A 143,790-nucleotide genomic window follows, 5' to 3' on the forward strand; every position below is an offset into this window, starting at 1 on the left:
CTGCAGTTATTTGACTGTTGTAAATTCAGCCTTTTCTTGAATAAAAGGGATGAATACATATGAGCACAACTGTATATTATATATATATATATATATATATATATATATATATATGCAATCCTATTTCATGCTATCTTCTTCATCTAAACATGACTACTGTGTACAACGTAGTGAAATGGTATAAGATACAACTAACACAAGGTGATGCTGTCCCAACCTGCTACATACAATAACACACTTCCATTTTCACCATCTGACAAGCGGAAAAACGCACAGTAGCCCTCATCTGCAGATTGGAATATGTGTGTGCAGATATTTCTTTAGTGTTTGAGTAAACTACTACAAAAGCATTAATTGGTTAACAAGCTGCCTACACAGGCGTTTTACTGGGACCAACAAAAAGAAAAGATGTAACACACATAATACATAGCTGCACTGAAGGTGCAGCTATGTATTATGTAAAGATATTATATCTTTACAGTGCATTTTCTGTAAAGATACCTACTCTGTCATCTTTAATGGCTCATTAACGTAGGTGAAGAGGATCGGCAGGAGGTCGTATATGCCACTCACAAGGAAAGCACCTACAAGAAGATTGGAAACACAATAAGTACAACAAACAAATTTGAATTGTTCCCGAACTGTGCAAGTCTTGAATTTCCCCTCGCTCTCCTTACAAAAAACCCCCCAAATTTTCTAATATTTTATTCTTCGGGTTTTCTGATGGTCTTTTAAAAGTTGTTCTTTGCCACTCAACATTGAGAAAAACAAAAGGTCGACTGTTGCTTAAAAATAATTTGAAAGACATAAAAACAGTATTTCTTGCTCAAACAAAATGATTTCCCAATAAACAAATATTTTTGCTTGTCCAGATGTGGTTTACAGTGTGTCAAAACAAAAAAAAGAGGACACTTGACCAGTGGAGAGTGAAAGAAGTAACACAGGTGTATAGAAGTATCACCAGCAAATAAACAGTATTTTAAGAGCTGTTTTCAACAAAAGGGAGGGGGAAATGCTAGTAAAACCCAACATGATAGAAGACCTAAGGGACATATCTGGCCCTTTATCTTTTGTTTGCTAAAACCTCATCAGAAATGGTCTCCACAGATGGGTAGGTGTCAAAAGGCCATTTATAAAAACAGAACAGTAAGAAAAGGCGAAATGACAAGAATTGGACTGAAATCAGTGATAACATGTCTCCTGGATGAGTCTTCCCCAGAGCCCCAACATCAACATTAAAGCATTGTGGGATCATTTAGACAGAAAACTTTAAAAAAACAGGACTTCCAGTTGACAGCATGGGATCAGAGTAGCGGGCTGGCTGGCTGTAAACTCCAAAAATAACCCCTAAAAGATGATCTGAGAAGAGAAACGTACCAGACCTTTAATGACAAGGAATAAATCTACGCTCTGGTGCGGCTACATGCTTTACTGACAAAACGAAGAGGAAGAACAAGAAGTTTCCCGCGAACAAAGGAGAAGACTGTGCCAGTGGCGACATGGCGGGCACAAACAGTCTTCTCTAAGGGACTTACTTCCTTAATTTAAATCCGATTTGACTACGCAAATGAAGGATGTGAATGCACACTTTGAAACCTTAGCTTCAGACACAAAAGAGGAATGAGATGAAAGATATATGAAAAACGATGGAAGAGACATCGGCGGAACTTGGTTACGCACAACAAAGAATAAGGACTTGGAAGACAAGGAAAAGACTACAAATGAAGTACTAATCCATCTGCTTAACGAAGAAAAAAGATGCAAGAAAAATTGGACTATCTGGAAAATAAATCCCGACAAAATGATGTGAGGATTTATCATGTAAAGGAGGGTGCGGAAGGATCAAATATAGTGGCAGCACATACATCTCTCACAAAGAAGCCTGAGACAGCGGATGCAGTACCGCGCTCCATTGTAGTAAAATTTCTCTAGTGGAACGTCCAGCAACAGATTTTATACACGGCTTGGGCGCAAAGGGAGATTCAACTGGATGGAACGTGCATCTATTTTCACAAGGACTACTCTGACAGTGCGACAAGAACGGACACGGTACACCAATACTGCACAGACTGAAAGAGAGGAATATAAAGTCACATATCTGCTATCCAGTGAAAGTCAAAGTTTTCGGAGAGGGAGAACCAAGGATCTACAAGACACCAGAGGAAGCTACCAAACATCTGAATGAATCTGGACTAATAACTAAACCGCCACAAGTCTCTCAAAAGTGGGCCAAACCCTTCTTAGACCATGGGCGGACGAGAAGGGAAAGGATCTTCTGAAGAAAGTAACTTCACGAGCGTTGACATGAATTATTTTTGAAAAAATGCTGATCTATGTAGTCATCAAGGTAAATTTATTTAATCTTAAACTCTCTTGACTTATAATTTGTTGTAATGCATTAATTCTGATTTGAGCCAGTAGATTCTTTGTTCGGACTACATAAAAGAAAGAAATATAAGGGGGTAATTTGGAGGCGTTAGAATGTTTAAAGGGGTGCTATTATGGTATTTGGAGTTTTCTGAGCTTTCTACAGTGTTACAGTGTTGAATCCTCATCAGACATGTGAACGACACTGTTTTTTTTTATCACCTAAACGCGTGTTTGAGTTTGAGTTCCAGCACTCTCTCCATTCATTTCTATGGCGACGAAAAACACGTCGTTTTAGAGAGTTTTTTCTACTTGGAAATCCTTGTGACGTCCCGGGGGATAAGGTTCGGTGATTGGTTACCTTCTACTGGTTAACAAGGACATGTACAAATACATCAGGCGGGTGGAAAACGTCGGATAAAGTTATTTCGAACGATGGCTGGTGAGTTTACCAAAGAGAGACATCCTGCTGCATTCGTTGCTGTGGGTTGCTGTTTTCCACTTCGTTTTCAGGGTCTGATTCAGGTTCCAACATGTAGGGCTGTGTGCTATGTGTTGACATTGTATTTTGGTTTAAGCTTATATTAGCCTAATCCTTCTGTTTATGAGATGTTACAATGACGGTGAAAGCAGGTGCGGTGCGTGCTCCCGATGTAGTGCAGTGGCAGGAGGCGGGGCTTAATGCGGAAGAGTCTCAATCCACTCGTTTTTCCCACAGGCTGATCTGACAGCCTACGGAGAGGGTCGGTCTGAAGTAAATGAAGCGATTTGTGACAATAACTTGATCAATCCCAGCCCTTCTGGTCTCAGAAATAAAAATAAATTAGCCTGAAATACACATAATAGTTCCACTTTGAGTCTCGCCTGCTGCTGACCATCTTATTTAGGGCATCCTTTTTTTCTTGCCCTAGACTTCTGAATAGCAAGAAGTCATATTATTGGCAAACAACAAGAGTTTGCCACTTTTGGAAGTTTAAATTACAATGTAAGTCTTATTTCTATTCTCAGATTCACGTGGTGGTTGGTATATTAAATAATAAAGTGAATTGTCAAGCAATGTAAAAAAAAAAAAAAAAAAGAAAAGAAAAGATAATGAAGAAGAAAGAAATTTTTTTTAAAAAAGCATCCGAAGAACTTTGGAAATCTTTCCAAAATTCTAGAAACTTATTCCTGGGGACTACTTCAGTGGTATGAGAGCTTGTCTGAGGAGGTCCAGGTTGTGTTGAAGGAAAAAAAAGGTTGATACCAAATGACTTTCATCTCATCAGTCCTGAACAAACTGTTTTTGCTTCATACACTGTATTTCCAATACTTTTATCCCCAGTGAGGCAAAGCATTCCTGCATGTCTCACCTTTGATCTGAGGAGTGATGCTGTACTGCGACCAGTCCGTGGAGAGCACCATCGCAGCCAGGTGAGCCCCAGCAGAGTGGCCACACAGGTAAAGACCACTGAGTTTGACCAGAAATAAAAGACACAAGCCTCTGGATAAAACAAATGCAACCTTCAAAAGTGATCTAGAGGTAAGCTTTACTTAAAAACAACCAGTGCTACCTGATGTGAGAATACTGCTGAACAACAGACACAACACTCCTGCGGACTTGTGATACCATCAGGTCCATATTACCTGAAAAGGAAGCAAGTCAGACAGCTGACATTTTCAGTTTATCTCTTTAAAATCATCTTTTTACCCACTGGGAAAAAAACAGCACTGTGAAAAATAAAAAAGGCTCTACCTTTTGGAGCGATGTCGTAACCAACGGCAACCACAACTACACCCTGATTGACAAGTGGAACAGCCATGAATCCTGATTCATCCTTGCTAAAACAGACAAAATAAAAACACATTTACTTAGAAATTTAAACATGTCGAAAATGTAAAAGTTGTCCTACAGAAGACACGCAGCCCTACCTGAGAAACTGCCAGTAACCTCCATGGAGGTAAATAACTAGGTTGACATCTGAAAGAAAGAAGATGAGGCCTGTTTTTGGTCATGTGTAACAGCGGCTTTGGCATAAATGAAATACATCAGTATGTCTATACCCAACGAGTTGGTCCTGGGTATATACACATCCAGCTTCTCTCCATCTCCCTCCCCATATGGCACATTGAGCAAAGTTTGAGCGAGACCACGGGCTTGTTCTGTACCTGCACAGCACAAATATCATCATGAATGGGAATAAAATAAACACTTACCCATTGTTGAAAAGTCTTGCTTAATATCTTTTTGGGACATACTACAAATCACTGTAAGAAATACTAGGGTTTCTTATCAATACACTTTGTTTTCCACATATTCCAGCTAAAAGGGGGACGAAATCTTGCCCCAAACATGGCACACATTTCCCTGTGACTGAAAATATTAATTTAAAGTGAGCGGGCTTCTTAAACTCTGCCACATTTCCAGCAGAAATGGCCAGAATATTTGTTTTGTGCTTTTCAGCTATGTCTGACTGTCACAGCATGCACTGTAGCCAGTACTAAAAGGTCATTTATAGAAACTGGGCCATAACTGACCAGTACATTATATAATATAGCTTAAGTTAGTCACATTTTTTGACTTTTGGGTCTCGTATGACTGGCAAAACTCAGGCTATTGTTATAATTGAGCCTTTACTGCTAAAAGTAGCACAAATTAGGCCAAATGTGTATTATCTTGGGCAATGTTCAGGAATTAATAGTTCTGTTCATTGGCAATGGCAGTGTGAACAATAGCAGGTCCCCCTCTTAAGATATGTCTAATTTATGCCTCCTCATCTCCTCTCCACTCTCTCCTCCTGCCTGAGATCTGGAAGTCACATTCAGTTATTCTATTTATCAATATTTCAACTCATGAACCGATAGTAAATTTAGGGGAGAGGAGGCCTGAAATGCAAAAAGCAAGTGTAATTAGAGGAAGTCCTTCTAACATCCATTATGTATGAAGACATTTAGCTCATATACTAAATATCTCTGTCAAAAAAAAACATTGAATGCACATCCAGGTCTTGAAATACAAGAGCAAAGTGCAGAAAAACAATGGTGTGATGATGTAGTTGTGTTATTCATGTTGATATTACTTGCTCTTGGTTTAAAACAGAGACCACCCACTCTGGATCTTGAGAGCTACCGTCCTGCAGGGATTAGTGTTTCGCCGCTGCAACACACCTGACCCAAATCAATGGCTCATTAAAAGGTAGGTGCAGACGATGAAAACAAGTTGTTGGAGAACCTTTTCATATGAACCAGGGGTGTCCAGATCCGGTCATTGAGGGCCACGCTCTTGCAGGTTTTCCATGCACCCCTGCTCCAACACACCTGACTTAAATGAATGAGTCATTGTGCAGAACTTCATAGGCTGCTGGATCAATTCAGTGTAAGCCAGGTGTGTTGGAACAGGGTTACATTGAAAACCTGGATGACAGCAGCCCTCCAGAACCACCTTTTGACACCCCTGATTTGAATAAAGTATGTTGTACCAGAAAAACACTAACACCTGCAGGATGGTAGCTCTCCAGGAACGGAGTTGGTGACCCCTGGATTAAAATGACAGCTCATAGCTCTGTTTAGTTGGTTTCTTCCTTCCTCATACCTTTCCTCACCTCCTTTAGTCACATCTCTGGTGGGCAGGACTAAAGATCAGACAAGTTAAAGGGAGGAGAGGATAATGAAAAATGGGGAAATGATTGGTAAGAAGAATGCAGTCGTCATTAATTCACCTGTGTCTTTCCTCTTCTGAAGCTTCTGAATACATACTGTAAAATTGACTGATAAATCTTTTTTTTTTTTTTTTTTTTTTTAAATCACAATTGAATCCCTTTTTATTAGTTGGTACATGAACCTATCTTTTTCGTGTAAAGTTTTCGGCAAACTTAATTCAAACAGCTTTAACCTAACAAAAACGTCAGTCTCGATATATGCAGTATTGAAGAATGAACTGCTATCAGTGTGGTTTACCTGTGATAGTTTCTCCTCAGTAAAGCGCTGGTTACCTTAATAGCCTTTAGTTTGTAATACGTATAAATATCTCGGTTACTGCCATGCTCGACAGGGGGTTGTATTTTTAAAGGGTATACCGAATTTGGCACAACACCTGTGCTCCTGTTACGCCGTGAGCTTGTCTTTACGCCTCAAGCGTGTTTCTGATTATTTGTTTTGTTTGGTTTTTTAAGAAAAAAAAAAGCGTCTTGCATTAAAAGAAACCGACCTTCCTTGAGAGCCTTTACGTGGGCCTTGATCACGTCGTCTGCAGACATCCTGTGGGACCACCTGCTGGGCGAATATTGCCTCTCGAGCTCCTGTTTGACAGAGAAACTCTCGTCAGCCGGGCGGCCATGAAAGCTGGGGGACCTCACCTGCCACCATCAGGGGTGATAAGCAAAGCACACAGCGCTCTCTGCTGGTTAAACTGACTCTCTGCAACTGAGGGTCTTCACTTCATTTGACTGTTTTCCAAAAAGAAGTAAAACTGTCTAAAGATAAGCAGAAAGTATACTGTTACTGTATATGAAATATTTTGGGACATTGAGTAAAAGTATCATAGAAGGTAAAGAAACAAAATACAACATTTTTTAAAAAATATATCAGAATAAGAAAGACTTTTATTGGCATTCTCTTTGAACAATTCACAGATTAGGAACTTGTTTTGGTGATAAGGTGCTGAATAATTAAGATAATTAAAATAATAATAATAAAACCACTGAATAATAATATAAAACTAGAAATACAGCTATTTTACAAATAAGGTAATGGCATTCAGAGAAATGAACATATATACATACGGTTTTATATTAAAAACTATGTAATACACTATGTTTTTGATATATTGTAGCTTTAATGTAAAGTTGCAAAATGTCTCGTAGATTGCTGCGTACAAATCCCAAACTTACCATTTGTACCCTTCACTTATGATCAAGAATACGCTAAAATTAAGTTTTTAAACTCTTACGTCTTTCTTCATTTCAGCCCAGTGCATCATTTTTTCTGGTATTATTTAAACTGCTGCTGAACAATAAATCCAACCACTGTCTGCAGAGGACCGACTGGACGACTGAACTTTAGACAAAAACAGATTCTCACTGTGTAAACACATCGACCATGGTTCGTGTGCATTTTAGATTCGGAAAACTACTGTTTAATCGACATGACGCGACTTTAACTGGATAAAAGATATAAAAAATAGGGGTGGGCAGACAATTTCTCACAATATTCACAACTTTATTACAAAAAGAGAGCTCAAATCTAGGAAAAGAAACGGAAATGAATGACAGCGAACTATGCTTCCTCATTTGTGGTTTTTTTTCCAAACTTTATTGAACAATACAGTAATTACCAATTCAAGAAGGAATCTCCACATTTAACAAAAACATAAATGTCTTTGGCAAGGCATACACACGAAAAAGATTTTTTTAAAAACTCACATTTACCATGTGAGAAAGTGTTACGTTTACAAACCAAAATATTCAATCACCTGAACATGTGAAAGAGAACAATTACTATTAATAGAATATTCGAGCGTAAAATCTGAAAAGCATTATGTCAATTTTGTCGCGAATAAGTTTTCTTACATTTTTTATCTTTCATTTTTCCTCTACCAACATATGAGGGGAATGGTGCGTCTTCCTTCTAACCTGTAAAGAACACCCAGAACACCACACTATCGTACTGGTCTTTCTGGTGGTCAACAAAAGTTGTAACATTGATTATTGTCAATAAAGTTTCCTAAACAAAATATTTCCTGTGCTCTGATTGGTTAGTTGTGGCGCCATAGCGCTTTGTTTTCGCAGGAAGTAGAAGAACATAGACATCATATATACATAGAAGCCGCATTGTATCACGCTGCCTGACGGGGTGACGTCACGCTGTGCGGGTTGACGTCTCATCGCGCCGCCATCGTGGATGGGTTTCCCATGCGCCTCCAATGCATTTATTTGTATGGTGTACAACCACAACGATAATTTCACGAATTTTCCCCTGATTTTTCTCAGTTTAGTTTGTTACAAAGGACAGAGATATTGTTATGATACCGATCATTGTAAAATATTAAAACAATGTGCTTTTATGCTAAAATATTTTTTTATATGATATTTAACAAAGACATAAGGTAGCTACAATATAAATTAATTTGATACTAATGTGTTTGATTGTTTATTGATACATTTGGAGTAATCTATTTTTATCTGGTCAAATAAATTATTATTCAACCTTGTGAAATGTAATTCCACAATCAACTTTCAATATTTCGCCGGTTATTGCAACAGTATGCTGAACAAAATACGGGGATAGTTGTTGGCTTCTCTTGACTACGGAGGACTCTTTCTTTTATTTATTTTATACAAAGTATGAAAATAAAGTATTGTATCAAAACTTTGCAATTCAAAAGTTACCCAGAAAAAAACTCGGGGAGTGTTCCTGGATCCAAATGGTGATCCAGATCACCAAAATTAAATCAGTTCTTCCTTTTCACATTCCCAACAAGTCCTGAAAATTTCATGAAAATCCGTCCATTACTTTTTAAGTTATCTTGAACACAAGCAGATAAAGCTGGTAAAACCATAATCTCCTTGGTGGAGGTAATTATGCTACCATGTAAAACGATCTTTGTGAAGCGTCAATATTGTAATGTGGGTGTGGCGGACCAGAAGTCGATGATTTATGTTGCTCAGCTGTGGGGGTGGCTGGACGGATTTGTGGGTAGCAGAGGAAAGAAATGGGAGACGGGGATGAGCGGCGAGAGGCTGGACGACAGTGTGGCTATCTGTCGGCGTGTGACAAGCGATTGTCTGAGCTCAGCTGCTGTGTACGTGGTGTCAGTCTGGCTGGTGGGTGCTGTTCGCAGCTTATAGCGATGCCGGCAGCAGGACAGCTGAGTAGAGGAGTCGTATTCCCGCGATTAGGAGGGGAGGCTGGATGCCTCCTTTAGGTAGTCAGGGAACGGGAATTAGCAAGTGCCTGGGTGGTGCATCTCCGAGCTCCTCTGTCTGTTCCAACAACTGAGTCTATTCAAGACATCCAACGTACAAAGCGTATCAGCCCTGCCAGACATCCAACGTACAAAGCGTATCAGCCCTGCATGAACGTCCCTTGTGGCAGGTGCTGCAACACGGCTGGGTCCGGCAGACTTTAAACCTTCCACCCCACAAGAGGTTCTTGTCATCAGACCGGGGCAAGATAAGTCACCATTTTTTATTATATATATATATATATATATATATATATATTTTTTTATAAGTCTGGAGAGCAGTTATTTGAGTCGGTCAGTCAGTGCCCCACTTTTCTGGCGTCGGATGTGGGCGTGGCCTAATTGTTTGTGTTTCTGTGCAGTTGCTCTTGTGTGCCTTTTGGGTGTTAATAGCTCCTTTTTGTTTGCAGTGTTGTGGCACGCAGAACGTGGTGTAGCGCCCTGCCTGCTGACGCCTCTTTTTCAGCTGCAGATTCCAGACCTTTTTAGAGGATCAACATTTTTCTAATAAAGTTGTTGTTTATATGTAACCTGTTGTGGTGGATACTCTCTTGCCTCTGACACTGGAAAAGACCAGATAAACAAAAGGTGGTGGCAGTGCGATCAAGAGAAAAATTATTACACTGGTGGCAGCGGTGGGATTAAACAGAAAATGTCAGAGACAGAGTGTATCTTAACCCAGCAGAGGTCAATTGAACCAGATGCTGGGAATAACTCTTCTGGTGATATGGGTATTTCATCTGCTCCAATTGGTCAAATTTCCCTCCCTGTATTTATGCCGCAAGTATTTACAGGGGTGGGTCGTGAATGGTCTGATTGGGTTGAACAATTTGAGTTGGCTACTAATGTAAATGGTTGGGATGTTTCTGCTAAACTTAAATTTATGTCTTTGCTACTGTCTGGTCATGCTCAGGACATGTATAATGGGCTTTCCTGGGAGGCGAAGGGTGATTATGCTCTTTTAAAAGTAGCTATGTCTAGGTGTCTAGATCGTTGCCATAGCGACGAATGGAACAGAGCTGCTTTTGGTGAAAGGAGGAGGCAACCTAATGAGACTGCTCCGGAGTTTGGAAATGCTTTGCGCAGGCTGGTGGCTAAAGCGTACCCCACTGTAGATGACCATACATGGGATTTACTCACCAGAGATCAGTTCATCACACATTTTACCATCAGAGATTTCTGTATCAGCCTCCGTGCGGCTAAACCTAAAACTCTAGAGTCTGCCATCCATTTGGCTGCTGAAATGGAGCTCCTTAGGACCTTGGAGCAGACGCATATTACCCCCGATGCTAAAGTAAGGGGAATTACAGAGGACCCTAAAAAAGCTTTATTGGGAACTGTTGGAAATCTGTGCCAGGAGGTTAAAACAATACAAGCCGCTGTACAGGCCTTCCACAAGCTGTCAGGTGTTGCATCATCGCCAGGTGTATGCTGTGAGTGTGCGTGTGATTGACATCTTCGGTGCGATTGTCCCTATGTGTCAGGAAACTAGAAGCGGTTGGCACAGCGGGCCAAATGCCTACCCCCTCAACTAAAACTGTTGTGGCCTCTGGTAATAAAACGGGCAGCCATGTTGCGGCTAAAGTTAGTGGTGTGGATTTTTGTGTGTTAGTAGATAGTGGGGCAGATCACTCTATCATCCCCAAGGAGGTGTGGATGACAATCACCAAAGGGAAAGGAAAACTCACTGGATACTCTGGGAATGTATCTGCTAATGGAGAGGGCATGTGTATATTCGGAGTGTGGCAAATTGTCTGTCAATTTGATTTATTGACTTTAGTGTCAGAGTTCTTAGTTGCTGATGTCCCCTCCAGTGAGATTCTGTTGGTGCATCTGTCTCAGAAAATGTTTTATGTTTGTTTTGGTAATATTTGTTGTTAATATTCAAGTGTAAAAACAAAAGAAGTTGCTGTGTTGCGCCACTGACCTCTTGTGGTAGAGGGAGGGATTACGTGCATGTGAAGTACATGTGAATTAGGCATGCATGCTAGTTAAGTGATGAGTAAGTAAACGTGCTTCGGAGAAGAGGAACGACACAAAGAAAGAGAAACACTTTGAAAATGGACTAACAACTCCTAAACGTTGGATTAGAAGGCGCACACGGTAATTGTTTATTATTTTATTGAATATTTTGGATTTATTTGTGTTTTTGTTTTATTAATGAAAGTTTGATATTTGTCTTTCTTTAGTTTTTCACGGTGGTTTTGTCGGTCATTATGTGTGAGACACAATAAATGCCAACTAAAACATCAGTTGAAGCGTGGCTTTCTCTGGTCCAAACAAAAATCCTTGGGAGCAGTTACAGTGAAAAACGTGTCCTGTCGGTGCTACGTGTGGTTCTGTCCAGAGAGAATCGTCATCGCAGTTCTTGTGGGGAGAGGCCAGTCAGTGAGGGAGCAACTTAACATCACCACGACCATGTGTTGAGGGACTTCAGCCTCTATCTCAGTTGTCATCTGTCTGTCTCCATGTCCACAGTCCAGCGGCAGCTGAATGTTGAAAGAACTGCAGCCACATCAGTTGAGTCGAAAACGGACTGCTTCAGAAGCATGTTGCTGCAGTGCAAATCAGGTCAGATTGTACCGTCAGGGTTTGGCAGAAGAGAGAAATGTTTTAGGTTTGCTCTGTTAAACTGATATGATTTGGCATTTGAAATAGTGGGTTACATTGGTTAAGTACCCTGTCACCCTTCCCTGAGCCGTCACCTTATCATGGTGGAGGTTTTTTGTGTGTCCCAAAGATCCTAGCAGCTATGTTGTCTGGGGCTTTATGCCCCTGGTAGGGTCACCCATGGCACACAGGTCTCTAGGGGAGGGACCAGACCAAGTACGGCTCACAAGACCCCTATGATGTACACAAACTGGGGCAGAAATGTTCCCTTGCCCGGACGCGGGTTACCAGGACCCCCCTCTGGAGCCAGGCCTGGAGGTGGGGTATGTGAGCGAGCGTCTGGTGGCCGGGCCTTTACCCATGGGGCCCGGTCGGGCTCAGCCCAAAAGGGTTACATGGGCCCCACCTCCTGTGGGCTCACCATCTTTCGGAGGAGCCATAGGGGTCGGGTGCAATGTGAGCTGGGCGGCAGCAAGAGTCGTGTTCTGATCCCCGGCTGCAGAAGCTGGTTCTAGGGACGTGGAACGTCACCTCTCTGGTGGGGAAGGAGCCTGAGCTTGTGTGCGAGGTTGAGGTTCCGGCTAGATATAGTTGGACTCATCTTGACGCATGGCTTGGGCTCTGGAACCAGTACCCTCGAAAGGGGCTGGACTTTCTTCCACTCTGGAGTTGCTCATGGTGAGAGGTGCCGAGCAGGTGTGGGCATTCTCATCAGCCCCCAGCTTGGTGCCTGCACGTTGGGGTTTACTCCGGTGGATGAAAGGGTAGTTTCCCTCCGCCTCCGGGTGGGGGTAGGGGTCCTGACTGTTGTCTGTGCTTATGCGTCGAATAGCAGTTCAGAGTACCCACCCTTTCTGGAGTCCTTGGAGGGAGTGCTGGAGGGTGCTCCTTCTGGGGACTCCATAGTTCTGCTGGGGGACTTCAATGCTCACGTGGGCAATGACAGTGAGACCTGGAGGGAAGTGATTGGGAAGCATGGTCCCCCCCTTCTGAACACATATGGTGTTTTGTTATTGGACTTCTGTGCTCGTCATGGATTGTCCATAATGAACACCATGTTCCAACATAAGAGTGTCCATATGTACACCTGGCATCAGGATTCCCTGGGCCGCAGTTTGATGATCAATTTTGTAGTCATTTCGTCGGACCTGCGGCCACATGCCTTGGACACTCGGGTGAAGAGGGGGGCGGAGCTGTCAATTGATCACCACCTGGTGGTGAGTTGGCTCAGATGGTGGGGGAGGAAGCCGGTCAGATCTGGCAGGCCCAAACATGTTGTGAGGGTCTGCTGGGAACGTCTGGCTGAGTCCCCTGTCAGAGCAAGCTTCAACTCCCACCTTCAGCAGAGCTTCGAACATATCCCGAGTGAGGCGGGGGACATTGAGTCCGAATGGGCTGTGTTCCGTGCCTCTATTGCTGAGGCGGCCAGCCGGAGCTGTGGCTGTAAGGTCGTTGGTGCCTGTCGTGGCGGTAATCCCTCGTTGGTGGACTCGTTGGTGGACACCAGCAGTGAGGGATGCCGTCAAGCTGAAGAAGGAGTCCTATCAGGCCTTCTTGGCCTGTGGGACTCTGGAGGCAGCTGATGGGTACCAACAGGCTAAGCGGCATGCGGCTTCGGCTGTTGCCGAGGCAAAAACTCGGGCATGGGAGGAGTTCGGCGAGGCCATGGAGAAAGACTTCCGGACGGCTTCGAGGAGATTCTGGTCCACCATCCGGCGGCTCTGGAAGGGGAAGCAGTGCTCCATCAGTACTGTGTACAGTGGAGGTGGGGAGCTGCTGACCTCAACTCGGGACGTTGTGGGTCGGTGGAAGGAATACTTCGAAGACCTCCTCAATCCTACCAACACGTCTTCCGATGAGGAAGCAGAGCTGGGGGACTCAGGGGTGGACTCTCCTATCTCTGGGGCTGAAGTTGCTGAGGTGGACAAAAAGCTCCTTGGCGGCAAGGCCCTGGGGTTGGACAAGATCCGCGTGGAGTTCCTTAAGGCTCTGGATGCTGTGGGGCTGTCCTGGCTGACACGCCTCTGCAGCATCGCGTGGACATCGGGGGCAGTTACGCTGGATTGGCAGACTGGGGTGGTGGTCCCCCTTTTTAAGAAGGGGGACCGGAGGGTGTGTTCCAATTACAGGGGAATCACACTCCTCAGCCTCCCTGGTAAGGTCTATTCAGGGGTCCTGGAGAGGAGGGTCCGCCGGATAGTCGAATCCCGGATTGAGGAGGAGCAGTGCGGTTTTCGTCCAGGTCGTGGAACAGTGGACCAGCTCTATACCCTCTTTGGGGTCCTGGAGGGGGCATAGGAGTTTGCCCAACCAGTCTACATGTGCTTTGTGGACCTGGAGAAGGCATTCGACCGTGTCCCCCGGGGGCTCCTGTGGGGGGTACTCCGGGAGTATGGGGTACCGGACCCCCTTGTACGAGCTGTCCGGTCCCTGTATGACAGGTGTCAGAGCTTGGTCTGCATTGCCGGGAGTAAGTCGGATTCGTTTCTGGTGAGGGTTGGACTCCGCCAAGGCTGCCCTTTATCACCGATTCTGTTCATAACTTATATGAACAGAATTTCTAGGCGCATTCGAGGTGTTGAGGGGATCCGGCTTGGTGGCCTCAGGATTGGGTCCCTGCTTTTTGCAGATGACGTGGTCCTGTTGGCTTCATCTGGTCGTGATCTCCAGCTCTCGCTTGAGCGATTCGCGGCCGAGTGTGAAGCGGCTGGGATGAGAATCAGCACCTCCAAATCTGAGACCATGGTCCTCAGTCAGAATAGGGTGGTTTGCCCTCTCCGGGTCGGGAGTGAGGTCCTGCCTCAAGTGGAGGAGTTTAAATATCTCGGGGTCTCGTTCACGAGTGAGGGAAGGATGGAGCGCAAGATCGACAGACGGATTGGTGCGGCGTCTGCAGTAATGCGGACTCTGCGCCGGTCTGTCGTGGTGAAGAAGGAGCTGAGCCAGAAGGCGAATTTACCAGTCGATCTACGTTCCTACCCTCACCTATGGTCATGACCTGTGGGTCGTGACCGAAAGAACGAGATCTCGTATACAGGCGGTTGAAATGGGTTTCCTCCGCAGGGTGGCCGGGCTCTCCCTTAGAGATAGGGTGAGGAGCTCGGTCATCCGGGAGGGGCTCAGAGTAAAGCCGCTGCTCCTCCGCATCGAGAGGAACCAGTTGAGGTGGCTCGGGCATCTGGTCAGGATGCCTCCTGGACGCCTCCCTGGTGAGGTGTTCCAGGCACGTCCCTCTGGGAGGAGACCCCGAGGAAGACCCAGGACACGCTGGAGGGATTATATCTCTCGGCTGGCCTGGGAACGCCTCGGGATCCCCCCCCGCAGAGCTGGCAAATGTGGCTGGGGAGAGGGAAGTCTGGGCTTCCCTGCTTAGGCTGCTGCCCCCGCGACCCAACCCCGGATCAAGCAGCAGAAGATGAAGATGAAGATGAAGATGAAGTACCATGTCAATGCTTAATATTTCAAAGATACAGTGAATACTAATACTGCCAATATTACTCTGAAAATGGCTACTGAAACATGTGATCTAGAGGTCATAATTGAGGCTTTAAAGTGTGAAAAAGCTCAGTTAGAAGAGATGTTAGACGGTGACCTTAAGGATTCAGAAAGAGAAAAGGCTGAAGGACGTTTAGGGGAGATTTGTGCACATCTTGAAATACACCAAATCGGAATACCCCAATCAGATTCACACGGTGACTCAGAAGTCAGACGTTCTGAGAGAGAAAAGCATATGACTGAAAAGATGTTTGAGCTTAAGAAAGACAAGTTGATAGACAAAGAGAGAAGTTTTTTGTCAACGTACATGCGCTTTAAGACAGAGGTTCAGCTGACAAGGTCCAAGCTCAAAGTACAATGTTCCAAAGCAGAGCTAGGTGACAGGATTCGTTCAGTTCAACAATGTGAGTCAGATTTTAAAAAATGATTATGAGGCTATACGTGCATTAACGGCTCCATCGCAAGACATAAGAAGGAAAACGGACAGTTGTACTTCAGTCTCTGCTGAAGTCATCTTACTGTTGAAAAGACATTACGTAGATGTAGAAAAGGAGTTTCATGCAGAAGTTGTAAGAGAATCACTCCAGAAGTTACTACAAAGAGAGGATGCAAAGTCGATATATGGATGAGCAGTACCAAGAGCTGAAAAGAGCCAGCACAGTTCAAGTTATCAAAGCAGTCACATAAGTGCAAAAAGAGCAGAAGCTGCTGCACGTTTAGCTTCAAAAAGGGCTGAAATTAACAGAGAAACAGAAATCTCTGCCCAAAGACAAGAGATTGTGGCCCAACAGGAAAAGTTAAAAATATTGGAGAATCAAAGAGATCTCGAGGCGATAGAGGCAGAATATAACACATATGTGGAAGAGGAATCAAAGGTGAATGCTAACATAAGAGAAAGTGAAATAAAAGTCACCTTGTCAAGTGAGCCCTTAGCGCAGCTGAACAGTAGCTGGCACTCCCAAGTTCCTTTGAGCTCAGCTCCACCTCCCTTTCCAGTTGCAAGAAATGCTCAGATTTCTAAAAATGTTTCAGATCCCCAAACTAGTGACTGTAGGACAGCAGCAAAAGGTTGTGAAGTTTCCCTGGTAGACGCACTAAAAGAATCCCTGACAATGACCAGACTTCCAACTCCGGAGCCATTTGTATTTACTGGAGATCCACCAATGTTCATAGAGTGGAACACTTGTTTTAAGGCTCTTATTGAGACAAGCTGTGCAGATGCAGCACATAGACTTTTTTATCTGAAAAAATACATAAGTGGCGAAGCCCTTAGTGTGTTAGAAGGAGCATTCTACCGTCGTGACGAGGAAGCCTACACACAGGCTTGGGAGGCCTTGAATAAACGTTACGGCCATCCTTTTGTAGTGCAGAGAGCTTTCTGAGAAAAACTGAGTAGTTGGCCAAAGATTGGGTCAAAAGAGTCACTCAGATTAAGGGAGTTCAGTTATTTCCTTATTTCTTGTAAAAATGCTATTCCCTATGTACAAGGGCTCAGGGTTTTAAATGACTGTGAGGAAAATCAAAAAATACTTCGGAAACTTCCAGACTGGGCAACAACTCGATGGAACAGACATGTAACTAAAATGTTGGAGGAGGGAAAGGAGTATCCCGGGTTTGCAGAGTTTGCTGAGATCGTGGCTGAGGAAGCGTGAATAGCTTGCAACCCCATCTCCTCTCTGTTTGCATTAAGGACATTTGACAAACCAGGCAAAGAACAAAAGCGTGTTAAGGCAAGTGTCCTTGCCACAACAAAGGAAACCAAAAATTCAAAACCCTCCAGCACAGTACAGAGCAACAGATCTAAAACAAACCTCTCTCCAGCTCAAAGCAAAAAACAAACTGAATGTGTTTGCTGTAAGGAAAGTCACTTCATTTACAAATGTGAAAAATCTGCAGCAATGACATTTGAAGAACAGAAATCATTTGTCACTAAAAATAACATGTGTTTTGGCTGTCTTAGAGTTGAACATATTTCCAAAAACTGTCGTCAACGAGTTAATTGTAATATTTGCAGGAAAGGCCATCCTACTCCACTTTATGAAGATCGCTCACAAGTAAACAAATAAGATATGCCACCATCAGAAGAAAATGCTTCGGCTGTTTCAAACAATGTGACAGTGGACAATAGTCATGGTACTTCAATGATCGTTCCTGTCTGGCTGTCTTGCAAAAGGTAACAAACAGGAAACCTTGGTTTATGCTCTGCTAGACACACAAAGCAACAATACTTTTATTGAACAAGAAATTTGTGAAATGATTCAAGCAGTTGCTGAACCTGTCAAGGTAAAACTAACAACAATAACAGACAAAGGCTCATTTGTGTCAAGTCACTGGGTAAATGGGCTTAGAGTAAGAGGGTACCATTCAAAAGAGTACATAGATCTACCAACAATGTACACTCGAGAATACATTCCCCTTGAACAAAACAGTATTCCCACTTGTGACACAGCGAAAGTGTGGCCTCACTTGCCCAGTATTGCAAACTAAATGCCTAATCTGTTAGACTGTCCTGCAGCACTTTTAATTGGTTATGATTGTGCAAGAGCTCTAAAACCAAGAAAGGTAATAGCAGGCAATGACTGTGATCCCTATGCAGTAAAAACAGATTTAGGTTGGAGTATAGTGGGATCTATTAAGCCATTGTCAAATACTATGGCTGTAATGGGAGCATGCCATCGTATTACAGTGAAAGAGCTGCCATCCATCACCCCCTCTTCTGTCATAAAGGTGTTGGAAAAGGATTTTATGGACACAAATCTTAAAGAGGGAAATGTATCACAGGAGGACTTTCAGTTTTTGCAGTTCCTGAATGAAAATATTTGTCACAAGGAGGGTCATTTAGAAATCCCTTTACCTTTCAGAGAGCGTCCACATCTTCCAAACAATAAACCGCTCGCAACAGCACACCTGAAGCATTTGAAAGGAAAAATGGAAAGAAATCCAAAATACAAAGAGGATTACGTGAGATTCATGAAAGGCATCTTTGAGGATGGTGATGCAAAAGAAGCAGACAGCACATGCAAGGATGGTAATATATGGTACATACCTCACCACGGGGTGTACCATCCAAGGAAACCAGAGAAAATAAGAGTCGCGTTTGACTGTGCTGCTAGAAGTGAGAACACTTCTTTAAATGACCACCTTCTCACTGGTCCAGATTTGACTAATACCCTCATAGGAGTTCTTTGCAGGTTCCGCCAACACCAAATCGCCATCATGTGCGATGTAGAAAAAATGTTTCACCGCTTTCATGTCAGTCCCGAAGACCGAGACTTTCTAAGGTTTCTGTGGTGGCAGGATGGGGAAACTGATACCGAGCCCAAAGAAAATCGCGTGCGGGTACATATTTTTGGAGCAGCATCCTCGCCAGGATGTGCAAACTATGGCATGAAGTTTCTTGCTCGTGAACATGAAAGGGAAACAGTTCCACCTAGGAGTGAGATTATTCTTCCAGGTGTGGTCACGAGTCCTATTGGTGAGTGTGTGGAGGGCCTGCTTGAGCCATCAGGTTCACTGTCTGATCATTGTGATGTTTTGGTGGCCCGGATTGTGTGCAGAGTAGAGCAGGGGGTTTGTAGGTGTGAAAGTTGGTACATTGTACTCTGATAGAGGTGTGGGATGGTTTAGAGCACAGTAGGGGAGACTGTCAGGAATCTCCCTGGACTCTAGATGGCTTGTTTAAGCAGTTGGGGCTTCATCAGAAAGGGTTGGGAAACTTGGAGCAGAGAGCTGTTCAGAATTTGTTGAATAAGCATCTTTCTGTTTTTAGCACAGGGGATACAGATCTATGAAGAACCCCACTTGTAAGACATGCAATTGATATTGGGGATGCTAAACCTGCTAAATTGCCACCATGTCGAGTCCCTCTTCACTTGCAGAAGGAGTGTACAGAGCACTTTAAGGAGATGCAAGCAAGTGGTGTCATTCAGCCTTCTTGTAGTCCATGGGCTGCTCCAGTAGTTCTTGTGAGAAAGAGGGATGGAGGGTAGCAGTTCTGCGTTGATTATCATAGACTGAATGATTTTACTCGAAAGGATACATACCCCCTCCCTTGAATTGATGATGCTCTGGATAGCCTGCATAAAGCTTGCTGGTTTTCAACTTTAGACCTTGCCAGTGATTACTGGCAGGTCGAAACTGACCCTAAAGACCAGCACAAAACAGCATTTATAACTCAGCAGGGGTTATTTGAGTTTAACATGCTTAGCTTTGGTTTGTGTAATGCACCTAGCACATTTCAGAGGCTCATGGATATGGTGTTGACTGATCTGCAGTGGACCACTTGTTTGGTCTATTTAGATGATATCATTGTGCTTGGCCGTGCAGTTTCCGAACATGTATCATGCTTGGATGAGGTGTTGCTTAGGTTAAAGCAAGCAAACCAGAAAGTTAAACCTTCTAAATGCAATCTGTTTTCTACTCAGGTGCAGTACCTTGGTCACATTATCTCAGCCAATAGGGTCAGGGCAGATCCGGCCAAGGTTCAGGTAGTGAGGAAGTGGCGCACACCTAAAAACCAGACAGAGGTTAGAAGTTTTGTGAGTTTGGCATCCTATTCCAGACGGTTTATTGCAGAGATAGCATGACCTCTACATCAGTTAACTGAGAAGGGCAGGCGGTTCAAGTGGTCAGAAGCTTGCAAGGATTCTTTTGAACAGTTGAAAGCCCGACTTATATCAGCTCCAGTGTTGGCTTATCCGGACCCTGCCAAGCCATTTATTTTAAACACCGATGCCAGTGATGTGGGCGTTGGTGCTGTAGGAGGTTAATGGTGTTGAGCAAGTCATTACTTATGCAAGTCGACAACTATCCAAACAGGAAAGAAAGTATGCCACGACTAAGAAGGAGCTGTTGAGCATGGTAACCTTCACAAAATATTTAAAGCACTATCTGCTGGGGAAGGAATTTGTATTCTGTACAGATGATACCTCTTTGAGATGGTTACATAACCTCCAGGGTCTGGAGGGGCAGTTGGCTAGGTGGGTTGAGCAGCTGGCCAGCTTCTAATATAAGATTGTTCATAAGCCAGGGAAGTTGCACGCCAATGCTGACACCCTTTCAAGGCTACCTGCTTTCATTGAGAAACCAAGAAGTGGTTGATGAGCTGGCCAAAGCGCAGCGTGAGGATGAGGAGTTACAGCAGTTGATTGATCTTAAAACATGTGAGCTGGTCATCCCTGAGAACTCACCTTGCAGAAGTATGCTTCTGTGTGGCCCCAACTACAGATTAGGGATTCCCGATTGGTGAGGGTGCCGCCAGGAAATTCTGATGCTTCTCATATTCAGGTTGTTCTTCCTCAAGCGTTTGTTCCAGAGGTCTTAGCTCAACTGCATGATTCTCTTACTGGTGGCCATTTGGGAGTACAGAAATTGCAGGGAAAAATAAGACAGTTTCTATTGGCTTGGGTGGTTTGGGGATGTGAAAGAGTGGTGTAGGAAGTGTGCCAAGTGTGCTTCCCGAAAAATTCAGGGCCACCACCCCTGTGCTCCCCTTCAAACATCAGCTGTATCCCGACCTTATGAAAGAGTGGCACTTGACATTTTGGGGACCTTTGCCTAAGACAGTTGGTGGAAATAAGTATGTCCTAGTTATAGGAGATTATTTCTCAAAATGTACAGAAGCATATCCGATACCTAATCAGGAGGCCCATACTATTGCTAAAGTGCTAGTGGACGAGTGGGTATGCAGTGTGGATGCCAGTACGGGGTATACCCAACATAAAGTATTGTTTGGGCGGGAGATGGTTCTCCCAGTAGACATAATGCTTGATGTGGGGTCAGAGAAGCATTTTCTTCAGCTAGCACATATGTCAGCCATTTGGCTGACATATTGTAAACAGTGGTACAGCATCAGGCTAAGGCCTCAAATTGGCAAAAGACCAACTTTGACTGCAGAGTGAGTTTTCAGTACTACTCTGAAGGAGAACTGGTGTGGTTTTATAATAAGGCTAGTAGGAGAGGATTATGCCCAAAATTACAAAGACGCTTTAAGGGTCCTGATAGGATTGTAGAGAGAGTCACAGAAGTGTTGTATCAAGTGACGCCAGTTAAGGGGGGGGTACAGAGACAGTTGTGCATTTTAACCGCCTTAAAACCTATGTGTCACCCAGTACAGGTCCTTCATCAGCCCTGGATTAGGTAATTGGGCATCAGAGAGAGAACTGCTGAACCACCAAAAATACCTCCATCTGCAAGTGGTGGTGAGGGAGACTGCCCCAGAAGAGAGGCAGATATTTCAGCATTAGACTGTCAGGGAGAAGTGGAAGTCGGGGTATCCTGGCAACAACGTGAGCCATGACCCCTGCTGGTGGCGGGGAGCACCCTGTCCGTGAGAGAAGAGCACCTGCATGGTTAAAAGACTATGATTCTTCATGTTGACTCGAGGACAAGTCTTCTCCATTAGGGGAGGGAGGAGTGTAATGTGGGTGTGGCGGACCAGAAGTTGATGACTGATTTGCTCACCTGTGGAGGGTGTGGTTGGATAGATTTGTGGGCAGCAGAGGAAAGAAATGAGAGACGGGGATGGCTGTCGGCGTGTGACAAGCGATTGTCTGAGCTCAGCTGCTGTGTATGTGGTGGCACTCTGGCGGGTGGGTGCTGTTCACAGCTTATAGCACTGCCGGCAGCAAAGACAGCTGAGTTGGGGAGCCGCATTCCCGCGATTAGGAGGGGAGGCTGGATGCCTCCTTTAGGTAGTCAAGGACCGAGAATTAGCAAGTGCCTGGCCGGTGCATCTCAGAGCTCCTCTGTCTGTTCCGACAGCTGAATCTACGCAAGACATCCAACATACAAAGCGGATCAGCCCTGCCAAAACGTCCCTTGCGGCAGGAGCCCCAACATGGCTGGGTCCGGCAGATTTTAATCCTTCCGCCCCATGGGAGGGCCTTGTCGTCAGACCAGGGCAAGATAAGTCACCATTTTCTATTCTTATAAATTTTTGTATTTGTATGTCTTAGCATATAACTTTTATGATTTTTTTTTAATATCCTTTATAAGTCTGGGGAGCAGTTATTTAGGTAGGTCAGTCAGACGGGCAATGCCCCACTTTTCTGGTGTCGGATGTGGGCGTGGCCTAATTGTTGTTGCAGTAGTCCCTAAAGGGGTGGTATTTGGTGAATCCCCCTAGTGTGCTGTGTAGTGTTTCTGTGCAGTTGCTCTTGTGTGCCTTTTGGGTGTTAATAGCTCCTTTTTGTTTGCAGTGTTGTGGCACGCAGAACGTGGTGTAGCGCCCTGCCTGCTGACGCCTCTTTTTCAGCTGCAGATTCCAGACCTTTTTAGAGGATCAACATTTTTCTAATAAAGTTGTTGTTTATATGTAACCTGTTGTGGTGGATACTCTCTTGCCTCTGACACTGGAAAAGACCGGATAAACAAAAGGTGGTGGCAGTGCGATCAAGAGAAAAATTATTAGAATATCATGTTTTTCCATATCTCATAGGAGTAAAATTTATTATTTGCATTTAGATTACTCACTGTGTTAACATTATTTACAAACCAGTAATGTAGAAAAGTGTTTTGTTTGTGTGTAATATATATGCGTTGTTCGACAGGAAACAGTTATTTGGGGAAACTACGTTGACTCTGCAGCAAGATCCTATGAGCAAGACTAAAAAAAATAAATAAAAGAAAATAAAAGAAAAAATGAGCAAGACTGAAAAGCGGAGACCCATCCAATATGGCGACGACGCTGGTTCGCTCTCCAGACGTCTATGGTGACGCCATTGAGCGCTGTTTTCGCCGGAAGTAGAATATTGGTCAACAACGTCACGTGCTTTGCGTCTATTGGTACAAGTCTGCTTACTTTATGCGGGCGCGCGACATTCAAACCTCTGCTTTAGGTTTTCAACGTTTTGGGAGATTGAACCTACAAAGGCGTTCACCTTTAATTAATTTATTTTCCCATTTTAATTTAATTGCATTTTAGGTTTATTTACATTTTAACAATGGACTGCGTGGATTTCCCAAAAATTCTGCCAAACTCACCGAGGAAATGTCGGGGACAAATTCAGGTTTGTGTCTGAAACTTTCTCTAAACCAGATATATATTAGTCCCTGTTAGCTAAAAACATAATTAATTTCAGTTTGTAGATTGTCTTTCATTTCTGAAGGACTTCCTCAACCTAACTACTCTTCCGTCCGCAGGTCATCTTTGGACCGATGTTTTCAGGCAAAAGGTGAGTTATTCAGCCACAAATTTACAAGCAAAATGTTGTTAATGAATCTGGTTAGTATAATTGTTTTTTAGTGTTTAGAAATGAGTTAGAACAACACTTGTTTAACTCTGCGCTCAAACTTCACTATCCCGCCAATTCTACATTGTTTATCCTGTATTCATTCAACAAGAAGCTTTCAGGGCACAGCTGATGTTCATTACTGTGAATGCCCAGAGATCCCGCATGTTTACGGTTTCTTACAGTTTATTTGTTCCATTTTTTTTCAATAAATATATCTTGGTTAATTGCAATATGAGAGAGATACACCTCTGAATACCATGGATTGTTACATGGCAAATAAATAATATATTTGTTTGTTTAAATGTTTATTTTGCAGCACAGAACTGATTAGAAGAGTTCGCCGTTTCCAAATAGCCCAGTACAACTGCTTGGTGGTCAAATACGCCAAAGACACGCGTTATTCTGACTCAGGCATGGCCACCCATGACAAGTAAGCGTCCAAACAGCATTCATCATTTAGATTTAAAAATGTATAAGAGGAGTGCAGTCCTGCTCAGTTGACATAATTTTATGGTCCAATTATGTGGAAATTTCCCACATTGAAAGACTGTGAGCTGGAGGATCTGTATTGGCAACATGAAGTTGTAATTATGTTTTTACACCAGGGTTTCTGTGATGATAAACATACCAGTCAATTAATCAACCCTGTATTTTAATGCTAAACTCAGACTTTTATGCTGTGAAATCAATGTTAAAAATGGGGAGAGATGGTGTTTGAGTTGCTAACTGAGCCCATACTGAACTCTAGAGGAGGCATTCTTCAGCATATGTAGATTTATTATTTATTATTGTTTTAGAGAAAAAAAGGAAATGTATTTGGAGATTTTGATTGTTGGGGGGGGGGGGAGAATCTGAAATGAAACATTTTCTGTCTATCCATCTTTAGAAACACCATGGAAGCCATACCAGCCAATTGTCTGGGAGATGTTCGGTCTTTGGCACTGCAGGCCTGCGTCATTGGAATTGATGAAGGCCAGTTTGTAAGTTTTTATTTTTACTTCATTTGTGTTTATTGTGATTTAAAGTCAGTCACCTTCACTGAAACCTGGATTTAATTAACTTCCTAACTTTGTGGTTACACAAGAGATGTCATCTCTCATTAATCTTTTTCTTTTTTTGCAGTTTCCAGACACAGTGGAGTTCTGCGAAGAGATGGCTAATTTAGGCAAGACAGTCATTGTTGCTGCTTTGGATGGAACCTTCCAGAGGAAGGTGAGCATCATGTTGGTATGAGGATGTGTGCAGTGCTGAACTGAGCCCAACTGTGATCCCAGTTGTGATAAAATGTCCTAAACAAGGAGTGTACTTTTTAAGAATGTGAACAATCTGCATGAGCAGCACCAAGGATTCAATGTGCTCATTATTCCACACAAATATATGCCTGTTCTGTCATTGTAATGTAATTATAACTAAAATATTTTGTTAAGTGATGTTTTCTACTATCCTATGCATTTTTGTAGCCTTTTGGAAACATCCTGCAGCTCGTCCCTCTGGCAGAGAGCGTTGTGAAGCTCCATGCCGTCTGCATGCAATGTTACAAGGAAGCTGCCTATACCAAGAGGATAGGAGCAGAGAAGGAGGTGAGGAGGCAGAGATGGAAGTTGTGTAAGGTAAAAGCTGGCAAAACAGGCCAAACAAGCCTTTAAAAACACCTGGAAAGCTGTTAAAAAATGCTACTTGGAAGATTTGGCGGTCCAACAGACCTTTATTCAGTCTTGTTGTATAACTCAAGAACTGAATAACCTGTAAGCTCCTGATGTAACAAGCTGTAACATGATGACTGTTAGAAAGCTGAATCCATCGTGAAAAAATCTGCCACATCTTAAATTGTTAAGATGTGAATCCAGTGAGATTAATAGATATTTAATGTCTCATCCTCGTGCCCATCCCCTGCCATTTTTAGTGTTTGGATCGTTTTGAATAATATCCATGTATTTGAGGATAAAACAAGCTGTATATTAAATGTGTTGACTGTTTGCTTTTGTGTATGTTTTCTAGGTCGAAGTGATTGGTGGAGCTGACAAATACCAGGCGGTGTGTAGAAAGTGTTACGGAGATCTGGTGGATGACAAAGAGAACAGTTTTCACCTCAGGAATGAAACGCTGGAACATGCTCTGGCAGGAAAACCTGTACATCCCAGTTTTCCCAGGAAACTCTTCTCCTCACTCCAAATCTGAAGAAAAATTTAGCTTTTGCATCAAGTTGTGAACTCTCATCACTCGAGTGCAAGATTGCAACACGCCATTTATGTTGCCTATGTAAGATTTTATTTTTGTTTGGTATCCTTAATCATCTGAATTAATTGTTGGTGTTTGTTTTTTAATTTACTTGAGAAACTTGAAGCACTTATTAGCCTTAAATATAAGGAATCTAGATAACTCAGTGCCACATAGGTTGTGTGTAACTGAACAACTCTAATAAAACCTGTGCTGCTGCTGCACTTGAAGAGGTGATCAGCCAAGTTTGACAACAATCATTTTATTCCAACAAAAGTGAATGAATTTGTGCTTCTGTTGCTGCGGCATCATGAAAAAGGGAAGGAGCTTCAATCTTTGTGCTCAGTGTTGATCTACTGAACAAAGAGATACAATTTTTCAGATAATGCCTTTTCCCAGTTCATTACAAGTTCACTTTTAAACAATGTACCTCGAAGCGTTGATCAAATCACAAGTCACTCTTTTAGACATAATGCTGATATAAAATACTGAGACTACAAAGGTGCACTAGGAGGATAAATTTTGTCAAGCTGAACTTGTATGTTGTGTACAAAGTTAAGTTGGATTTCCAGAGCATGGAAGCTGAAAATAAATCACAGTACCACACCGAGGGCGTTTGTCGGGACAAACATCTATTCATATAACAAAAACTGTTCACAAGTGTTTAAATACAGCCACACTGAACTAACAAACAGCTAAACACCAAATTTGTGTCTGATCTGATTAAAATCTTCCACAACTGGATGAAGTCAGAGACAAAACAGCCGCTTCCCCAGTCAGGTGTGCCATTCCCACCACAGGGTGGTGAGCTGGTAATCTGGCATTGACATTTGCGTACCAGTTGTTGAAGCCGTTAAAATGGCAAAAATAAAGGAGCTGAGAAGAAATGCAAGCGCTTGAAGGAAATTAGTCTGTGGAGGAATAAAAACTGCCGCTAGTTAATAAATGACTTGCATCTTTGAGGACATGTTCAGTGGGGAAACCTGTTAAATGAGTGTTGTCGTAGCTCCACCCTCTCGTCTCCATATTTGCAAGTTTAAAGGTCAGACGTGACTGAATCTCCAGCTAACGCCTGTTACCTTTGCTGTTGACACACATAAGAAATTGGTTTTCAAAAGAAAACACAAACAGAATAATTTTCTCAACCCAGAAAACCCTTTTTCTGATATTTATTTGAGCATGGCTAAACTTCTCCCAAACGCATGCATCAAAAACAACCGTCAGACAAGGACATTTGGCTTTACAAGTAGTATTTTCCCCAAAATAGTCATTTCCCATAAACTAAATTAATTTACTATCACCTGAAATGCAAATAGCTGAAAAAATACTAAAATGAGAAAATGAAAATAAAAGAATCAGGCTCACATGGGCATCAAAGTGGCAGAGAACTGTATAAACAAGTGCACATCTTCAGGGTTTAACAGAATATAAAGAAATACATGTATACACGTCGGCCTCTTCCACTCTGATTGTTGTCGTCACTCTTGGGTGTAATTCTACCTCTTCCTGGTAGGATCAGCCCACATCAGGTAAAGTCACTTCTGCTTGCAGATCTAAGGTTGTATTACTCAATCTCAAGCACTACTCTCCACTGACGTCTTCAGATCTGGTCACAGACCTTTTGATGTAAACAGCGATGTTCCTCGTCTCTAAATTGAAGTTGCACAGCTCAGGTCCTCAAAACACTTTGAAAAAGTGTGTAAAAACAAATGTAAAGCAACATCAATATGATATAGCTGTGTCTGTGCAGCACAACGACAGTCCGTCTCCCTGCAGGACCACCTGGAACACCACCTCGTCCACAAGGCCTCAGTAATGTGCCTCAGTAGTTGGGCGGCTGGTAGTCTCCCTGCGGCTGGAGGCTTGAGGTGAAGGGAGGCTGCTGTTGCATGTCAGGCATGTTGCTGGGGTAAGGTGTGTACGTAGTAGGGTTGTATGTAGTAGGATTGTAGGAGGTGGGTGCATAGGTCGGAGGGTAGGGAGTTTGGTGATCTGATGGTGGCTCCGTGTAGCTGGGAATAGTGACATCATTGACGCCATGGCGGAAGCGACCAAAGGCAAAGTAGGTTAGGATTCCCTGCACAAAGATATGAAAAAGGGTCATTTTGCTGCTGACTTGTTTTAGTAACAAGTCAAACGCAAAGGCAGATATTTTTTTCTCAACAGTTAATCAAACCTCAGTTTTTATAGATTAAAAATCATCCTTTTCTCAGCTGTCTCCAGTTCTGCCTCCTGTCTTTTCATCAGGGCAACTGTCTCCAAACTATTAAACATAGCAGGTCTCAGACACCTTTCCTTTCATTCTTGCTGATACTCTACGATACCCGACACTTCTCCATTCCTGACGACCAACTAAATGTCTCTTCACCTCTAAACACCTAAATGTGGATTCCCTTTGTGCTGACTCAACATCTCCAAACTGTTCAGGCGAGGACTCTACCAGACCTCGGGGTACGCTGCGGTATCTGTCGTCAGTGTGTTAGCAGCAGATCCTTAAAGTCCAGAGAGTTAAGTCATGTCCACTTGTTTGCCCACAGGAGGAACCAAAACATGCCTTGATGTTTCAGTAAAGTGATGGCCGACTCTGAAAACTGAGATTTGTTTCCTTACAGCAACACTGAACAGAAGACCCAATAGTTAATACCAGACCTTAACAAATACTGTTTATATAAGAGAATTAATATGATAGAGATGGCTTTTAAATAATATCAACCCTAACATGACAAATAGAAGCTATTTAAACATATAAGACTAAAATCCAACTATGTCTGCTCTTTATTAATTCATGAATGAATTACATTTTATGGACAAACGTTTATGAACATCAAAGATTTTATACTATTTTATCTGAAGAACACAGCTCTGATATTTGCAGCATGTCTTTATAAAAATGTATACAGAACAAAAGAAAGGTTTGTGAAAGAAAAAAAAAAAAAGCAGTGGGAAAACATTACAAAGCCCCCTTCCTCCCAGTTTGGACCCAAACAATCCCCAGTAAAACCGTGTACAAATGAAGGAAATTCAGCACCATTGTTATCCTCCACAGGAATGATCTGCAAAGTCGCAAGGAAAGCCAGAGAAACTAAAGGCCTCCCTTCTACTGATGTTGATGTTTATGGGTCGACCAACAGGATAACACTTAATGGTAGCAGGGCTGCAAAGAGAAAGACACTCCTGTCTGAAAAAAACGGGACTGCCTGCCTCGTGAATCAGCCTGGAGGTTCTCTCAAACTGCAGGTTTACTTGCAGCTTTTAAAGTTTCCAAAAGTAAAATAAGATCCAAAGACTTCACTGATCAAACCTCTCTCTTGTGGACCTTTCTCTTAAATTAAAGTAAATCTTAAATTACTTTTGAGGTTAGACTTAAATCCTCCCTTTTTGATAAAGTTTATAGTAATTGCTGTCTTAGGTGACCCTGAACCATCACTTTAGTTGAGCTTTTGTAAAGTTAGACTGCTGGTAGTACTTTTAATCACCCTGCTCTCTTTGTTCTCCATGCATCTATGTGCCTTCGTTGCTGCAACTAACTTTGTGTTTCTTTTCCCCTTTTCTCTTTTCCTGCCTCGACCAGTTGGGGGTCGTCCTCTTGACAAATCAACCATCCAGTCAGCACTCGGAAAACAGAAAGTCTGACTCAGTCCTGATGTACCTCAACCAAATTATCTGCTGCATCATATCTCATCAGAATAAAGCAAACGACAAGACACATGGTGGAGAGGAAGTTAAAACATCTCAATGTGAAGCCAAGAGGCACAAGTGTTGTCGTGGTTTGCAGCTCACACTCATTAAAGAGTTAAAAACTAAAATGTGTGAAATATTACAGAGGTTTTTAAAATATCAACAAGGAAAAGAGAGAACATGAAAAATGGGTTGAATCTTGCTGATTAGCAACAGCCTTATCTGTTATTTTACGCAAAGGAAATACTGCTACAGAAAAGTTAAGGAGAAAACAGAATAAAAATGAGACCGCAGCAGCTGCTTACCCATGTAGCAATGGAGAAGAATGAGAAGGCGATGGTGGCACGTGCGGCGTCCTGAGGGATACCCCTGACATCGTGAGTGCGACCCCACTCACTGGCCAGCAGGCAGAAACACACAAACCACAGGAAGGTCCACACCCCTAGAAAACATACAGAGAGAGATGCACAAACGCTCTTTCCTCACTGAATGGAAAAATCGAACAGCTCGACTGCAAACTCTGGCATGAAAAGTAAATATTCCCAACATCATCAGAAACAAAAGAATAAGAAGACCTCTCCAGTCACCACCTGCTCGAATGAACACAAACTACGCATTCTTGTCTCCTTGAAGAATGGTCGACTGTGAACTGTGTTTTGCACAGCTGATGACTGTTCCTGTCATGAGAATCTCTGTGTGCAACAATGAATAAAACATTATGTCAGGAAAACAGGCAGCGTTGTGTCCGGGATAACAACGGTGCTCCAGGTTTTCTAAGGAAGATTAGAGTCATAAATGTAATGCAACCAGAACCACCATTTCTGACGATTTTATAAGCACTCATTTTAAATGAGTAGGTGTCTCTAAACTTTCCACCAGTATTGCATGGTCTGCATTATAAATAAATGTGATTCTGTCCTGAAAATTAATGTATGGACTGAGGGAAACATCAAAACCATTTTAGTGAAGGTAGTTAAGAAATATTACTGAGGACCAAAGTCCTCAGATGGAAAACACGATAGCTAATTCTATCCAAGGTCCATCGATGGTTCATGTAAACACAGGTATGATAAAAATGAGCATAATCAGAGACAAAGTTAAAAAGGAATTTAAAAGTTTAGAGGGATTTTAACAATATGCAAAAGATGTTTTTGAGTTGTACCAAAGTTTGGTCATTATTGAAGGATGTTCTTCACTTTATATCAGGGAAAAGTCCTAGACAGGACTGGTATAATGCACTATATGTCAGATGCAGACAGAGCTGTGGAGGAGTTCTGTTGGGAAAACATGATCTGATTTATTCCTATCAAAAACTAAATATTCAGCGACTCACTCTGTCATGTTGGAGAAAATTTTGCAAGAAAAATATAAACCACACACAAATATCCTGGAGATGTTTGAAAATGGCAACATTTTGGTAAGACATTTGGGCAGGGTTGATGTGTTTGGTGCTCTGTTCAGACCAGGAATGTCCAGTTCCAGGCTCAAGGTTTTTCATACGCCGCTGCTCTAACACACCTGACTCACATTAATGGGTCATTGTGCAGAAATTCACGGGCTGCTGGATCCATTTAATTTGATTCAGGTGCGTTAGAGCAGAGAAACACTGAAAACCTGCAGGACAGCTGCCCTCGAGGACCAACGTTGGACAACCCCTGCTTTAGACAGTTTAAGACAGGAGTGTCCAAAGTCGGTCCCCGAAGTGGGCAAAGTTCAATTCTGGGGCTTTAAGTTGAGTTTTTATTGACACATTTTTATTGCTGTGTTTCTATGTACTGGTCTTACATGCAAATCAATAAATTTCAATCTGCATGATAAAAAAAAAAACATGGTCTGTAAATCAATTTGTCTCTATTTCAATATTTTATGAGCCTGTGGTGGCTGGTGCCCCTTTTTAAGCCGTCGAGTGTAAATGCAGCAGACTGAAGGTAGCTGACACCATCAGACTCAATAAAACTCCATAAATCTGCACTGTATGTAATTTAAATATTGTGGATGTTTATGTCTTTTTTATGACTTTATTGTATTATTTATATTTTATATTCCATTTTTATTTTTCTTATTTCATTTTAATTCATTTTTATTTCATTTTAGCACCTTATTCTAATTTCATTGGCACTCTTATTTCTCTGTTTTCTACCTCCTTTTTTCCTCACTGTTTTAAGAAGCACAGTGCAGCAGTTTCCATCTGCGATTTATTCAGTATTCCTGATCTGCTCTACTAAGCAAGGGTGAATGAGTCAACAAACCAACATAGAGCTATAAATGGTAGAGAGCAGATATTTTACCTCTTAGGAAACCGTATGCTTCACTGGCATGTAATCAAAACGAGCATCAGTAATATTTTGGGAATTTTGAGTTATTAACAATTATGAACTTGGTATTCACAACTTCCTCTTCTGTGCATTGTTTTTTTGTGCCATACATAAGGACATTTACAGAACAGATGTTTCTATTAGAAAAAAAAAAAAAACAAAAAAAAAAAAACTTAACCAGGATTACTTTCTATTAAAAACCATTGAACTGGTACATTTAGTGTGCTATGAAGCACCGATTCGGACGAAGGAGACAAAGGATCTATTTAGCAGCTGGAATTTATACATCAAGCAAAAACAGAAAATATTTTGTGTTCATAGCTGCTGGTCTCCTTACTTCACAAATAGTGTTAAAAAAGTGACACAAAACTAGTATTCCCATTTTTTTTAACTTGTAGCTTGAATTAAACAAAAAAAGAAAGAAAAATTTAACAAATTATATTTCTAAATTGAAACACTTGTCCTGTTGTCTTTGGGGTATTTTTAAAAAAATGCACAGATGAAGTGTGATTGCATAAAAGATTAATGTGGAACCATTAACAATTTCTAGTTAAATATCCTAAAAGCCAATACCGAGATGATACAACTGGATTTATGTGCTTTGCTGTTGCTTCAAGTTGAGTTCAGGGCTCTTTTCGCATTAGTCTAAAGATAATCAATAGGTTTATTTTCTGAGATAGTCAAAACGTGTCTGACAGTAATCCCATGACAGTGTTTTTCAACATTTTTAAGCCAAGGCACACTTTTTTCACTGAAAAAAAATCACAAGGCACACCACAAACCAAAATTGCTTTTTAAAAACAGCCAATATTAATGATATAAAGTCCATTTTGTCAAAGAGTCTTGAATAGAAATCAGATAAACACAAGAAAAGAAATTTTATGATCTTTCACTCCACTGGGCCTGGGCCTGTTTGGATGAACACAGAGCTGCTTTTTAGACCAATTCGGTGAAACTGGATGATCTTTCATGGCACACGGTTGGTGCAGAGTGGTTGAAAAACTCAATCTTATGAGAAGAGACAAAAACAGGCGATTATCTGTAATTCAGCTTTCTTAATATTCAAATTTTCCTTGAAATGCTGGAGCAGTAAATGCAGCAGCAGTTGTTCCAAGGCCTTAAAGCGAACCATAACAATAAGTTGCAGGCCACAAAGATCAAAACAATGTCATGACAGAAGCTTGAACACAACCTGGTGGAGTTTTACAGCTCTTACAAAGCATGAAAGCCACTGCTCACCTGAGAATCCCAGATCAGCCATGACAGCATACTTCCTTTCTTGAACGTTGCTCATAAACGGCACGTAAACGTCCAACACCAGGAAGGCCACACACGCCAGGAAGGCAATTACACCGATACCAACAGCATAGTGGCACGCAGAGTCATTCTGGTTGAAGATGCACTTTGCGACAGCACTGTGTGGAGGGTTGATGTATCCTTCTGTTGTGATGCAGGAAAACACCACCATGGCAAACATCTATGATGAAAAGGAGAAAGGGAAAAATTTTCAGTGACTTAGCAAGATATGAGACTTTTCCAGTTTATGCGTCAGCTGCCATTTGCATAATTTCCACTGTTGCCAACTCATTTCGAAAGCAAGAGCCAAACATTTGGACTAATTCAACCTCCAGGAAACCATTTGTTTCAGTTCAGTGGAGCACTGTGCAATAATCTACTTGTAATCTGATCTATAGCAGTTTTATGTCCATACCACAGATTACTCATTCCAGGACTGTTTTCTTCTTTGATACTAAATAATATATCTTGATTTTTTATTTTATTATTTCTGTCTTCAGGGATATCTTCATTCATAATGAAGTTAGAAAATTCAAAAGCTCAGTCACACCTGTATCCTCTTTCACTTTAATAAGCCGGCCAGCCAGGACAACGTCACAAACCGTCTCCTCCCTCACTGCTGACCCTTCAAAAACACCCCCCGCTGCCTTGCCTGGTCTTTCTAAATGTCCCATGGTCTTGGCTGCTATCTGCTCTGATTACCCACCACCCCATGTGACCTACTTCTGAGTGCAGCTGCCTGCCATGTGATTCCAGAGATGCCACCAGCTCCCTCACAACACCCATAATGAGATCTGGGAGGAAGACAGAGAAGGCTTGTTTAACTGGTGGGATGAGAGAGGTCGCAATTCTACTGGTGGGACGAAACCAGCGACGCAGAAAATGAAGCAAACTGGAAGTGGTGTTGATGGTGGTGGGGAGTTTTAAAATACAAAACATGTGCTAGTTACGGTCTTCCAGATCGTTGCAGAACATTACAGAAAGAGTATAAATAAATTAATCAAAAACAAAAAACGTATAGCAGGTGCTGGTTGCCAGTAAACAATTAAATAACCTTACAAATGGTTCATTTCAGATTAGATCAAGGGAAGTGGTCCACTTTCACTTTATTTTCAGCGATAAACATTACATGAAGAGCTTTTCTTTATCAGAGAGCTGCTATGATGCATTCAGGGACCTGCTGTGTTTATAGAAAAAACAAACCTCTCTTGTGCCAAACGTGCTTCCTCATAAGATTAAAAACACCAAATACACTGCATCATAGATCTAGCCAAAATAAATCTAAGATTAACACGGCTGCACTGAGTGTGTGTGTGTGTGTGTGTGTGTGTGTGCGTGTGTGTGTTCTAGGGGGAGATAGTGGCACATATTGACCAAGAGTAACAGAAAGGGTCAACAGGAGGGGGGAGAGAAGTATCACCTTACCTGCCAATGTTTACCACCGACACACACATAATCTCTCACACACACTCACCGTTTGCTAAACACATGCATGTAAAGAACAGATCCAACCAAGGACAAATTCTGTCTGTCTGAACTCCTCTGCCAGCCTGAACATACAACACTTTATAAAGATGAGAGTTTTGCCTTTCACACACAACTGTTCATCAACATCAACTCCAAGATCCTCTATTGTAGGTGCAAAGAAATCAGTGACTGTGATGTGAGAACGTTTTTATCTGGGTTTGAATGATATTTCAGAGAATAAAAAAACCTCACTGAGAAATGTTGGATTTTACATTGAAGTATGTTAAGAGCTTTGCCTAGCAACAGGTGATCACAGCGATACATCTTCCTAAAACTTTCCCCTTGTATTTAGGTTCCCCTATTTATGCACCACCTTTCTCCATAAAGTCTGCTCATGTGATCATTTCTTAACTATAGAGGATGACATTAGGATACAGCATGACAGATGTAACAGCTCATTGTAAGTGTATATTTAGTTGGTGCTAAGCTCCCGGGAGCGAGGATCTCTGTAACATTTTCTGTCTTTTGTGGTTTGATAGGAGCAGTGTTGAGCTGCGCTGTCACCAACCTGCTGTCATACAGCAGCTGCAAGAAACATGACGCCTGCTGGTGGAGACGCCGCAGAAAGCAACAACTTGTTCTGGTCAACACCAATAAATAAAGTAAAAACACCCTTTAAAAATCCTGTCACTCAGTTCACAGCTCCATGCCACCCGTTCTCTGATCAAGACAGCTATTTTTTTTTTTTCTTTGTCTCAAGATGTGAACTCATACAACTCGTGCACTCACCCAGCTAAGCAGCCGCACAATAGTTGGCGGCTGTCGGACAAACTTGTAGAAGTCGAAACCTCCCCCTGCGAGCGCAGCTCCGTATGCACTTGAGCCTCCTGTCTCCTCCATGTCTCCTCTTCAGGTGATCCCCCGGAGCTTTCCGTGTGATTTCAGCCGAGCGACGAGACAGCTTTTTAAGATCAAACTGAGATTAAACCTAAAAACTACGATCTCCTGCTGCGCTGTCTCTCACTGAGGACGAACCAAGCCGTCAGAGGACAGGAGCTGTGCGTAAAGGGGCGGAGTTGCGCTGCTCAGCAGGTCTGCGTACGTAGCTCTTCCTTCCTTCTTTAATTCAACCTCTACCAATTATGAGAAGACTAGAAAGAGGAAGTTGTTTATGAAGATATATTGTTTTGCTTGTTTTCTTTTAACCCTGCCAAATCAGATCAACATTTTATCATTAATCTAATTTTGTTGCTGGCAAAATACCATATTCATAAATGTAAATTCTCAAATAAAAAAAAAACCAACCAACTTCTTTTTTAATCTTTTACAAAAAAAAACTTAAACAATACCTCCCAACAATAAAACATTCTAAAAAATAAGAAAGCTGTTAAAACCACTGATTTATGTCTGCTATTCAACATTTATTGAGAAGTATATAATCCTTTGTACTCCATACTTTTTGATCCCCTATCATTATCCCTGTTCATGTCTGTACTGCATTTGTATCTTGTAATGTCCTATTGTCAATAAAGGTTTGTTTAAAAAAGAAAGAAAAGAAAGAAAAAAAAGAGGACAGAACATCACGTAAAAATTTTTTTTTTGAAGTGTAAGAGGATTTAAAAAGTTTCTGAGACTGGTTCATCCTCCAGCGTCTTCTTCTCCTCCTCAATTTGGGGCCATTCATCCACAGAGACCTCAGATCCCTGAATAGGATGTAAAGAGGAGAGTTTGGCTGTTTAGTTTAAGACCTACTATAATGTAGGGAAAACAGGGTTGTATGGTTGGTTGTCAGTGACTCCATCTCGACCATTTGAGAGATTTGTTTATATAACGGTGCTGACAAGTGGTCATAGATTGGCAACATGGTTATTTTAACATTTTGACTCGACACTGAGATTAAATTTTATGTTTTTGACATTAAAATCTTTTTTTTTCTGCATTCCTCTTCTAAGTCTTCTACAGAGGGTTTAAAATGTAAAACTTATTATAATTTTATGACATAAAGGGAGAGTCACATTTTCTTCTTTGCTAGACTATTGTTTCTGCCTGCTATCTTAACTTCTGGCTAAAAATCCTGTTTGGGAAGGTTGTCACAGTTAAATCCTCACAGATACCTCAGAGGAAAGAACTGAAAGAGAAAAATCAGATAATCAGCAGGGAAACATGTTCTGTCCTGTAGAAAAAACAAACTCTAAGGTATCATTTAAAAAAATAAAATCTAATTATTAATTTATGACATACATGATGAACATAACAGGTCCTACAGCATGTCTGTTTTGTTGTATTGATATTGTCTGATGTATTGTTCTTGATACTAATTTTTCTAATACTGACACGGATACTGAAATAGAAAATTGATTCAGCCATTTTATGGTATAAGTGTAAGAAATAAAAACATAATTTAGTAGGCCTTCATCTTTTCTGTGGTACTGTTCTTAGATATTTCTTTCTTTTTAAATAATTGTGTCTGTCATGATATATGAGAGGCTGTAGTCTCAATAAACAGTTGTTTCAGCGAAAATATAAAATGTTTTGAATGAATGTTTCATTAAAATAGACATTTTTTAAGATGACTTTATTTGTTTGTTTGTTCATGTCCTTTTTTAAAATAGCATTGTGACAACAAACCCCATAATAAGGATGATTGTCACAACAGCCCATGTTGTATTTGGAGGTCCATATCCTTGGAACAGATTTATATCGAGAAGTGAAAAGTAACTTCATTTTCACATCATTCTTTAGGCTCCCATTACACATTTAAAAAGTGTGATAACCAACCCTGTTCTCTGTAATTTATTAATGGGATCTCACCAGATCAAATGCATCTTCTTTGGCTGCTTCAACCACATCATCATCCTCACTGTAGTCTGACAGGTCCTGCAGAAGAAGACATTTAGACTTTGATAAAATACGCTGAAATAATAGAATGATTCTTGTAAATGGATTTCTGACCAACCAGCTCATTTTTTTCTGCAGCCATCTCCATCTCCAGGTTCAACCTGAGGAAAAAACAAAGTATCACCTTCTGTCTTCAAGCAGGTTGAGCTGGTAAAAGAACCAACGCTGGTCACAGATTTTCATGCTTTCGTGTGTAAAACAAACAAATACACAAACAAAAAACATCACTTTTTTAAACAGTGTACAGAGACCTGTCTGACAGCTCTCCTCCACTTCTATCTATATTCAGTCGCTCACACTTCCATCCTGATTGGCCTAATCTAATTGGCCAAGATAAGAGGGGAGACAAAAGGTCACAACACAAAGTTGTTTATGTATATAATTAAAAAGCATGTTTTCAGTGGGATTGAAACGCTCCCTCTGGTGGAGATTTTGAACTTTGTCATTTTGTGAGCAGAAAAAGCAATAAAACAAACTGATGTTGAGCTTTAAAGATGCAGTTGTGTACTTTCTTATAGTTCCACCTTTAAAAGAATGCAAATCAGTGAAATATGATTATTATTGATTTATGGCTATATTCTATAAAGGACCGTCTCAATCAATGAGATTTTGGACTTTGCTCAAACTCCAAACCACAATTTAACCGTCACCACAACTTCCTGTATCACTCTGCTGTCGGCTCTAAAGTGTCACAACAACTACAGTCACATTACAACTCTTACTTTACACTGAGCAGAAATCCAGTTTAAACATGTAAAACATGATCAAAATTTCAACAATGTAAAGGTAATGCATCCTTATTTCTTTTTACAGACAAATAATTGATATCAGACTCTATTTATGCAAGGACATGAAACAAATGATCAAAAAAATGTTTTGGTCAAATTTGTGTGACGTGGAGACCCACCCACCATGATATTTATAACTACACCCACCTTCCTTTTCATACTATCATGAGGCAAATATGCTATAAAAGATGAACATAAGATAATACATAGGCTGGAAACCAATAAATAAACACCTGATCGATTACAATTAGGTTTTGGGGGGGGGGGGATTTTTTTTGTTGTCTTTGCAAGTTCATGTGTGTCAGCAAATCAATACAAATTTGTTCAGTGATCACATTAATCTTAAAGTCTATCCTCAAAGGAGTGATCTCTTACAGAATCCTCCTTTTGCTGCAGGAATGGTTAATTGATATCACAAAACTATGAAAACAATCAAACTTTGTCTTTTTACAGTTACCTGATCTCAAACCAAACTCTCATGAGAGATTTTTTTATTCACATGTTGAAGAGCAATTTCCACCATTATAATTATACAATGGAATTAGGGAATATCTTTTAGGCAATAAGTCAAGTTGTCCAAAGTGCTCTGACAATGTTCTTGCAGCAAATAGTGTTGCAGCATCTTACTAAGACATTTTATGTTGATTTTAGTTTTCTGCATGTCGAATTTTGTTGCTGCTTCGGACTTCAAGTTGCTTTGTTGATAAAGGAAATCATGAAAAAGTTCACTGTACTTGTTCACGTAACAGTTCACACTTGATTGTGTGATGAACCTTTACCATTTTGTTCTTCATCTGTGATGATTATATGACTAGTTGTGCAAGAGGAAGCAAAAACTGAGTAAGTGGGTCATGTTGTTTTTCAACTCACAGAGACTTTTCTTTGTACTGCCTCTGTCCTGAAAGAAGAATAAAAAAAGTTATTGCTCTGTGGGAACTGAGAAGGAGAAGCAACAGGTTTAAAAACAGGTTGTGAACTCACTGAACACCACTCCCATCAGGCAACAGAAAGACACCAGAAGAACCAGGATTGTGAAGCATCCAAAAACAACGGCAACCACCAGGTTAGGGAGGCGGTTCAGCACTGGAAGAAGATGAAGAAGACACAAAATAAACAATCATCTATAACCTGGATGTTTTACTCAAACAACAGGCAGTCCTGTATCAACTATACCTTCTTTATCAAAATATCGTCTTGTGCTATTTATGGAAGTAGTGTTGTCAAAACTGTCTGACACTTCACAGTGGTACCTCCCGGCACTGCTCCTCCCCACAGACAGCAGAAGTATGGATTCTCTCAGCAGCTGGTCGTACACATAGTAGAAGCTTCCTTGGTCCTTTAGAGGGATCTTATTGTGATACCACTGGAACTGTGGATGGGATCCTTTTGCTACTTTACAGTACAGCCTCAGGCCAATGACAGCATAGTTTTCTGCCATGTCATACTTGTATGTAACTGTCACAGGTGCAGCAACTGGGACTGGTGGACACAATAGACATTAAATAAATGTAAAAGCAAATGAACTTCATTAAAACACCTAGAGTTTTATAAATATTTATTTTTACATACCAACTTCCAAAGGTAACCACTGACTGTTTGCAGTCTTGTCTCCATTGTTTGCCTGGCACTGGAGCCTTGCGAAGTGCTGGTTCATGACCACTGGAACCTTGAACGATGCTTGTTTCTCTTCAGTTGTCAAATTACTGATCAGATCTGTGTTGTTATAGAGTGAAAAACTGATAGGCAGAGCTCCTCTTGTTGATTGGCACGTCACCACGGCAAAATAATTTTGATCATCATCCTTCAATACAGTGAATGAGATGTCTGGTGTTGACACCAAATCTGAGGGAAGAGAAAGTGGGAGGATATTACTCTCCTCAGCTTTATCAAAGAAGTTTGTATAAAATACACCAAACATTAATCGTGGAATCTAACCTTTGACCTTGATTATAACTTCGGGGCTCTTGGCTTTGAAAACCTTTGTGTTGTTGAAAATGTTGGAAGCCTCGCATACGTACGAGCCATTGTACATAGAAGTAACTCTGTAGAAGAGAATAGGTTTGAATTCCAATAACGTTTTGATTACCTTTGATTTATTTCTTAGAGTTAGATGACTGAGTTCATGAATTTAAAATAAATAGACCAGAGGTAGAAGCAGTGAACTGAAATATTGTTTTTCTGCATGTTTGTGGAAATTAAACAAAGTGTTTTATTTTTAAAAAAAAAAAACCTCACCAACATTGAATGAATTACATTTACAGTAAAGACTGTTGTCAGGTCAAGAATAATGAGGTGTTATCTTTAGATATGACATGCTACACTTAAGTTACATTAATTCATTTTCATGTCTTTTGCAGACACTCATCACAACCTGCTTCATAGACAGGATAAACTAATAAAACTCACAACAACATATAATACACACAAAGCTGCATGGCCAAAATTTCACAAGCTGGGTTTTACGTGGGTTATGGCAAACACTGTAAGGTCAAGAGCTGCCTAAAACCACAAGAAAATGCAGATTGGCTCATGAATTTGTGACTCCATGTCTCAGAGGACAAAAAAGGTACTACATACATCGTCCATGTTTGGGTCAAAAATTCTTTATACAAGTTTGGTTATATCTCGCCCAAAGGCTGCTGAGATAGACTCCACCTCTACTGCGATCTTTGATTTGATATAGTAGTTCAGATAATGAATGAATGAATGAATGAATGAATGGTTATAATGCTGAAAAATATTAAATAAATAAATTAGAAAAGAGATTAAATGTCCAGTATCTATTCATTTATATGAGGGTGTCCACAATTGGTCCTTAAGGGCCACTTTCTTGCAGGATATCAATGTTTCCTGCTCCAAAAGACCTGACTTGAATTGAATGTGTCAAATATCCTGAGAATATTTTTACTAATAATGACCAACTGGTTAGAGAACAACTGGCAAGAGAAGCCAAATAGCAGATATGAAAGAACAGCTGGCCCCCAACAAGCCCTCATTTGTTACCAGCTTGGTTTAGTTTTCTGACAGAACAGCAAACTTCACATTGCTTTTTACTCCTTCACTTGTAACTAAGTGATTGTATGTAAAATTTCTCAAAACATAATCTGAATGTTTTTTTTTCCTTATGTCAGGGAATTATTGCAGCGGTTGACTGCTAAGCTAAGCAAGTCAGGTCTTAACTCTATAACAAAAAAGTAACAGAAAGATACAGAATTTTTTTCCTTCTCTTGTTATAAATCTAACAAGTTGTACGTATTTAACATCACAGGCAAACAGCACACTGATCTGAGCAAGCAGCGTCCTTTTTGTGCATTCACAACATTTTAGTGACCAACTTGGAATAGATTAGCGACTGCTGGACTGTTTCAATAAATGTTTTACTGACCTACTAATGACAAGACGATTATCTGCAAACACATGGAAAGGAGAGGGCAAGATGAGCTGATCATTGAGCCGCCACCTGTAGGTCAAATGATTTCCAGCTCTAGTCTCACATCGGAGTTCCAGTCCATGTTCCTCATAGAGCTCAGTTTGACCTGAGACCACAATTTTTGCATCTTTCACAGGGTCTGGAGAACAGAAACAGGTTTAACTTGGTAAAATACATGAAAAAGTCAATAAATAATCATTTAACTGGCAGTGAAGCGACTGATACCAAAAACAGGGTAAGTGACTTTCCATAACATACTATACCATACCGTATCATCCCATACCATACTGTATCATAACATACTATACCATACCGTATCATACCATACCATACTGTATCATATCATCCCATACCATACTGTATCATATCATCCCATACCATACTGTATCATACCATACTGTATCATACCATACCATACCATACCATACCATACCATACCATACCATACCATACTGTATCATATCATCCCATACCATACTGTATCATACCATACCATACCATACCATACCATACCATACCATACCATACCATACCATACCATACCATACCATACCGTAGCATACCATGCCATACCATACCATACCATACCATACCATACCATACCATACCATACCATACCATACTGTATCATACCATACCGTACCATACCATACCATACCATACCATACCATACCATACCATACCATGCCATACCATGCCATACCATACCATACCATACCATACCATACCATACTGTATCATACCATACCTTACCATACCATACCATACCATACCATACCATACCATACCATACCATGCCATACCATACCATACCGTACCATACCATACCATACTGTATCATACCATACCATACCATACCGTACCGTACCGTACCGTGCCGTGCCGTACCATACCATGCCATGCCATGCCATGCCATGCCATACCATACCATCCCATGCCATACCGTACCGTACCGTACCGTACCGTACCGTGCCGTGCCGTACCATACCATGCCATGCCATGCCATGCCATGCCATACCATACCATCCCATGCCATACCATACCATACCATACCATGCCATGCCATGCCATGCCATGCCATGCCATCCCATCCCATACCATACCATACCATCCCATGCCATACCATACCATGCCATACCATACCATGCCATGCCATGCCATGCCATGCCATGCCATACCATACCATACCATACCATACCATACCATACCATGCCATACCATACCATACCGTACCATACCATACCATACTGTGTCATACCATACCATACCATACCGTACCGTACCGTACCGTACCGTGCCGTGCCGTACCATACCATGCCATGCCATGCCATGCCATACCATACCATCCCATGCCGTACCGTACCGTACCGTACTGTGCCGTGCCGTACCATACCATGCCATGCCATGCCATGCCATGCCATACCATACCATCCCATGCCATACCATACCATACCATACCATGCCATGCCATGCCATGCCATGCCATCCCATCCCATACCATACCATACCATCCCATGCCATACCATACCATGCCATACCATACCATGCCATGCCATGCCATGCCATGCCATCCCATGCTATGACACTTTTTCTTTTATAAAGCACTTAAAAACAACTGCAGCTGGACCAAAGAGCTGCACATAACCAAACCGGATGAGTAACTATAAACAAACAAAGTTTAAAACAAATAAAAACATTGGACTTATGTATGACTATGTTTGTGGACAATTTTTAGGTTAATAAACTTATCGATCAGTTTATTGCATTTGTTAAATCATCCTATTGCTTCAGCTCCCTGAAATCAGTAAAGGTGTTATTTTATTTGTGTTGAGCCATGTCAGTTCCAACGTACCGCAATCACAAACATAAGGCCTTTTTTTTTTTTTTTAACCCTTTACGAAATATGTTGTTTTTTTATGTGAAGGGGTGACATAATTGAGTAAAAGGACTCACCAATAACCTTTAAGTAATATGCGTTGCTGACAGTGGGAAGTATTTCAGAGTTGTTCTGTACTCTGGCAACACACTCCAGGTAGCCCTCATGAGAAGGTCTGATTACTTTGGGAATCACTGCAAACTCTTCACCTTTCAGGAGGGTATATTCACCCAGCAGGTCATCATGCTCACCTCTCCTAGAAAAGGAGAAATAGTTAGAATAATCTTCCATCATTTTTCTGTCCTTAGCATCATTGTAACATCTTTTGTAAACTAAACGTACTTACTTGAATAACTGGAGTAAGATAGACTGATTCTTTGCGTTTGGAATTTCACATTGAAAATCTACAGTTTTTTTAGCTAAAGCCTCTGAGGGGCCAAAGAGTACTGGGCGCTCCAGAAATAACTGACCTGTGTAAAGAATAAAGTAAAAAATAAAAAGCCAAATTGCTTAAATGCAAAGAATCTTCTGCAACATTATTATATCAATGATCAAAACACAAACAAAGAAACTGACTTACTGCTCAACGTGGTGCAGAAGCACAACTCTACACAAACACAACATTAGAAAGTCAGTGGTAGCTTTTTATCACATGACGTGGAGTTTATAGAGTAGTTTCTGTTGCTTTACTCACCCAGAAGAATCACAAAGAGGCAGGAAAACATGACAAAAATGTAGCCAAGGCTTTAATATGGTGATTAACTTTGGATTGCGTGATACTAGGATGAGAAACTTTGACGGTTTGAATTAGATGGTTGAAGAACTACACAAACACACACGAGACATATGTAAGCAGCTGATAGCGTTGCAGCACAACACCTCCCTCCTGTACCCACCCTTTCTGTAACGTCACATCATCCTGTAACTGTCATGTTTCTATTTAGTCTGAACATTAACCAAAACAAGCCATACACACATGAAGATTAGGGTGTAATTGAGCTTATTTCTACTGAATTGGTTAAAGAAATGGAGAAAAAATTGCTTAAAAATATTTATTTGCAAAAAAAGACCATATACAGTAATTGTTCAATGTAACTTCTCACATGATGGGATATTATTATAAGAGTGCATCCTGATATATTAATGATCTGTTGTTCATTCATTCATTTTCCGAACCGCTTATTCCAATTCAGGGTCGCGGGGAAGCTGGAGCCTATCCCAACTGGCTTTGGGTGACAGGCAGGGTACACCCTGGACAGCTCGCCAGTCCATCGCAGGGCCACACACAGAGAGACAAACAACCACTCACGCTCACACTCACTCCTAGGGGCAATTTAGAGTGACCAATTAACCTATCATGCATGTGTTTGGATGGTGGGAGGAAGCTGGAGTACCCGGAGAGAACCCACGCATACACGGGGAGAACATGCAAACTCCACACAGAAAGGCCACTGACCAAAACAGCCAAGGATCGAACCAGTGACTTTCTTGCTGTGAGGCCACAGTGCTAACCACTGCGCCACCGTGCAGCCTATGATCTGTTGTTGAACTTGATAATAAAAAGGTGCTGGATCTCCTTCTATCACACTGTGACCTCGATGGTCTGAAAGACAGAAAGAGGCAAGGTCATGATATTGTTTTTTATTATTTCTGATTCACTTGTCATTTAAAAAAAACAGCTGGGTTGATCTAATTCACACTTAGAACAAATAGGTCGACCCCTTTGTGGTTTTTTATTATTATTTAAACAGTTTCTTAACCTTTTCAAACCTTCTGTGTAGAGTTGCTTTGCATACCTGATTCTGAACCTCACAATTTGCAGGTGACATTTCCTCAACCATGCATGCTGACTGAGACTCTGGTTCAGAGAGACAGGGTGCAGGAGAGCTGGAAGCAGAGAAAACACACATGTTCCTGAACAAGATGTTTTCAGCTACAGATAAACTTGTGTTCTATGAGATAAAACTTACTTGGCGTGAGAAATGGTGGGAGGAGCTGTGGGTGAAAATACTATTTAATAACACATTTCCATTGATTGAAACTCTCCTTCACATGTGCATGCACCCACCTTGCTCGTGGCTAAACATCTTGATTACACAGACTGAGGCGATTGCCAACATCACGACAAAGAAGCAGCAGAATATTATGGCAATAACTTCTATGGGGGTCACAAAAAGCTCTGTGAAGGAGAAAGGAAAAAACACTGTTTAGATTCAGTCAAGGCAGCACAGAAATGAATTGAAAGTACAAGTTATTGTTTTTACTTGTTGGTGTTTCAGTGCAGGATGTTACTTGAGGCAAGGAGTTAAGGATGCTGTCTGAAGTTAGGAGTGCAGACACCCCACATGGAAAACATATGTACATATTAAAAATAGGAGAAAAAAAGATGAATATGTTAAATATATATTTTTTTAGTGTTTGTAACAGATGCTTATTTTAATATTGGTTGTTTATTGCTTGGATCAACCAGATGCTGTGATTAGCTGCTGAATAGCTGTTAATCTTATTAAATATATTAGTAAGAATTTGGAAATGAGTTTGATCTTAAAAAGGCTGCATTTGTTCACCCAAATGTCACAAATTTGTAACTGCACAATCTACTATGAAAGAAAAGTTCACCATTCTGCATTCATTCTATTTATTTATTTTTTCCAAATCTTCATGTGGAAATCAAGGAAGTCCTTTCACTACCTGGATTATAAGTTTTATTGGAAGTTTTATATCTCTGTATGGACTCATGGTGTCAGACAAATATTTTTAAAAAAGAAAAAAAAAACAGTGAAAAGTCCCCATTTTTAAATGTGGAGTGTGGGATTGTTTTAATACAAAGTCAAACAAAGTTAAAGAAGCCTGGAAAATTATTCGTGAATATTTTTTGAAGAAATGATATGAAAGCTTGTCTAAGAGAGTTTAGGCTGTGCTAAAGAATAGAATTATTCAGAAAAATATTTATTATCTATCTTTTAAAAATTGTACAAACTGTTAATTCCATATTAATACTTTCATGTGCTGTTTTCCTGTCACTTAACAAAAACTAAGTGATGGAGACCTAAAAACCTTTCCAGAGGTTTGTTAACACAGAATGTGGCACAGTGTAACTGATGGGATGAAGGTTTATAAGGTTATAAGGTTTATAGTTAGATAGGTTTTTATAGTCAGAGGCAACTAACCACAATCAACACCTTTGCTGTCAACAATGTGAAAAAGGCCTTCAAATGCCTGATCATATTATGACTTCCCTGTTTATTCAGCCATGCTGAATATAAATATAGGCTATATAGGTCTACACATACATATAGAGACATAGACATGACCTTATGGTTGGTTAATGTCTTATACAGGTGTATTTGGCATTTGATAGCTTTATGATTAGTTACAGCTTTGTTATCTTCTTTGTACGGACGCAATTCAGCACTCTTCTAGAAGCTCTGTCTTTAACAGTATACTGTTTTTTTCTGGCACTATTGTAGATCTTTTTACCTGTGATTTGGACCAGCACGTCTGTGCTCTCCACCCATGGCCCAGAGTGATCATAGCTGTCTCTGGCCCTGCAGCGGTAATACCCAGAATCCCCTTGGCTGAGCTTAGGGAGGATGAGGGTTCGTCTGTGGTCTGTGAGGGCAAACTGAGACACGATGGGCTGAATGTGAGAATCCAAATGAGATCCAGAAGGAAGAACAGAGTTGTTAAAAAGCCAGGAGATGGAAGGAAACGTTCCTCTGCTGATCTGACAGCTCAGTTTTGCAGCCGCTAGTTTGGCTTCAGCTGTGTACAGATATTCCACTTCCACTTTTAAATCCCCTCCAACTGGGACTGGACACACAAGGAGAGATGTGGTTGTTAGTTAATGTTAAATCCTGTTGATTCATTAAAAAAAAAAGACAGGCCCTACATGCCTCACCTACTTCCAAAGACACAGGTTCACTCATCAGTTCCTGTTTTTCTGTTTTCATGTGACATCTTGCCTCGCCCATGTCCAGTCCAGGTACCATGGCAACTTGGAACCAGGCAGTCAGGGACTCAGAAGAGGAGACAGATCCAACCTCCTTGTCATCAACTGTAAGAAAAAAGTCCACTGGAGGACTCCCTCTTGACGACCAGCAGGTAACATTGCCATGGTAACGTTCTCCTTCTTTGAAAACGAAGAAGGAAATCTTTGGTTTCGAAACAAAGGCTGGCCAAGAAAAGAATGGAAGAAGAAGATGGGGAGAGAGATAAAGTAATATTTTATTCATCAAATAATGATTTACAGTGGTGTTAAAAAGAAATTACACCTTTTTTTTTTTTACTTCTCAGGCTCTATGATATTTTTCATCATTAAACAAAGAGTAAACCAAAATGCGAAAACAGTGTGTGGAAGTAAATCTTTTCTGCTTACATAGGAATTAAAGGGTGAGCAGTCAGGTGTTGCCAATCTAATGCAGTTGATTAACTGATCAACAGAAAGTGTAAGAACTACTTTAAGCAGAGGTTTTGGTAATTTACAGGTTTGAGGCATCTAGGTGTGTATCAGGAAAACGCCAAGAGGAAAACTTCTGAATTGATCACAGAGAAGCATATGTTGCTGCCGACCATTAATGTGGGAATGGTCATAAGACCGTTTACAAACTATTTGTTGATTATTTTTAAGAAAGATTATTCATACGTGGAAGACATTCAAGACAGTTGCGAATCTTTCAAGATCAACAGCAAAAAACATAAGACAAGACAGGTCCAGTTATGTTTAAAGTTTATGAAAGTGTCAGTAAAACAAGATCGAATAAGTAAGGGCTTGTTCAAAATGACTGAATATGTATGCCTTTGGAAGAGGTGCCAAAAGAAAGTCTCCTCTAGAAAAAGAACATGGCAGCACAGGTTCAATTAGCAAAAGCTGCATCTGAACGAACAGCTCTTCTGGAACAATATCCTTTGGGCAGTATATTAAGTCCCTCATTTGATGAAACCTAAACAAAGAATATCAGCACAAAAACACCTAAATGAGTGTGGACTTGGGCTTGTTTTGTTGCCACAAAACCTGGACTTTCCAATCTCTGAGTCAGACATGAACTCCTAGAGTCAAACATGAGGTCATCTGCCTGACAAACAAAGCTTGGCTGAAACTGGCTCATGCAACAAAACAATGGTCCCAAACAAAGTTATTCAACAACAGAATGGCTGAAAAAGAAAAAAAAAAATCCTTGCTCAGATCTCAACCTGACTAAATCCATTCCCATAAACCTCAATGCCCCAATGAACATTTAGTTATTGATATTAAAGATGGTTCTACAAGCTAATGAAATATCAACACACTTAAACACTCTGGTTCTGCATTTCACCTTGTTTCTATATCTATTTCTCTTTCTGTTTCTATTTCTTATCAAAGACAATATATTGAATAGCTGTAAAAATTTCTGAGACAAGTTGTAGAAATGGATGGTACTTTTACAGACTACACCATCACTCATTGTTGTTATACTTACCTTTTATTATCAGCTGGACTTCTGTGCTGGTGGAAAACCTCCTAATGTCCTGCACCGTGGACCAAGCAATGCAATAATAATTGCCAGCATGCTCAGGAGTCCCTCCTTCTATCACAAGCTTGTTTCCAGAAACATGGAAGCCTGACAGAGAAGGTTTTATTTCCTTCCTGTTGAAAAACCATGTATAGGAAAGGTGTGAACCCCTCTCGACGTCACAGCTCAGGACGATACGAGAGCCCTCATATGCAACTGGGGGGAATGGTTCAGAGCTCACTCTGGTGTTTGTTGCAGGAACTAGAAAAAAAAGAATAATGCATTTATGGAGATGACAGAAAGAGCTCAAGCTTAGTAATTTTCAGTAAAACATCCATAATCAGATACTCACTGACAATGTTCAGTTGAATGCTGTTACTGACTCCTGAGCTTCCTCCAGCCGTCACCTTGCACTGGTATGACCCGTGTGATGCTGCATTGACCTTCAGGAAGAATACTGCAGCTTGATTCCCTTCCTGATCAACATGTGTGCCAACTAGGAAAGTGCTGTCCCTCAGTAGCTCGTAGGTCACGGACGGAAAAGAGCCTTGAGTAAAACATTGGAAAGCCACCCTTGTGTTAAGATATGCCATGTCTGGACCAGTCAGTTGTGGGCGAAGAGAGCTCGATTCATCTAAAGAATAAGATAGAATAGACTGCACTGAACCTTATTGCATGTGAAATAACAATAAATGTACTTTGATTCACACTGTTAGACATAAATATCCCCCTGAATGCGCTGTTCACATACACCTCCAATAAATTAAAAAAACAATTAAACCATAGAGGACATATGTCTGATATTTATAAACAGAGCTTCATATCTGAAGCATCACACTTACTTATCTTGACGAACAAACTTGCCAGAGCTGGAAGAGGGAGGATCAACATTTACCAGTAAGAATATTTCCCAAGTAAATAATCAGTTTAGATTGTTATTTTCACCACAAAAAAGTCACAAACTCACCCAAGAGTGCCATCAGATTAAGAGTGTGACAGTTCCTCATAACAGTCCTGTGTATTTTGACACGTTTTTTTCTGGTTGCATGTCTCATTGTGCACGTACGTGTGTGAGTCAGTCAAAGCGCATAGGAGTTGCACACATGCTGTGAGTAGATAACATATTAGGCTGTACGTTTGGGTTCATTTTAAGCATCTATATGATGTCACACACAAGGAAAGCCTCAAAAACTAACAAAAAACCAAGCAGGTTTTTACTGAACATTACATTTGGGCAAAAAAAATTACTTCAACATTTGGAAATTTACAGTCTTTTTACAAAACAAAGAAATAATAAAACACATCATTGCAGGCTATGGTAACACTGGTGTAACTTTAGCAGAAGCATTTATTGTTGACATTCACATATTTGAAAAAGTTTGCTAATCAGCTCTCTGACTTCTCATTTTTGGTAACCTCAGGTTTCCTTCATGCCTTAAGAAGCTTTTGGAGCATGTTTTGTTTTGAATGTTGTAAGCTGGAGTCTATGCACAAAAGCAGTAGCTTAAACTGGTTCAGATGCATGGAGAGGCGGCTTTCCTGCGACTGAGAGCGACGTCCTCCTCAACAGCTGTAGAGCAAACTCTGCGGGCATTCTTTCTGCTCCTCTGCAACGTTGTGTGCTGCTTTACCAGGAAACGCTTATCTGAGCTGCTCTGTTGGGAAATCATGACATTTATAGGTTCAACATGAGCACACATAGCATTACCACAAAAAGAACTAAAACTTTTTTGCATTCCGACATGAATATGAAGATCTGAAAGATCATCAGATATTTCTATCAAAACTCTACATGGTAAAAAATGGAAAGAATCATACAAACAAAACAAAAAATAAACTAAACAAAGTTTGAATAGTTAAACTTAATTGCAGCATGAAATATGCTTACCATAACAAGCATGTCTTTTAGTCTCTCAATGGCCTTCTGATTGGCTCGTCCTCGTGACACATATGAGGTTAAGATGATTCTGAGGAAACAATGTCCTTCATGTCAGATATGACATATGACAAATAGTAAAGCTGATCATAATATTTGAGTTATTTAAAAGAAAAAAAAAACACATTTTAATTTGTGATACTTTTACACATGACGCAGGCAGGCTACAGAGGAAAAGGGTAAACTGGGCAGATACTCACATCTCAGCTAGTATGAGTGGGAAGGCAAAGGCCTCAGAGGCCAGGTAGCGAAGAGCAGTCTGGGCTGGACTGGGAAGACTTTTCACGCAAACTCCTGTCACATTAAACACGTTTTCTCCACTTCCAAATGGACCACAGTCTAATCTGAAGCTGAGATCAGAGAAGAAAATCTTTTAGGGGACTCATAAAGCTAAAAGGTCAAAGTAATTAGATGAAAAAACAACGACTGGTATGGACAATTCTCAGTAAGTGTTGCAGATAAGACCTGATCTCTGAAAACACATAAAGAAGTTTCAGAAATGTCAGTACTCGTTTTTGTCAGATTTCGGATACAGGTCAAAGCCGAGTGTAGCCACAGCCATGAGGAGGCCCAGCAGCAACATGAAGTGGAATAAAACTGAGGAGGCACGAAACATTCTTTCCTCTGCGACACAGCAACGCAGGACACTGAACTGAGAATAAACAAAAAGAAATTATCATGAACACATGGTAACCGACAGTCCCAGGCACAAACCCACCAGTAATGGCAGATAAAAACTACTTTGCACAGCAGAGGGAAACTTGTTTAACTGCCTTTCTCAAGAGTTACATTAAGACTAGTCCAGTCTCAATCAGACTGTAAGACAGTTTCTATCCAAAGCTGTCACAACAATAAATAAGAAATAAACCTGGACAAACAACAATCAACACTTTGCACTGTACATAACCTGCCACCTTCCTTCCATCTGTGCAATATTTCTATCCATGTGCAATAGTACCAGCTACCTCTTTTTCCTTTTTAAATTCTTTATCATATAATGTGTTTATATACTTACTGTACATTCATTCATTTTCTGAACTGCTTATTCCAATTCAGGGTCGCGGGGAAGCTGGAGCCTATCCCAGCTGGCTTTGGGCAACAGGCAGGGTACACCCTGGACAGCTCACCAGTCCATCGCAGGGCCACACAGAGAGATGAACAACCACTCACACTCACACTCATTCCTAGGGGCAATTTAGAGTGGCAAATTAACCATGCATGTCTTTGGACGGTGGGAGGAAGCCAGAAAGGCCACTGACCAAACCCCTCTCCAGCCAAGGATTGAACCAGTGACCTTCTTGCGGTGAGGCCACAGTGCTAACCACTGTTCCACCGTGCAGCCAATCTACTGTACATCTATATCTATATATTTCTCTCTCTCATATATATATATATATATATATATATATATATATATATATATATATATATATATATATATATATATATATATATATATATATATATATATATGTATATATATATATATATATATATATATATATATATATATATATATATGTATATATATATATATATATATATATATATATATATATATATATATATACATATATATATATATATATATATATATATATATATATATATATATATATATATATATATATATATATGTATATATATATATATATATATATATATATATATATATATATATATATATGTATATATATATATATATATATATATATATATATATATATATATATATATATATATATATATATATATATATATATATATATGTATGTATGTATCGATAGATAGATAGATAGATAGATAGACAGATAGATAGATAGATTTTCTATTCTATTCTATTCTATTCTATTCTATTCTATTCTACATAGCTTATCTTGTCTCCAGCTTGTAAAAATCTTGTTGGTTCTTGTCTTATCTGTCACTGCGACACTCTCTGTATGTCCTTTCCTTGTTTCTTTCCATACTGTCCTCATATCTGTCTTTGCTGAATCAGCCATGCACATTCAAACATCCAGCATTTGTTTGTAGTAGCTGTTGTGTGACAACAAGCTGTAAAGCACGACACAGATATCACATGATTTGACCCTGACGGGGAAAAAAAAAATTGCAGTTTCTCAGCCCGAGACGGGGCACGGCACTGAGAGCTACTGGAATGTACATAATGGTACATAATAAATGTCAGTGTGTCATCAAAACAAGCCAAAAGCACCGAGTCCCAAGGTTAGAAACTTTTGTAGTGTAATTGCTAAGTCATCGTTAGGAGATTTAAAGTCATAATTCAGATATACTTTGTTAAAATGATTAAATGTCAGAAATTAACTGCCGCAGCCAGCTGGAGCTACAGAGTCATGAACATATAACTGACCCTAGCCTTTAACCTGTAACCTATAACCTATATATTGGCAAGAAGGCATATTTCCTAAATAAATATATATATATATATATAGTGAGGTCCTGCCTCAAGTGGAAGAGTTTAAATATCTCGGGGTCTTGTTCACGAGTGAGGGAAGGATGGAGCGCGAGATCGACAGACGGATCGGTGCGGCGTCTGCAGTAATGCGGGCTCTGCGCCGGTCTGTCGTGGTGAAGAAGGAGCTGAGCCAGAAGGCGAAGCTCTTGATTTACCAGTCGATCTACGTTCCTACCCTCACCGATGGTCATGAGCTGTGGGTCGTGACCGAAAGAACGAGATCTCGTATACAGGCGGCTGAAATGGGTTTCCTCTGCAGGGTGGCCGGGCTCACCCTTAGAGATAGGGTGAGGAGCTCGGTCATCTGTGAGGGGCTCAGAGTAGAGCCGCTGCTCCTTCCCATCGAGAGGAACTAGTTGAGGTGGCTTGGGCATCTGGTCAGGATTCCTCCTGGACGCCTCCCTGGTGAGGTGTTCCAGGCATGTCCCTCTGGGAGGAGACCCCGGGGAAGACCCAGGACACGCTGGAGGGATTATATCTCTGGCCTGGGAACGCCTCGGGATCCCCCCGCAGAGTTGGGAAATGTGGCTGGGGAGAGGGAAGTCTGGGCTTCCCTGCTTAGGCTGCTGCCCCCAACCCGACCCGGATAAGCGGCAGAAGATGGATGGATGGATGGATATATATATATATATATATATATATATATATATATATATATATATATATATATATATATATATATATATATACGTTTTCTGCACTTGTAAAGCCCTATAACAGTTCTTCTTACATTCTGCAATCTATTTACAATCTTAACCGTGGTGTAGGGTTTTGTTACACCACCATCCTGTCTGGTTTTTGTTTGTTTCTTTTTTCTACAAAATTCCTTCTGTTCAAGCAGTTTATCTAAATTTTGGTGGCTTATCCTTCCTGTTTTCCTGACACTCAGCATTTTTTTAATTTTATAAGCAGCAGTCTATGTTTCATATGTTTACAGCAACCTTTTTGATGTAGAGTGTGGCTATTAAAAAGATGGTTCCTATCAGAGGCAGCAGAGGGCAGTAGTACACTCCAACCCAGGACACAGTTTGACCGTATACCAGATCCAGTACATGGAAAGGGATCAGGAAGTATTGTTTCCCTGACAACCGGGCCATCAAGGATGTCGGGTAATGCTCCTGCAAAAGCCTGGCAAACATAAGAAATGGAAGACGTTTATAATAAGAGACAGCAACAGAAACTGAGAGACATTAACCATTTATGATCTTTACATTGAAACTACAGTTATGAATAAGAAAGAAACCATTGATCTAAAGCAAACCCACTTCCTGGGGTAGTTGAAGAAAAATGCATTGCAGAAAGTGGCGATGAAGTTGAAGATGCACAGCTTGTACATTTCTCTGCCAAACTGGTTTTCACTGCATGTAGAAGACTGTTTAAAAGACAAACAAATGAGGGAAAAATCTATAAAATCCTTGATTAGAAATCAGAGTCAGGAATCTTGAAGCTTCCATGTGTCTGAACTTATAATGTGTGAAACATTATGTCTCACTTTCAACTCACTTTTTGAACGATGAAAAGTAAGTAGATCCCCAGGGAAGCCAGCTTCAAGAAAATACTCCTGCAACAAAAAAAAAAAAGTTCATTTATGCAAATGTTTTTCTGTGGGTGCAGCAGGTGTTTCTACTTTGCAGCAGCTTACCTCACAAGTATGGTATTCACTTGTACGGTGACAGAGTAGTCTTCAAAAGATGAGATCTTACAGAAGATGTGGGGGAGGGCAAGGTTGACAGATGTGATCGTGATGGGAGGGAGATATTGAAGAACCAGGTTGATTAACCAGTGATGTTCCATCTAAGAAAAATAGTCACAGATTTAAGAACTGGTCAACAAAATAATTGATAATGTGCAGAAAAATAAGACCTTCAGAATCAAATCCTTACCGTTCCTCTGTTTATGGAGAAGTAGATGAGGTAAAAAGCCCCACCGAGCAGAGACAACACGAGCAGGTTGAGGATGAACCTGAGCAGGTAAAGACGCACCTTCTGACCAAGCGTCCTCTGAGCTTTTTTTAAAGAGAAGCTCTGTTCCTCTAAAAAGAGCTGAGACAGAGATACAACATGCATCTTTTACTGCAGCAGAGTTTGTATCAAATCCGTTTCTTTGAAAGATTTGAGCCCATTAGAAATAAAAACCATGCAGTATGTTTCCATCCTCCTGCTGCTAGTCACAGTAAGCCTTACAAGAAGGGTAAACTTTTGGAAAGCAGCTTGTTTACCACTGTTTTACATTTACCTCTTCATAAACACCTTTCTGCAAGTGTTGAAACCAGTTATTGTATTCTGGAAATGAAAATGTTACCCATTCCAGCTTGAGATGGGATTTCAGAAATATTTCAGCTGCTCATCAGTTTCATGAGCAAACCCTCATGAAAATATGAGACTATACCAGATAATAATAATGATGTTTTTCATAATGTTCCAAATAATGTCAACAGGCAACAAGTCTCCATGCAGGCAATCAGTTTGATATCAGACTCTTAGCAAGGAGCCATGCTGCTGATGTTGTTAAAATAAGACATTTTTACACCAGCCTTTTTTGCTGAGGGGAAAGAGAGCTATAAACACTTTTCTCAACTTTGATTTCTCTAACCATAGAACATTTTCCATACTGCATTAGTCCATTTTAAAACAGCTCAGGCCAGTGAGCGTGCAGCCATACGTGTGTTTTTCTGCTTGGTAGGCTTTCTTTTTTTGGTATTATTGATGCAGTAGTGCATTTGTTCCCAACCTATATTATTTGAAGACACCCTTCATGCATCTTCCAAAAAGCGGTGGGCCTGACTATAGTTGTATGTTTTAAAACTTTGTTGGATACGTGATTTAGATGCCCCCATTAATTCACTTTCAAGCTGAATCAAGCTGGTTGTGAATGTGAATGTTTTCATGCTTCTATTATGTCGGTATCATGTGAGTGAAATATACAAATGATTTTAAAGAAAAAACAAAACAAAACATAAGCGGATTCATCTCGAGGCATTTCTTGGTTTAGGTGGCCTTAATTTTAATCCCAGTGGCTCTAATGAGTCAAAGCCCCAGTACTCTGCTACCAAAGCAATACATGAACCTTTAAGATTGAGGGTAGGTGTGTAGAGGATCTGTCCATTCACCTTTAGGTCATTTCTGATGAAGCTGTGCTTGAGAGTAGCCGCTGCAGGATCATGGATAGTAAAGTCCCAGCCACAGAAGATCTTAAAGCAGACATTCATATTGTAACGCTTTCCAAGCATCCAGGTGTGTTTGTAGCCAACGGTTGTTCTGTGAGAGGCGAGTACATGTAAGGAAACTGACTATAGTTAGATCTTTGCAGCAAGGCTGTGGTTCACTAACCTGCGGACCACTATAATCAAACTGAGGAGGATGATGGTGAGGATTCCAGCAAGGTACAACAGAGGTGTATTCAAGCAGGGTAAATCCAGAGAACCACGGGTGTAAAAGCCAAAGAAAGCAGGAGATCGATCCAGAAAGCCCTGTAGAGAGCAGAGTGGAATATTGATCATATGAAAAGTAGAAATTGAACATGTATGAAAACTCTTCTTACCGTTCCCAGAAAGAAATCTAAAACAGAGTCATTTCCTCCAAATCTCAGCGTTTCTGTTGAAGTTACAGAGGAGAATTAACTCCAGGAATCTTCACGAAGTTGACTTTGATTCGCTGCTGTCAGTAATTACAGATGACTCACCACTGTGGATGCCCCTGCCATAAAATGCTGTGGGCCCCATAATGAAACCACAGATGAGAACACAGTGCAGCAGGTTCAAGTAAATCAAGTATCTGAGGAAAACAAAGTAGGCCTTCACGCCAACTCCAAACCGGCCTGGAAAGATTGCTCAAAGGTTAGACGCCAAGGTAAAGGCTGTGACGGTGCAGTTTTTAGGATTATAGTAAAAATACTTTACAGAAAATATACTTGGCCTATCTTACCTTCAATTTTGTGAAACGTGTGCTGCCATGGCAACAGGCTGGACAGCATCTGTCCCATCTGAGGCCACACCCTCTTCCTGCTGATGCTCTGGCTCCGCCTCCAAGACTCCCAAAAACCAATATTGCTGATTTGCATCCTCCTCCTTTCCCTAATCAGCAGCATAATAATACTGTTTAATTAGTTCCTTTTTAATCAAACATGACAGATTTGTACATTTAACAATACCGATGCCGAAAAAAAAAAAAAAAATTATGCAACAAATCAAACTGACAAAACTAAACGGACTGTGTAGAGAAATTTGTTAATTCAAATCAGATTTAAGCTTTGACTTTAAAGAATGGGTAAAACTATGTTAAACAGAAACTTTGAGTATTTCATCATCTATTATAATACTGCCATGAAGTACTGGTATCACAGTTGGCCCTATGGATAGGGATTTTTCAGTCCTTTATGACTGTAATCATTTTAATATCTAATTGTTCAGCTTCAGTTTTTCTAAAGAAGATTATCTTTTATTTTGTTTCTAGCAAGGCACAGCTTGTCTTGTTTTTTGATTATGTTGTCTATTACCTGCTACCGCAGGTACTCATGAAGTGTTATTGCATGTTTGCCTGTTTTGTCTTGTTTAGGTTTTTTTTACACTTACTGACTTCACATGTCTATGCTTGTAAAAAAAAAATAAAAATAAAAAAACGAAAAAAAAACAACAACTGTCTTTTGGGCTGTTACTTCATGTTTGCTTCAACATCTGAGTCATTTCTTGATTTTTGCCCATCCCAAAAAGATAGCCTGAAAATCCTTCACAGTTGAGCCACTTAAATTCTGCACATTGGACATCTTGACATTTTGCTTTGAAACCTAAAGAGGCTGCTGTTAAAAACCAGAAATAACCATCTGAGAAAGGTTCAAAACTTGGTTTGCAAACAAACAAACAAAACATAACGGCATAAAATTTAGAATAGAATAGAAAATAAAAGAAAAAAAATGTTATAATGATTAATACTGAGTTTTACTGTTCAACTGAGTTTTACTGTTTAGATTTTACAATGGAAATCCAAAATAGGGAAAACAAAATTCCCACAAAGTAGGGAAAACGACTATATTGTGTAACCGAATGAGCTTTTTACTCCCTAAAATCTTTAGCGTTAGTAGAAATTGTATGTATTAAAGATGCCTACCTGGCACCTCTCTTCGCTTGTATACACATGGCAAGGTTTCTGAGTGGCTGCATAGACGACTTGTCTCTGGATCCTTTGGACAGATGGCCATGGCTGATGCTGTCTACAGGTTCTGGACCACCCTGGTAGGCCTCAGGAGCTTCCAAAGGACTGCGTCTGTTCTGCTCAGGCCGGGAAGCTTGGATGCTGGGCAGCAGGTCAAATATCTCTGTCTGGTAGTACTCACAGGAGTCTGAAGACAGGGTTGATCCAGTGCTTTCCTCTGTGATGAAAATAACACACAATTTCCTGTTATGCTTTAATAGTTATACAATTCATGTTTGTAGCTGATGGTAATTATTAAGTATTTTGTTTCCTGAATAATGTTCTGGAAATTGTTTTAAAAAAAACACCATAGGCTGTCTTTGATCATTTCTGCTATCTATGTGTTGGTTTTGTTTGTTTTATATCTAATGTACAGTTTCCTTGGACATATGAATATTTTTATCTTGCTTCTGTACACAAAGACTCATCCTTACCAACTAAATTCTAATATCTTGACTCTGTGACTCAGAATGATACATGAATGTTTACATGTTAGACACATTTCACCAGCTTAATGAAAAGTTAGAGACCGGGATCCATTGTCGCGTCTAGAATTTCATAGTACAGGTTTACAGTGGATGAGTTACAACAAACAAGCAATAATGTTTTCCCACACAAATAATACAAACTACAAGTACTGAAAAAAGCAGAACACACAAGTTCTGTCCCTGTAAAACACCTAAAGGAGAACAAACATCTGTTTTATTTTCTGTTACCTGATAAGAGTCTCATGAAGTTCACATTTTTCTTGTCCTCCATTTTCTTCTGTACTTCCTCTTTTCTTTTTATAAAACCCCCTCCCTTTATTGACGATGCATCTCACCCAATTTGTAGTTTAAAGTTCTTTAAAGTAAAAAGTAACTTCCTCAATCTGTAGTAGCATATTCTACTTTACAGCTCAAAGCAGGCGTTGGACTGAAGTAAAGACTTCCGAATGACTCAAGTTCACATTTTCCTTCACACACTGTCAACATAGCAGGTGGAACACATGTTGCTTCTGACCACAGTGAGGCTGAATTTGACATATCTCAGGAAATCACATGACAGGATGCAGATGATGGTGTTTGTTAAATTAGTATACCACTATACAAAATGCATACACAGAGACGCTGGATTGATCATCATAAGAGGACATTTTCAAGAAAATTATTAGATTTAAGCAGTTTTATTCGGGTGCAAGTACGATTCTGGAGACTCTAATAGCATCAAATATTGTTTGACACTTAATGATGATTTCTAGTGTCATTGTATTTTCTATTGTTCATGTGCAATGTAATCCCTAAGAGATGTGCAAAAGTGTGAAACTAAATATAATTTGTGTTTTAACACAAATGGCCTAGTATCAAATTGATAAGCTCACAAACAACATTTTTTCTTGTCTTTTAAATAATAAAATAGTTGGGAAAGTTGTTATTAATGGTCCGTTCATTAGTTCATATTAACTATCATGTGACAGGATATTACAGTCTTTGCTGGGAAGTGTTGCGCCGTATGAAAAATCGTGTTTGAGCTGAGTGCATAAGATGATTTAGCGAAAAGGTTCTTAACACCCACTCACTGCACCACATACCCATTTTGTCTTCAGCCAATAGTGTTTACATGGAAACCCAGATGTGGGCGTCCTTTCTTATGCATTATTTCATCACCCCTGGTTTCAATTCTACTGAATTTTGCAACCTTACATTAAATGTCATTTATACTGAAGTGACACCACACAAAACTACTTTGACGTGGAAGGAACTATAATGTTGTAAGGAGATTTTTTTTAGTACAAGCATGCTCCAAGTTGTTGCAGTTGCTAATACTTCTGATTGTAAATGTCAATTTTAGACACACTTTGTGGTCTGTCAGATTAAGAATTTCTTTGCAGTCATTTTTATTAGGTATCAGCAAAAGTTCAGAAAGATATTGTTTGTTTTTTCTTTTGTTTTTGTGCAAATCACAAATATATAATAAAAGTAATGATTTAACTAAGTCAAAGCTCAGGGACCTTCTTTAATAAATTGAAGGGAAATAGTAATTATGAGAATTAGATAATAGGTACACATTTTTAAAAAAAAATTGTGTGCAATAGTGAACAGGGTGAGATAAATGATTCTCAAAACTGATTAAACAAAGATGGTTTCTGCTGGCATGATGATTATCTTTATAGGAACGTGTGTACACACAATGTGCTTAATTAATAAACACTGACGCAAATGATATTAGGTGCCATCTAATCTCCATTTACAACTTCATTTACTTTTTTCTACTGTTTAGCTGAACAATTTTTTTATCATCCTTTTTGTGCAATCCTTTAAAGTCCATTAAAAAAGTATTCATTTGTGGAATTCATTTATATACTACGTGGAATTAAAAAGTTTGAGAGGGGGAATCAAGAGAAGAAGAAAAAAAACCCTCAATATTTAGTATAATTTCTGCATTTATAAAATCAGCATTTTTGTATTTGTTTGCTTCCTTTCGTGTTACCGCTAGAAGTCGTATGAAGTCTGCATGTTCCTGCAAAACACTGCTAAGGGGGGGGGACCGGACTGAACCAAGTGTGCCTCTGCGGGGGTCATTTTTATGTTACATCAATATCATAAGAAGTTTATATTAAGTAGAAGGTTGAGAGGTTGGTAAACTGCAAAACATAATAAACCATTAATTGTGGATTTGACCTTTGGAGTGTTTAACCTTTTACTTCAATCACAAACATTTAGAGGTAAATGTGTCAATGGTTTGTCCCGATGGTTTCATTTGAGCGTGCCTTCAGCGATCACAGAAACTGGCATCTAGAGTCTGACTGAACTGGTCTGTCGAGTTTCTCTAGCGGGAGGGTGAGTGGGCAATATTTACAAGTTTAGCTGTTGTTTCGCTTCTTTTGACCACCTTTTCATTTGTACACCCTTAAAATTTTGGTAAACTTCGAGTTAAACTTTGGTCAGTTTGCTCTAACTTCACCAGCAGGTTGTCTTGCAGCTCTTCGTTGATTGTTAGGTACAGTTTTAGCTGGTCGTCAACAACAAAAAGGAAAGAAGTGCCCGAAAAAAGTCTGTTTAAAGGGCAGAAACTGAGTTTTGTTTTGTTTTTTTTTTCTCGGAAGTATAAGTCAGAAATGCATTCACAGATTTCAGTATCGTGTGAGTGAACTTTCTTGGTGGAGTGGCACAAAGCTTTCGCTGCAGGATTTATATTGTGCCCCCTCTTGACAATTAAGAAAATCTGAGACGTATCCATAAGGATATTCATAGTTATGTGTCCATTGTTGTGATGATGGAGTAGCAATGTAATGGTGTTTTGAAAGCACGTCTGGCTGTCCTCGAGGAAGAGATTCTCTATTGTCAGCTGTCCTGTTAGTTTTTTCTGGCTCCCTTTCTTGTCTAACCTTTACATAGCATTCCTACAATCCAGAAATGTGTCATTATTATTTTCTTCCCAATACAACTAAAAAAAAAAAAAAAAAAAAAAATGGTAATCTTAATGCTTGACATCAGGGTTTCCCTTTTTCAGTGTTGACTGAAGCTTTGTCCTGTCCCAGCTGTTGCCTCTCTTAACTCATGACCTTCCAGTTGCTCAGAAAATGTCAGGATGAATAGATTACTTCACATCCCTTCCTCTTCTTTACAATTACAGCATGCTTTACCCCTATATCTACTGATAGCTGGATTTAGTTTCTCCTGAACTGGTTTCTGGATTGTGTTTGATTAATAGTATCCTTATTGTTGAGCTGCTTTCTGGAATATTTACAGCTCTAGTGGAGATTTGTCTGTATGTATTTTATGCACGGTTTTTCTTTTCTATTTTTTATCTTTTACTCTTTGATTGATCCAACTTAAACTCTCAGTGAACTGATCTGACTTCTTTTCCTCCAACATGGTTTCCAGAATATTTTATTTGGCAGTAGAACAACTCAACTTTAACCCTATAGGAAGCTGTTTTAGAGTTTCTATCCCACTCCCACGGCATCCTTTCCTGCCTCTAGTCACAAATTACTTTTTTGTCTTTACACACACAAACACACGTATGTATGTATATATATATATATATATATATATATATATATATATATATATATATATATATATATATATATATAAAATGTATGTCTGTGTTTATATACATGTGTATATAAATTTAAGCTCACTGTGTGTTTGACTCTGTGCCATCAAAGTTATAAAGACTAAAAGCATTTCAGTTGTACTAAAAAGACATTAATAATACATGTAATAGCAAATGAACAAATGAGGAAACATGGTGTAGTGAGAAAAGTATGTTTGAGAGAGGGTAACAGAAAACATATGTGTGCTGTAGATTGTTGTAGCAGAGCCTGCAAAGAGCAAGCCAAAAAAAGTTATTTGGGTCGATAGTGGTAGAAGAAGGTTATTGAGCCGTTTCATAATTTTGTCAGTATATTCAGTTATTTTCGGGGCTGCTGCACCCTGCTTCAGGTATACTGCATGGATCATATTCTTTCAGGACCCAAATTGGAAAGGTCCATGTCTGAAGCAAAAGATCTGTCTTATCTTACAAGGAATAACCTCTGTACTTGCATGTAGTTAATAAGTACTTGTTACACAGGGAACTCTTGTGCAAGAAAAAATGTATGTATTATTTATTTATTTATTTATTTATAAATTAATTTATTGTTTTCGAGATAAAGACAAACAACAACATATTACAAAACAGGGATCACAATAGTCCCTAGTTCATATTCATGCACGCTGTACTTTAATTGGAGAAGTAGACTATGAGCACAAAGACTGATAATAGAGTGGGAAATCCTGACGATCAACTTGGACAGTGGAAATAAACAATCAACCCAATACACAAATAATAAAGGTGGAGTGATATTTACCTGATTTTAAGTTATTCTCCTCCACTTTATCATGAGCATTTAGGTTAGATGTTCGAAGGGAACCTGCTGCCCAGTAAGGATTACCAAAGGAAAGGTGCTGGTGAAAAAAGGATTCTCCATTCTCTCAAGTTTTAGTCCCAGCATAGGTGCATATGAGTCCATTCAGTGAGTGGTAGGGACAGGTAATCCAGTGCAGGTGTGTAAAGTCTGAATTGTTTAATGTGTTTATGGCTAAGCAAAACTGCAGAACTTTAGACCAGCTCCAGGTACCACCTTCAACATGGCACCTCCATCACCCTGAGCTGTCGACCTGTTCAGTTCAGTCTACAATGGAGTCCAATAAACTGTTAAGAAATTTGAGTTGACTTAGTCTATTTCAGAGTCCGCTGCATATTGACCCAGAAATCCTCCATCATTACTTACATTAGGCTAATGTTTGGGTCAAAAGTTACACATTATTCCTTTCTGATCAAGCAAGGGCTGGTTTCAGCAGATTTCTCAACTATAGGTACTTCCTAAACTGTTTTTTGTGGTTTTTAAGAGGCAGTTCAGTTGTGACACATCACATGCCTACATCTTATGCCTGTCTGAGCTTTGAAGCTCCGTGTAATGGCGAGCCTAATCTTGTTGAATTACAAGATGTCTTAAGAATCAATTCGCACATTTCTGTAGAGGCTATATTCAGAAATATCAAAACTTAAACAGGCCAATAAGCTGATCGGATGTTTCCACATGGAAAATACAGGGTCCTCAGAGTTTATTCACCTTCACTATTTGACACTGCCACTGTTGTTAGTTCATGTAAATAGGAAGTGGATCTGACTATTGAAATCACAAGGAAGTTCACAGAGACGGATGCCATCACCTACTGTGTTGTTTGACCAGGTTTCCATATTTGAGAAGTAGGTCAGCTCCACATTGTGCAATGAGCGCATGTTTGTATTACAATTCTGATTTTTAGTGTTTTTCTTTGCTCTTCTAAATAATTACACTGAAGTCATTTGTCTGTATTACCCAACTAACCTAAAACCAATTGCAGTGCAAAAACAATTTGTTTAAGAATAGCTTATTCATAGTAAAACTATCCATTTTTAGACTATTAAATCAAAACTATTTTGTTGTTTGTTGATTAATCTACTTGGAATCGACTGAGTCTAACTCACAAACTTATTAGAAGTAAACAGTATTGGTTTTTCTGGGTTGAGGAGTTTTATATGATTGTAAGGGCTCAATAAGAAAACTCCCTTGTTCAGTGTGATTACTTTTAAACATCTTCAGTATTCAACCAATGCTGTATTTTATTTACATAATATTGGCTGACACCTTCATTTTGTTTGTTGTTCTTTGGTCATCTCCATTGGTATAGTTTAAACTTGTGGTTGTGCTGCCTACTTGGCAAGGTCGGGGATTTCTAATTGGAATTAATTTGGTTTTTGTCTGGTTAAATAAAGTAGGAAAAAATCCACGAAGATAGAAGTGTCTTAGAAAAAGCATTGTGAGAAAAAGTCTGTTGAGCAGTATGCTAAACATTGCCTTATATTTCAATAAGATGATGTTTTATTCTTCGTGACTGTAAGATTTGTTGGTATTTGACTGCAAGAGTTTTTTATTGTCAAGTTCAGTGTCCACAGAGCAGTTTTATAGTTTGTTGTGTGTTATCCACAGGATTTATAGTTTTCAAAGCATAGTTCAGAAGAACTTTAAAAAAAAAGGGGTTTTATTGGTCTCTAAAGATGATCTGGCTTCATGGATCCACCTGTGATTATTTATTTCAGCATCGGAAAATTTCTTCTCAGGATTTTGAAAGAAATTGATGTATAATAACGAGTGTTACATAAACGCAGCATGTTCTCTCAGCCTAGCATTGTCAGGTCTGACAATGCATCATTCTGTCTCTCCGCTGGTGACACTGTGCTACATCTGACTGATGCAGTTCCTGAAACAATACTGCTCTGATAAAGCTGGGTGAACCAGCGAAATCTTTCACGAGTCATTATCATTGTGGTCAGTGTAAACCAAATGAATGTGGAACATGCAGGATAATTAGATAATTAGTCTTTTGTTAAAACTTTTGCACATCTCATCAAGACTTGGATTACAAATTAATGCAAATTGTGAGTCTGACCGTGATTGTGAGTCTGATTGTGAGTCTGTAGTTTGAAAATGTTTCACAACAAGCTGTAACATGAGCGTTCAAATTCCATGGGAGTGTACTGGCATATTTTCCTTACTTCTGTTACACTGATTGCTCCGCCTCTCCTGTCTTTTCCCCAACTCCCTCAGGTAGAGGAATAAACACCATGGTGGGAGCAAAGGACAGGTCTGAACAGATGAGGGTGTGAACCCTCTGTGATTGGTCAACAGTGAAGCCGACAGCTGGACAGCTTGACGCAGAGAAACAGGAAGAATGGCTCAGAAAGTTACCTTTGACCTGAACCACCCCCTCATGGAAGCTGGCATAGAGTAAGTCTCATCATATTGTTACTTTTTTTTTTCTCTCCTGTTTGTTTTTCCTATCAGCTATCAGCTAAGTTACTGTACATAACTTAACATGCAGACTTTTAGAGTGGGAGGATGAAATGGGAAGGAAGAATTTCATGTCTTTGTCCCAGAACTTTTATGTGTTTTTCTTTTTGCACCATGTGACAAGCTGCTAATCTCCAATTCATTGTCTTCACAGAATGGGTTCATGTTTGGTTGAACCAGCATTTGAATCTGTTTGTTTAGCTTTCTTTGCTATCTGCTTAGTGATCAAACAGGACTGGACTTGCTTTGTCTTTTCATTTTATATTTTTACCCGTTTGACAAAACAAGATAAAAACTGTCAGTCTTGTTGGCTTTCATTTACTGTACATGTCAATGGTACATGAACAAGGTCTGACAAACCTCCATCTGTGTCTCAGTTTCCCCCCATGGGACTACTGATCTCTGAATCAGAACATTGCTGTGTTTTATCTACAGTATAGTCAGTTTCCATTAGTTCTTAGAGAACTCTCTGTAGTGAAACATAGATTTAGATGTAGCCTGTACTGTTTCTGGCCCTTTCATTATATCCTCTTGCACATGTCTCACATTGTTAGGAGCCCAGCAGATGAGGAAGGAGTTCATGACTTGTTCAACCAACTGATCGCCGAACAGAGTCAGAATGAAGGACAGCGTGAGGCTTTTGAGCTCCAAGAGTTGCAGAGAGAGCTGGATGAGGGGCATCGAGGTACAAAGTGAAGAAGTGAAGAAATGAAGTGAATGTCTATAAAAGCTAGTTAATATGTCACAATGCTCGTTGACCACTTTTTAAGGTACACATTACAAATGCTAGTTTGGACTCCCCTTTGCCTTCATAATAATGATGGGAATTTTGGTAATATAGCAGCTTTTAGCAACGTGTTGGAAACATTCCTTCGAGATTTTGTTCCATGTTGACATTATAGCATCTAGGGCTGTGACGATATGCTTTTGTCCCGATTCGATTTGATTCCGATTTTTTTGGGTGCCGATTCGATTTAAATTGTGATTCTCACAATTCTTCAATATTGCTGATTTTTGTAGATTAAAAACAAAATAAATGAATAAAACCTTTTCATTTTTGTTGATTTATAGAAGGGGAAAAATCAACCCAGTAGCCAGACCAACATTCTGCTGCTATAATGCCCAAGGAGACAAGTAAAAAGATCAATAAAAACAATAAAAATGACAACAATTTTGTAATGGATTATTTTTTATTTATTTCCAAAAAATCTATTTTTTTAACAAAAAATTGATTTTAAAATTGTGAAGCAAAAAAAAATCCCGATTTTCGATATTTTGATTCGATTTTCCTACCCCTAATAACTTCACACAGTTACTGCATTTGTCCGCTGCACATCCATGAGGAAAAGTTCTCGTTCCGCATCATCCTTAAGGTGCTCTATTAGACTGTAATCTGGTAACTGTTGAAGCCGTTGGAGTACAGTGAACTGTGTCATTCTCCACTGACATCAACATGAGATTTTAGTTCAGACAACTGGTTGTGTGTGAAAATCCCAGTAGATAATCAGTTTCAGAAATACTGAGACCATCCCGTCTTGCTCCATCAACCATGCAACTTTCATAGTCACTAAAATCTCTAGTCTTCTTATGCTAACTTTGAACCTTGGTCATCTTGGATATATCATGACTACAAGCATGGAAAAGGGCAATTGAACAAGTGTTCCTAATAAAGTGGCCAGTGAGTATAAATTATCTATATGTAATAAAGGAGAACGTGTATAGAATTCGGGGATTTTGTGTAGTATCTATAACTACCCTAAATCCATTTTCCATATCAAAATGAGCTAAAATGCATGTTTGATTATAACGTAACGATATTAGTGTGTCCTGGTTGAGCAACATGTTTCATTTTATTTATTTATTTTTTTATAAATTGTGTGTTTTTCAACAGATAATGTGGCCTACGTGTCAAGCCCTCAATACGAATTTAGGCGGCATAATAGGGAACAAAGTGATGATGAATTTGAGGGCAACAAAGGACAAAATGACCCCCTCATTTCTGAACACTGGTCTTCAGCCACCTTAAAGATCCTTTCTTCTATGCCCAGCCGCACTATTGGTGAGTATTGGGGAAATAAACCTAAAGTCATTGTTTATTTAACTAAAGGTCTATTAAGTCTAAACGAGTGAAATTTTGACCAGTGTTTGAGGGTTTTCAAATCAAATCAAATCCAACTTTATTTAAAGAGCTCTTTCATGCTAATGTGCTGTACAGGTAAATAAAATAAACAAACACTGTTGATTCCCTTTCAGCTTGTCCCTCTGAAGGGGTCACCACAGCGAATCATTGCATGGGTGAATTGGCACATGTTTTACGCCGGATGCCCTCATTTATCTGGGTTTGGGACCGGGACCTCTGAGAACAATTATGTCCCCGGGGGGCTGCAGCAGGGGAGCAGGACTTGAACCACAGACCGACGGGTCATAAGTCTAGCGCTCTACCACCTGAGCCACTGACGTCCCAAAATAAACAAACACTTAATTGCATTTAAAAAAAAAAAAAAAAAAGACCAGTATAAGACAAAGAAACAGAACAAATCGAGGCCTAGTGGTCGTGTGCTCTCTGGAGCTAAAAGCCGGTGTAAAAAGTTGAGTATGAAGTGAGTTGTTGTAGTTCAGAGATATCCAAAAGTAAAAGCAAAAATGACCCTTTCCAGGACATCATGAGGAAAATAAGTCTTTGTTTTACTTTTAGACCTTAGCTGAGAAAAACTAGACTGGATTATGGCACTGACCTGTCTATCAAATTTAAAAATTAAATCAAAGATTACCCCAAGATGTTTAATAAATGATTGAAGCCTACAAGTAAAGCTGCATCCTGCCAGCAGGTGAGTTTTCCCAAAAAAAAACCTCATTTATGCAGAGGAAGTTTTGCTCCATCCATGTTTTAAAGCTGGGGTAGGTAACGTTGGGGAGCTAGCAAGATGTGAAGGTAGTGCCCTGTCTTGACTCCTCCCCCTCTGGTTTTGGTCCTTGCGCGATCCAAGGCTTTTTTTATTTTTACCTCCACCATGGAAGTTAGATTTTACCGCCGTTTATCTGTTTGTGTTCAAGATAACTCAAAAAGTTTTTAAGCTAAGTTGTTAAGATGGATTTTAATTAAATTTTTGCGAGTTGTTGGAAATGTGAAAAGGAAGAACAGGTTTAATGTCGGTGGTGATCCGGATCACCGTTTGGATCCAGGAATTTTTTAGAATGCCGTAGCGGACATTCGCGCTCTCCGAGTGCTTTTCTAGTTCGCAGCTTTTTCCACCAACAATTTTCTCTTTCTCGGCTGTTTAGCAGGAGGAGGCACATAAACCGAGCTGGGTCGGGGAAATCCTTCCTGCATTTCTCAACCGTGAAGAAGCTCAAGAATGCCCTAATGTTTTGATTGGTCAGAGTTTCTACAGATTGACAGTAAACAAAGGGATATAACTCGATTTCTTATTGTTCATGATTTAAAAATGTCCAGACTACTATCAGGACGAGGAACTAGTCTTCACCCAGAGTAAAAAAAAAAAAAAAAAAGTCTCTGTGCAGGTTTACCTACCCCAGCTTTAATGTCCCTTAAATATGTCTGCAAATCCTCTACACCACAGGTTCCAACAAACTTTAAATAAAAAAAAACTGGATGTCATCAGCATAACAATGAAATGACACATTATATATTTTTTTTTTAACAAAATGGACCCCAGAGGTAGTAAACAAAGTAAAAAATAGGATAGGACTTAGTAGGACCTGTGAAAATTATTGGCTCTTAAACAGATTTAGCTGATTGTCTTATTAGTAAGCTGTAATAAAACAGTTTTTTCTACCATTTTGCTTCTTCAAACATCCTTGAAGTATGATTCGGTGAAAAACTATGTGAAAGCTTTGGGCAGCGCTCATGTTTTTAACTGTTTACTTGTTATTTATATCTGCAGGTTGTCAGTGTTTACTCACCAAACAAATTCCTTTGCTGTTTATTGTTTTATGTTGACGTGTGTTGCTGACATCTCACCAGGTCACCCTTGTGAAAGAGACTGCAATCTCAATGTGTGGAATGATAAAGGGTGTACCCTGCCTCTTGTCTAGTGGGGACTGGACAGGAATTAGTCCCTCTGCAACCCTGTACTGGACTATGAATAGATGGATGGATGACTCAAAAGACCTCTCGTTAAATGACTATGTGATGATATGCCGATGAAGTTTGTTAGGGTTTAATCGGGTCTTCTGCTGTTTCCCTGTTAGGCCGCAACAGGGGAGAGATCATCTCTAAGTACTACAACAGGACCATGCAACTTCGGAGACGTAGGCAAAGTAGACCAGCTGTCAGAGACTTGGATCGTTCTGCCCGACCGAGCATACGAGGTCACGGCATGGTGGCAGACGTTATAGACGGAGAAGACAGGGGAGGTAAGGAGATAAATCAGCCCTGGATGTTTGTATTGCATAAGAAATAAAAACAAATCTGAATTTGGACTAGTTTGTAGAGTAAACATCCTTGCTGGGTGTATTGCAGTAAGTAAGGAAGAGCGCTTGGTGAACAACCTGCAGAACCTGTCTAATGGTGACAGAATAAGGATGCTCCGTGAGATGCCTCTGAATGTGGCGGAGAAGCGTAAATTAAGGTAAATCTTTTTCTTTCTTTGTCATCCCCCCATTTGGATTCATTTTGTTAACCCGTCTGAATTTTTCCTTCTTGTTTACTGATGCAGGATATTAGCATCACAAAAGGAAAAACAAACCGATTCAGACGGAAAGCATTCCTGTTGCCATCAACCATGTGACATCATCGTCATTGTAAGTCATGCAGCATATTCATTTTCTTCTTTTGTGTTGAATCCGTCAGATTTTAAGGTGCTGTGAATAAAGTTTTATGTCTTATAGTAGAAGACTGTGTAAATTTAAAACCTCATTGAATGCAGTCATACAGCTAAATCTGAAGTGTTTTGAATAAATCACATAATGATGTCTGTAGGATGGAGGTAAAATGAGGCATACTGTTGCCACATTCCTGACTATGTCTGACCTCTATTTTAGAGCCTGTGGTTATCAACACTCCCCTTCAACTTAGCGCCATCTCTGTAAAGATAACATTTTATTTCTGCCAGTGTTCGGTTGGTTGGCCATGAGCCCCCGTCTTGTCAACTTCTGTCATAGTACGTTTTAGTCTGGTTATGCTTCTCACTGTATCTGATAATGTGATATCATGAAACGCAACAACTAATTACATTAATTCGAGTTGTTGTTGTTGAGCAATCATTTGACTATTATTTTTAGTGCGTGTTGTTTAGTACTAGAACAAAAAGTGCTTGTGGGGAGGGTTGGTGTTTGTATGACGTGTTTACATTGTGCAAATATGTTGCTGCTAAGATGCTAATGATATATTGCATTACATTGTAGGAGCTTTCAGCCACACTCTTATGTAATGAAATTAAACAGATTACAAAAAGGAAGAAAATTTCACCACGTTATTGGTAGAGTTGTTGAAACAGTTTATGTTTGCTTTGTTTTAATAGTAGCATATTAATAATCTAGTCAGTGTAAACATACTGCAGATAGTTGACTGAATACGAGACTTTACTTGTCTGTCTAAATTAAATGTCCCACAGTTATCCCTGTTTTGACTTTATCAAATCAAATCAATTCAAACTTTATTTGTATAGCACTTTTCGTGCTTAAAAACAATGCAAAGTGCTTTACATCAGGGATCCCCAACCCTGGTCCTCGAGGACCGGTGTCCTGCAGGTTTTCCAAGTGTTCCTGCTGGAACAAGCCTGACTCAGACATGCTCTGCACATGCATGCTACATTGATTTGAATCAGGTGTGTTGCAGCAAGGAAACTTGGAAAACCTGCAGGACACCGGTCCTTGAGGACCAGGATTGGGGATCCCTGCTTTACATGATAAAACAATTTACATTAAAATAGATAAAACACACACACACACACACATACACCCATAGTCCCCTTTCACCCACCCACAACCAACCTCACCCATGCCCTATTAGCCCCTATAACAGTTAAAGGAAAATTAATGGCCAGGTACATTTGTACCAGATGTGCACTTTATGGATGTCCACTGAAGGCGTTGTGGAAGTGTAATGTGTGTTATGAACATTAAGTTCATAATCCTAATTAATCTTGTTCAATTTTAAAAGTGACACTTAGGTATATCACACAAAAACTTACACATAGTATTTCCTCCAGGTGTTATCAGGCACATACTGCTGCTCTGCTGCCCAAGCATTGAAGACTTTTGACTTATGAAACGGCAAGCACGTGTTTGCCTTTAGTTTTTGATTTTTAATTTTTTAAAAAAATGTAATTTAATTTTAATTTTTATTATTTGTTTCCATGCCTGACCTTCTATGTTATGTCTTCCTAGACTTTAAGACATAGCTGGAACAGCTGGTTGTCCTTTCTGCACTCCCTCCAGCTGTGGCATGTGACGCTCAAGAGAGTGAGCGGGCGTTTCGGCAGTGGAGTCCTGTCATACTTCTTGTTCCTCAAGAAACTTCTCTTCTTCAACATCTTCCTATTCTTGGTGATGGGTGCTTTCTTGGTGCTGCCTCAGGCAATGCATCCTCCAAAGCTGCTTGGAAAAACACATACCTTTTTGGGGCCGGAACTCCTCACTGGAGCGGTAAGCTGTATGCTGTCGTGTTATGCTGTTGCAACAGCTCCTCAAATGCAATGTTGTTTCAGCTTGGTTGAGAAAAACTCCTCACATCCTTGATGTGTTCAGAGTTGAGCTTTTATTCAGATTTCCAGTGGAAAAAGTCATCTCTAAAGTTCTAGTATATGACTTTGTTCAGGTTTTTTGGCAGAATTAGTTGTTAAAAGACGTTTTCTGTTTCATAAGAGTGTAAACATTTTGTAATCCCAATAAAACCACCTATTGGAGAAAAAAAAAGGCAACACCAAACAGAAAAAGATAAAAACTTAATTTGATAGGAAACAAAAAGATCAAACTCTGGAGCAACAGAAAATCTCTTCACAGATTGATCACAGATAGATTGGCTACAACTGAGTCCAGACATGAACATTATTCAACTTGAATTTATTTACAGCTCTATAAAAACAAAATAAATGTAGGAAAAAATCACTTTAGAAAAGAGAAATAAAATACAAAATGTTAAAAAAATGAATAAGGATAAATAATAAATAATATGAAATTGAGTGCACAAATATGAGTGAATAAAAACAAGTACATACAGTAGATTAAATAAATTGGCTAGACAAAAAAAGAAAATAAACGAAGACCAATAGAGGTTTGTCTCAAATTTACAACACTTGGCTTTACAGGTTTAAACCCAGTGAGAAACTTCTGGGTGTTCTGGAGAAGATTTTGTTGTTGTGACAGCCCGCTGTTCTGCATGTTTAAAATATTTCTGTGCTTAAACACACCTGGCATAAAGAAATGGTGCATTAAAGTAGCACTATGTCACTTTCTGACCTTAACAATGTGTTTGACTGCTGAGGTGGGGTTTGAACAGTGGACTTTGCATGTTCTCCCCGTGTATGAGTGGGTTCTCTCCGGGTTCTCCGGCTTCCTCCCACCATTAAAGACATGCATGTTAGGTTAATTGATTACTCTAAATTGCCCCTAGAAGTAAGTGTGTGTGTGTGTGTGTGTGTGTGTGTGTGTGTGTGTGTGTGTGTGTGTGTGTGTGTGTGTGTGTGTGTGTGTGTGTGTGTCCAGGGTGTACCCCGCCTTTCGCCCAAACACTGCTGGGATAGGCTCCAGCTTCCCCCCAACTCTTCATTGGACTAAGCAGTTAGGATAATGACTGACTGACAGACAATGTGTTTGACTTGTTTCATTCACACAGTGACATTTATTATGCATTCTTGAAGCTGTCCCCGCCCATCAGCATCCTGTAGTTCTCGGTTTTTCTTCAGGGACACTGCTTCACTTTATAGCCAAACTTTGCTTTACGTACAGCACCATAGGCCAGCAACTGGATATCAACATAGTGGCCATTCATAAAAACGTGCAGAATTATCTGGGGTTTGTTACATTATCACCAACATTTTCTGTTTTCATGTTGCACACCTTTTCACTTCATCGGCTGATTGGTCTGTTTATATTGAGTTGAGTCCTGAGGAACAGGATTGAGAACGGTGCTTAAAAGTCAACTTTTTGCAGTTTTAGATTTTATCCTGGCAGCTCTTGGTTCTCCTACATATTTACTGTTAGGTACTGCTTGAGTTTACACCAAAACATTTTTCACTTTGTATTCAAACTTCACTATGAAGACACATGTACTGTAAAAGTTAAACTACAGGACTGTTGTCACAGTCACGTGATGCAACCTCACATGATAGGCTGGCATATGACCTGGGGGGCGGGGGGGGGGGCTGGTTCCACTGGTTTTATATTGATTGTAAATTCTCCAGTGTAGACCAACTAACCTCTTCAATTTGATATTTACATAGTCTATATACTTGTAAAAAGTTCCAATAATTCATTTAAAAACTGTGAGCTAAATTAGATATGATGAAGTGTTCTGTTAAGCAAATATTATTTTTGTTAACTGATCTCTCTTAACAAAGATTTTAACACAGTTTTAACTGAATAAACATTTTACAAAGGTGAATAATTGTTTTCTGTACCACCTGTTTCTTTCTAAGGGCTATTTCTCTAATTCGCTGATGTATTACGGGTACTACTCCAACTATATACTGAAAGTAAGCTGCAGAGATGAAGCTGGAGGGCAGAACGTCTCAGTCTTTAATTCAACCAACCTGAAGTGCACCTCCAAGCATCTCTCTTACAACATGCCACTGGCATACTTCTTCACAATAGGAATGGCCTTTTTCATCACATGTATCATACTTGTGTACAGGTACAGGTGTTTTTTGTTTTTTTTTCTCTTTCTTTAAAGCAAATGATGAAACGGGAATCCTTTAACGTGATGCAAGATTACCTGTAATCTCTCAACAGCGTGTCTAAGTCGTTTGGCCAGAGCTTCAGAATTGATAAATCTCACAATATCCTGACTGTGAAAACCTTCAGCTCCTGGGACTTCAAGGTCATTAAGGAAGACTCTGTAAAGCTGATGTCTGAAAATATCATCACCCAGTTCAAGGTGCTTTCAAACGCCCATGTTCTGACTTCCTTCTTTCCTCTTTTTTTTCTTCTCAGTCACTTTTCTGGTTGACAAGAATGTGATGATCTCATGCATTCCTTCTTATTTTCTCTGTCCCTCCCTCACAGCATCACTTTGTCCTTATATATGGGCAACAGTATAGAGTTAGAAAGATTTGCAGCTTTTGATAGATGTTTGCAATGTTTAGTCACTTGCAAAATGAATCTGCTCCAAAAATTCAAGTTTGTAAACATGCAGATAAGGATCTGCATGGTTGCAAAAAAAAATCTTCGCCCCCCCCCCCCCCCCCCCAGGGGCCCCCAGGGGCAGAGCCAGACACACCTGGTTGAAGAGGTTTTGCCTTTTAATTAAACCACTCTGGTTTCACCAACATCCGCCATCAAAACATATCCATTACCCTTTAAAAGCTTGCGGCAGGGTGGAAGTACAGGAAGCTGTTTACTCTCTGATTGGACAACTTAATTATTCATCATCCAATCAGATTGAAGCATAAAAGACAGAAAAACTGACAACTAGCACTTCAGAGTCATGCAGCAGTTTTAGTGCTTTTCATCTCTCTGCAGGATATTTGCAAAATAAGTATTATTGTTTTTTGTTTTTTTTATTACCAACATGCAAATCCTCTTCTGTAAACTTAAAATTTTTTTTTTTCTTTTTGGGCAGATTGTTTTTTGCAGGATGACAAAACTTGATTTTTAAATGTAAACCTTGAAATGATTTCCCAACATTGATTTACAGCTGCAAAATCCTTATGACTTTATATTGAGCCAACTCGTAACTCTCACTTTTTTTCCTGCGGTGTGTTATACTTCCACCTCCTCTCACTCACCTCTCACTCATCCACTTTCTCCAGGAGCTGCTGGCAGAATTGAATCATAAGCCTGTCAGAGGCACAATATGTCAGGAACTGAAGAGACTGATGGTACATGGCCTGGCATGGACAATCTGCATCGTCGGCATCGCTGCCTGTGTCGCAGCCATCTACTTCTTCTCTGATTCCCTCCACCAGGTGAGGCTCAGGGGTTCATTTTCTTTTCTTTTGTAGTCACGCTAACTTGCAAACTTCTTACCAGTACCACTATCTCAAAAATGGGAGATTTCTTTCAAACTAAACCTGGTAATAAGCAGACTGGCTTTGCTTTTATACAGGGAAGGTCATTACTGGTGACCCCTAGTGGTAGAATTTAAAAAAAAAAAAAAAAAAGCCTTGATTTCTTACGGCAGTAGATTCAGTTCTGTTTTTATATACATGGCAACACACAATGTACAGAACTCTTACCGTTTCTTACCTGTGTTTCTTACTGTTATCTCAACAGGACCTGAAACGAACTCGTAGTGCACCCCAGAATCCGCTCTTAAAGGAACTCCGCATGCTGGCTCTGCCCCTTGTGGTTTCCCTCATCAACTTGCTTTTGCCCGGCCTGTTTAACCTTACAGCCTGGATGGAGAAGTACGAGTCTCCCTCTGTGCGCACATACATCGCTCTTGTCCGGTATGAGCTCAGGCCCTGTTGTGATCAAGTTCAGAGATGATGTCAGTGTATAAGTTTGTACAGAAATAATGGGTCATGGTGGTAATATGTTTGTTACTGGTCTTGTTTTACAGGAACTTATTGTTGAAAATGAGTGTTCTTGGAGTCCTCTGCTACCACTGGCTGCATCGAGTGGCTGGTGAATATGAGAGCATTGGCCTGCAGGTAATATTAGTACTGTGGCTTTATTTTCTACATACCACTGTGGACAATCCGTTTCTTATAGCTGCAGGAACATGTTTGCTTTCATGACTGAGTGGCTAAACTAACATCTAGTCTGATCTTTTTTTTGTTTTTGTCTTTCTTACTTTTTTGTTTGATTCAGTGCTGGGAGACTTTTGTTGGCGAGGAGCTCTATCGCTTCTTACTCATGGACTTCATCTTTACTCTGTTGTATAGTTTGTTTGGAGAGCTGCTTTGGAGGTCAGTCCATCCATTAATAACTGCATTTCCATTGAAGTTTTTAACGTTTTCATATAATAACTGCTTGATGAACTATTTGTAAATACTGAAGGGAAAAATACAAATAAAGAATATTTTTAAAATGTGGGAAATAAAGGGAAGTAAACAGATGTATTGTTCAAATTTGTGATACATTTGCGTGCAAACCCAGCTAAAAAGTCATTGTTGGTCTCTCTTATTTTTACTCACAAAAGTGAATAAATGAGAATAACTGTGTCTAACTTTACCACAATAAGTCATTTAGTTTCTCCCTCTGCTGTGTGCAGGATATTTACAGCGAATGTCCTGAAGAGAAGGAGGAAACCTGAGTTTGATATTCCCAAAAATGTCCTGGACCTCATCTATGGCCAGACTTTAGCCTGGTAAACATTGTATTGTTTGGACATACACACAGACTTTTCTTTAGTTAAATTAATTAGATATCTCTGTTTTTTATGATAAGAACAATTTTTCATAATGTGTTTTTTCAGGTTGGGTGTTCTCTTCAGTCCGATCCTACCTACAGTGCAAATACTCAAACTCTTGCTGCTCTTCTACGTTAAGCTGGTAAATCCATTTAAACGCCATGTTGTTTTATCTGATAAAGCGTTCAAGCTGGTGAAGGTCGGGCAGGAGATCCTGGAAAATCAATTCGAGCAAGCTCTTGAAAATACACAATTCATTAGTCCAAACCCCTTTCTTCTCACCATCCAGTCGCTTCGAACAGGCCGGCTAAAACGACTGGATGGTGTTTTTCTGGCCTGTCTCTTCCACGGGGGACTTTTTTTGTGTTGGAGCTTTTAACTCACTGGCTGCCAAAGATGTCTTTTGATATCCAAACTTTCACCACCAAATACCTCAAAACACGTCTGTTGTGATTGTGCGGTTTCTGCAAGCCTAAAGCTCAATATTTGGTGGGTCCTGAAAGATGAGCTCAGAAATGCTGCAGGAATGCGGCTCTTCGCTGAACCGTTGGCTGGCAACCAATGAGTTAAGTGACTGCCATCAGGGTGTAAAGGGGATTTTAAGCAATGTGGTAAAAATACTGGAAAACATCTCCTACCCTGCCTTTAAACCACTTCTTTGTCACCTTATCTGTCTCTGAGCCCGGGTTTGTTTTCATTCCAGTACAGTGGTAATACACTATGTGTGTATCCTGTTTGATCAGTTCAGTGTGTGAATGTCTGGAACGAAAAGCTCTTTTTTTGAATAAAGTATTTGGAAATGATGACCTCTGACACCAACCTGTGTTGATTCTCTTTACAGGGCAGTGTGATGATGAACTGTCAGCCCCCCAGTAAACCATACAGAGTCAGCCAGATGACCACCATCTTCATCACCCTACTTTGCTTCCCCTCCTTCCTTGGGGCCTCTGTGTGTGTAACGTACACCATGTGGAGGTAATCTCACACATGCCCAGCTAATGCAGCCATGTTTAACTTGAGTGTGTTAAGGCTGTTATCATTCACTGCAGCATGATCTGACCAACCAATGAATTTAGCTCAGTAACTTCTGTAGCTCTCCAGAGGAGAATGGTCGCTGCTTCGACAAAGTTTTTTTTTTTGTTTTTTTTGTTTTTTTTTTGTAAGATTGTAAAAAGTAAACACTTTAATCCATTTCCACCCAGTGACTTTGTAAAAATCCTTAAAATTAGGGCATCGGATTTCAGTTTTACCTGTGACAGAACACTTTTTTTTTCTTTTTTTAAATCTGGGATTTGTAATAAGACATCCCAAATTTATAGTGCTGAATCAAAAAAAAAAAAAAATGGTGAAACGAAAACATTTGTCCCCATAAATTCTGAAATTCTTCTGAATCAGATTTTTTTTTTTTTTTTTATGAATGACAATTTATGGAACGATTAAGGGCCTTTGTTGCCACCTAGTGGCAGGAAACACTCATTACCATGATCTGGACCAGACCTCTTCTCTTTTTTATATTTCTTTTTTTTTTTGCTACAATCTCCTCTCTATTCACAAGAGAATAATAATAAAGTGCCTGGAGGCAGACACATCTATAAACTATCTATCATGATGCTACATGATATGATACAAATGGCATTATGTATCATAATGCTACATGATATCATGATACATTAGGCATTTAAGATTTAGGACAAAAACACTAGTTGTTTTATTTCATCTCACATTTTATACGTTTCGCATCTTAATGTTGTGTAATCACTGATCCACAGTGAGGTGTAGTAGTCAACTCAGAGTGCTTTTTTTAATCACTTGTTTCACTTGGCAAAATGATTTGGTAACACTGAAGTATGTCCAGATGTTGGACTGCTCATGCAGACCAGTCCAAGTTTACACACAGAATCAGAATTAAGTTTATTGTTTGTTACACGAATAAGTAGTCTAGTTTTCCTCTACATAAAGTGAAAAACATGTATTTTCTGTCCTCAGTGTCAAGCCGTCAGTAACCTGTGGCCCGTTCCGTAAACTTGATACAATGTTCCAGGCTGGGAAACAATGGATAAAAGAACTGGAGCAGCATAATCCCAAGCTGTCCTTGCTAGCCAGGGCGTACACTTATCTGGTGGAACACCCTTTTTTCCTGTTTGTAGGAGCTGGCATCTTTCTGTGAGTACACATTTGCTTGTGAACACAAGATGATGCACGGTTGGTGCAGACTGGTATGCATTTTATCTGTCATAGAGCAAGAACATGTACGTTACTAAGACCACATTATTAATGCAGATAGTGTTGTCTTGTCATGGTCTGAATTTAATCATTTGTCTTTTCTTTTCAGGATAGTCATCTACTTCTACAGTCAGGTGGTTGACGGTCAAAGGAAAATCATCACATTGCTGCAGGAACAGATAAAAAATGTACGATGTCATCAGTTCTACAACTCTGTTTAAGTCACACTAGTTATAAAACAATCAGATTTAAAGGAAACATGTGTCCTTCAGTAAGATTAATACCTCCTCTGCTAATGTTTTACCTTTTTAAATGAACCTGAATCAACTCCTTTCTCTTTTCTCTGCTCAGGAGGGCGAAGACAACAAGTTCTTGATCACTCAGCTTCAGCAAATGCACGAGCGAAAACGAACCCCTGCCAAAAGGCTGACACGTCAGGTGGGACCCTGATGCTCACTCTTCCAACCACAGAGTTGTTTTAACAACACCTTATTGTGTTATTTACGTCATGGCTGTTGCTTACTTCTACTTTTTTTTGTTTTATAGGAATCAGCATGTTGAAGCATCTTGAGTTTTCAAAAGACAAATCACGTCAATCTTTTGAGCTTCTGAAGAATCTGCAACCTGTGGTTTCATAACGGGAATAATATAACTGGATGTAAATGAGTTATTTGTAGATACTTTGAAAAATACTTTTTATAGATTGAAATGGCTCAACTCAGAAGGAAGTCAGTGAGGATGCTGTTGACGTAGTGAGGCTGTCAGCTTTATATAATTATGGATAGACGCAATTTCTGCTTAAGAAAAACACGGAAAGATGAATAATGTGGCGTGAGATGGGAATAGCTCTGAAAACCTGTGTTTTAAGTTCAGTTTAAGACCTTACTGAGCAGTATCTACATAAGTTTCTATGTAATATAACAGGTAGAGTGACAGAAAATCTTTTTAACTTTTTTTTTTTTCTTCTTCTAAGGAAGCACTTTTATACCGACTGTAAACAGACAGTTTTGTTTTCTATTTGTCATATGTGAAGGTTGGTTTTGCTACAGTATTTTACTGTAAATGTTTTTTCCCCTTGGGTTTTTTAGTGATAATTATCACTGTTTTATTAGTAAATTATGTTTTATTAAATCAGTGTGTATTTTGTGTATTGCCTGTATAAGGTGGAGGACTACAGAAGAATATGTGCTACCTCAATCACAACATGGACACAGCACTGCACTTTTTTGATATAGGCAATAAAAGTCATTGATGGTTGTCTTGGAGGTTAACTCTGACAATAGTTAAATACTTAAAGAAAAAATAAAACATTTAACCAGAGCTTGAAACCCAAGCAAAAATTTTAATAATTTTATTAGTCAATATTAACCATTAAATAATTATTTCCAAAACAAGAGAAAAAAAAAAAGCAGCATATTTGGTAGTGGATGGAGACACCAGCACCATAGATAGGTCTCTAAATATTATTTGTTCTTTAGAGATGACATGAAACCACCAAAATCCCACTAAAGTCCTCACTCTCACTCACTGGGAAAGTCTGTATCAATAACAGATCACTTTGGGGTTTTCCATCAAAACTTAAAACACTGATGTGGACAGCTATCATGATGCTCTCACCTACATGTGACTTTCTCCAGTTCATGTCACTGTTTATATACAGGATTCCTGGTATCCAGCTTGTTAGAGTAATAATGTCTGGATATCTTAATTTGATGCTATAGATTTAAGCAGCTCAAACATTCTGGTTTGATTGTATTGTATGGAAGCACTTGTTGGAGTTTGAGTTACTCAGTTTCTGCCTGTAATTCAGTTTCTCATGCAAGCTGGCCTTCACACAATACAACAGCAGAGCTCAGCTTCCATTATTAAGCATCCCCAGCAGCTTCCTGGGGTCCAACCCCTGCTGCTGAGCCATCTTCTGCACGTCAAAGCCCAAGTGCTTCAGGAACTGGATCACGCTCATCTCTTGTCCGGTCAGCTGGTCTCTGATGGTTGGGCAGGATGGGTTGCAGTGTGGCCACGGGCAGCTGTCAATCAGATGCTGGGGACATCCTCTTATGGGAGCCATCTTGTGTTTTTGGTGGCTGTGGTTGCCATGGCTGACGTTGATGTGGAGGTTTCCATGGAGACTGCGATCCCAGCAGTGGAGGGCTCTGGGCAGGGAGGTGCCTTTCACCTGAATGTCCATCCAGTATCTACAGGGAAGCATGCAGATGATGAAGAACTTTGGAGATATTTAGCAGCTATTTTCAAAATGTTCTTGATTTCACAGAACTACAAGCTTAAACATTTAGTAAATTATATTACAACCTCACAGCAAAAAGGTCACTGGTCGGGGCGGGGGCGGGGGGGGGGGGGGCGCGGGCATTCAAACAGAACCCGTCCTGTGTGGAGTTTGTATGTTCTTTCTGTGTATGAATGGGTTCTTTCTGGGTAATCTGGCTTCCTCCCACAGTCCAAAGACATACATGTTAGGTTAACTCAATGGTTTCTAAACTTTTTCTGCAGGGCCCCCTTTTCATAGATGACAATAATGCCGCCCCCCCCCCCCCCTTTGCTAAATATGATAGTTGGATCTTTTTTTTCTAAAGTAACCTGCAGACTTTTCTCTGTGTTCAGAGTGAAAAGTCTCCAAGTGGTGTTTGGTTTCATACTTCATTATATTAGATGATAAAAATTTGGTATATGCAAAAGACTATGGTCTCATAATTACCCACCATTGGTTATAACTATTACTGGTCAAGCAGGGACAGATATGCTCCATCATAGTTTGTTCCTTTTTTTTTGTTACTTGAAGACTCTTATCGGTTTATCAACATTTCCTGTGAGTACTTTTGTAAAATTTGTCCAATGCCAAAACTCTATATATACCATATATACCATATATGTATATATATATATATATATATAACATACATATGTATGTGTATATATGTGTGTATATATATATATATATGTATGTATATGTACGCATATATATATATATATATATATGTGTGTATATATATATATGTGTGTGTATATATATATATATGTGTGTATATATATATATATATGTGTGTATATATATATATATATATATATATATATATATATATATATATATATATATATATATATATATACACTATTCACAAAAAGTTAGGGATATTCAGCTTTTGGGTGAAATTTCACAACAAGCCTAAAATGCATTCAAACCTGTACAGGTGAACTTAATGTGATCTTCTCTAAGCTTTTAAATGCACATGTCCAACTGTTAAATGTTTCAATAAATTTTGCACAAGTTGCTGTTCTCTAACAAGGAGCTTAACGGCAAAAATCACGGCAGGTGTGTGATCCTTGAATTGACCAATAAATGTCCTGGTTCAATTAGAGCTGGTGTTTAAACAGTTGTCCTCATCATGCTGTTCACATTTTGACATCATGAGACCAAGACGACACCTAACAATGGAACAACAGTCCCTTGCCATAGCGATGCTTCAAACAGGACGTTCTCAGACAGAAGTGGCCACTGAGCTTGGAGTGTCACAGAGTGTCATCAGCAGGTTTCAACAGAGATATGGAGAGACTGGAAGAGTCACAGAAAGGCCTAGAAGTGGACGTCCTTTGGCCACATCCCGTGCTGATGACTGCTACATTGTGAACACTGCCCTGAGAAACCGGATGATGAATGCCACTCAACTCCAGGCACGTTTAAGAGAGGTGAGAGGCACCCAAGTGTCACGTCAGACCATTCGAAACCGTTTCCATCAGCGTGGTCTGCGTGCTAGACGACCTGCACGGGTACCTGACCACACCACCAGGCACAGGCATCATCGTCTTGCATGGGCCAGGGAGCATTTACGCTGGACGAGGAACCAGTGGGCCTCAGTGCTGTTCTCTGATGAAAGTCGATTCACACTGAGCAGAAATGATGGCCGGCAACGATGTTGGAGACGTCAGGGAGAGCGCTATGCATCAGCCACTGTTGTCACCAGGCGAGCTTTTGGTGGTGGCGGTGTTACAGTGTGGGCAGGGGTGTCCACTTGGTACAGAACTGCCCTACACTTTGTGAATGGTACAGTGACAAGCCCATACTACCTGAATAACATCATTAATCCAGTGATTGTGCCCCTACATGAACAGCACAGGCCTAATTTCATCTTCATGGACGACAATGCTCCTGCTCATCGAGGCCGCATCATCAGGGAACGGCTGTTGGAGACTGATGTACCTCAAATGGAATGGCCTGCACTCTCTCCAGACCTGAATTCCATTGAAAACCTGTGGGATCAGCTGAGCCGTCGTGTAGAGGCTCGAGACCCTGCACCCCAGAACCTCAATGACCTGAGGGCTGCCCTTCAAGAAGAGTGGGATGCCATGCCTCAGCAGGCAATAAGTTGCCTTGTGAACAGCATGAGACGTCGTTGTCAAGCTGTAATTGATGCTCAAGGGCACATGATGAGATATTGAGACGTTCAAATTTTTTGTTAGTAGTGCATCCTTCTACTTAAATGTCTTACTTTTATGATATTATATCACTGTAGCATGACCATATTGCATTTTCCATAAATTTCACCTGAAAGCCAAATATCCCTAACTTTTTGTGAGTAGTGTGTATATATATATATATATATATATATATATATATATATATATATATATATATATATATATATATATATATATATATGTGTGTGTGTGTATGTATGTATACACACACATCCCTACAGTTGCCCCATGTAAAAAAGCTTCAGCTTTTTGGTGCATCTGGTCCAGATTCAAGTCCCAGCTCGGGTCCTTTGCTGGAGCTCATTACCTGCATTCTCTGATCCCTGTCCTGTCTAGCTACTGTTTAAAGGCCACAAAAGCCCAAAAATCCTTTAAAAAAAAAACTTACTTACGTTCTGGTGATGAGTTCATGGGAAAGACAAGCTGGAACAAACATTGACCTGTTGATCAAAACACAGCCACATCATAATTAAAGTATTTTAAACTATTTTTTTAGGTTGTAAATATGAGTGTTTTATGGTCTTACGGTACATCACGGAGGGTGCTTCTCAGCTCCTGCCCCAGGTTCTGTATATATCGCCACTGGCCCTCATGGACAGGCTGTCCAGTCAGGTGAACATTATCAACCGTCAGCTGTGCTTCATCAAACATCCACTGCACCACAAACACTGGGCCTGCAGGGTGGAGGGGAACGCCCACAGATCAGGCTTCAAGTCGCTCAGCATTTCATCATGCTGCCACTTATTATGTTGGCTTTGCAGAAAAGCTTACTCTTCAACGTTGGGTAGACTCTATATCCAAAGAAACAGTTCCACTCTTCTCCTACGTGAGCCTCTCGACAGCTTTCTGGTACCAGTCCTCCCCAGTACCTGCAGAGTATTCATCATTCTTCCAAAGCTCTCTCACCTTTTTCATTTTCATCGGTCAAATGATATTCTTTTGTCATACCTGATGCCCCTTTTGATGGCCACAGTGGGGGCACAGCTAATGGTATCCAGACAGTCAGTAAATTTGTACTGTTTGTTGTCCAGGAACCATCCAGAGTCAGCCAGGCCCCTGACCTGCACCCCCCTGTAGCCCTGGGACTCCAGCTGCTCTGCGACGTGGTCCACATTTAGCAGGACACCCGTCCCACCCGCACTGGTGATAGGAAGAGTGTAATGAGTGGGAGCAACTGGATTACTACTAAAATGGATGAAACAAACTTTGACTAAACTGACCTGCTGCCTGCTAGAAGCAGGACCTTGGCGCTCTGCAGGCCTTTTGTTAGCAGCTCATTCACCACTTCCTTAATGATCAGAGAGCCCATGAACGCATAATCACCTGAGCATATAAATATTGACACTGAGCCAAGTGGCACACTGTTAAACTGTATGTTTACTAAAACTAGAAAATAAGACGGGAAGCAGTGGCTAAAGACTGCTATAACAAGCCAGCTGAAAAGACACATAGACAACACATCATATGCAGGACGATTCTGTATGGGGTGGATGGGTATTCAATTAAACTGTGTTAATTGATCATGTGAGAATTAACAACAAATTTGCAATTAATATAATATTGTTATATTAAAATGTAGTATTTATATACTACATTAAAATGCAGTGAAAGTAGAAAACCTCAACGTTTAGATCTTTATTTGAAGATGAATAACTGTAGTGGCAGTAAAATGAGATTTATTCAATGGTTATACTGGACAATATATGTCCACATACAACTTTAACAATATTCTAAAGATGCATTAGTTTTATTGATTAAAAAGAATGTCATTAATGACATTTTTAATGATCAGTTATTCTGTATTGGGTTTGTTATTGGTAACTATGTGTAAGCTAATGAAAAATAAAAATAAAACATGATTCTTCAAAAAGCTGCAAATGGCCAAAGTAAGTAAGCTCATAAATAAATTAAATATATCCCCGTATAAGCCACAAACTCACACAGTAGCTAATCTGATATGCTGTTTCTTACTGTGATCGGTCTTCGGGCTGGCTCCACTCCATACATCGCTTGAACAGTAAGGGATAAATCTACAGGAGGCAGAAACTGCAATGTGTTAAGGAGCAAAAGCAAATGCACAACATCCATCTGGAATCACATGATACCGTGATTTTTTAAAATTTTTTTTTTAACTCTAGTGTTTTTCCTCCCCACTACACCAGGGGCTTTGGTCTGTTCAGTCTGTAGGGTTACTGTTGCATGAGTTGCCCTATCTGGATGGCTGGGGTCCTGCACCGCAGTTTTATGTACTGCAGCTGTGGTGGTGCTGTGATCAGGGTAGTTCCTGTGGTAGAACCTATTGTGGTCATTGGTGGGCTGCTTCCTGGTGTGGATGGATCCCCAAAATATTGCTTCCTCACAGAGACATCAAGCCAGATGTCTAGTATTTTTACACAACCTGATTTCCAATGAGGTTGGGATGCTGTCTAAAATGGAGACTAAATAAAAGCTGAACAGAGTGATTTTTGTTTTTTGTTTTTTTTTTGCATAGACTTACTAATTTTGAATTTGATCCCTGCAACTTGTTCAAAACAAAAAGCTTGGACAGGACAACAAAAAACTTGGAAAGCTGAGGAATGCTCAAACAAAACCTGTTTGGAATATTCCACAGGTGAAGAAGTTCATTGGAAACAGGTGAGTGTCATCATTGGGTATAAAAGGAGCATCACACAAAAGGGTCTGGTATTCACAAGCAATGAAGGGTGTATTTCACAGCTTTGTCAACAGCTGTGACAAAATAGACCAATAGATCAAGCACAACATTTCTCGATATACAATTGGAAGGAATTTAATTATTTAATCATCTGCAGTCCATAAAATTAGGAATAGATTCAGAGAATCTGAAGAAATTGCTGCATGTGAGGCCAAAAACCAAAACTGAATGCCTGTGACCTTTTTACGATACACTACACCACACTGCACTAAACTACTCTACACTACACCACACTGCACTAAACTACACTGCACTAAACTACTCTACACTACACTAGACTACATTACACTAAACTACACTACACTACACTACTCTACACTAAAATACTCTACACGACACTACACAGCACTAAACTAGTCTACACTACACTACAGGAACACTTTAGAAAACTATTGTCAGGTAACATAGTTCATCACTACATCGACAAGTACAAGTTAAAACTCTACCAAGCAAACTGAAAACCATATAGTAACGGCACCCAGAAAAGCCACTAGCTTATTTGGGCCCGAGCTCATCTGAGATAGACTGACACAAAGTGGAAGAGTGTTCTGTGGTCTGACAAGTTCATATTTCAAATTTTTATGGGAAATCATGGACGTTGTGTCTTCCAGGCCAAAGAGTAATGGGACAATCTGAATTTACCAGTGCAAAGTTTAAAAGCCAGCATCTGTGATGGTATGGGGGTGTGTTAGTGCCCTTGGGATGGGTAACTTACACATCTATAAAGTAGCTGTTAATGTTGAAAGGTAAGTACAGGTTTTAGAGTAACATGTACTGGCCTCAAAAAACGTCTTTTTCAAGGATGTCGCTGCTTATATTATTGTAGCGAGACAATACCAAACCACATTCTTCATGTGTTAGAACAGCGTGGCTTCGTAGTAAAGATTGAGGCTACTGGACTGACCTGCAGTACAGACCTGTCTCCTATTGAAAATGTGTGACGCATTATGAAGCGCAAAATACAACAACAGAGACCCTGAACTGTTAAACAACTGAAGTTGTTCATGATATCAGCATTGGTGTCATCAGTTCCTGAGCACTGAATGAGTGTTGTTAGAAGAAAAAGTGATGTAACACAGTGGTAAACACGCCCCTGTCCAAGCTTTTTGGAATGTGTTGCAGGCATTAAAATCAAAACGAGTAAATATAAAAAAAAGAAACCCAAAGTTTATTAGTTTAAACATTAGACATTTTATCTTGTAGTGCATTGGATCATTTACAAGTTAAAAAAGACAGTATATCATTTTATTTTGCTTTTATTTATGTTTTGCACAATGTCCTGACTTCATTAGAATTGGGGTTGTAGCTACATTCAACTAAGAGGCAGAAAAATATACTAATAGTATAATATGGAAAGAGGGAGAAATTTGAGGGAGTGTTTGCGTTCCGTCTGAGTGTGTGTATGTTTACACATGTATATGTAACAATATAAACACTCACATAAAACACTTTGTTTTGCCTTTTTTCCATAAAAAACACTTTATAAATCAAACTTGATATGATTTGAACAGAAATCACAGCCAAGCAGGTTTACAGATACTTGGCTTGTGGATGATTTTGTGATTCTTTTTTTTGCTGTATTTCAGTCTCTAATTCACTCAGTTTTATGATGCCAAACAGAAAATTACGTAAAGTCTTTATAATAACTGCTTTATTGTGAATACAGCTGTATTATACATACCTATATATATATATATATATATATATATATATATATATATATATATATATATACATATATATATATATATATATATATAGGTATGTATAATACAGCTGTATTCACAATAAAGCAGTTATTATAAAGACTTTACGTAATTTTCTGTTCATCATCATCAACACAGAAGGAATTAACTGAAAAAGAGTTGCAAAAACTGCAAATAACTTGATTTTAATTTTTTTCCAAAGATGTCAATTTTCTAGATCATTTGCAACCATAATCACACGTTAATCATCAAGAAAAATACAAATAATGTGAGAAAAAAGGAAAGGTGAAACACCTGAATGAATTAACTATCAAGAGAAGAAACAGTAAATTTCTTACACCATGTTGGCGTTCCACCAGTGAGGGTTTTCTTCTGGCTGTGACGACATGATTCCAGTTCCTGTGAAAACAAAACAAATGGATGACATTCAGAATATTGGTTGTTCTTCTGACTTATAAAACTGGAGCAGAATGATATTGCAAAGCTTTATTTGAGAAGTCATGAACCTTGGTGTGTGTTTTCATGTGTGATTGTGGATGTGTTTTATAGAAGTCAATCATTTTCTCTGCTTTAAATACACGAAGGCACTGAAGAGGTCACTGCACTGGCAATCAGTGTCAGTTCTAGGGGAAGTGCTGGGGAGGGGGGGGGGGGGGTCATAAACAAACAAGTAGTTCACTGAGTATGACTTTTAAAGATGGATGTAATGGAGATGTTTTCCTCCTACTTAGGAGAGCAAAAGTTCTGTATAAACTGTGTAACACTTTGATGTAGAAGACTGTGTGCATGGAGTCTGAGGCACAGTGTAGCCTAGTGGTGTACCTTTTCTGGTTTGCAGCCACTTGGTGGAGCTCATTAGTCTTCTCATTGTCTCATACCTGCTGTCACAGGTTTGTCTGTTGAAACAGTACCATCCACCTGCAGAACAAATGCACACAATTGTTAAAGAACTTCATAAAGCTGCAGTCAGTGAGATTTTTTTTTTCATGCATTCATCCTCACCTTCCAAGAACAGCAGCCACCTCTTGCTGCCTTTGGACTCCTTTATGTAGTACCTGCAAGAGAAGGCCACGCAAAATCCCAGTGAAAGTATCTGAGTACACACATGCTGATTTGTGTTCAAATTCAAGCTACGCAACATTTGGTCCTGACATAAAATATTTGTCTCTGATTATTTTCCGCATCTCTGCTTGAGACTGAAGAAGCTTTTAGTGCTTCTGTCACTTTGGTTGTTTATATCACCTTATGAAGAAGCAGCACACACTCTTGCACTCAGAGGGCACAGTTTAGGAAATGTCTCCCCTCAATCCAAGGGTCCTGAAATTGTCCAATCATGTCTCTTATTTATATGGTGGGCAAAATTAAGGCTAAAATTGTGTGCAAATAATTATTATGTATATGTGTTGGCTACTTGGCCCGGCACTTTAAAAAGTTAAAATGTCTTTACTGATTAGACACTGGTCATTACTGCACTTATTAACAGAAAAATATTAAGGTTTCTTCCTCGTTGATGCAAAAAAAAAAAAAATCCAATTAGAAATACCTAATTTGTACCAACACCTAAAAGATGAGGAGGCCTACTGTAAGACAGAAGTTGCTTCCAAAACTGCGAGGGGTTTCTGGACAACTAACTTGTGAGACGCAGCGACCATCATTTTATGTCTTCCAGTTCACTTGTAATTCCATGAGATTTAAAACTTCGATTGCCTGATTTAATGATCAAGTTTTAGACAGCAGAGGATGAGTTAAAACGTCATTAATATGGCATAAAAGTGCGCGTGCTGCTCTGCACTCTCTGCACTTGTTTGGTTCTTTGATCCATTTTGGTCACATCCAGAGTGACACTGGAATGAGGGGCAGATTGGATGTTTTGTTCATCAGCGCATGCTGTCTCTGCCCAGATCCCAGATCCCGCACAAATGAATGAATAACCTGTTTCTGTTTCTTAACCTGTTTCTTACATTTTTCAGGCTATTGACTAAACGTTCACGCTTCCAATGCGCACTTACCCTGCAGGTGACCCATCATTGCAAGTCACCGATGTATTCTTCAAGAAATGCAGCTTCATGTCTTGGTCCAGCTTTTGCGCAGAGCACGGATACAAAGATTGTGCTAAATTCTTAATCTGCACCATAAAGTCATCCATGTTGCTTTCCACAGCTGTAAAGTCTAAGGGGAAACTTTCTGGTCCGTCCACTCGCTCCCTGAACGCCGGAGTCTGCTGCTGTTGCTGCTGCTGCATTCGCCGAGTTTGCGCCCTACCTCCGCGCACTCTCCTCGCTTCAACCGGTGCGCTCATGTGGATGAAGAGCAGCAGCAAGCAGGACCTCAACGCGGACAGTCCGGCCGAGCTTCTCACCACAAAACGCCTCTGCATTTCTAATTGTTACTGGAAAACGTGCGTGCAAAAAGTCTGGATAAAACGCAGCATGTCTTAAAAGAAGATGGAGAGATGGGAAGTCCTCTGAGAGACTCTCTGGAAGCGATCGCTCACGCGCAGTGGGCTTAAAAGACGGGGGTTACTGAGCTCCATATTGCTTAGAGAGCTGGCTGTCTGGTCTCAGTCCAAATGCACGCTAAGTTTCCGTTCATATCAATAAATCGCTAACAGGTTGTCCAGAAAGTTGCTCATTTCGTGCGTAAAAAAGGCAGCAGAATCAGGTTTAGCGTGCCATCATCGACTTGTTGCCTTTTGGTTGATGAGCTCTTGAGCTTCGAAAAAAGAGAGGATTTATTTGAAGTCCTCTCCTCCTCCCCTTCCCTGCCCAATCGTGCCTCTCTCCCCCGCGGGCCAATCGTTGTTACCGTTGGCCGATGCTCCTCGCGGGGCGTCGGTCTCACACCCAGAGCGCGCGTATGCCTGGCACGCCCACTGAGTCGGTTCGCTTTTACACACTATCCCTTTGATGTTGTGTCATCATATGACCATACAGCCTTTGAAGTGTTATTTGAGCATAGTGCGAGGGGTGGACTGGCTGCTCTTCTGCGGAGGGTCACACCATGCCGCAAGCTAATGCACATGTTTTGAAGTGTTTTTTATGTGCTGAAAAGGAAACCTGCATTTTGCCTTTGTTAGTGTGGATAATCTTATCTAACTAGAGGGGATAAGGTCACTGGGAGGCTTTAAATCATGACTGTGGTATGTGCAGGCACAAGGAATATGAGATTTCTGTGTCTATAGATCTCAGCTACTCATTCACCTTATTTTTAATACATGAAGACACATGGCTGGAGCCAGTGATGAACTGTTTTTGTGTTGTAGCGTCTGAGTGCCTGCCTGAACTTTATTCAAGTATGAAAAGACTTTATTTTACAGGTCAAATCAAGGAGATACTAAACAATCAACTTTGTTCTGATCTCCGGCAGCACTTTGTTCAGTTTTATAAGTGAAAACATCATTGGTTTTTAAAGACTTACAGTTAAGTAGTAACTATCGCGTCTTGAGGTTCTAAACATTTCCATTTCTCTGAAAAATACTTTTTTCTTTTACCCCACAGGGAAATTTCAGTGTTGTAGTTCGGCTATTGTTGTTTGTTTGTTTGTTTTGAAATAAAAACAACAATAGATAGGATAAAGAGTAAAATATTGCCATGTTCAGGAATGTGATGACTGATGGCAGGAATGATCTCGGTACCTTTCTGTCTTGCATTAGAGATGAAGTCTCTCTCTGAACACACTCTTGTCTCTTCGTTATGTTGTGTAGAGGATGATATGAGGAATTTTGCACTATTTTCAGCAGCTTGAGCGACATTTTTCCTGGACAATCCACTCCAGCAGCTCCGAAGTTATCCAGCACACAACCAGCTTTTTAATCAGTTCAGTCTCTGTAGGTTTCTGGTTCTGATGCTGCTGCCTGATCAAATGCTGCAAAGCTGAATGTACTTTCCACAACAGACTTATAAAGACATGAAACGTCTTGGTGCAGATGTTGAATGATCTCAGCTTCCTTAAGAAGTAGAGATTCTGTGTTGCATTTCTAGTGTAACCTGTTTAGCTAAACTCACTGCCTATTCTCCTATGGTGTTTTTTTATATTCTTGTTCCTCCAAAAGACAACAATCACCACTTTTGTTTGTGTTCAAGATGAGGTGATTGCTTCTACACCATCTCACTAAATCACTGACCAGTTCTCTGCATAACTTCTTGTCCGTCACTGATAAACCCCACAACTCCAGCGTCATCAGAGCTTTGGACGGGACTCAGATTGTATTGGAAGTTTGAGGTGTCCGGTGTGAAGAGAAATTGCAAGAATACGGTCCCTCGTGGTGCTCAGGTGCTGCTGACCATCATCTCAGACAAACAAACTGTGGTCTATTTGTTAGGTGGTCATGAAGGTGGTTGCGGATGTCCACCTGGAATTCATGGAGATTACCTCGTAGCATAGCAGATTAATTTTGTTAACTGTGATCCTCAAAGTGCTGCCTGATTGATTCAGATGAGAGTGGGCTCTCTGAAGCAGGTCGATGATGCCGTTTTCAACCGAAACCCCAAACAATAAGCAGACTGTAATAGGTCCTGTAAGGTTTTGTCTTGCTCTTTTAGATGAGCCATTACCAGTCTTTCAGTAACTTTATTGATGAGAGATGTCAGAGCAACTGGCCATGATATGTCAGGGCAGCTGGTCTGTAGTCATTTGGTTCAGAAGGTAGGGATTTTTTGAGTAAATGAAGAAAATAAATCTTAAATTGAAGCTCAAAACTTACCTTTTAGCTAGATTTGGAATGAATATTTATTGTTGATATTTATTAACTGTCTTCTTTTATTTAATTTTCATTTATGTAATTTTTTGACTGCATAGGTTGTTGTCACAGCAATCGCTACTGGGCGACTGGGGGTCCTGCACTGCATTCAAATGCTGTGGTGTAAGCCCCGACCTACCCTGGTCAGGATCATTCCTGTGTTATCATCCACTGTGGGTATGTATTGTCTGGTTCCTGGTGTGAATATTTCCCTGAGATATCATTTCCATACATTTGCATCAAGCCAGATGTTTATTTTTACAATATTAGTGATTTTATACCAAATTGCACTCTGTTTATTTGAGTGTTTGTGTGTCTGTGTTTGTTTGCATGTGCAGCTCTGTGAAAGAAAGACTAAAATGTTTGTTTTAAATTGCTTTATTATATACTTTGTTGTCTGAAAGCTTGTTTTATTTTAAGATGAAAGTTTAGTTTTTAATTACATGAAGCACTTTTTGTTGCTTCTGGCATGAAAAGCCCTTTATAAATACATTTGAATCCAAATTAGATTAACACCTTCGAATCTTTGTTCTTGTTCTCTCATTCATTATATGAGGATCATATTTCAGTTTGTGATATCAAAAAATTATAACTCCTTAAGCTCTGTTTTTGTGTGGCTGGTTTCTGTTTTTATTACCAAACCTCATGAAGACAGAAATAAGATTAATTACAAAGCATTTTGACAGTACAGTGGTGTGAAAAAGAACGCTCTTTCTTTCAAACTTCTAAAGTTATATGTGAAAGATTATGGTCTTTATGGGCTTTTTAAAAATTGAAGTAACCTCAGAGCAGCTTGATATCATTATTTATTGATAAAAACTTCACCAATATACAGTCGCAGTGTGAAAATTCAAGTTTCCCTCATGATTCAGTCATTTAAAGAATCATCTTTAGCTCCATCTTGACTTGTGTCATCTCTGCATCTCTGAGAGTTTTATAGAGCTGTTTTGTTCCACTCTACAATGTCCCTTAACTTTATTGACATTTACCAGCATTTGTCTATGTGCACCACTGCATTTCAATCAAGCCAAGGTCTGAAAATTGACTGGGTCTTTACAACACTTGATTAAACCATTCTGTTGTATATTTGCTGCTGCCGTTGGGATCATCGTTTTCTGCATTATTCAGTTTAAGCCAAGTTTAGCTGTCGGACAGATGACCTCACGTTTGACACTTAAAAAGTGTTCATGGCTGAATCATTGTCTGTGAAGTGTCCAAGTCCTGTGTTAACACAGGGATAATTTGCCCCTCACCTTAGTGTTAAATAGCTGGCATATTTGTGTTGACATGCTGCATTTTGTTGACTCTGTGGAGTTGTCAAAAATCTTCACTTTGATTTTATCCATCTAAATAATATTGTGCTTTAAAAGTAAACTTAAACAATGCTGCCATGTTCCTTTATCCCAAACAGTCAAACACACCTGGGACTGCAGTTTTAAAGCTCAGGTTCTCATTTCACATAGTTATTTGTCCATTCAGAGACACCATAGTAAAAATAATGGCAGAAATATGGCAGCTGCTATGTATGTGAACCCAAAGCCTGTAGATATAAATGGCTTATTGTAAAGAAATAAAAACACATCAGTTATTGAAGTCAAGTGATTACATACAAGTACAAACTGTTTTTAATAACATTTGGAATGTTTCTCTCACTGACCTTTGGTTTGTTACACACAGCACCTACCAGAGTACCTAGCATACTACCAGATGCCTGTAGAGTTTGAGATGTAGTTATTGTTTTCTTTGTTTTTTTTCTGATTATTTCACAGTTTGGTGTTGAGCTAAATAAGTTGAGATGTCAACTTCTGGAAAGATTGGCAGCTGTATTGAATCTTTTCCATTTGAATCTTTCTCTCTGTGTGGGACGATGGACTCCAGATAGTTTGTAAATGGTCTTTTAAGTTTTCCCAGATCTGATGGGCAGCATCAACAGTTACTTCTCTAAGTTTTGTATCTATATCTTTCTTCCTTTGCCATGTTATCAACATAGACCGTATATACAGTCTATGGTTACCACACACTTGAACACTGCAGAGCAGTAAACTGCTAAAACCTCTGCATTAATAAGAGGTGGTCACACTTCCTGAAAATGATTTATCAGGTGAACAGTGGCTGACCGCTATGTACCATCTTAATTTCAATGAGGCAGTAAAGATGTACTTTGTCATGTAACAAGTTTGTCCATTTTGGGTTTCTGTTTTTATTAAATGAATATTGACATAATGTAATAAATTATGCTTTTTATTTAGAAGTTGTGTTAATTTAGTTATAACAGCTGGTAAGTTAGATATGGCTTTAATTTGGTTGTATGGCAAGAGACTTTAAAACTCTTCTGTCACATGGCTGTGTGAAGAGTACTGCAATGCAATTTGTTTTTGGCTAATTCAGAAAATCTCAGATTTTTTTTTTTTTTCATTTACAGCATCTTTCACTCAGGTCTTTTCACCAGATCCATCATTGTATGACCTCTTAGATCCAGCACCATATTACCATTAAATGTTTTGTTTTTCTAGTTTGTTTGGTGTTTGACGAGAAAGGAAAGCCAGATGCTAGTTTTTGCCTTATTCAAACAGTTTTGAAGTTTATGTCCTGCTGTGTGAGGAAGGAAACTAATCATTTGTTTGTTTATTCAGATGGTGGTAGTTTCCTACAGAATTCCATTTCTCTCGCTCACTGACTCAGAGTCTGAATGTTGCTGAGGTTTTCAGTCACTTGTTTGGCCTCCTCAGCCCCAGTTTCACACCTTTCCATCTGTTGGTGCCATGTGTCATGTTGTCTGCTATCTTTGACTCCACATTTGATCCAGTTTGATCCTTGCTGAGAAAAAACAGCCTTGATTTTTAAGTATCTGTTCAGGTCATCTGTCAAACTGCATATGGTACATACATGATTTTATCCATATGGGAAACAGATTTAATGTGTTGTTGCCAGATAAATGACAGGATCAATCTTCTTTTCCTGAGAGAGCCACTGCAAATAATTTTAAGTAACTTTGTTGTTTGTCATCGTGCTTTTGAATGTAATAAAACCCACAAGAAAAATAATGCTCTTCAGACTGTTTTTGTGCATATTGTGAGGGATTTAATTTCATGCTGATGAGTGGACACATAATTTACTTAAATAAAAGGATAATTTTAAGCCTTTTAAGGCAAATGAAAGGGAAATGAAAAACATTCAGGAAATTAGTTTTTTTTTAAGGAAAAAAACTTCAATGCTTCTAGTAGTTACAAACATTTTTTCTTGTGATGTTGCCAATATACATCTGTAGGAATACATAAGCATAGATTACCAAAAGGTCTGATATTTAATGTAAAGTGCACTCTTAAAACAGAAAATATGCAATGGGAGATGTAGATAAAAGCCCTTATTTGGTTTGGTATATATTTCCATTTTTATTTACTTGAAAATTACTCAAATCTTTAACTGCTTTAAAGTGCTGTTTTACCTTAAATGAATTTTAATGTATTGCATTAAACGACCCTGAATGACCTATGACCTTAGACAAAACCTTTTCAAAGCTGTTAGTATGAAAATTTATTTGGGGTGTCCATGGCTCCGGTGGTAGAGGTGCTTCTCTTGTGATCTGCAGTCTGTGGTTCTGCTCCCTTATGCTGGTGCAGCCCTGAGGAGGACATAGTTGTTCTCTAAGGGCCATTCCCAAGCCTGGCATCCAGTGTAAAACATGTTGCAATTCACCTGTGCAATTATTCGGTATGATGACCCCTTCAGAAGGACAAGCCGAAAGGGAAGCAACATCAGAATTATAAAAATTAACATAACGAGTATCGAAACATGTACCTGACATGATATTTTATAAGTCAAGTTGGGCAAAAAGGCAACCAATTCATATAAGAGATTTAGTACTAAGAGTGCTTTATTATTGTATTCATTTTTAGTTAACCAAATGGGAAATTGAGAATAATGAGAAACTTGCTAATAATGCAGTGCATCTGAACGAAAGGAAACTAGTTGTATGAACCTAGTATTGTTCTAGCCTTTACAGATAATTTCTGACACAACAGCACACTCTGATTATTATTATTATTATTATTATTATTATTATTATTATTATTATTATTATTATTATTATTATTATTATTGAGTACAAAGGATAAATATTGCAAAATTGAATTGACCCTTTAAGGCAGTGTCTATCGGTAGTAGTCAATAAAGTTTATTCAAACAAACACTGTGACGTCACTAAACGCAATGGCAGCCAGCGGCTCAGCGGTAACGGTTCTTACACCAAATGGGCGACGGCAAACAATTAAAGTGTCTCCAAATACATCGTTGTTGCAGGTAAGTTGTGTGTTTGGATCATTTAATGTCGTCTAGCATTAGCCGTTTCTTTAATTTGATGTCTTTGTAAACAGAGTGGTGCCATTTGTCTTCTGAGTTAGCATGCCTGACTAGCACTTGTTAGCCAGTGACAGATCATTTTCTGTCTTCGTGGGTTTTAAACCAAAGTAACTTGATGTTTATGTCTTAGTTTCTTATGTTGAATCCTGATTTTATTTACTGTCCTCAGGTGCTGGAAGATGTCTGCAAAAAACATGGATTTAACCCAGACGAACACGGTTTGAAGTGAGTTATAATTGGGTAGAATAGCTCATCAGGCTACTTTGGTTTTAGCTTCCATTTATTTCTGGACAAAAAGACAAAATAATATGGGAATATTTGTAGTGTGAAGAAGGAAAACAGCTATGTTTACAACTACTTAGATGCTGTATTTAGCAGGAGTCTAAATTGTTGTCGGACTTGATCAGGTCAAGAAAAACAAAATACTTTTGTTTGATCTGTTTGTGCAATCCTAATTTTTCTAGAGTATTTGAGTAATAAATGCTGCTATACATTATTCACAGGTAAAGCACAAGTATAAAATGGGATCAATTATGCACATTTCCAGATATTGCTGTCACCAGATGGTGATGAAACTTTTATCTGTACGACCGACATAGCTGTGGGGATGCGGGGAAACAGCAAAAGTCTACACATTAATGTGATTTTGATTAAAATTTATGATCATTGATTTGAATTAATTGACAAAGGTTTTCTTATATCTAGCTAAGAGTGAGCAGCACTGATAAGAATCACACCAAGTCTTTCATTTTGGTAAATCTTGATGCCATTGTCTGCTTTTTGTTGGCTTGGAGAGCCAGAGCTTTCTGACAGCTTATGTTTAAATCACTTTGACAGTATGCTTGACTCATCATATTAAAATCAAATTAGTATTGTTTTTGATAGCTTTTTAAGCCAGGTTGGGTTTACATAAATGCAGTTATGCTTGATTAAAATTAGTTTAAATAAGATTAAAAAGTGAATTTAATTTAATTTGATTTATTAAGTTTGTATTTGTTTGGGATCATGCACAAAAAACATTAATCTCATAGGAGAAAAGATGCATGATTCCAGATTTAGCTACAGGCTAAGTCTTTACTTGTGCATTGTTTTAATTGAAAGGCTTCAAAATGAACAGCTGCCAAAAGCAAAATGCAGGTAAGTTATTTTAGGCAGATAAATTGGAGTCGTCCTCAGATGCTGATCGATGTGTAATTTAAAAGTACAGGGCTGTATTTTGTATGTGTTTAAGCTGAAATTAATTTGGTCATAAGTACAATATTTCTATGTCAATGAACCTAATGATGGATAGCTGTCTATTTTTTTTTTTTTAGTTTAGAAAGGAATATAAGTTAGATTACTTTTTTTTTTTTTGCTGTTGTTGTTAATCGAGTTGTCAATAAATAATAAATCTGATGCTATCCATATATGTTTTGTTTTGTGATTTAAGCTTATATTTCTTTTCATTTTAATAGCAGAATAGCTGTAAATGGTTCTCAGGAACCTTTTTTGTGTCGTTATCTGACAGGTTTCAGAGGACTGTTCTCGACTTGACGTTGCCATGGAGGTTCGCAAACCTTCCCAACAATGCTAAACTGGAAATGGTGGCAAGTACAAGGAAACAAGGTGTTGCTGACAGCCAGGTTGGTTAAGTTCAAAGTTCAGAGTTCAAATATATACTTTAGAAACAAATGAATACAGACGAGAATATTAAATTGTGATTTTGACAGAGTACTAAAGAGAGAAACAATGAAGACTTTAAGGTGCACTGAAAGGACTTTTGGACGTGTTAACCAAGCTTTACAGTCGATTTCAGCCCATCAAACCATGGATTATGTGAAAAAAATAACACTAAACAATAGTTAGGATTTCCTAGCATATATCAGCATATAAACAGGGCATGAGCTTGTGTAAGAGATTCAGCAATGTAGTGACTAATTGTAAAACCATTCCATTATTGCAAAGCTGTCAAAACCTAGAAAAAAAGGACAAGGGTGCCATATGGCTCACCTTTTTTCATTTGAGTTTAATTTGAATGTAACTGTCTAGTGACCAATAGGACGACACATTGTGCAGTTTTGAAAATATTGTATGAGTTGTTTATAGGTAATGCGCTATTTTGAAAATTAATTTGAAAATTAAGTTTCTAATTCAACAAAAGCTAAAAATATAAAGCTTGTATTCAGTCAGTTACGGTTCTTGCAAAGAAAACAGTAATTACATCTTCAACTCTTCAAAAAAATAAAATAAAATAAAATTACCAAGAAAATTAAAACACTGGATCAGTATTGGGTAAAAAAAAAAAATAGAAAATATGGATCAAAATATTGCAATATTTTGTGTCACAATATGTCACAAAATTGTGTCACAAAGTGAAAAATTCACTTTAGGAATTTTTTTTATGAACATCAGATTTTTACTCATTTCAAAATAGGAAGTGTTTTTATTTATTTTGTAGAGAAACGTAGATTCTCTGTTCTTATTCAGTAAGTTGCTGCCAAACATGTTACATCTTTGAGTGCTTACTATACTGACAGTTTTCCTGCCATTAGATTGTAGTAAAGAAAAATTGCAATATATTGTCTACACGTGTGCAATCTTAGCTACTTTTTGATTTGATTTTGATTCAGTGTACTGCGATTCCAGGTAATTGAAGATTATCAATTTTTTTATTAATTTTTTTCCACATTAAGGGTTATTTTTATTCACTCCGTGGCTCCTTTATACTATTTTATACTCTGTTCATTCTCCATTAATTCAAGTAACCAAACAAATTTATTTGTGTGGAACCATAAATAAATCAAACACATATCAAACATGTTTTTCATCTTGTCTCTAAATGTTTCCTTGGAATCTTTAGGAAAAAAATGTTAACAATAGTCAGGAACAACAAACCCTTCTAACTTGATCTGGGAACAGAGCTGCTGTTACATGTTTTTAGTATTATTATTAGATTTAAATTGGGCTTTAGACAACATATGTCTGGAGAAAGTCTTGTCCATGTCTGTTCTCATGACCATAAAAACCTAAATGGTTCAAACTTTATTAGTAAATCTCACGTTCTGTACCAGCAGCTGGAAGTCTAGCCGCTAGCTTCCTGCTATCTCTGTTTTTTACTGTGTGCTGCACAGACACATTACAGGCACTGTCTGTCTCTGTCCAGGCAGCAGCAGCAGGACTTTTAGCGTCCTTCCACGCGTGACAGCTGTCATTTAATTATTGTAAAAAATAAATTGTGTTCCATAAATATATATATATATATATATATATATATATATATATATATATATATATATTAGTACCACCAGATTGTTGCCAATACACACCCTCTACTCCATATGTATTCTTTCATGTGAGGCTGTATCAGGTTGTTGGGTATTTGTCCAACCCATGTTAATTTATTTTTATGTACTATTTTGTCATTTTCATATTTTGGTGCGCTGAGTCTGTGTGTGTGCATTTTTATAATCAGTTTTGGAAATGCGTGAATTCCCAGTATGTGCTCATTCTCTGAACTGGATCCAAAAAAACACTTTGTTGTAGCTGAGCTGTACTTTCCTATGACATCATAGCATCATAATCTAAGCAGTAAAATCACAGCTGGGTTTGATCTGCCGTTTGGTTCATTTGATGGATGGTTGACTGTTGATTCCTTACAGATTTTATAAACTCACATGTACACTCGCCCTTGAAACACACACACACACACCTCAGCCTGACTGCTATGTGTGAGTGTTTCGTGTTGCACCCTTGACAGCCAAGGCCCCTCTTTTCATCTCCCCCGGTGTGCCGACATGTAGCGGGATCTCTGTGCTGGACAACACCATTGTTGAGTAAACATAAACAAGTCATAGTATGACTCACAGAGCGAGAACAACAGCCTGGTGTTACTCATTTTCAGACTGAGGTAGGCCAACATGTGCAGCTTAATCAAGATTGATTATCAAAGAGTTTATTTGTCTGAAAAGTGGCACAAGACTAAAGAACCAGAACTTTCTTTCTAATGGCCACCTGTGGAGATACTGGTACTTCAAATGTTGACTTTTCTTGTTGGCATTCAAGGAATTGTTGAGAAATTTAGACATGTGCTTGAGGTCAAGGTGTATCCAATGTGATCTTTTACCTTCTGTAGTACTCTGAAGGTAAAACTGGTAATAACAATTAAGAAAAAAGATAAACCAGTGGGATACTTTGGTGTTAACATGTCCTCTTTGATGTTTTATTTGTTTTCTATTTGAACTTTATGGTTTAAATCCATCTGGTTTCCCTTGTTGCATATGTTTCTTTGTCATTGATAGTATACAAACTCACATCCATCAATCAACCTCAACCTCTGATAATACAGACATGCGTACACTGTAGGTTAAACACCCAGAGAACACTTTATTGTAGTGTAAATGTAGACTGAGTGACACTGTTGATTTAGTGAAGGCTAGTTATTGCTAGATCGTGTTTGTTTGTTCTGTTGCAGTCTGTGGTTTCTGATGTAACTAAACTTGTGGGATTTTTGTGGTTCCATCAGGTGCGGATTGCGCTCCAGATGAAGGATGGCTCTCGGCTCCAGGATTCCTTCTCATGTGGACAGAGTTTGTGGGAACTAATCACACATTTTCCTCAGATCAGGTTTGTTCTGAGTTTGTACAGAATTTATATTTGTGCGTGCAATCATTATATTTGATGGTACTGATATAAAATTATTTTATTTTATTAAAAAAAAATTATTTTTTTTAAATGCATAAAGATTTTAATGTAGAGGAAGTGTTTCGATTTAACATTTGGACTGATGAATTGATAAGTAGACCTTAAACTTTCTTTGTCTTAAACTGGAAGCAATTTCTAAATTTTAAACCTCCATGTATGATAATAAAATGAAATGCCAGTGCATGCCTCAAATAAATTGCATCCTAGGTGTAACTAAGCAATCAAGTTGGAGCCACCTATTAAATAATTACTGTCGGGGTAATTATCTTTCAGCTGGCAACAAGTAATTCATTCCCAACTGATGCAGAGAGTAGTTTCTCATTTCTGATACAACCATGTGGAAAGATGCATCTGCGGGCTTGGCGAAGATATTTTGAAGTTTATGGAGGATCATATCATTGCCATGCATCAAGCAGAGAAAACGTCTAAGGAGATGCAGCAGTAATATAAACTAGGAGGAACCATCGTCCAATAGGAAGAAATGTGGTCAGAAAAACATCCTGAATGATGATGAGTTATCACCTGAATGTTTGGTAAATTTACATTAAAGAAAATCAGCAGTAGAACTCTGAGCTATGTTGTCATAGTGAACGTAAAAACATTTCCACATGAAAACTTAAAGGTTTGGGGCTGAGCCACTGTGTAGCTTTAAGAAAACCGCTTAACAGTAAGGTGGACCAGTGAAAAAGGCTTCAATTTGCTATGGAGCAAATTTTACCCTGTTCCAGAGCGATGGGGGGGCATCAGGGTAAAAAGAGAGGCAGATTAAGTGATGCAGCCTTCATGCCTGTCTGTGGAGGCAATCTATGATGTGGGCAGGTCAAAGTTCACCAACATTTTCCAAAGAATGAGTTCAGCTGACTTCCTGAATATTCTGAATGAGCAGGTTATTCCATCTTTCCTCATGGCACGGCCATGTTCAAAGATGACATAACCAGGAGACATGGGGCTCAGATTATGAAGGAGTGGTTCAAGGATCAGATGGATTGCTCATAGTCCAGACCTGGACCCCTTTGAAAAGCTTTGGGAAGTTGTGCAGTGGTCAGACTCTTACATCTTCAATACAACATCTTAGTGGAAAATAAATGCAGCACTGGATGCAAATAAATCTTGTGACATTGTAGAAGCTTATAGAAACAATCCTACAGAGAATGCAGTGGAATCAGGGATTTTTAATTTATTTATTTACTTATTTAGGTGGTGACTTGTTTTGTTGGCCAGGCAGTGTATAATAATATAGGTGTAGTAAATTTATCATTATTTTAATACAACAATTCCATTAAAAATATATTTTTTTAACTTTTGGTAAATATTTAAAGCTGAGGTAGGTAATCTTTCTCAGACCCTTTTTTTTTACTCTGGGTAAAGAGGTTCCTCGTCCTGATAGCAGTCTATATACTTTATCATGAACAATAAGAAATATAGTTAGACCCCTCAGTTTATTGTTATCTGTAAAAACTCTGACCAATCAAAATGTTCGGACTGAAATGGAGTTGTTCATTCTTATAAAAAAAAAACAAAAAAACAACAAAAAAAAACTTGGATCACACAAGGAACAAAACCAGAGGGGGAGGAGCCAAGACAGGGTGCCATTTTCAAATCTTGCTAGCTCCCCAACGTTACCTAACCTGGCTTTAAACTTAAAAATAAAAAAAGATTTAAATAGAGATTTAAGTCAAATCTGTCTGTTTTCAGTTATTTTAATGAAGTTATGTTCTTGCATTATCTTGAGCTCTTAAGTTAATTATGGCCTTTGTCTTTAGCTAACAAAGCACAGGTTCATGTGTTAGTGAACTTTACAATCTCAGGAGGCCAAAGGTTGTCCTCTTCTGGCCATCAGGCATCAGGAGTGCCATACCTGCACACATTGATAGCATCTTAATGATTCTTGCTCTTTATTTAAACTGAGAATCTGAGATGACAGACAGTTATGTCCTGATGTCCTTTACAGTTTCATCTTCCTTAGATAAAAGTATCTGCCAAATGACGGGAACAGAATAGAGTTCACATCTATCTAACCTACCCTCTCACCTGGTGCTGTCGTTGGATTTTATATTATTTCAAATTTTAAAAAAAAAATGCTGAATCCTGTCGTAAATGCATCTTAGGTCGTTTGGTTTCTGTCCATACTGGTGAAGTCAATTGCCAGTAAAAGTAACATAAAAACTGTTAGCTGGAGTAAAATGTAAATGTTTGTCATATGTTCTAGTATTGGAGGTGGTTGATGTAACGCCAGAAGCGATGCAAAATTAATATTCTATATTTTCCAAACACTTAACGTGGTCATTGTCTAAAAGTGAAATCTGGCCAAAACATCCTCTCTTCTGTTGAAGCGTAAGCCACCTAGTCACACACACACACACACACACACACACAAGCAGCTGTTGCTCAGTAGTTCCAGCTGTGCGGTCCCAGGTGCTCTTGCAATCAACCAGCTTTCATTTCGTCTCTGTTTAATGACATCACTGCATGTCCTGATCCTTTTCCAGGGAAGTTATGCTTCCACTAAACTATCGTTAGCTCCACACCGGTGTAAAAAGCTCGGAGAAAGCTGAGAAGCAGAGGGAAAGGCTTTGATTTTCAGAATTGAGAGGAACACCAGTAAAACATTTATGGTTCAATTAGTTTCTGCCCAGCATTGTGCCCACATGGTTTACACATGCAGACAATGTGCCACTGCATTGCATGAGATTTTATTGTTTGAACTTTACAGAGCAGATTCCTCTGAACAAGTGAAAGCCACTTATGTGTGTGTTGTGTGTGTGTTTTGGGAGTTTCTTGGTCACTTTCAAGCAACTAAAATGAATTTGTTTTCCTTCTCGATGCCACCATCTCCCTGCAGTGGCTTGGAGCTGTCTGAATCAGGAGCCACTCCTGTGTGTGTTTACATGCGAGACGAGGTATTCAGTGTTCCTTAAACTTTCCCTTTCTCAAGAGATGAAAGTGAGTTTTATGGCAACACAGCTGTTTGTCCTTGTGTGTGTCTGTGTGTGTATGTGTGTAGGTTTGTGGGGAAGAAGCACTAAAAGAAACCACTCTGAGGTCTCTGGGTCTTACAGGAGGAAATGCTATCGTGAGGTAGGCTGCTTGTCTGTGTTGTTTTTTTTCTTAATGTTTCTGTGTGATATATATTTCTTTTTACATTTTAAATGACTGTTTATTTAATTGACAAAACCAAACGTAAACTGTACTTAGACTCATAATTAATGTAAAGTAATTTTCCAACTTCTGTTTAAGATTTTTACTTAAAAAGGACAAAACACCAGGGGAGGAAGATGAAGCTGCTGCTTTGACAATCATACCTGTTGCCAAGGAAACCATACCTGCCCCACTGCCTCTGCCAGATCATGCTCCATCATTTCCAGAGATGTCAACAACTGTGCCAGTTAAGAGTTCAAGTCCCTATCAGCCAGTAGAAACCCTGTCTGAATCGACTGCTGCCACAGCTACAACCACCATTCCTGCTCGACAGGAAGAAGTTCCAGACCCCCAGGATGCAGTTCGGCCGAAAGTCCCTCCCACAGGAAGTCAAACTCCAGTCATGGATGAACAGGAAGCAGGGCCGTCAAAACTACACAGTCACCCTTCTTCTACTTCCTCAGCTCCGTTCATTCCTTTTTCTGGTGGTGGTCAGCGTCTTGGAGGTGTCGGGGGCGGAATAGGTGGACGATCAGTTTCTTCATCATCATCCGCATCTTTGGCATCTCTTAGTGCCACAGCCGAATCACCCAAAGCCAAGAAAGCCAAATCAAGCCTCAGTTCTAGCACCAAGGTGGGTCACAGCACAAAAACCCAATTAACATCAGCCAATAAAATTTTAGTTTGACATGATGGGTCTCTGCTTTCTGTGGATGACGTGGTCCTGTTGGATTCATCTGGTTGTGATCTCCAGCTCTCGCTTGAGTGATTCGCAGCTGAGTGTGAAGCGGCCGGGATGAGAATAAGCACCTCCAAATCTGAGACTATGGTCCTCAGCCGGAATAGGGTGGATTGCCCTCTTCGGGTCGGGAGTGAGGTCCTGCCTCAAGTGGAGGAGTTGTCTTGTTCATGAGTGAGGGAAGGATGGAGCGGGAGATTGACAAACAGATCAGTGCGGCGTCTGCAGTAATGCGGACTCTGCGCCGGTCTGTCGTGGTGAAGAAGCCAGAAAGCAAAACTCTCGATTTACCAGTCGATCTACGTTCCCACCCTCATCTATGGTCATGAGCTGTGGGTCGTGACCGAAAGAACGAGATCTCGTATACAGGCGGCTGAAATGAGTTTCCTCCGCTGGGTGGCCGGGCTCTCCCTTAGAGATAGGGTGAGGAGCTCGGTCATTCGGGAGGGGCTCAGAGTAGAGCCGCTGCTCCTCCACATCGAGAGGAACCAGTTGAGGTGGCTCGGGCATCTGGTCAGGATGCCTCCTGGACGCCTCCCTGGTGAGGTGTTCCAGGCACGTCCCTCTGGGAGGAGACCCCGGGGAAGACCCAGGACTCGCTGGAGGGATTATATCTCTCGGCTGACCTGGGAACGCCTTGGGATCCCCCCCGCAGAGTTGGCAAATGTGGCTGGGGAGAGGGAAGTCTCAGCTTTCTGCTTAGGCTGCTGCCCCCGCAACCCAACCTCGGATAAGCGGCAGAAGATGGATGGATATGATGGATCCGTTTTTACTTGAGATGAATAAATTTAAAGATAACAGAGTTTTAACAGTTTCAGATTAAGCTGTCATAGAAATGTAGATATATATTTTTTGTTTATGTTGGTTCAGTCATAGCTTTGTTGTGCCTCTGATGTACCTCGCCATTCCTCTGTGTTATGCCAAAGTAGTATTTACCTAATATTAACACACAACACAAGAGCTTTAACACAATTTAAAACCAAGATCTGATTTTCTTACATTTAGTGACTATCTTAGGTTGTATAGTGTTCTGTGGAGTATTCGTTGTGTTAACATAGTCATCATCAAGAAATTCCTTCTTCTGTCCGTACTTAATAGATGCCAATTAGGAAATGTGGCGCTGCTTTTTACTCATCTCTAGAGAGCAGTCAGCTGCCATGTTCCAACACTCGAGAAGCACTTTCTTTATGTTTTATTATTTTTCATTCATTTTTGCTTGAAATGAAAGATTTAACTCTTACCAGATTAGTAATATGTTTAATTTTACTTTTCTGTCAGTGTAAAGCCACTGCCAACTCGCAAGATCAGGATATGGATCATGAAGAGTTTTTGGAGGTAAACTCATCTGTTTGATCATCTTTGTGTGGCCTTCCAACTTCATTCAGTTTTTATTTTAACCTGTTTCTGTCTCTTGTGGTAAATTGATGATTTTACAGCTACTATTACTGAAAGCAGTGCGGATGCACATTAGTTCAATGTCCGTTCTGTCTTTCTGCAGTCAGTTGAGCGGGAGCCGCTTATCTACCACCTGGACTCTCTGCTTCATCACGCTGAGAACCACGAGGATCTACCTGATGAGTTCTTTGAAGTGACAGTGGATGATGTGCGGAAGCGTTTCGCCCAATTGAAAAGTGAGAGGTGGGTAGGAGGAGGTGAACTGAACCACTTAAGCAGTTTGTGTGTGTGATATTTACTCAGAATACCTTGTTTCAGGTGAAACATGTCTGGATCAGACCTGTGGTCCTGCACCGTTTGAAACTGATAATTAGTCTGTGTGGCATGTGGTCCTGCGGTGTTTTGTCGATGTGTAACCCTTAATTGTTGAATACCATTGCAATGATGAGAGGCCATTGACGGGGAGAGCGTCGAGCATCACTGCATCTGTTCCAAGTTTTTTTTTTCTATTTATTATGAGTTTAAAGTTTTTATTTATTTATGAGCCCTTCTTCCAAACAGATGTTAAGTTTATTTTGCTCTCTCTGGATGTGGCTACGGCAGACCACAGCTGTGGAGACTTTGTGTGTGTTTGCAAACATGTTCTCTTTTATAAGACACTACACACACAACAAAGCCTTCCAAGTATGGCATACTGGGAGCAATTAGTGATTCTGTTTTGCGTAGACCTTCCAGTCATCGACCAAGCACCATCAGGTTGAGGCCTCGTTGCGCACAGCCTTTAATCTCAGTCTACATTAACTTAACAGACTATCTCATTGCAACACAGCTTCCATGCCAATGACTGCAATTACCAAAGGTGAAATTAAGGTGACCACAGCAATTTGTCTCCTCCTCTGACATGCACAACGTGCATTCAAGGCCAAACGAGCGAGAGTAGAAGAGAAGACCCTGCTCACCTTTTTACCTGGTGTTTGAACATTGTTTTATTACAGTTTATTTCATCATAACTTGGTTTGTTTTTCTATACATGTCTCCTTTAGGAAGTCATTGGAAGAGGCTCCACTTATAACTAAATCTCTGAGAGAAGCCCAGATGAAGGAGAAGATGGAGAGATATCCCAAAGTACAAGTTCCAAACAAATAATCACATCTTTTCATTAAAATCATTCATTTCTTTCAAATATTTATAACTAAGTTTCACTTTTCTTCCAGGTGGTCCTGAGGATCCAGTTTCCAGACAGGCATGTTCTACAAGGCTTCTTCAGGCCCCTCGAAACAGGTGTGTGTGTGTGTGTGTGTGTGTGTGTGTGTGTGTGTGTGTGTGTGTGCGCGCGTGCGTGCGTGCACAGTGCGTGCGCGCGTGCGTGCACAGTGCGTGCACAGTGCAGAGTGTTCATTTAACCTGGCTAGCCACAGGTATGGCTGCAATGTGAAATCTACTTGTGGCTCCCTCACCACATTCATGGCTGTAGCCACACCAGAGTGATAGAGACAGAAAGAATGAGACTGGTCTGTAATTCCAAGGATTAGATGCACCTCAGCCCCACAGCAGCCAGCAGAAAAACAAACTGGAGGGAAATTCCTCTTGAAACATGAATTACAGTCCACACAGTGACTGACAGAGTTTATTCACATTTTAGATGATTTTTTTTGTGTCTTGTGTCCAGTTGGTGCTGTGAGACACTTTGTGAGGAGTCACTTGGAGGATCCTCAACTAAGTTTCTATCTGTGTAAGTATCATTTAATCTCCTGCTCATCCATTATATCTGTCTGCTATAATTACACTGAACTCACTAAACCCAATTTATTTAAGTGGTTAAATTTAGAAACAAACATAAACAGGTCAGACGTTTTTAGGATAAGCTGTCAGAGCCACGTGTCTTGCAATAGCACTTCTCCAATTCTGTTTGTCTTTTTTTCTTTTGATCTTGATTATTAAATAAGGCAAAACAAGCAAAACAAGAATGATAATCAGATGTGTGGAAATTAGACCAAGTTTATGTAAATTTACAGTTGGAATCACTTGATTCAACCTGATTTTGACATGATTTATTTTAGATTACTCTCAGAAAGTTGGAGATATTTGCACAACATATTCTGTAACCAGATGAGCCCAAAATGAAGGAACTATCACAATTCTACTGAAATGCTCTACAATCGATGCGTACCAGTATCGTGTCAACTTTTTATATATTCATTAAATTTAGTCCGACTAACTTTTTATATCAAGTACATATGTTTTAAATCCATTTGTAAACATATAAAGCTATATGTCATGTTTATGAATATTAGGCATGTTTTATTGAAAGCAGTGGTATGGGCAGTGAAAACAACCCAGTATGGCCGTTTCAGGATTCTGGTTTTCACTACATGGAGCTCAGACAACTGCTCCTGTGATTCATACAAACTCATCTTCTTCATATGCAGTCCAAACAAGTTTTTTTTAACCACAGTGTGAGGGACAGACATCCAAAAAATTTAGACAAAACCTACAAAGAATGGTGGCCTTTGCAGAGGTCAGATGAACAAAACAAAACAGTCATAATTATAACAGAACAAAAACAACAACAGCGACAAAATCGACTTAACACAAAAGAAACCAAACTGACCAACAGGAAATAATGTGGATTTAAGTACTGGCTGATCACACTAGTCAGACACAAGACCGTAAATAACCAATCCAATACATAAAGAAACAAAACCCATCAGTTAATTAATCAATTACTAAAAAGTAATACATAAAAAACAGACTAAGTAAATAAACAACTCCTAAATCTGAAGAAAATATCTAAAATGAGCAAAGGTTAACAGTAAATCTGAACATTTTAACAAAGCTGAACCTACAAAAAGGTACCTAAGTGTGCACGATTACAAATAGAAACAACGTATTCCAACTATACTAAATACACATGTAAACAAAAACTATGTGTTGTGTAAAACCAGAATGAAGTGAAAATATTGGTGCACGGCTTTGCCGACTTTCCAGCTGTGTGGCTGGTTACTTAAAGGAGATTTGTTCTCTTTTTTTCCCCCACAAGCTGACACAATTTCCTGCGGTCTTATTGAAATGTCTGTGACATGCTTTGGTCAAAATAACACAGAGGCCATTCAGCTACTCCTTGTTCTTTCATTACTTCATCCCTCTATTCATGCAGGTCACTTTAGGAGAGTAGTCACCAACAACTCCACCCATATCTTCTCCCGGGTTTGCTTCTTTTAGATGTATTGTGCTTCATAACCCTTAGAGCATATTATTACAACAGAGAGAATATACAGTAAGCAATTCCAATAAGTCAATTTTACTCTCAAATATTTTTATTGATCTCATCTGCAGTTGGACAACAGACAGCTTTTAGGCTACTGAACCCTCTTACAGACTAAATGTTCTTGTGATTCCAGTATTAAACTTGTCCAGGCTGCTGAAACACTGCTAGGCAGATAGTAACACTACTGAGAACTCATGTTGCAGTTCTTACTTCATAGCAGCTTCATAAACTCTCAATCGGCCATTTCTCTGTGTTTTGAGGTTTTGGCCGCTAACATTAAATGATGCTTATTTAGCCCATATTTAATCTGTTTTTGTAGTTGCTGTTAGCAGTGCTGTAGCGATTACTCTTTATTATGACAAATTCAAAATGTCCAATTTCCACTTGATAAAGAATAGAAAAAAGATCCAAATTAGAAATAATATTACTTTGTTGGTGTTTTAAAACATTGATGACGCATTTTGGCTCATTTATTTCTTCAGTTAAGTGAGTTATGTAATGAATGTGTGAATGTGATGTAAATAATAAAGCGGGAAGCAAGAACTAAAGTTTCAACCTCCTGCTTTTGAGAAACAGCAAATGTCGCATAATGTAAAGTTATAGTCAGAAAACGAAGAAGGGTAAGTAACTTTGTCATATTGCACAACTTTACCTGTAAATATTTATAGCTCACTCAAAGGCTCTGAATGTGTTCTGTCAAGCAGGGAAAATAAGCACCATGCCATCTTCAATGTTACATAGGATTCTGTTTACAACACCAGTTTAGTCTGGAAACACAGTTTCCTTCTGATGTTGTACAGCCAGAACTTGTCCCAGCAATCCCCCGACCCAGGACTCTGTGTCCTCTGGCATTAATCTGCTGAGCTTTGTGTCGCAGCAGACATCTTCAGAGATTGTATCCACTCACCCAAGTTACACACTAGCAGAACAGGTGTTGGGAGGAGGGAGAGGAAATGAAAGAGATGCCATTTTGCCTGTTATTAGTCTGTGAACCATCAACATTTTTTGGAAGAAGATATTTAGATGAAGTTGTTTTTAATGGTTGAGAATTCTTACAGTCTTTCCAGGATGTTGGAACAAACAGCAGCTGGACATTTGTGAGAAGCATCTTTGCTTCATATGAAAATAGTGTAAACAATCATTTTGTTTCTGAGTTAACTTTTTTATTTTAATGATTGCAGAATGTTTTTGCAAGAATCACTTTCCCAGGTTGTAATTTCTGCGTTTCTGCTCAACGTTTAGTCATCACCCCTCCAAGAACTGTTCTGGATGACTCTTCAGCCACTCTCTTCCAGGTAGGACTGTTCACACTGACCGTGTGTTTCCTTCATAAAATCCTTGATTAGTCTCAAACAAATGACCTTACAGTCAAAACAACAACTTTATACACACACACACACACACACACACACACACACACACACACACACACACACACACACACACTGACTGCTAAATGGATCGGCTGGTCCGTATCTCCTCTTCAAAGCCATCCCCCCCCCCCCCCCCCCCCCCCCCTTTTTTTTTTTTCTTTCTCGCATTTACTCACACTTGCGCCCCTCCCTTTCCACTGTCCTTGACCCCAGCTGGGCTTGATTTTTCCCAGACTGGCGCATGGGGTTAATACAGGCCTCACTTTGATCTTGACACACAGACACAGACACAGACACAGCAGTGGGCAGCCGTGATGCTTTGAGTTTGGAGCAACGATGAAGCGGTCAAGAATGAACACATTGGTCGCTCCATACTCTGAGCTTTTAGCTGTTTTTCTTGTTTGACACTTTTGCTCAACCTGAAAATGTTAAGCAGCGAAGAGAGGATGAGAAAGTAGTTTCAAGTTTTATCATGTTGTGACAATGATGAAGATTCGGCCCTCAGAGGGACTGGTACAAAAGATACCAATCCTCAAAAGCACGCTTTGAAATGTGTCGGCGTCGGTGTGTGTTCCCCTCTGGTGATGTTCTGATGTAAGCTGCGCGTTTCTTTCTACTTCATCTTTTTTTGGTCACTTTTTGAGATCTCCCTGCCGGATTTCTCCATACTTGTCCCTTTACTGTACCCCATCCCCAAACTTTCCTCTTTTCCTCCTCCCTCCGACTCCAGCACCCAGACGGACGCTCTCTCCGACCCTCTCTTGTGCCTCACCCCCTCCCCTCACCCCCATGTCGCTATCCATTAGCAACTTAAAAGCGTTAAAGTCCACAAAAACAAAATCTTTAATCCCCTTGGTGTCATTTCACGAACACACACACACACACACACACACACACACACACACACACACACACCGTCTGGCTCTGTTTCCCTGTCTGTACATCAATCTTTAACACACACAAGGAATCTTTAATCTTTTTTTTTTTGTCATGTCACATAGACATGCGTACACACACATATGTCTTTTTCCTCACACATGCATACACACACACACACACACAGACGCACACTTTAATCACTTTGTGTCATGTCAGGAAAGGAATGTTTCCCAACCCAGAAGCCCTTTGATACCAGGCATCCCCTCCCTCGCCCGTCTGCCCCTCTGTCTTCCATCAGGATCTGTTCAACTTCTTTCTTTTCTTTCTTTCTCACCATTCCTCACTTGTTTTTTACACACTCCCCCCTTTCTCTCTCTTTCTCACACGCACACACACACACACACACACACACACACACACACACACACACACACATACAGGTCCTGTCCTGTCGGCCTGTCTTATCCAGAGTGCCGCTGCCAGAGGGAGCAGGATGGCAGAAATGCCCACTGTAACACATTGTTTCCTGCTCACAGGGGTGTGATGATAGCAATTAGGCTGGTGTGTCCCAATTTAGCAACCAGTGTCACAAAAGACAGAGAAAGGACAGTGTGTGTAAGACTGGTGTAGTGGAGAGTAGCAGTAGCAGCTTTCTTACAGTGTGATGAGATTAGATGTTCTTGGTTCAGTTATTGTCAGAGAAATAATCCTGATATTATGATTACCATGATTATATTGTGGTAATTATTGTGACAGAATGTAAAATCACTTGAACAGATCTTGTGTTTATAAGTTTTATTCTATCATCTCTCTAGGCAAACGTTAAAGTAGCATGAAGTAAAAGGTAAAAGGCTACAAGATGTCAAACTGGCATCAGGAGGGGTTTTTCTGTTAACTACATGACAAATATGTTTATGAGTATTTATTTTGATCCTGAGTAGAGAACTGGAAAACATCTAGCTGTATTTTAACTTCTAACTGTCCTTTAGCAGAATAGCTGCTGGCTTAAACATTAATAATACTCTGGCAGTGAAAATAAAGAATAAAAAGTAGTACTGAGTCAGGTCCTCGAGACCTACAATCCTGCAGCTTTTTTTTTTGTAATTAAGTGAAGAAAACAAACAGAAGTGATAAAACGCAGATGTTGTGTAACTTACTTTTTGTTTTATGAACAAGTTGGTGATCAGGTTCGGACATCATCCTCAGATAATCATGGTATTTTATACTGTGATTAATTGGGAAAGTATGATGTTGTGACATCCCTAGTGCTGGTTAGGCATGTCGCAATAAGTCATTTAATCGCATGATAAGAAAATAATTTTCATTTGTCTTTATTTCCTCTCGTGCCGCAATTGTTTTAAGACAATATTAACTAAACACGGTAATACAACAAGCTTCCACTGCACTTAGAAACCAATCATCAATAGCAGTTTTCCCAGCTGGGGAAAAAAAAAAAACCTTAACAAACAGGCTATCTCCATCTTCCCGACAGTCCTTGATAACCGGGGTGTTTAACTGATAGACTAAATGCAAAGAGGACAGTGCAACATGATGTGTACTCAGACAGCATGGTTGGTAAAGCCATGCTGCCCTTAAATATCGTTAAAAAAGTGACATTTTGAAACATGTTGCAAACATTTCACAGCCAGTATGAATTACCTGGATGAACATACATGTTACAAACGGCATTTCCACAAACTTTAAGTATGTTGATCTTTGAAAGGGTGTACTTGTATTATTATTGTTGTTTTAGTTAAAAATGGTCTCAAAATAATAACAATAATCACTGAGCGCAAAATTATCGGCTATCGCAATAATTAATTAATCGAATGGCAAAATTTGTTACCGTGACAGGCCTAGTGCTGGTTAGTCTGGACTGAACATAAATCATCACTCTGTAGGATTAACTGTGTTCTGCATCATGGCTTTCACATGCTCTGTATGTTATAAAAAAAACAAGCTGATTTCATAGTAAATGTATGTAGTTTTATTGTAATATTTATTAAGTTAAATGTTTTTAAAAAATGGTTTAAAAAAAAAAAAAAAAGATACATATTTTTTTATATACATAGTTAAACGTTCAGGTGACTGTGTGTAAAAATCTTGAGGTCCTGTGGCTCAGGATGCAAAGCAGCTGTCAGTCAGTCAGATGCCCGGTGGTTCAATCCCCAGGTTCCCTGTTCACATGGGAACATTGAATCGTGCATTGTCTCAAGTGTATGTGTGTGTGTATGTGTGTGTGTGTGTGTTGGCAGAGAAAAAGACTAAAAAAAATCCTGTAAGAAGATGAATGTGGTGCAGAAACAGCCCGTTATAAATGCAGGTCATTTACCATTTCAGTCTTAGTCATCCTGGCAGAATAAAGTCAACATTAATGTCCCAAACTGGTTAGAAAGTTGCCTCGAACAAATTAAGAGGAAAGATTTTGTAAAATATGCTGAAAATGTGCAACTTGTTAGAAAGAGTGATCATAGCTCCTTGCATTTATGAGACTACAGATAAAAGCAAGGTTCAGCTTAAATATACTTTTTTTTATTGTCTGCAACTTGAAAAACTAAACAATTCAATTGTAACCAGCTTTTCCATCACATCAGATAAACCTTTACTGAAAGAATTTAAACCAGTTTTGAGGTCTATGTCCTGCTGCTTAACTGGGATTTCTTCTTGTAGCAAATCCTTTATTTTTTCTGCATCACCTGAACTTTTCCTGGCTTAAAAAAGTCACAATATACATCTGCTAAAAGATATTTAATATCCACTTGAAAGATAGTTGCTCACGGTTTTTTTTTTGGTTTTTTTTTACTGTCCTTCAGCAACTAAAAGCTGCTCAGCACTTTTATAAGCTGTCTGGAAGCATCACTGCACATGATTTTAATGTTTTTATAGATTTTTATCTCATTGGTGTTTTATTTCCATGAAGCTATTTATGAAAAATCTCCTCTAATTAGAGGAAGAAAGTTCTATCGGATCGTTCACCAAGACATCTACCTCCGCCTCTTCGCCCGTGTTTGAACGTTGGCTGAAAAATTCTCCCTGGTAGTTTGTCTTTTATAGACGTTTTCTTTAACAAGTTTGGTTTCTGTCCCATTAGCGTGATAGATGTGTCTCCCGCCTGCCCGCCTGTGTTTCTGCCTCAAAATTGTACGGTTGAAGATATCTGCCTGTGACAGGTCCAACATAACCATTAAGCTCTCGGTAGAGGAATGTGGAGCTTCAGGGGTGAAAGTGTTCTTACTAACCATTTTGATTGGTGCTCATTTTGTGGTCTACTTCAAAGAACCATGGGAACTGATTCATATCCCCGAGCAACGACTCATCCTCAGAAATGAGCTCCATTTAGTTTACATGTGGCAGCAGCACTCTGTTTGCATGTTGCAGGAGGCAGAAGTTATGTTTAGATATTTCCTCACTTACAGTAATTGAAATGTGCGATAAATGTTTTTGAAGCTTCTGTTCACTCCCTGCTTTCCCTCCGTCTGTCTGCAGGCCGACCTCTTTCCTGGTGCCCTGGTGTACTTTGGCTCCGACGTCAGGACAGGTTTTTATCTTCTCTCTTCCCTCTTATGCTAATTTGAATTAGATACTGATGCATTACTGAGGAATGTGATCTAACAAAACAATAGTTTACATTGTGTGTGTGTGTGTGTGTGTGTGTGTTGGTTTGTTTTTCCTCCACAGATTCTTACATAAAGAGAGAACTGCTTGGAAGCTCTGTCACAGCTTTGCAAGCAAATGAGTCCATAGCAAGGTATGTGTTCTTAGTGCATGTGTTTTAATGTGCACCTGGTCGTGTGAGTGTGTATATATGCACTTGTGTCCCGCGGCAACTAGCCTATTTTCCTGTCACAAAGCTGTCATCATTGGAATCCCTTTGAGGTTCTGCCTAAACAGCAGGTGCCCCCATTCGCCCTCATTTCCTCCACAACCACATACCCCCCTTCTCTCTCTCCCTCGCTCTCTCTCTCTCTCTCTCTCTCTCTCTCTCTCTCTCTCTCTCTCTCTGTCGCTCTCACAATTTTCCAGTCCTTCTAAAGATAGCCTAAAAGTGACCCTCACTTGTCCTGTTGCGCCTCTGAAAGCTTATCAATTTGCTTTTGTTTCAGATTTTTATGATATTTAACTTTGGTTGAGCTCATCTACCACAAAAAACAAAAAAAAAATTCAGATTTACAGAAACGCACAAACTCTTCAACCAAAACAAACCTCTAAATCATTTCTCTATGCAACGTGTTAGAGTTAACATGTGTTCTTTCTCATCCTGCCTTCTTGTTTCAGCTGCATGCTCAGGTCTCCAGAACCCTCCTCCAGCTCTGTTGGCATCGAGGAACCGCTGCCTTCCTCAGAGCCCACAGCCGACACCAGCGGGTCAACACAGGAACATCAAGACACACCTGCACACACCCAGGCTGCTAAACCTGCCAGATCTGACCCGGGCAAGGTGCCCAAGTGGCTCAAGCTTCCAGGTGAGGACAGGAAACAGCATAACATGGGTAGTATTGTGGGCTGGGAAGGGAGAAAAACATAAAAAAGCCTCTAGCACTTCATGTTAGGACCTGCGTCCAACTGGACAGTCCACTAGCACCTTCCTATGATATCCTCTACTGTTTGATTTCGTTCTTGTGTTGTTCTCACTCATATGTAAGTCGCTTTGGGTAAAAGCGTCTGCTAAACGACTGTAGAATAGGAAAGAAAACACACGCAGACACATTGTTGACATTGCTTGCCACTCCTGTTGTTGAGTTTAGGTAGTCTTCATCCGTTAATGTAAATGATGAAGAAGAAGCTGAAACTTGTCATCCTGACTTGTCAGCACCACATGGAGCCACCTGAAGGAAATCTAATTTTACTGAATAACGTGGATGAATGTTATTAAATGTAACTTTCATCACAGAGTGTGTGGGATTTAAAAGCAGAGAAAAGTGATTTATTACAGTTCTTGTGTTACATTTCTTCCAGACTGACAAGTTTACGCCATGAAAGGACTGAAGCTGTTTTGTTGAGCTGCTCAGCGTGAAGGCAGAGGTCTTAACTACTTTGCATAACTGCTTCATTGTTATTCTCCTTCTCAGCCACAAATTTAAAATAATTACAGTGCTTTCATGATGTACAGATCATGCCCTCTGCCATTGATCTGCCTACGACTCAAACATGACGATACCTGTCAGTATTTTGCAGCTTCCTGCACAGAAACAGGTCAAATGTTTGTTCTCAGCAGTTCACAGACCAAGAAAATGTATCAAAATTGTCCAGTTTAACCAAAAATCTTTTTAAAAATCACTAAATAGCTGTTTTCTTTAGTACAAAACCTTCGCTTATCTCCTAACTCCACTGGTGATGAAAACTCATCCTGTGGTACTTCTTCAAACTCAGTGTGATTATTTTTCATCTTTAATGTTACAAACAAGCTCAGACAGAAAATACTTTAGCTTAATAAAAATTAAGCTGTTCGTTTAGTTGTTATTGTTGGTTAAGTCTCAAACTTGCCCTGTCCACGTCCACAGTGGCAAGACGGTAAACCCTAGAAGTCTCCAGTCCAAAAAAAACCCACTAGATAAATGCAGGTCACTATAAAGATAGGACCAGATGAAAGTGTGTCCACGTGGCCTTGATGTTTTACTCGCCTTTAAAAAAGACTTCATCGTGATGTTTAGGAGTATATCTTGACGTCCCTTTATTTGTGCTCCAAAACCGATTTTACATGTTCCATCTTCATTTCTGTCTCGGCACAATGGCCTCTTTGACGCAGGCTCTTGAGTCTAAAAAGTTTTGGAGATGTTCCAGAAGCATGTAAACATCTAGAATATTTGTTCTGGATTTTCTGCAGAGATTATAAATCATAGTAAAATCATCAGCAGGTGAGACGGCGTGTAAACATGTCAGTAGATTTGTTGGCCCTCGGCTTCTGAGCATTTTTTCTAAATGTATGTGTGGTGAGAAAAACACAACCTGATTTCTGCATCACATCTTTGCTCGCTTTAAACCGCAGATTCCCAACAGCTTCCTCCAGCGGATCACCTGTCCAGCAGGGCACGTCTCTCTGTGACATGCTTGTATGATCAGCAACAGCATTTAAAGGCTGTTCCAGATTTTACCTTAAAATCCTCGCCGTTCATGGCAGTGCTGTAACAATGACAGAGATGCATCATCAACAGTTGCTGAATCAGCTGACGTTACATCAGTACACTTCATACTCAAAAAGACGATGTGATGTTGTGAGTAAGTAACTGCAGCCGCACTTAGGGGAACAAAATGATTCATGTTCCAGCTGGAAATTAGGAAGCAGGAGGATTTGATAATTGTCACAGACCAGGCTCGCTGTGATGAGCTACAAGCTGAAAACAACAGATTTAAACACTTCAGTCAGTCACTGACAGCTTGGATGCTTTTATGTGTGGTGTTGTTGTTGTTGTTGATAAACAGCAAAAGTGCTTCTAAACAGTTTATTTCCACTGCTGTCACCGCTTGTCACACACCGGACTTCTGTGTGGTACTGGTGAGGTTCCCTATCAGGAGCTCAGATTCTCCATTCAAATAAAGCAAAGAAAGATCATCTGACATATTTTACATGTTTAACAGACAGACGGCTTTAATATCGACTCTGTCAAAATCCTCTTCATCAGGGTTTGATTCACGTTTTACACCTGCTCAAATGACCTGCTCTCTGCACACTACAGATGATCTTTACCCCCTTTCGCTCCCACTATTACTTCCGTTTTTGCTTGTCTGTGTGTAAAGAACAGAAAGTTTTGAGCCACACAATTCCTGTCATGCTCAGCACACATGCTGAGCATGTTAAAAAGACGTGGCTTTTAGAGAACCGAATTCCACATGAGTCAGAAGATGTGGATGCGTGTTATGATGAACCAATTAGTCGAGAACGATCACCCCCTCTGGTCCAGAAGACCACTATAGAAAGTTGAGTGTTCAGGGAGAGATCACACATCACACAGCTCGAGCCCCTGCGGTCCATCCCGGCCCAGTTCCTCTCTGTTGTTGTGTTGTGGTGTTTCTGCTGGTCACCATATTGATGTTTTCGTTCAGGATATTTACTCCTTCCTCTCTCTCTCTCTCTCGTGATCTTGTTTGTGTTTTTGTGTGCATTTTATTTATAACTGATCTCCGTGTGTGTCCATGAACGTCTCTGAAGAGAGTTGCGGCTGTTTTCTCTTTCATGAGGAAAGTTAAAAGGAAAAGACAGCGGGGAGGGGGCTGAATAAGGATTATAGATTCCATGTGTGGCTCAAAGCACAGAAACACACACACACACACACACACACACACAGAGTAGACTTCCTCGCAGTCTGCCCCCCCTCCCTTTCCTGAAAGCGCTGACAGTATCTTTGCTTCTTACACAGGTAAGAAATAAGACTTCTGCTGCCTGCTGATGGGAAGACTAGTGATGCACTTCCAACTTTCACGACACTATAGAGGCTTAACTTTGCGACGGCAGTGGACGTATCCATCATGGAGGAGACGCTTCATTTGACTAGGTTTCAGAAGATTGTGATGTTTCATTCCAGAGAGTGCTGTGAAAGCTGAAGAGATGATGAACTGCAGTAAATAAAGATTGTTGTATTAAAAATCCTGAGTGTTTTTTGTCTTATCAGTTTAAATGTAGCTTTGGTAGAAATATATCATCAATGAAATGTTTTTTCAGTCAGTAGAGTCTTAGATTTAATTGTTCTTTTCTGTTTTCTGTACACTGGAAAGATTGGGAATTCACATTGGCTTTAAATTTGATGTCAAGCCCAACCATGAACTCTAAATACGCCACAGACATGATTAGTGATATAACTGGTTCAGCTGGTTCTTCACTGGTTTACACTTTATTCATTTTTCAAAATTGATGCATATTATATTAATGATGAGAGCTGCTCACTCCCAAACTTTTTTCTTCTCAGTTATTATGGCGTTATAAATCATTCATATCAGTCATTTGTAATTGATTAATTTAAAGTTTATGAACAAAAACTGTTTCTTTCCTGAACTTTCAATCAAAAGCCATATTTTGATTCACTATCTTTGTTTAAAAGGCGTTAACTAATAGAGAATGTAGAATCCGTAACTTGTTATCCAGATTACCGACCCGTCATCCTTTGAAGGAGCAAATGAAACAGAAGTTTGATATTTTGTAGGTTTTGTCCCGTATCCATGGAGATGCTTAACAGTGGCTTTGCTACAAAATAAGCAAAACTACACAAAGTCTTCATCCCTCTCTTCACTAACTTTATATTTCCCTCCTTTATCAATCTGAAAGAACAGCACGTTACACACACACACTAATCCACTCCATTACATGCTTAGAATGGTAAATAAAAACATTTAATTGCCAACATTTATTTTGAGTAACATCTCTTTGCAGAATATGCTTAGAGTCTTTGCTCAGCCTCGTGAAAAACCAAAGAAGTTTTCCTGTTTGCATGAAAGCTGCAAAGTTTTTCCTTTTTTGTTTTTGTCTCACTTCTTGTAGATAGCACAGACAGAGCATGTCCAACAGATGCATGGAAAAGTGAAGTCATGCAGGGCTACATTTTTATATATCTAATTATTAAAAGTAAGTAAATAAGTGTGGAAATGAATAACTACTTTATTCTTTATTTGACAGGTGTGGTCTACATAATGATTTAGTTTGGGTGAAAATTGAAAAGCTTGTGAAGTAGTTGTTAAACCACCTACACAGAAATAAACTTGTATTTCATTATCAGAAAGGTCTTTGCAGCACAATAACCTTAGATCTTTAAAATAAAAATGTAATGATCTCAAATTTTAATACAGGTTTAGATTGCCTTAGAAATGGACTTAAAAATGTAACTAGGTGTCGTCGCACCAGCAGGTGGAGACAGAGACCTGAGAACATGCATGATGGTTTCTACACTTGATTCAGATCAGTGGCATGTCAATTATGGGATCAGTTAAGTTCATTTTTTTTGAGGGGCTACATCAAGACATTAAACTATGATAGATAATATGATGCTTTGCTAATTATATTTGTCTCCCACATGATGTTTCATTTGATAAAAGCTCTGTTCACAACACCTTTGCCTTGATTTTGGATTTGTCTTCATTTATTTAATTGGTTTTGGAGCTGTACTAGAATAAAACAGCCACAAAACAACAATGGAACGAAGAAGCATGCATTTAAACAAGACTTACTTTCCTATAAATTACAGCTGCATTAAATGTCACTCAGCTGGTAATAACAGCATTAAAGGTTTGGTTTTATGTTATTATTTGCATAGATAATATTTTATGCTATTCAAATATTAAAATGGTCACACAATTAGGTCAAATATTGCTTTTGTTATATAAAAAATTTTAAGAAGTATAAATGCATTTTTCCTGAAACAAGCCAACTAACAAGCACCGCAGTGTTAACCTGGATTTTGTGCCGTTTTCTTTAAACCAGTTTGTAAACTGGCTTCACATGAATCAGCAGCTAATCTTTTGCTTCTGTTTTATTTGCTATTTCTGGATTATTTTTGTAATGATCAATGTTATGATCATGATTTCTGTAATGATGCTATGTTAAAATGTAAATCAAAACAGAATGCATGAAATTGAAAGATTTATAAACCTACTTGTCCACAACAGAACACAGAAACATTTGAAATAATGAAAGTGAGACATTTGAACATGTAAAAATCCCTGAACAGGATAGATTTTAAAAACCTGCTGATTGTTTACAAATCCCAAAATGGTTTAGGGCCAGGATACATCCCAGAATGCATCCCGTAGACAGGTGGTGTTTGGTGAGTTTACTCTCAATTTTTTGCCTTTTTTTTAAAAAAAACAGGAAAAACAAAAGTAGCTCAGATAAAACACTTTCAGAAAAAGTGACATGTAAGACCACTAATTTAGTTTACCTAAAAAAAGTACATCCATCAGTATATTTGTTTTGTCACATAGTTTCTGGGATTCAGGGAGGAAGAGTTGTGAAATAACTAAATTAGTACTAGCACACAGACTTGTGAGAGACAGGCTGATAGACATATATCTTTATTATGTCTATGTTCAGGCTAAAATTAATCCATCTCATGGCTAACTGCACCAGTGTGCCATTGGTAACCAGAGCTGAGCTGCTGGTTGACATAATTACATGTGTAGGGACATTTGTAATTGTAAAAGCAGCATCACAGAGGGTTTAGAAGTGTGTATACTCAATGCTGTCTGAAAAAGAAGTGGCTATACTCTGTATACCCTGGAATACACCACCGTCGTAGACTCAGTGATATGTTCAGAGAATATAAGCCAAGCAGAGCTCTTCGACCCAAAGACTCAGGTCCACTAGTCCAGACCAGAGTCCAGACTAAACATGGAGAAGCAGCATTTAGCCGTTACGCTGCAAACAAGTGGAAAAAACTGCTAGTGGAGATTAAACTCTCATCAAATGTAGATACGTTTAAATCCAGGTTAAAAACATTTCTTTTCTCATGCGCCTGCATGAAATCTGCACAGTAACTTTTAACTGCTCTTGCTTTTAATTATTTTTTATATAATTTATATTTTTTGTGATTTTTGCTATTTGTTGTTGTCCTCAATATGGGGCGAGTGACTGTTTTTGATCACTTCATATTCTTTCATATTCAGCATGAAACCTATTTTATCAATGTATCAACAGAATGGATGTCTTGGTACATACCAGATTTTAGGTTAAAATTTCTAATTTCAAGGTATTTCATTGAGTGTCCTCTAAAGGGTTAATGCTTTGTTACACCATCTGTAATGCTTTTAATGTTTCATGTAAAGCACTTTATATTGCCTTGTACATGAAAGGTGCTTTACAAATAAACTTACCTTGCCATGCACATTTTGAATTTTACAGAACACAAAAGGCTTGAAAACTGTGCGGTACTAAATAGAAAGAGCTGGAAAGTATTTTGCAAGTACTATTATTACTGGGTATAAAAAGAGCACCATAGAGAGGCAGAGTCCCTGGAACTTTCTGGTCATTTTATATTTCTATTTAGCTGAATAAAAGTACCACTTATTGATCCTTATTTCAGTTTCAGTCCTACCACAGGGTCTGCAATGTGTCTGCACACCCCCACGTCACATCCAACCACGAGAACATAACCCTCCCATGCTCACGTGGTGACAGCCCAACCCCAAATAACTTCCATTCTGGTCTGACTGACCAACAGTACCCCCACCTCAAAGCACAGAGAGCAAGGAGAAAGTGTGTGAGGAGGAGTGTGTGTCAGAGGGAAAGTAAGAAGATGAGTCTGCTTAAATGATCCATCAGGATTCACAAGGACCTCTCAGCTGAGGGGTTGTTCTGGACTACGCTCTGACGTGGATGCTTAGCATCTGTATCTCAGAGGACTCAACACAATCTGATGACAGACTCTACACAGAATCTTCTGGGTACTTGTGAATGAGAGTGAAGTGTCAGCTGAGAGGTGAGTCAGTCAGCTGGCCCACCTCTAGCTCTGACAGAAGATCTCAGACGCAATTCCTGTGCTTGACACACTTGGTGACCTGCTCTGATTCATCAACACAGAAATAAGACTGATAAACACAGCTGAGAGAGGACCTGTGTATCTGGATATTCTGCCACATGCTTGTGAAGAAAACACAGAGACCTGAGCAGACACCTGAAACCTTTAACCGTCTGTGGATGTCTAATATCTGCTTTAGGTCCTGAGGAATATCTAAATCTTGACAGTCATGGACTCTCAGGGTGGTCCGTACCTCAACAAGAATGCACTGTGTTCAGCTCTGGGTGCTGCCCGTCTCTGTCAGCTAGCTATGGGCTGTGCTGTGATTGCCATGGTAACCCACAGCGCCGGCTACAGTGGTTCACATGGTGTGTTCTGCATGGCGGCTTGGTGCTGCTGCTTTGGTATGACAGTCGTGGTGTTTTTCCTGGATGCCACTCGTCTCTACAGCTGCCTGTCCATATCCTGGGACAACCTCACGGTCACATGTGCTGCCTTCGCAACACTTATGTAAGTCACATCTGCAGGTGCAACTGTGCTCCTCTGCCATATCATCAATATTTTATATAAATAATGGAGAAAATGAAAACATATTGCTTGTCAAGAATTACAGGCAAACTTCTATTGTTCTTCCCACCTCTATCATCCTTGATTGAGTGTATAAGCTGCATGCTGTCTGTCCCAGCTAAAACTGGATTCTGGTCAAATCTATGTACCGTACGGTACCCAGCACCATAAAGCAGGCCATTTGCTGACTGCTGGAAAATGAATCCAAAACTTTAGCATCTAAACACCCTGTCAACTACTGTGCCATGTTTTAGCCTCAACAACTAGCTTTCTTCAGGACTTACTTTCTAACCAGTGGATACTCAGAAAACATATTTGTCTCAAAACTCTTCAATAATGATGGTCCATTTTTTTCGAAAACTCATTCTCTGGCAGCCAAATAGCTTTTTTTTCCCCATTATCTTGTGACTTTGTGTCTTGTGGCGATAGCTGGTGAAGAACAGCTGGACATGGTGACCTTACAAGCTGAGGCTGCATGTGATTGTATAATAATATCTAAATAGCAAACCAAAACTGAACTGTCATATGAATGTTGTGGATTGTTTAGAAATTTACATGTATGTCACAAACAAAGCAACCTCCGAGGTGATCCTTTCTCTTCAAATTATAACAAACTTGAAAACATCCAGAGCTAAAAACATGTTTTTTTTGCTATCAGAAGCTCCCTGACAGGTGTCTGTTCATAGTGGAAAAGGCCTAGCTGCTGGTTGACAGCGGAGGAAACGTGATTCATTTAACAGATGCAAATGAAGCTTTAACTAGCTTGATGAGTGAGAATATCATTGTTAGCTGACTTGGAAGTTACCTGGATGTGTGAAACATCACTTTTAGTTACCGTAGCCACAACATGGATAAATAAATAAAAGTCTCACCACACAAGTAAACTTTATAGGCTATTTAGGTATTTTTATATGAGTATAAAACCATTTCCTCAGTTTATCTCTGAAAAAAAAGTGTAGCCAAAAAACAACATGTAACCATTGAGACTTTCATCTCTCTTGTTCAATTTGTTCAAAGAAAACAAAAAATATTTGACAAGACAAGAGCAGATTTTGGTTTTGAGGTCAAACTCTGCAGGTTGGTTGAGATTACACACAATTCCTACATGGCCATTAAAACTGTATCGGCCTAAATTACTAATATTGTGTATGCGTTCACATAATCTGGACTTTTCAAATGCATATACAGCCTCTTTAAAGATATAAAATCTCATTTGGACTCGACTTGAATCTCTTGCTTTGATCTGTTAAAGCCTCTTAAAACTAAGGGGTTTGGCACATCGTAGGTCAAATCAGGTGTCATGACACAATCCAAGAGAACACCTTCAGGAATCTTTAAATAATTGGTTTAATAATATGTGTTTTCCGTAATCTTTGAACCAAGAGGGCATTTATGATGTTTTTTCTGCATGTTAACCCCGTGCTAGATAAAAGATCCTATAAGTTATACCTTTAAGTCAGTATATGTTGCACTGAGTTCAGATTATTTCACATAAAAATGTAAATCCCTGCGATTCCTCTTTTAAAGCTATCACACAAATAAATGTTTTTGTTTTCATTATTTTATTTTATTTTTGTTTCCTTCTGCAGGTATGTGACAGCGTCTGTGGTTTACCCACTCTTCTTTGTCCGATCTGAGTGTCCTTACGCTGGCTGTGATGTCCGAGATTTCCGCATTGCTGTCACTGTCTGCTCCATCCTGGGTACTCTGGCCTATGGGGCTGAGGTGGCCTTGTGTCGAGCCAGGCCAGGCCAGATTGCGGTGGGCTACATGGCCACCGCCCCTGGCCTTCTTAAAGTAGTTCAAGGCTTTGTAGCCTGTATCATCTTTGGAGCTCTGGCCAATGGGAGTCAGTACTCCCTCTATGTCGCTACAATCTACTGCGTTGTTGTCTATGCTTTCTGCTTTGCTCTGACAACGCTAGTGGTCATAATGACTGTGTGCAAACGGACCAAGACTGTGCGCTGCATGCCCTTTGACCGTTTTGTGGTGGTGTGCACACTCCTGGAAGTACTGCTCTACCTAAGTGCTTCTGTCGTGTGGCCAGTTTTCTGCTTTGACACCAAGTACGGCTCGCCTTGGAGACCGTCTTCGTGTCCACAGGGAAAGTGTCCCTGGGACAGCAAAGTTGTGGTGGCTGTATTCTCCTGCATCAATTTTGGACTGTATGTTGCAGATCTGATTTACTCCCAGAGGACAAGATTTGTGTCCTCACATTTGTCCTCTCATCCACGGGTATAGCCCCACCTAAAAGCATCATCAAGCATTTCTGGCTTAAGAGGTTTAAGTTACTGATTTATTTTATGATTCATATTTTTGTTTGTGAATTTATTTTTCCATTTCAAGACAATACAAACTGAAAGACAAAGATTGTAATGCACCAAAGATCATGGTTTCAGGATATCACAGCAGCAGACCCTTTTGATTCAAAGGACTGTGAAGAATTTACCTCCACATTTCCCCACAGCCACACCCTGCTGAAGTGACACACCACGACCCTCCTTCTCCCTGAGAACTGGCCTTACCCAAGTTGCCGTCTGGTATGTTTTGCCAAATCCTCATAATAAAACACACTTCCAGTATTCCTTACCCGCAGCATAACACATGCTGACTTGCTGCTGATATTTCTGTGAAAATAATATGTAAAAGTCTTTAACATAAATAGTACATCTGACTTTGGCATGTGTGGTATCCCTGCCATCTGCAAAGCCCACACCCACCCATTCTCAGACTTACCCAGGCTGCCAAAAATAAACATGAACCGTCTGCACTCACATGACGCCATGTCACAGCATTTATAAGAGGTTGGTGTTCTCTAAACCTCCCAACGGCATGTTTCTTTCAGACAAAATACATTTTAAAAACAAGTCTCTCTTGGCTCTATTTTGTCCCGATAACCTGAAGTTCAAGCTGCCACGTCTAAACATACAACCTCCAACATTGCATAATATGTACATGGTCAGTCTGACCCAGGAATGTTTGTCCATTCACACGAAAGATAGTACTAGTGACCTCAAATGTCCTTAGATATCAGGACAAATATTGAAAAGTAATTTGCTATTTCTTTTTCTGTCAGTTGTTAATGGTATTTTTATGATGTGCACTGTTTGAATTTTTTTTCACTGAAATAAACCATCTCACCTTTACAACTTTGAAGGCGTTCCAGTAATTTCTGACCATTCAAAAGGTTTTTTTTTATAAAGAAAAAGTGTTTCATCAGTTCCAAAAAATGGAAACACTAAACTCTGTGTATCAGTAGAAATTTTAGACATCTGTAGAAAAAGGTCCCAGTTTGTTTTTTACAAGTGGGGAAATAAAACTTTTGCACAAACTGAATTAATCTCAAAATGTTTTGAAAGTAAATAACAAGAGCTACATAATAAATATAAATATTAGAAAAGATGCCTCCCAGCACTACCCTTCACCCCACCTCCAAATACAACCTCCTAGCAGGATCAAATAATTCAAAGCAGAATTAAGTAAAAGTTACTGTGCAGATGTCATGCATAGGCACATGAGAAAAGAAATGTTTTTAACCTTGATTTAAAAGTTTCTACATTTGGTGAAAGTTTAACCTCCACTGGCAGATTATTCCACTTGTTTGCAGCGTAAACTGCTGCAAATGCTGCTTCTCCATGTTTAGCCTGGACTCTGGTCCGGACTAGTTGACCTGAGTCTTTGGATCAAAGAGCTCTGCTTGGTTTATATTCTCTGAACATATCACAGATGTATTCTGGTCCTAAACCATTCTGGGATTTATAAACAATCAGCAGGGTTTTGAAATCTATCCTGTGATTGACTGGAAGTCGTAAAGATTTTAAAACTGGTGTGATGTGTTCAGACCTCTCAGTTCTAGTTAAAGCAGCAGCATTCTGGATGAGCTGCAGACATTTAATGCTCTTTTTAGGAAGTCCAGTTAAAAGACCATTACAGTAACCCTGTCTGCTGGAGATGAATGCATGAATGAGTTTCTCCTGATCTTTCTTGGAGACTAAACTTTTAATTCTGTTGATGTTTCTCAGTTGGTAAAAAGCTGTCTTAGTGACAGCATTTATGTGGCTACTTAAAGTCAGATCTGAGTCTATCATCACTCCAAGGTTACAGACTTGATTGGTGGTTTTGAGAGCTCGAGTCTGCAGGTGTTTACCAACGCTGAGCCTCTTCTCTTTGCTACCAAACAGAGTAATCTCAGTTTTGTCTTCATTTAATTGAAGGAATTTCTCTCTCATCCAGGTGTTTGCTTGCTCCAAACACTGGAACAGTAAATCTATTGGACTGTGGTCATCTGGTGACAAAGACACATAAAGCTGCGTGTCATCTGCATAACTGTGATAATTGATGTTAAAGTTCTGTATTATTTGACCCAAAGGGAGCATGTACAAGTTGAACAGAAGATGTCCAAGGACTGACCCCTGAGGTACTCCACAAGTCACGGCCACTCGCTCAGATTCATAGCTGTCAATTGTAACAAAATAACTCCGGTCTTCTAAATAAGACCTGAACCAGTTAAGGACCACTCCAGAAAATCCAACCCAGTTCTCCAGAATGTCCAACAGAATTCTGTGATGTACAGTATCAAATGCAGCACTGAGATCCAGCAGAACGAGGACTGACACTTGACCAGAATCCATATTCAACCTAATATCATTTAAGACTTTGACCAGAGCTGTTTTCAGTGCTGTCATGAGGTCGAAAGCCTAACTGGAATTTATCAAGATTTCCACTTTCATTTAAGAAGACATTAAGCTGATTGAACACAGCATTCTCAATTATCTTGGGTATAAAAGAGAGGTTAGAGACAGGTCTGTGGTTTTTCATTACAGAGGCATCCAGAGTCCTTTTCTTTACGAGTAGCTTAATAGCAGCTATCTTTAGAGACTTGGGGAAAATACTTGATGCCAGTGAGCTGTTGACAATAAGCAGGAGATCGTTTTCTACAGAGGTAAAACATACTTTTAAGAAGTCAGATGGTATCATGTCCAAAGAGCATGTTGTTGATTTCAGATGCAAAACTGTTTCTTGGAGAATTTTTTAAATCAATCGTATGAAATTCTGACATAACATCAGAGTTATTTCTAAGTTTTGGACACATGCTAGCTTTCTTGTTTGAATATGTGACATTTATATTTTGTCGAATTGTTTAAATTTTCTCCCTAAAAAAGTGAGCAAATTCATTGCATTTCTCAGTGGAGAGGAGGTCTGGGTTGAACTGTTTAGGAGGATTTGTAAGTTTTTCTATCATAGCAAACAGTGTGCGGGAATTATTGACATTCTTGTTAATCATGTGAGATAGATACCGCTCTATGGCCCTGCACAACTCATTGTTATAGTCTCGCAGGCTTTGTTTGTACAGCTCATAATGGATCTGAAACCTCAAGTAAACTAAAATTTAATATGAGATCAGACTGAATTAATAAAGATAAATGCTAATATTAAGATTCAAAACCAACTATAGTTTAAGGATAAAAAATTTAGTAACTAAAGTTCAATCTCTCACAGCAAAATATTTTATTATTGTCAATTTTAATATCAACAGTCTCCATTTCCCTCACATCTGCAGTTCCACAGAGGCACATCGTGGAGGGTTTTGTTTTTAATTTTGGGTGTAATTAAAACTTTTCTTCCAGGTGACTTGACCATTCTAATGAGTTCATCACAAATCCAATGACGGGGCAGGACGTGAACAAAACCTTTCTAGACAGATCAAATGATCTTAAAACCAATCTGACAAAAAAGCATATGAAATAGATTCATATAGATCAGTACAAATAAGCTTAATAATCTAACATATTATAGCATCTGAAGAAAAATATGCTGTTAATACAGGACAAAATATATTTTTCTTTTTACTGTTTTTGTTTTTATCTGAGACTGACATGGGCAGTTTAAGCTCTCCATCGGTGAGCTGCAAGACCGTATGCCTTTCACATGCATGATTTCTGCAGCTTCAGGCTGTAAAGGAGGAGGGAAGGAGGTCTTTCATAGGAATCAAACATAAGAAGAGCTATGATCTGCTTTGTCACTGTCTCTCGCTCTAACTTGGTTCCCACACGTTTCTGTCGCACATCATATCTGTCACATCCTTTCTGTACTGGTCATCTCAGTGAACCTTTCCTGAATAATCTAGGATCGGTGAAGGTTCATGTCACTTCTGTGAAACTATGAATGTGGCACCGTATAAATCCTGCAAAAACTAACTCGGTGCTCAGCAGCTAATCCAACACCAGCTGCCTGCTCTTGTATCCAAATCTGTCTGAGACTGCAGAGAGTGTTACTGTGGGATTGCAAGGGATGCTGTTTTGCAGATTCTGTGTGTTAATATAAATGAATGAAGTCAAGTGACGATGAAAGCATGTGGGAAGGGTTTTGAAAATGGAGATGGTTTTAGCAAAAGCACATAACTTTATTTCTGATCCTCCAGCTTTATTTTGAGATGACAAAATCTGGAAGCAGCTAAAATTTCCAGAATGAGATGTGAACCATGACAGAGAAAACCACTCACAGTGTCACCACAGAGTAGTCTCTCCTGCTCTGCAGACCGCTGCTTAGCACCTGCTCTCATTTCCTTCTCTCTCCCTGCTGGTCTCTGTCTTAAACATAGCAGGGTAGGAACTCTGACAGAGATGAGCTGCGACAGGTGTCTGTCATAGCTGTCCCCTCCTGGTTTCCCCACTGGGGACACATGGTGGGACAGAGGATGGCTGCTTTGCTGTGGTGACTAATCTCTGACGGTGCTTGCAGCTGATGTCACCCCCCTCCCACCCCCTTCCCCCTGCAGCTCTTGGCTCTTGTTTTACCAAATGTTTCGTGGAATTTTCTCAGAGTCTAAATCTTTAGTCTCAGTAGATCAAAGTTAGCTCTCTTTTGCTGGCTTCCCAGAAGAAGTAGATCTGTGCCCAGCTGTAAATGTCATATAAAGGCTTGACTTCCATCTATTACCCGTTGCTCATATAAGGATTTCTATGATGGCTTTCAATTTCTTGCCATTGTTTTTTTCTCAGAGCTGATTGTCTAGCAAAATATTTCTTCTCCAGACATTAAAATGAATCCACTGGAGTTTTTATAATAAAAGAAATAAATAAAAAACAATCACGTCATTGCCTCAGCGCACCCAGAGCCTGAGTCTTTGCTAAAACAAAGGGAAGCTGTGGGGTATGTGTTTCTCACACAGACAGAAGAGTTTCAGAGATTGAGATGAGGTTCATAAACCAGATTTGTGGCTGATATAAGTAACAAAGAGAAACATGTGTCATGAGAAGGGGGGACATTGTTTGTAATTAATCAAAATGCTGTTTATCCCTCAAAGGAACTTAAATCCGTCTTCTGTGCTGCTTGTGGGATTTTTACATCTTGAGATGAAATAAGTATATACTATTTTTTATATAAATACCCTTTCAGGGAATTATATTAGACTCATGATGAAGGATATTTAATCTTATTTTATTTGGGAAATCACAACTTAGAGGAGACTCACACATGAGTATCATTGTTTTCTATTGACTGTCCATCTTTAATTCCCCCTCAGCAATTAACTTCCTCTTGATATCCGTAAATTATATTGAATCAAAAATTCAAATTCAAATTCACTTTATTTATCCGTTAGGAACTTCATTTGCGGGTAGAGCACGACCATGACAAATAAAATAAAAAGACATATCCACACACACAACTCAACCTGTCAGTTAATAAATAAGTTAAAAACAACAATTGACATGAATAGCGTGTCAAGAACAATGTGATAAGGTTACACATAGTATCCACAGCAAAGCATCAGGGATATTTATTGAATAGCTGCAGTTCGAGTAGATTAAGTCTTGTTGTAACATTGGAGTCCTTTGTGTTCCACGTGCCTAATTAGTTCAATCATATTCAATTTTATCCTCTCTCCTCGTATATATCAATCAATCTATATTATTAAAGCACTTTTTCCCGTTGACTGCAAATCAAAGTATACATAGATCTTGGTGTTCTTTTTTCTTTGCCAGATCCTCTTCATTCCTAGTGTTGCTCCTTTGTTTTCCATATGAATTTATACCTGGTCGAATTTTTGGCCAGTTTTCTGCTTCTTCTGATTTTGTGTGTTTGGATTGCCAGTATTGCATTGTTTATTACGGCTTTGTTATGATAAAAGTTTATAATTCCTGCACGCCTGCATTTGGGTTATTCATCCAATTAAGAGCTGTGACAGGTTACATAAAAAGGAGCTGATTTGGGTATGAAAAGGAAAGTCTGTGTTGAGCACCTTCATGGTTTTGGGTCATATGAATCAGAAAGCCTGAAACAGCTGTAATATTGTGATGGAGACCCTGAATCACATACTTCCAACAATGCAATGTTTATATTATTGGTTCACTTTGGACAACAAGCCTGAGCTGACAGCCTAAGTCCCTCCATTTCTTACATTCAGAAGCCAATAAACTGTACATCTATATAGCCTAAATACTGCTGCTAAAGCTGTCACAAAACTGAATTGCTTGATACGGGCTCATTTATATATGGTTTTTTTGTACTTATAATAGATTTCTATATCACTAACCAGCTGACTGAACACTGAATAGACCAATAATCCAAACAGCTGGTGCTTTCATAGCTCAACCTCAGGCCTTGCATTCTGCTGTATATATATAGACAGGAGCATACGCAATCCCTCAGTCTGAATTCCAGTCAGAAAATAAACTGAATGTAGTCCCTCAAGGGGGACAAGCCACTTCTTCTGTGGAGTGTAAATTTAGCCTGGCATGGTATGACATGAAAAGCATCAAAGATAGAGACAGGCAGTTGGACAAGAAGAGGGTCAATCCCATTAAAATGTGCACAGGAGAGATTTTTGCATCAAACTGACAGTTACAGGCCAAGTTCAGTGCTAATTCTGAGAGTGTGCATGGGTGAACTAACAAGCGATTGGCAGCTAAATTATATTCATATTCTACGGCTCACTAGTGCAAACAAGATCCAGTTCAACTTTACTTCACATTCTGTTAAATCTGAAGGGATTTTTATGAGGGAAAAAAAGACAGTTCTGCAGTCTCCTGCCAGAATAACAATCCCTCATTTAAATTCATGTTTTACAACTAGTTGCAGTAATCTGATGTTTTGCTTATTCATGCTAAAATTTCAAGGCATTTCATCAACACTGCACATCTTATGGTAGAACAGCTTGCCCAGTTGCCATGTAGAATGAAGAATTACATAAAATAAGACTAAGCTTCTAATATATTTTAAAGATGCACCAATAAATATAAAATATATGTCGTATTAGCACATTCAGGAATATATAAATGGCATCTGATGTTCATCGACCTATGTTGACAGTGTGTTTACTGTTTGATGTGTAAATATAATAGTGTTGCATCATCAGGTAGGTCTACTCATGTGACCAACAGAAGTGGAAAACAGGTAACCTTTAGTGGAAGAGAAAATTAGGAAAATACTTAAATTCCTTTTTTTTTTCCATAATTCACTTGCATGTTACAGTTTTCCTACGTGTGTACTACTGAACTATTGTAAATTTATTCAGGACAAAACAACAAAATGTTAAAGCTGGTTGAAAAAGGGATTAAGCACAAAAGGGAAAAGGCACTGAGCAACGCTGACTCCGCCCACAAATCATAGGGAAATTGTTCATGAGCTCCTGTGCTCTGCAGAAGCACAGTCCTGGAAAATGGCTCGGGTTTTGTGATTTTGTCTAAAAACATCATAATCACATATTTAAAAACCACTGAGAACATTTTAAAATATTAAAAAGGAGGCTTGGAGTGGGTCTTTAAAAATACTAGATAAATAATGTTTGATGTGGGCTTACATGGGAAATATTTCATAATGAAAATATGTTTTTCTTTTCAATCTGTAAAGTCACTTTTGACATTAGTACCCAGATCTTATCATTATAAAAAGTAAAAAAAATTCTCTGTATTTAAAAAACTATTGGCGGCCCAAAACAGAGATACCTGTTTGGAAATACTCTATATCAGGGGTAATCAACTCGGTCGTACAAGGTCTGCAGTCCAGCAGGTTTCTCATGTATTTCTGCTTCAACACACCTGAATCAAACTAAATGTATCTAGCAGCCTATCAGGTTCTGCACAAAGACGCAATATTTTGAGGCAGCTGTTGTCGGAGCAAGGATCCATGGAAAACATGCTGGATTGCAGACCTCGTAGGACTAAGTTGAATACCACAGCTCTATACCCTTTTAAAGTTTAATATGAAGCTCAGGGGGCTGCACGGTGGCGCAGTGGTTAGCACTGTGGCCTCACAGCAAGAAGGTCACTGGTTCGATCCTTGGCTGGTTTGGTCAGTGGCCTTTCTGTGTGGAGTTTGCATGTTCTTCCCGTGTATGCGTGGGTTCTCTCTGGGTACTCCAGCTTCCTCCCACCATCCAAAGACATGCATGTTAGGTTAATTGGTCACTCTGAATTGCCCCTAGGAGTGAGTGTGAGCATGAGTGTGGTTGTTCGTCTCTCTGTGTGTGGCCCTGCAATGGACTGGCGAGCTGTCCAGGGTGTACCCTGCCTGTCGCCCAAAGCCAGCTGGGATAGGCTCCAGCTTCCCCACGACCCTGAATTGGAATAAGCGGTTCAGAAAATGAATGAATGAATGAATGAAGCTCAGGGAAGCCACCATTGCCATAAATTATCCATTAATTACAGGTAGCTATTTAGTTAGCATATTCTATTGTTTTAACTGATTCTCTCAATTTTTGTTTACATATTTACTCTGTTCTTCATATTTTTTTTTATTTAATTTCATATAATTTCATTTTATTTAATTTATTTGTTCACACACATGCTCATTATTTTGGACACTCAGCGTTGTCCATATTTGTGAATCAGGTCTCCCAAAGAAGCTATCTAAAGCTTATGGTGGGAACCTGGTAGATACAAAACAAAACAATTAACTCCATTAAACATATATACACTAATATTCATGGACCCCAGACAGACCAACAGGAGCTAATAACAGAGACAATATAACAATCATATATTATCAATAAATTATTACAGATTATGTAATTATTCAATCTTCTTAAACCAATAGGAATATGCATTTTTCTATAAATTATTTGATCTATTTTTAAATATCTATACATTTTTAGTCAGAGAATTGACTTTTTAGACAGTTTTTGAATGTGGAGATAGATTTCTTTTCTTTTAAACTCTCATCGAGCTGGTTCCAGATCTGCAGTCCCCTGCAGGAACAAGCAGGTACTTTTAAGTCCTCGCTATTTCCCAAAGATTAGATATTTGTACTAGCATGCTGGTGCTGCAGACTGCTTATTGGAATAAGGTCGTTCAGTGTAGGGTTATTTTTCTTGATAATATTGTGCATTAAACAGGCATTATATAATAATTATGTTTTTGTTTATTTTATATTTTTTATTTATAATGGGAAACAGTTGTCCTTGCATTAATTATGCTACCTCCTTCCACAATTGCTAATAAAAAAATAATTTGTTTGTTTATTTATAAGGTAAAGATAGCTAAATATACGTTTTGCCCATAGTCTGTTTCTCACAGTTGAAGTCGAGAGAAATGTTTTAAATTAGCCTGTCAAGATCGGAGCTACTGCTATACAATTCTATGCATTTTTCCATAAACATGACCTACTTTCCAACTCACTGTGCTTATATTTGACCTATTTCCCTCCACTATAACCTCATTATGTCTAAACTTAGAGGAGAAATGATGCAACTGGACACGACGCTCAGTAAACTCCGCCCTTTTTTATAAACTCGTTCATCATTGGTCAGATGCTGGATTATATCTAATGTGATTGGGCAGGATTTCTGTCTATCACCATCTTTGCCACAGCACACAAATTTAGTAAAAAGAAAAGCCACGTTGACACAAGAGGGGTTTTTCTCCCTTCTTTTTTCTTTTGTTATTTTTATTCTGATCAGTCAGAATCTTAGACAACTTTTTGTCAAGGCAGAAACTTTTGCTGTACCGTCTTGGGTAAGATATCGTTGTGCTTGTTATGCTATTCATCAATAAACACCGGGCTAATAAAGCTAGGCGACCACAGGCTGCTAGCATGTTATTGCTATTGTAATAATAAAAAAGCATCAACTAGTTCAGTTTTATAGTGTTTAAAAGAGAAAAGTTATAAGTTAATACCGTTTAGATGGTATAATGTAGTAGGGTTCTGCAACACAGGTTTCATCTATCAAAAGATTAAAATGATTTAAGACGAGGTTCTAAAACAGGATGCTTCTTGTTGCAGAGATGGTTCCGCTAATGCAAACTGTTGTGGGCTTTTTGCACAATAGATTAGTTCCTACCTTCAGGGAAAGTGACATTACTGACGGTGAGGTTTCTATGTGTTTGAACAGACTGGAAACGCCACATCATCGGGCAGGATGAGTGTTGGATTCATTGGAGCAGGCCAGCTGGCTCATGCCCTGGTGAAAGGTTTCACTGCTGCAGGTGAGATGTGCTAAACATGCATTCATTCAGGCACTCATTTCAGTATTTTTTATTCTTAGCCATTTAATACCCCTTAAAGCGGTTTCTTGTCTAGGAGGCCCATGAACTGCAGATAGTTGGAAGCAGCATCATTTGCAGATCACAGGGTGTATTTAAAGCATTACTTTCACTGATTTATTTTATTATTCTTGACAATGCAATATATTAAATATGATAGCTGGGAGAGGCTAAAGTCACTGGCAGGTAATTGCTGGGCAACATGTATATTATTCTAGTCTTTTGTTTTCAGAAATATTACCTCAAGCCTAGCAGCCTGCACTTGGTTATTAAGAGCATTTTGACCAAGTCAATCTGGGTTTCCTTACACAAACATTTAGCTAAATAGGACCAATAAACTCATATTATACCAAGTGAGAAAAGTAAATGAATCAATGCAAATGTAAATGAAACAAAAATTGTGGCTCTTATTTATGTTTAGTTTTGTCACATTTTCTGGTAAAGATGAAAATTTTACAGTTTGAGGTCCTTTCTTATCCGTCTTTTAAGATAAATATTTTCGGGCCGAGTTGACAAGCTGTCAACAGCAAACTTTCAGGAACCACATGTTTTAAGAAAATGCAGCTATTTTCAGACGTGTCGTTTGATCTCCCTTTGTTTTTTTTAATTGGAATAAAGTATGTGATTTCTGCATTTGCATTGATGATATTCTGTTGCAAATGTCTCCACAAAATATGTGTTTATGTGGTTCTCATTTATACAGCCATGGTGGTTCTGCTTTCCCGTCTCATTTGTCCTGTTGTGTTTTTGTTTTTCTGAGCAAAGATGAATTCAGGTTCATGCGTAGTCAGCGTTCTAAGTCCACTGGAGCATTCACTGTCGCTTTCAGGAGTTGTGATGATGAAATTTACAACATGACCTTCTACAGAAGCTTTTATCTCACTTACTGAATCATAATGAGCTGATGTGGACTGAAGTGACTTTCTTCCTCTCCAGGTGTGATTGCTGCACACCGGATCACAGCCAGCTCCCCAGACACGGACCTCCCCACAGTGACAGGACTCAGGGTGAGGAAATAAGTGTGTCTGAAAATGGGAAGGAGCAGTTAATGTGCTCTTGCTTCAGACTGTATGCAGGCTTCTGTAAAAACAGATGTTTACTCTCTAGTGGGATGTCACAGATTGGTTGTTCTCCTGTAGAAAACGGGGGTCGCTCTGACAACCAGCAACAAAGAGACTGTCAACAAGAGTGATGTGCTCTTTTTGGCTGTGAAGCCCCACATTATCCCCTTTGTTCTGGATGAGATTGGGCCGGACATAGAGGACCGTCATCTCATAGTGTCTTGTGCTGCAGGTGTTACCATCAGTTCCATAGAGAAGGTAAGCCTTGTTTGCAATCTCCATCTGACACAGCTTTTAACAACCACATCTTTACTTTATCATAGCAAGTTAAATTGAGCTGTCATGTAAATTATTCTGCAGCTTGCTGTGTTTTTACAGACTTCTCTGCTATTGCTGTTGTAATTTTACAGAAGCTGCTTCAGTACCGTTCAGCTCCTAAAGTCATGAGGTGTATGACAAACACGGCAGTGGTTGTGAGAGAGGGAGCAACAGTGTACGCCACTGGGACACATGCAGAGGTAAAGAAGGATCAGTAGAGGAACATAAAATCATAATCATCCTATTAGGGTGCATATTCAGATTATGTGATGAATTCTGATACGTAGAGCTGAAAGAGACTTTTCTATTTTTAAAATACATTGTTAAGCAGCTTTTTGTGGTTATTTAAGGTGGAAGATGGAAAGTTACTGGAGCAGCTGATGGCCAGTGTGGGTTTCTGCACTGAAGTGGAGGAGGACCTGATCGATGCTGTCACTGGTCTGAGTGGCAGCGGACCTGCCTATGTAAGTATGTCTGTGATGTTAGCAATGATAATAATAATAATAATATGCATTATTGTGGTTATTGAATACCATATAGTATTGTTTTATTACTTATGATTACATTAGTTTGACTATTACTATTATTATTGATACATAATATGAGTACTTTATTAAGCTGATATGAGGTTGTTAATGGTGTGATGGATTGAATAAGTTGAATAAGTGCTGGCCTCTCTGACTCCCTTTGGACAAAGACTTGTTGTTTCCCTTCTATCTTCCTTTGGTTTTGTTTTGTTTTTATTAGTCTTTATTTTCAAATAAAACTTTCAATTCAATTCATCAATACAATGATTACAACCTTACCTTTTTTCTTAGTTTGTTTGTGAGATTACCCTCTGAGAGCAGCTGAGACTTACTTTGACATCTTCACTACCACCGGCTGGTGATGAGGTGTTCTACTAGATCGCCAGCAACCTGGTGGTAATGAAGAGGTTAATTAAGGCAAAACCTTTTAGATATACTGTTTATTTATTTATTAATTAGCCAGTATCAGTCTTTCTGTTTATGACATTTGTTTTTTTTTTCTTTATGAAGCAATATTTCACTTAAACACTTATCTTTTAGAAAGAAAAGATGAATCATCACTATAACTGGAGCCTTTGCTTTAGTCTGAAAGACATCAGATATAATGGCATTTATTTTTTAAATATTAAATTAATACATAGATATAACTAGTAGGATAAGTAAGTAGTTCTGAGCGAACATTTGCATCAACTCACGAATGTAAATAATAATGTTGTCTAATTGATTTACCAGGGCAGACTGAATATACAGCGTACATGTGTGTTAGGAAAAACAAAACAAGAATATTTCAGCGCAGATAAGTCGTCTCATCCACTTTGTGTGATCTTCTATATGAACATCAGACAACCACCTTGCTAAACACTTGGATATTATTGGGCTTCAAATGCTTCTTTTTCCTTGACTAAAAATGCATCTGCTCATTTGGCATTTGAAGCCCAAGAATATGGAACCAGTTGTTTAGCATGGTGGTGGTAGCGTCATACTCGGATGTTTATGAAAAAGATCACACACAGCGGATGGGACAATGAGGACAGGAGGCTACCTCATGATAAGCGTAACCATAAACCATCAGAGTTGAAACATTATATTTTCTGGCACAAAACAACCCCAAACGCATAAAAACAAATGGAGGAATAAATAAAGCAGGTTACTAATAAAACTCCTGACCGCAAGCCTCAGCTGAACGAACGACGGGGAGTTCTTCTCTGTACGGTTTGTGCCAGAACATTGATGTATCCTAAAATGAGCCAAAATGGTCTCGTAAATGTAATTTGTCAAAGGACATACAATTAAATATTGATGCCACTCTATATATAATATTATAATATAATTAAAATATCTGGATTAAATATCAACTAAGCTCACGATTCTCGTTTTATTTATTTTTATTTGCTGTCAAAGATGAGTACTGTGAAATTATTCTTCCACAGGAGCAAAATAAAAGAAATAACTGAGTTATTGTATGTTTTCAGACTTAAACTGAAGTAGAAATGAGGTGGAAGCAGACAAATGCATCTCTATGTATTTTTTTTTTCTTCTAAATGAAGCTTCTGTTAGGAAACATGAGATAACACAGCTGTGGTAATTACTTCCATCCACATCCATGTATTTTCACATCACTCCATTCTGCTTTAAGCAAATTGAGGACATTAAAATAAATCTTTAGGTGGGTTTTATCTACTGTCTGCATACAGCTTGGGACTGTTGACAGGGGCTTTCATTTAAATAAAATAAGTTAAATAAATTAAGGGTTTGAAACATTTTTACCTCTTCTTACTGCCTGAACAGCAACACGTCTTAAAACAGTTATTAAAGCATCTTATGCAAAATAAGGAGAAAGTTGACAGAAATATATAACATACAAGTTTATGTCTTAAACAGGCGTTCACAGCACTGGATGCGCTCGCAGACGGAGGAGTGAAGATGGGTCTACCCAGGAGACTCGCTGTTAGACTTGGAGCTCAGGCTCTCCTGGTCAGTTGGGTTTTATGCAAAAATGTCTTATTGTGTAATTTCTATAGAAGCTTTACTGCTGTGTACGAGAAGATTAATTATAGAAAATTAAGTTTTGTTTTTTTCAAAACACCTGGCTAATCTAAGGTGTGATAACGTTTGACATGTTCAGTGTTAATTTGAAAACTAAACCTGTGATGGGAATCCTGAAACAGTTAAATGAAATAAAATGGGATGAATGCATACACTGGTCAATAAATCCTTGTCTAAAAGATTAAAGACTCATAGATGCAGAAAAAAAAGTTGTTCATTTTTATAAATTGTACATTTAGTGTTTTTCATGTTGTTGTTTTTCTTTCCAGGGAGCAGCTAAGATGCTGTTGGACTCAGAACAGCATCCAGGTCAGCTGAAGGATAACGTGTGCTCACCGGGGGGCGCTACCATCCACGCCCTGCACTTCCTGGAGAGCGGCGGCTTCCGCAGCCTCTTGATCAACGCAGTAGAGGCTTCCTGCATCAGGACACGGTGAGACTGCTGCGTGACAAAATGAAAATTGTCCTATTAGAAGTCTCTCAAGCCTTTACTTGCTGTATTTGAATTGGGCTGCAGCCAATGATTTATTTCATGATGATGGTTTATCCCAAATTTGTTGCATCTTTTGCATTATTTTCCTTTTTTTTAATTTTATTTCTCACTTTTTCCCCATTAAAAATCATAATATGATAGTAATTAAATCGGCATAGATATTAAATGCATGTTATAGCTTGTTTCATATATATATATATATATATATACATATATATACACACACACACATATAATATATATGTGTGTGTGTGTATAGATAGATAGATCGATATAGGGTGGGGAATAGGATTTTTTGCTACAGAATTTTAAAATCGCTTTTTTTGTTGAAATTTTTTTTTCTTTTTTTTTTTATAATAAGAATAATCCATCATACAATTTTTGCCATTTTTATTGTTGATCTTTTTACTTGTCTTCTTGTGCATTATGGCAGCAGAATGATGGTCTGGCTACTGTGTTGTTTTTTCCTAAAATTAAGAAAAATGACTAGCAAAAAAAGTTTCTTACATTTACTCTACAAAAATCAGCAATATCAAAGAATGGGGACAATCACAACTTAAATCGAACCAGCACACAAAAAATTGTAATAGAATGGAATTGGGACAAAAGCATATTGGTACAGCCCAAAAAAAAAAAAAAAAAAATATATATATATATATATATATATATATATATATATATATATATATATATATATATATATATATATATATATATATATATGTATGTATGTATATAAAATATACACACACACACACACACACACACACACACACACACACACACACATAATGTGGCTTAAGCAACCTGATACTATGCTGGAAAAAAATCTCTGAAAGTTAAGTGTATGCAAGTGCTTGAATCTGTGTGTATATGAGTGTTTTAGTGTTTATGCCTTTTAGCTGTAGTGATAAAGGACTATTGACAACTTCATTGACGATATCACTTGATGATGTCGTTTGTCTTCATTTGACAGGGAGCTGCAGTCCCTGGCAGACCAGGAGCGCATCTCTCCAGCAGCCATTAAGAAAACCACTCTAGACAAAGTTTTGCAGCAGCCTGGAGTCACAGTCAGTGGAGTCGCTAACGGGAATGGAAGATCAAGCCTCAACTTATTCAACAACCACACCTCAGGGGTCAAAAAGAAGAACTGAGATAAAAACAGAGGCTCACACACAAACATGTTACAGATTTTAGAGTATCAGTGTGGAAACCTTGAAAAGATGTTCAGCCATAGCATTAAAAATGGACTCGGGACTACTTTAAATCATATCAAAATTAATTTGCCAAGATATTTATTCATACTTCAATCACATGCAGACATGGGACCTGGTGGTGCGATCGCCACATTACACACAAGCACAGATGTGTCCTGCATGCGCAGTTACAGCCTTATGTGTGATGTACGACTCCTGTCTACATGTAGACAAATTCAGGTGTAAACCCAACAGGAGAACTGCATTTCCAATCCATCTGTATTTGTTTGGGCTCCAGAATCTCCAGGTCCTGGTAAATGGCAGTGACCCAGTGGGTCATTATGGGATCCTGGTGAACACCCAGCAGATGGCTGCTGGGACTTAATGCTGTCAATATATGTGATCATTGTTTGTCTTTTAAAA

At 39.4% G+C, this 143,790-nt stretch overlaps 10 protein-coding genes across 12 annotated transcripts in view; 5 read left to right on the forward strand and 5 right to left on the reverse strand.

Annotated features, from left to right (window-relative positions):
* The window catches only part of afmid (arylformamidase), a 9,929-nt gene extending 3,226 nt beyond the window's left edge, over window positions 1-6,703 (reverse strand). The window contains exons 1-7 of the mRNA XM_079265147.1: window positions 6,554-6,703; window positions 4,411-4,515; window positions 4,279-4,327; window positions 4,103-4,188; window positions 3,921-3,993; window positions 3,720-3,817; window positions 506-584 (exon numbers count right to left, since the gene is read on the reverse strand). Of these exons, the coding sequence (XP_079121273.1) occupies window positions 506-584; window positions 3,720-3,817; window positions 3,921-3,993; window positions 4,103-4,188; window positions 4,279-4,327; window positions 4,411-4,515; window positions 6,554-6,602 (539 nt within the window). The 5' untranslated portion in view covers window positions 6,603-6,703. The remainder of the gene's footprint in view (window positions 1-505; window positions 585-3,719; window positions 3,818-3,920; window positions 3,994-4,102; window positions 4,189-4,278; window positions 4,328-4,410; window positions 4,516-6,553) is intronic.
* Window positions 6,704-23,163: 16,460 nt separating this feature from the next.
* tk1 (thymidine kinase 1, soluble) lies at window positions 23,164-29,827 on the forward strand. Of its 2 annotated transcripts, XR_013771267.1 has the most exons (8): window positions 23,164-23,421; window positions 23,555-23,586; window positions 23,963-24,076; window positions 24,533-24,626; window positions 24,769-24,858; window positions 25,107-25,226; window positions 25,645-25,905; window positions 29,435-29,827. XR_013771267.1 is itself a non-coding variant. In XM_079238392.1 (7 exons), the coding sequence occupies exons 1-7, from the start codon at window positions 23,356-23,358 to the stop codon at window positions 25,822-25,824; spliced, it is 696 nt and encodes a 231-aa protein (XP_079094518.1). In that variant the 5' UTR covers window positions 23,164-23,355; the 3' UTR covers window positions 25,825-25,996. The 2 variants fall into 2 exon arrangements, 1 of the variants encoding a protein (XP_079094518.1); XM_079238392.1 differs by lacking the exon at window positions 29,435-29,827 and having other exon boundaries at window positions 25,645-25,996.
* syngr2b (synaptogyrin 2b) lies at window positions 27,019-35,662 on the reverse strand. The gene is made up of 4 exons (XM_079238391.1): window positions 35,409-35,662; window positions 33,096-33,333; window positions 29,847-29,983; window positions 27,019-27,940 (listed from the first exon to the last, which is right to left on the reverse strand). Exons 1-4 carry the CDS (start codon window positions 35,517-35,519, stop codon window positions 27,686-27,688), a joined length of 741 nt encoding a protein of 246 aa, XP_079094517.1. The 5' UTR covers window positions 35,520-35,662; the 3' UTR covers window positions 27,019-27,685.
* Window positions 35,663-36,235: 573 nt separating this feature from the next.
* LOC306772933 (uncharacterized protein) lies at window positions 36,236-45,731 on the reverse strand (the record flags this gene model as incomplete). The annotated part of the gene is made up of 13 exons (XM_079262594.1): window positions 36,236-36,322; window positions 37,431-37,496; window positions 37,576-37,618; window positions 39,176-39,203; window positions 39,287-39,388; window positions 39,479-39,784; window positions 39,875-40,147; window positions 40,241-40,347; window positions 41,691-41,712; window positions 41,800-41,874; window positions 43,689-43,867; window positions 45,408-45,498; window positions 45,680-45,731. 13 exons carry the CDS (start codon window positions 45,729-45,731, stop codon window positions 36,236-36,238), a joined length of 1,431 nt encoding a protein of 476 aa, XP_079118720.1.
* A 4,886-nt stretch (window positions 45,732-50,617) lies between these two features.
* On the reverse strand, window positions 50,618-59,457 carry tmc8 (transmembrane channel-like 8; the record flags this gene model as incomplete). The annotated part of the gene is made up of 16 exons (XM_079262606.1): window positions 50,618-50,758; window positions 50,992-51,070; window positions 51,240-51,389; window positions 51,549-51,691; window positions 54,454-54,640; window positions 54,778-54,884; window positions 55,016-55,073; window positions 55,155-55,306; window positions 55,396-55,554; window positions 56,622-56,769; window positions 56,842-56,981; window positions 57,053-57,105; window positions 57,194-57,328; window positions 57,436-57,584; window positions 58,615-58,876; window positions 59,415-59,457. 16 exons carry the CDS (start codon window positions 59,455-59,457, stop codon window positions 50,618-50,620), a joined length of 2,106 nt encoding a protein of 701 aa, XP_079118732.1.
* A 6,393-nt stretch (window positions 59,458-65,850) lies between these two features.
* Window positions 65,851-80,690, forward strand: tmc6b (transmembrane channel-like 6b). The gene is made up of 20 exons (XM_079264913.1): window positions 65,851-65,998; window positions 66,616-66,746; window positions 67,953-68,120; window positions 70,274-70,438; window positions 70,545-70,653; window positions 70,741-70,825; window positions 72,413-72,670; window positions 74,662-74,876; window positions 74,975-75,119; window positions 75,994-76,149; window positions 76,457-76,632; window positions 76,746-76,836; window positions 76,997-77,094; window positions 77,400-77,495; window positions 77,604-77,679; window positions 78,379-78,512; window positions 79,524-79,700; window positions 79,870-79,948; window positions 80,112-80,198; window positions 80,307-80,690. The coding sequence occupies exons 1-20, from the start codon at window positions 65,943-65,945 to the stop codon at window positions 80,319-80,321; spliced, it is 2,517 nt and encodes an 838-aa protein (XP_079121039.1). The 5' UTR covers window positions 65,851-65,942; the 3' UTR covers window positions 80,322-80,690.
* A 922-nt stretch (window positions 80,691-81,612) lies between these two features.
* notum1b (notum, palmitoleoyl-protein carboxylesterase b) lies at window positions 81,613-91,047 on the reverse strand (the record flags this gene model as incomplete). The annotated part of the gene is made up of 11 exons (XM_079264400.1): window positions 81,613-81,955; window positions 84,644-84,691; window positions 84,778-84,925; window positions 85,023-85,120; window positions 85,200-85,391; window positions 85,472-85,574; window positions 86,223-86,281; window positions 89,009-89,069; window positions 89,493-89,588; window positions 89,673-89,725; window positions 90,680-91,047. The coding sequence occupies 11 exons, from the start codon at window positions 91,045-91,047 to the stop codon at window positions 81,613-81,615; spliced, it is 1,569 nt and encodes a 522-aa protein (XP_079120526.1).
* A 6,562-nt stretch (window positions 91,048-97,609) lies between these two features.
* Window positions 97,610-120,760, forward strand: aspscr1 (ASPSCR1 tether for SLC2A4, UBX domain containing). Its single transcript, XM_079265046.1, has 17 exons — window positions 97,610-97,707; window positions 97,937-97,992; window positions 99,275-99,389; window positions 102,269-102,369; window positions 105,290-105,347; window positions 105,452-105,525; window positions 105,685-106,219; window positions 107,603-107,659; window positions 107,823-107,962; window positions 108,763-108,844; window positions 108,934-109,000; window positions 109,389-109,451; window positions 112,230-112,282; window positions 116,726-116,777; window positions 116,918-116,987; window positions 117,515-117,702; window positions 120,595-120,760. Exons 1-17 carry the CDS (start codon window positions 97,618-97,620, stop codon window positions 120,603-120,605), a joined length of 1,812 nt encoding a protein of 603 aa, XP_079121172.1. The 5' UTR covers window positions 97,610-97,617; the 3' UTR covers window positions 120,606-120,760.
* Window positions 120,761-124,391: 3,631 nt separating this feature from the next.
* On the forward strand, window positions 124,392-127,486 carry LOC306774622 (myeloid-associated differentiation marker-like protein 2). Its single transcript, XM_079264749.1, has 2 exons — window positions 124,392-125,187; window positions 126,834-127,486. The coding sequence occupies exons 1-2, from the start codon at window positions 124,907-124,909 to the stop codon at window positions 127,483-127,485; spliced, it is 933 nt and encodes a 310-aa protein (XP_079120875.1). The 5' UTR covers window positions 124,392-124,906; the 3' UTR covers window position 127,486.
* Window positions 127,487-127,671: 185 nt separating this feature from the next.
* Window positions 127,672-143,790, forward strand: part of pycr1b (pyrroline-5-carboxylate reductase 1b) — a 16,630-nt gene continuing 511 nt past the window's right edge. The window contains exons 1-9 of one of the 2 annotated variants that reach the window (XM_079264747.1): window positions 127,672-127,784; window positions 137,576-137,669; window positions 138,663-138,733; window positions 138,866-139,045; window positions 139,198-139,305; window positions 139,456-139,569; window positions 141,514-141,606; window positions 141,948-142,111; window positions 143,148-143,790. The exon at window positions 143,148-143,790 is cut by the window's right edge and continues 511 nt beyond it. In XM_079264747.1, coding sequence (XP_079120873.1) covers window positions 137,603-137,669; window positions 138,663-138,733; window positions 138,866-139,045; window positions 139,198-139,305; window positions 139,456-139,569; window positions 141,514-141,606; window positions 141,948-142,111; window positions 143,148-143,325 — 975 coding nt within the window. In that variant the 5' untranslated portion in view covers window positions 127,672-127,784; window positions 137,576-137,602 and the 3' untranslated portion in view covers window positions 143,326-143,790. Of the gene's footprint in view, window positions 127,785-137,062; window positions 137,199-137,575; window positions 137,670-138,662; window positions 138,734-138,865; window positions 139,046-139,197; window positions 139,306-139,455; window positions 139,570-141,513; window positions 141,607-141,947; window positions 142,112-143,147 lie in introns of those variants that run through there. The other variant, XM_079264746.1, reaches the window with a different exon arrangement.

Source organism: Telmatherina bonti (assembly GCF_933228915.1).
Source record: "Telmatherina bonti genome assembly, chromosome: 3".
Taxonomy (NCBI): domain Eukaryota; kingdom Metazoa; phylum Chordata; class Actinopteri; order Atheriniformes; family Telmatherinidae; genus Telmatherina; species Telmatherina bonti.

Bases quoted from the DNA above. Each gene is read 5' to 3' on its own strand.
- tk1 (XM_079238392.1), top strand. From the start codon at position 23,356: ATGGACTGCGTGGATTTCCCAAAAATTCTGCCAAACTCACCGAGGAAA. The intron at 24,077-24,532 runs GTAAGCGTCCAA...ATCCATCTTTAG, and splicing joins GGCATGGCCACCCATGACAA to AAACACCATGGAAGCCATAC. The intron at 24,859-25,106 runs GTGAGCATCATG...GCATTTTTGTAG, and splicing joins ATGGAACCTTCCAGAGGAAG to CCTTTTGGAAACATCCTGCA.
- syngr2b (XM_079238391.1), bottom strand. From the start codon at position 35,519: ATGGAGGAGACAGGAGGCTCAAGTGCATACGGAGCTGCGCTCGCAGGG. The intron at 29,984-33,095 runs GTGAGCAGTGGC...TATGTTTTCTAG, and splicing joins GGCTGATCTGGGATTCTCAG to GGGTGTGGACCTTCCTGTGG. The intron at 27,941-29,846 runs GTAAGCAGCTGC...ATCTTTGTGCAG, and splicing joins TCTTCTCCATTGCTACATGG to GGAATCCTAACCTACTTTGC.
- tmc6b (XM_079264913.1), top strand. From the start codon at position 65,943: ATGGCTCAGAAAGTTACCTTTGACCTGAACCACCCCCTCATGGAAGCT. The intron at 70,654-70,740 runs GTAAATCTTTTT...TTACTGATGCAG, and splicing joins GCGGAGAAGCGTAAATTAAG to GATATTAGCATCACAAAAGG. The intron at 76,837-76,996 runs GTAATATTAGTA...TGTTTGATTCAG, and splicing joins ATGAGAGCATTGGCCTGCAG to TGCTGGGAGACTTTTGTTGG.
- aspscr1 (XM_079265046.1), top strand. From the start codon at position 97,618: ATGGCAGCCAGCGGCTCAGCGGTAACGGTTCTTACACCAAATGGGCGA. The intron at 105,348-105,451 runs GTATTCAGTGTT...GTATGTGTGTAG, and splicing joins GTGTTTACATGCGAGACGAG to GTTTGTGGGGAAGAAGCACT. The intron at 112,283-116,725 runs GTAGGACTGTTC...GTCTGTCTGCAG, and splicing joins CTTCAGCCACTCTCTTCCAG to GCCGACCTCTTTCCTGGTGC.
- LOC306774622 (XM_079264749.1), top strand. From the start codon at position 124,907: ATGGACTCTCAGGGTGGTCCGTACCTCAACAAGAATGCACTGTGTTCA. The intron at 125,188-126,833 runs GTAAGTCACATC...TTCCTTCTGCAG, and splicing joins GCTGCCTTCGCAACACTTAT to GTATGTGACAGCGTCTGTGG.